Source organism: Pinus tabuliformis, chromosome 1_2, assembly GCF_031772625.1.
Source record: "Pinus tabuliformis cultivar Carrire ecotype Pingquan chromosome 1_2, CPIR1, whole genome shotgun sequence".
Classification (NCBI taxonomy): Eukaryota; Viridiplantae; Streptophyta; class Pinopsida; order Pinales; family Pinaceae; genus Pinus; species Pinus tabuliformis.
In genome coordinates, this window is record NC_142298.1 from 676,098,326 (window position 1) to 676,242,504 (window position 144,179).

At 38.5% G+C, this 144,179-nt stretch overlaps 1 pseudogene; it reads right to left on the minus strand.

Annotated features, from left to right (window-relative positions):
• Positions 1-45,586: 45,586 nt before the first annotated feature.
• LOC149207491 (uncharacterized) lies at positions 45,587-113,469 on the minus strand (annotated as a pseudogene).
• Positions 113,470-144,179: the final 30,710 nt, after the last annotated feature.

Sequence of the window (144,179 nt, forward strand, 5' to 3'; positions counted from 1 at the left end):
ACAAGTATATTATTGTGGCCATCGACTATTTTACCAAATGGGCTAAAGCCATGCCAACATTCAATAACACCATAGATATTGCAACCCTATTCTTCTTTAACCATGTTATCGATCGATTTGGGGTTCCAAAACAATTGGTCTTTGACCATGGCCAACACTTTGAAGATGAGATATGGCATGAGATATCCTCTTTGTTTGGCTTTGAACGCCAATATTCATCATCTTATTACCCCAAGGCAATGGCCAAGCTTAAGTTGTCAACAAGATCCTTAAGAGTATACCTCAGCAGATGGTGAATAAACACAAGACCAACTGGAATTTAATGCTCTTCCCTACTTTATGGGCTAATAGAACTTATGTCAAGACCACCATTGGGTTCACTCCTTTCCACTTTGTTTTTGGAGAGGAGGTGGTCTTACCAATCAAGTGTGAAACCCCCACCCTTCACCTTGCCGAAAAACTCCTGCTGGACACCCAACCTTTAGAACAATGATTTATCATGCTTGAGCACACCAGTGAATACCACCGGGTTGCATTGAAAACCATCAAAGCGACCAAAAAGCGCACCAAAGCTCAATATGATCGAAATTTCCACCCTCGTACCTTCCATGAAGGCAACCTCATTCTTGTTTAAGACCAAGCTCACAATGTCCTGGGACATGAAATTTTTGATCCATTATGGCGAGGACTTGGCTAGGACCTTACATCATTCGTAAGTGTTTGGGAAAAGGGGCATACCTTTTAGAGGCTCTAGAAGGAGAAATCCTTCCCAATACTTTCAATTCACTCTACCTCAAGAAATTATACCCATATCATTTCCCATTGAAATGTGTGTATCTCTTTCTTTCTTCTTGAATTTAGGTAGTTTTCATTCCCCACCTTCTTATACATTTTCTTCTTTCTTCTTTCAAATGGATCCATCATCCACACCTTATCTCATTTTTTCCGATGGAGTGAGTTGCTTCACTAGTAATCTAGCCTCAGCAGCTTGGGCCATTTTCACCCCCTTGCATTTGTTAGTCTACTCCAATGACATTTGAATTGGATCTACCACCAATAACCAGGCCGAATATGATGATGTGATAGGTTTGTTAGCTGATGCCCTTTATTGTTGTATCATTCACCTTCATGTTTGTATTGATTCCTTGTTACTTGTCATGCAATTGAATGATGTTTATCATGTGCATAATCGTATCCTATTTAGAAAATATCTACGAGTTAAGCTTTTGGCACGTGAATTTGAATCCATTTTATTCAATCCTATTCCTAGAGCCCAAAATCACTATGTAGATAACATTGCAAATAACATTCTATATTTGAATTTATCACATGCATATACAAGAATACATCCATAAAAAAATGGATCGGGAGAGAAGCAAGCAGGCAGTAAGAAATCAATCTCTTGGGTAGTAAGAGAGATCAATCAACAAGTAGGTGATAACTATGGGCATTATGTTCACTATGGTTGTGCCCACTGTTTCAAACCAAAATCATCACAAAAAGATGCATAATCATAAATATGTATCGTCATACAGTCTTTTGAGTCCATTACTCTAAATACATCTGAAATGATCATTCGCATATTATCATAAAATAAAAATGGGGACCCACATGTACCAATGCCTAATCAATATCACTTGGAGGCACTCGAGCCAACATATCCATCCCATCAGCCCATAGATCTCATACTACCTGACCGACTATAGCAATGCGCTGCATGATTCCTCGCCACTCTAAGGGAAGACCCATACACTCATCTGTATATCAATCTTCTAGCTCATGTCAACCATGCTATGTCAGCCCAGTAGTAACACATCCAAGATCATCCAGTAGAGCATCATTCCCTGATCTTTGTTGTGATGTGACCCCACCCTGATCTACAGCCCCAAGTACTACGGCTCATCCCGTGTATCTTGTCGGCCTCATCGATGCTATATCTACATACGAAAAATTTTAGAAATCAGTACCATATACACATATTTATTAAACTATAAATTCATCAAATATATAGAAAATTTCACTTACCATCTGGACCCCATGCTTATCCTGGGAGAAGTGGTAAGTTAGGATCCCATTGATAGTTCATGCCACTATATGGATAGTCATCTATGTACACTAGCATGTGGTCCCAATGAGAAAAAATATTAGGTTGGAACACTCTTCGGACTCCCCCTCCTCCACCTCGTCTTAGTAGATTACCCTAACGACACATCCTAGGCTCCTATGGGCCCCCATCATAGATCTATACATGAGTTGGAATAGTGGGGATCATCTAAAATAATAGTGAGAATAACACTATTCCAAACAAACTTTTATCATTGGTCCTCCATCTGCATAGTGTCAATTGTCGTTTCAACGATGAAAACATCATCTGGGTGCACCCATAGTAGGTCCCTCACAACACACTCCCCACCATCATCATCTTCCCTTCAAAGATATGGTGGAAGGCATGAATACCCAAGATCTGCAACACTTCTATGGTTGTATATCATGTCTCAAGCCTCTCTAGGTCACTGATCTGGATGGTCATGCCCTTTGCACGATTCCATGGTACATAGTGGTGATCAACAAGCTCACATATATGCCTCCCACAATCCATCACCAGATGTATCTCCCCTACCACCAAGAAGGGGGGAAATCCTGTCAAAAAATATATGTCTTGGATCATGATCTTGATCTCGTGCCCCTCTACTACAAAGGCCTCTTGATCCGGATCCCATTAAGTTACAATCCTTGAAAACAAGGGCTCACTATCCCTAATCATAGGGTTCTGTAAGAACTTAATCATGCCATATCATGCCAACAACCCTCTCACTACTTGATTCCCCTGAATCTCAGCACAAAGGGACTCCAAATCCCGTTCTTTCCATGGCACCTTCAACTATACCATACCTACAAATACCACTATGTTTTTCAGTCTAGAGTCAAAGACATGCATGTCTAGTACCTAGCTTCAGATCACCAAAGACCACCAATCCTTCCCATCCTCTCATCCCAAAATGCATATTTTTCCTTCAAAATAATGTTGGACAGACTTGTGGGCCCTGTTTGTGCATTCCATAATGTAGAACAAGCCCCCAAAAGTGTGTTGCAACCATGAGGATGAGAAAGGCCCCCCCATAGTGAACTAAAGTGCTAATCTGAAAGTCAGATCCACCAAAAAAGATGAGTAAGGTTAGGCCACCTACCTCCAACTTGCAAATCCTGATTTTGATGGTTGGTTTTTCTTCTACAATATCCATAAGATTTAGAGTCGTCTCCTCCTCTTGAAATTCTCCACAGCTCACTATGCAAATGAATTGGATTTGGGGGCAAAAATCCTTTTTCTAGAAAAAAACCCTAGTTTGTTCCTCGCCCATTGCGACCAAACCATAACTCTGTTTGACAAACTGTCAGCATCATTGGAAATCTCTCATTGAGTTCTATGATGGGTTACCCTTTGTTTTGGGTAATTTGACACTTAAATAGGAATCCATTTTTTCCATGAAGTCTCACTTTGTCGCCTATTAAAATTTAATTTCTTCATTTGAGCCACCTATGCTTTGGTACCACTTTACATTTGTATTGGTTAACTCACGTGTCATTTTTTCATGAGTAACCATCATTTAATCATGTTTTTATGGTCCCCTTTGGGCCTTCCCCCATGTAGCAGCATCGTTGAGTCACCCTTGTTTAGAGCATCCGAGATGAGTCACCCTTGTAGTTATGGAGTCTGTTCTAAGTCACCTTGACTCTAGTTACAATTTTCCATACGTCTTCGTGTCACATCCATCCCATTTTTCATATTCCCCCCCAACTCTACTGCTCCGTCTTTGTCAAGGCCCCATTCAATTCATTGACCATCCCCTCCAAAATCGAGTCAGTCGCTACTAGGTCAACCATCCTTATTATGATCTGACAAGGGAAGTCATCAGTCAACCACCCATCTTGTTTCCTTCCATCATCATCCCTAGTGTCACTCCATCAATACCTCTACTATGATTCATTGTGCCTTTGTTAAGTATTCCTTATTTCCTTAACTCTATCGGGCCCTCTTCTGTCGACCTCAACACATTTATTCTAGAAGAGTGGTCTAGAGGGCGATGAACCTTGGTTCCAACTTCCACATTTTTTTAGTACCTTCGATCAAGCAAAAGGAGTCGTCATTTTCCTTTCACTTGGTTGTTTCTTATGTGCTAAACACTAACTCCTTATCATAGATTGAGATTTGTACACTTGATGGTTCGGTGATCCAAATGATTGTCCCAGTGATTCCTGGGTGTGTTTGAGATGTTCCAGAATCATGAGGGGGTGGCCCTTCAGGTAGCCCCCCATATGCCTGAATGAAAAAAAAATTTGATTTAGCCTCATATGTAGTTCCGTAAATGTGATGGTTCAGTTTCTACCACTTGCAACACCCACAACACACATTTCTCCTTCAAATGATCCATTCAGATATTCAGATCCCATTCCTTTTCTGCAGGCATTCTTTGATTCCTTTTTAGTCTTGGCCTATGTTTTTCTAGGTGCATTATGTATATGGGATCCATTGCATTATTTTTTGGCCCATTGATGCTTATATATCATGTATCATGTACTTTGAATCTCAATCCCATAATGTTGGTCTCATCATTATTATTTTTAAGCAACTATCTTGACAGGTATGGGTATGTCTCCCCAACCTCATTTGAGATCATGTACTCCCACATAAAAGGAGATTTCTATAAGTTTAGTAGGTCTCACTCCCTCCATTTTTGCCCATCCTTGCATTGCTTCAGTTCTCTCTCTCTCTCTTTGACTCCCCCTTGGAGTCTAGTGGAAGTATAACCTACAATGTATTTCGGTCATAAGATTTTCTCCTAACACTCATACATTGGGGGGAAATCTGTTATCACCAAAAACTGATCCCCTAGCCATTTCTAACTAGGTGGATTGAAATACACCATGTAGGATTAATTTTACCATAGTAATCACTTTCACCATGAAAAATAATTTAATAAACCACTTTTATTAAATTATTTTCTGATTAAAATAAAAACACCCATGAGAATAATTAGATAAATCATTATTTATTTAATTTTCTCTAGAAATAATGATTAAATCATTGTTTAAATAATTATTCCTTGTCACATTTGACTAAATCCCACAGGAATAATTAAACAAATCATTATTCATTTATTATTCCTTATTTCCATTATTGGAATAATTGTTAAATCACTATTTAATAATTATTTCAATTTCACACCAATATTATTAATCCTTGCGAAATAATTAATAAATCATTTTATTTGTTAATTATTTATAAATAAATATATTTGACTATTTTAAATATATTTTCCCTCCCCAATAAATATAATAAAGTATTCCTAGCTGTTAGATCTTGATTTGGTCAATATTATTTTAGTATTCTCCATTTTCAAGATTAACTCAATACTTTATTATAAATAGGATGGTTTTTCATTCATTAACCATAATCATTATCATCATCACCATTATCGTCTCTTTTCTTTTGAGCTCCCATTTGAGTTCTTCACACTCTTTGGGTTTTTCACATATTGGGAGAAAAGATTGATTACTGAAGCATCAAGGAAATCAAAGGACCCGTCCCATGGATGGGGATTTGCACACCCTTTTGTAGATCTCCTTCACCAAGTGTTTTTAATGAAGAGTTTATTCAATTAAACTATTTCCATTTGGGTTATTGCATTGGATATCTTTAATGTTTCTTTCTATTCTGGATCATATATTTTTTTGTTGCAGGTTTTTCCATTTTGATTGCAGATCTGAATCGTAAGAAGACATCAAATTGTTATTAGGGTCACTTGTCACCTAGTTACTTAAGTGAAGTGTTTTTAGTACACCTTCCAAGAAATTTCACACTGACACAGAGGTCAGGTATGGATACAATAACATTTTCTGATCTGGTTACATGAGACATAATTCCCCCTACAAGCTAAGAGGAGGGGAAGATCACAACCAAAGAAGACTTGTTGAATAGGAAAGGCCTCTAAAGATCTGAATGAACTATCTAAAGGAAACATGCATGTCGTGGGCTTTGCAATCAGAAAAAATTGAGTTAATCAACTCAACAAAAAAAACATCTGATGATGGATCATAATCTACTTTAATCTACACATGTGGGGATATACCTAAAGGGGCACCCCCTCGTGAGGTCTGAAACATCTCACACACACTTGGGAAATGTTGGTACAATCTACTAGATCACTGAACCATCAAGTGCACGATTCTTGATTGTGTGAAAGTGAGTTGGAATTGGGCATGTGAAAAACTACCAAGTTAAAGAGAAATGATGATTCCCTTTTCTTGACATGAGGCACCCAACAATAATGAAGGCCGGAACTAAGGTACACTTCCCTCTAAACCACTCTCCTGGAATAAAAGTGTTGAAGTTGACAGAAGAGAACCCACCACAGTTGAGGTAGTGGTGATTCCTCAACAAAGGCACGATATAGTAATGTGGCTGATAGACTAACACCAGGTAAAATGATGGATGAATAAGATGAGTGGTCAAATTAAAACATCCCTCGTCAAAGAATAATATGCATGGTTGACCTAGCAGTGACTGAATTGATTCCAGAGGAGATGGTCAATTACTCAGAAAAAGGTTTTTTAAAGATAGACCAGTACAGCTTGAGACCAAATGTGAGTGAAATGGGACGAATGTGACACAAATATGGATGATGTACTGAAGCAAAACTCTGTGGGAATTTGAAATGATTCCATGGATGAAAGGTGCCTCATCTCTGATGAGCTGAACAAGAGTGACTCTATGATGCTGCCACATGGGGAAGGCCCAAAGGGGACCATAAAAAGCATGTGTAAATAATTCTTACTCATGATGAAACTTGACACCTAATTCAAAAAGTGCAAAAGCAAAGTGGTTCCAAAGTACATGTGATTCATATGAAGAGCTTTGAATTTTGATAGGTAGCAAAATGAGACATGATGGAAAAAATGGCTTCCCTTTGAAGTTTGAAATTACCAAAAATGAAGAGAGACCCATTATAGTTCTTGGTGAGAGATTTCCAATGGTGTGGATGGTCCATCAAATCAACCTTACAATTTTCTCGTAGTGGTTAACAAAAAAACTAGGGTTTTTATTATAAAATGGATTCTTTCCCCCAAATGCAATTCATTTGCACATTGAGATGTTGGAGAATTTGGAGAGGAGAAGGAAACCCTAAATCTTAGCGAGCTCGTAGCGTACAAACTGACCATTAGATTTTGTATCTTCAAATTTCAGATAGGTGGCCTTACTTATATGAAAATCACCTTAATACTTCTTGGAAGGATGGTTCTTGGTGAAGAATCAAGGTAAGAAAGGCATACAGGAATGAACTACTAGAAAACGTCTAGGATCGTCCTTTCCCACCAGGTGTGTTATAGGCCATTTTGTCACATTCGATCAATAGGCATCCTAATGGGATCAATCAACATCCTATTCCCTTTGGTCATCATCATTGCACAAAGCCCTAAGCATGACTCTCCCTAATCCCTGATTTTCATCCTGAAAGCACCTTGTTTCAGTCATTTTAAGGATCAACACACCCTACATAACTGAGAAACTGTGTTACAGTGCAGTCTCTCCTTCTCTTAGGGTTTTATGAAACACACCCTGCATAACTGTGGGGGTGTGTTGATTCTAGAAATTCAGGAAAAAATAAAAAATTTCCAAATCTTCCTCTTCCATAAGCTTCCAGAGGTTGTTTCAACCATTTAACTTGTATAAACCTTCGAATCCTATCTAATTCCACCTTGGAGAAATTACCATCTTATCCCTTGAGCTCATCCTCCCATCACTTTTGGATCTGAAGCCTAGATTGGTATATGGATAATAATTCATGAACTACCTCTCCTTCCTATATATTTACCTCATTCCACAAGCACCTGTTTAGGTTTTAGTGGGATTTTGGAGAGTGATTCCGCCCTTATGTTGTTGCAATGAGTGGTTATTATCTTATTCATTTAGGGTTATTGGAGGTGCATATTGTGACAAGGAAAGGTATAAAATTAGTTTTCTGAGACAGTTTGAGGACCAATGCTCCCTTTAAGCCTATTGGGGTGTGTTCACCTACATGTTTCTCCACTGTGGCCTACATTGGTCACCAATAGGTTTCTCCCCTTTGCACCTGTGTTGGTTCTAGAAATATGGGAGAATGATCAAGATTCTGGAAGCTTCCCCTTATAGGAGTTTCCATAAGTTATTTCAACTACTTACCTTAATAAAACATTCAGATCCTATCCTTCCCTACATTGGATTTTTAACCCTTTACCCTTTGATCTTATCCCTCCACCAAAGGTGGACCTCTTACCCTAGATTGGTAACTGGATAGAACTCCCAACTTACCTTACTTCTCTATATATTCCCAACCTTCTATGTGGTTAGGGGTGGGATTTTGGAGAGTGATTCTACCCTTATGCTGTTGTAGAGAGTGGTTATTATCTTATGCATTTAGGGACATTGGAGGTGTATATTGTGACAAGGAGAGGACAAGTCAACAACTTGGAGGATCTCTTTTACAAGATAAATTGCCACTTATGGTTGTAATCTCCTTCCATTTATATTAATGAAATGAATTCATTTTTTTCCTATATGTGATGATGTTATTTCATGTATTCCAATAACATGTTCATCTATTGAAAGAATTACTTAGATTATACTGCATAGATCTCATAGTTTCTTGGCTTGTGTTATTTGATTGTGCAAGTTCTAATTTTTGTATTCAGAGCTAGAATTGGAGCTTCCAAGCTAAAGAAGGAGAGAAGTGTGCAAAGGATTCCAGGGTGGCCTCACTCCGTCATATAATTTAAGAAAATCCATTATGTTCCTTGTCTCTCTATTGTTCTAGGTTAGCCACCAAACTAGGGGAGATACTTTTGTCCACAATCATAAACCGCGTATAACAAATTGGTGACTCTGTTGGGGAACAAAGTATTCCCTTGGTGATTTCCTTGTCTGTTGTGTTTTATTACCTTCTTGATAGACCTTTTTGTATCATATAACCAATATCATACATAGGAAGTGATTTCATTGATCCTTTTTTGCAATTTTTGGGCCAGAATCCTCTTTCCCAGTTCCAACGTACCCCTTTTGCCTCTGATAGAGAACTTCACCTCACCCAGGCCTCTTTTGCACCAACATTGGTCCCTATTTTTGCACAAATGTTTCCTTGATTCTTGAGCCTTTCTTTGGTCAACCTACTTCTAGCTGAACTTCCCTGAGCCTTGAGTGTCTTGTGGTCTCTCTAAAGCCTCCATTTTGTATGCATGTGTGTTTGATTGCCTTGGTAAGAATTGGTTTTTATTTTCCTTTGTTCTTATCATTAGGTTGCTTGCAAACTTGTTTAGTTTAATCATTGATCACTTGGATGAATTGTTGTTCTAGTCCTCATTTTGAAAATTGATTTTGAATCATTGATTAGACTTTTAATCTTAGTTTTCATCATTTTGAAAATTAAGTGTGGTGAAAAGAAAAATCTTGCATTTGCATCTAGGGTTTTTTGTGTGAAATTGGAATTCCCTAGTGTGAAATTGCATATTTTTGCAAAAACAATTCCCCCTCAATCACTGAGGGGGGATGAGTTGTATATGAGTGTTAATCACCTTTGAGTGACATCTCTTTTGATTTTTGGAAATTTCACCCATTGAGTCCTCTATTCATGAAATATTAGATTATGTTTGATTTCATTGGAATCCTTAGGTGTTTGTTTTGAAGAATTCTCTTGCATATATCACAGTTGCACAGTTAGAATTATCATTTTCAAAACTAGAAAGGAATTTGTACATAGACCACATTTGCATAGTTTTCAGGGGAATCATGCATAGAGTACATTGCTTGGTTTGGCATCTTTTAATCCTTTGAATTGAATTGGAATAGTGAAATTGAAAGATCTATTTGGGAAGCTCTAGTTGGTTACATATTTGATTGCACCTCTTCCCTACACTAGATAACTTTCATTGAAAATGAAAATAGTTATTTTTGTCATATTAGTTGCATCATAGGCATGTTTAGGTAACATTGAGTTTTTAGCCTTGAAATTGAAATATAATTCAAGATCAACTTTAAAATTCATCTCAATTAACCTAAGGAGCATTTGTAACATTAACGCAAACACATAGAGGTCTAGGCTAGAGACATGTTCCAACATCGTTAAACATAGGAGCTGTCGATGTTTTCTAGCGTTGCATCCAAGGGGTGAAATCCTGTTCCACGTACATAAAGTCTATAGGATTGTTCTCCACGTACCTTTGGGTATATCAGATGGCACTCCATGCATGAAAAGTATATGGGAACGCTCTCATCGAACGGTTATGCATTAGACAACACTACTATGGACTGCACATAGACATATTATTGAGTATATTTTGGGAACCCCCTATAGGTTGTTATCCATCCATAGGTAACCAAGTCGGCTACCTTGTATACTGTGATACACCAAACAAAACATTTAGGGAGATTTCCTATACGTGAGTTAAGTCCTTGGTTCTCTGAGATGTATATTTAAGTTCATGGTTGCTTGGTAAACCTTTTGCCTAGTTTACCCTCTTTGTTTTTGTTTGTGTCTTTAATTTCTAAAATAAATTAATTTACCACAGAACAACATCCTCCCCATGGAAAAAATCCTTAGTGTATCTTGGGTTAAGACTAATGGCAACAGTTTGGAGTCTGCCAATCAAGGGAACCCCTGTCACGGGAATCATGGTCCTTTTCCTTCTTTTGAAATATTGGTGCTCCTTATATGGAAACATTTCTCCTTCCTGAATTTACCATTGGTTTGCTAGTTTGGTTATTTTCGAACCATATGGCTCCGAATGTCCAAACTGATTCTAATTTCTCCTCCACCTGAACAACATCAGGCTCATGTTGATCCTAATGTTGACCCTTTTCCTTCTTAACCTATTGTTTCTTCATCCATTTATTCCTCTTCGCTCAGTGAAACTCTTGATTCTAGTAACTAGGAATCTAAGAAGAATAAGAAGAGGAGGAAGAAGAAGAAGACAAATAAGAAGGGTGGAAACCAAGAAACCATTGATACGAATGCAAATAGTATTGAAAAATCTTCCAATCAACCCCTAAAGTTAAATTCCCTTGCATGTTATTTAAGGGTGACCACCTTCTTAGAGATTGTCCTGGTATTCCCAAGGTATTAGAAGTGTGGTCCATAGGCTCACATCAGCCTTTGTTTTTAGATTCTGAAGATACTTCTGGTGACAAACCCTCAACTAGTGATAGTAAGGCCCATGGGAAAAAGGGGAAAGTCAAATTTCCCTATATTTTATTAGAAGGGAATCATCATATTCACCTTTTTCCTTATATGGATGAAGCCACAAAAGTATTGGAAACCCTTACAACTTCTCAGCCATGACTTCCAGCTGGTTACTAGAAGCTTTCTCCAAATCCTCCACTAGTTGAGGAAGTGATTGATAAAAATCTTTCTCCAGTAAATCCCACTCTCTCTAAATGTGAATCCCATGAGTCCATTTCTGACCAACCATTGGTTGAGAAAATGGTTGAGTTGATTTTGCCTTCAATTGATCATGCCTTTCTCGTAGAGATTGAACTTCATATCACTGAGGTTCTTCTCATTTATTTAGGTTCCAATGAACTGGGGGATATTTCTCCCAATCCCACGACACAGGTAGGAAATCCTCCCATTCCCATGGAAAAAGGGGGCAATCATATTGTTCCCATGACACCCCCTCCAAGTAGTATGGTCACTTCCTTTGATTGAAGTCGACTGGTCAGACAACGTCTTCCTCCTTATGTGCCCTTCTAGATCATAGTACATGCTTATAATGTGGTCATACCTGTAACACTTATAGATGAAGGTGAATCTGTTAGAATTATGTCCTCAACTACTTGGAAAGATTTAGGCTCTCCACAAATTTTACTTGTTACCCATAATCTATTGGATTTTAACAGAGGAACCAACCAACCATTAGGGATCCTTCCTAAGTTGCCTATTACTTTGGGAGGAAAAAATATTTATATCGATGTGATGGTAGTCCAAGGCCCTTTGGATTTTAATTTACTCCTTGGGCATGAATTTTTTTTTCGCATGAGCTCTTGCCTTTTCACTCTTTAGTGTGATGTGTTTCTTGCATGAAGGAAGAATCGTGACTATTGACTAGATTTCGTTTGTTGGTCCTAATTTGACTTCACATCAACCAAATTCCTTAAATGGTCCTTATATGCAACTGGTATCTCCCCCGCCATAGATTAATTACTTGGAAACCTGTTCCATGCCCACATGTAATGATGATCTAGTAGGTGATGTAGTGCATAATTTACTGGGGGCATTAGAGTATTATCTTTCCATTGGATCCCTTGATATGTATCCCTTCCAGAGCATTGTTATCCCATCTGATGAGAACCTCTTGGAAGCCATGGTCTCTTGCAATCATAATAAGGTTCCGAAGCAAAGTTCCTTTTCTTGTGTCAAGCTCCTTAAAAAATGAAACAAGGTCCTCTAAGAAAAGTTCCTTTTCTTGTGTCAAGCTCATTAAAAAATGAAACAAGGTTCTTAGAGGAGAGTTCCTTGTATTGTGTCAAGCTCCTTAAAAAATGAAACAAGGTCCTCGAAGCATAGTTCATTTTCTTATGTCAATCTCCTTAAAAAGTGAAACAAGGTCCTTGGAGCAGAGTTCCTTTTCTTGTGTCAAGCTCCTTAAAAAATGAAACAAGGTTCTTGGAGTAGAGTTCCTTTTCTTATGTCAAGCTCCTTAAAAAATGAAACAAGGTCCTTAGAGTAGAGTTCCTTTTCTTGTGTCAAACTCGTTAAAAAATGAAACAATAAATTATGAGGATAGTTCTTTTACTATATCAACCTTGTTAAAAAATGAAACAAATCCCCTTTCAATTAGAGTCTTCAATTATATCTCATAAATTCCTAGTCAAGTATTTCACTTGATCTCGTAAATGAACATTCATTCCATTGATTCGTTAGTACCCAATTGTGTACTTATGTGCATGAAATGAAGCTTGAGGGGCATGTACCTTGAATTGAGTCATTATGTTGGGGGCATGCAAACTAATCTCAAGCATATTTTTTCTATGTTTCAAGCTTGTGTAAAAATGAATCCATTTTCAAGCATAGTTTTTCCTCACGTTTCAAGCTTTTATAAAAATGAAACCAATCTTAAGCATAGTTTCCCATGTTTCGATATTGTGTAAAAATGAAACCAATTTCAAGCATAGTTTCCCATGTTTCAAGCTTGTGTAAAAAATGAAACCATTCTCATCCTATCCCTCATGATTGCCATTTTTTATTAGCCTATTTTTTCTAGATGAGCCTTGGTTTTCTCATTCCATTGTCACCATTTTCTTGCTCGATCATATGCTTTCACTTGGTTTTTACCCTTTCATGAGGAACTACTGCAATGAGTGATCTTATTCGCCAGCCTCTTGACCTTTGTGTGTTTTGAGCAATTCCATCATGAACAAAGCTAGTTGCTACCTTTTATACCACTCATTCCTCCAGGAGGAGTCCTCTTTTAGCTCTTTTCATACTCCCAGAACATGAAAATATTGTCGAGAAATTGTCTTTTTGAACTCGCAAAAATAAATCAAAAGACGTCTACTTAGTCTAAGTTTAACCCTTTTCTGGATTGAGATAGAATAGCTATGAAAAAGGAATACCTTAGTTGAACATCGCTAAGAGGTTCTCTTGGGTATTGGTTTTTACCTTTCCTTACCTAAGGGACAACCTATGAAAAGGGACATTTGGAGTTTTCTTTTTCACCTCTTTTTAAACTCTCTAAACATGAAAAAGAATTCAAGTTTTACCTTCGTTGGACTCGTTAAAACCTCAAAAAATGATGGAATTTTCAAACATGACAAGACCAAACTACTCCTTCTCTCGGTTTGTTAAATATACTCGGAGGGATTCATATGAAGGATGAACTTACAAATCAAGCATATGTTATCCTCCTCAATCTTGTTGAAAATTAAAGAGGTACTGACCAGTATGGTTGGGGAAATTAGGAAAATTGGGGATTCCATTTTTCTAGTGGTAGCGAGTCACTCTTGAATACGACACTCTTCCACTTCATCTTTGTGGCTATTGGGTTGGGTAATCTACTTTTCTTTTTGTTATCATACCATTTTCAGAGCCTCCATTTCATTTTTGGGTCAATGCTGCCAATTTCATTCAGTGTCACTGATGTGTTCAAGATAAGTAATTCAGTTGATCTCTACTACAATAATATTAAGCCTTCATTTCATGTCTGCCTTTCCTCATCCAGTTCCATGTCAACATCATTATGATCATTATGTCTCGATCATCATACTCATTTCGCGTTGTTGATGAGGGATACGTCAAGGCCCTCCTGCGATGGGTCGCTTCCTGTTGACATCATCACATCATCTAAGAAGTTGAATTAGAAACACACCTTTGGTACCTTGGTTATTTCATACATCAATGGAAAGTTTCCTCACTCTCGGTGATAGGTTTACATGAATGGCCTTTGACCAAAAGATTTTGTGTAGTGTTCGACATCAACTCATTCATTCACACCATATGGATTGTACTATAGTACCTTGAGAGCCATTAACATCACCGGTAGTTTCTCTCACGTCTGTTAACAGAATACATCATTGGTTTGTAATCAGATCATGTCTACCATGTTCGACTCCAGCGCATTGATTCACATGCTTATATTCATACATTGGTTGGTTGTGCAAATGAGATAGAAGACTCGAGATCTAGTTTCTGCCATCCAGGCCGTGGTTTCAAGATTATACAAATATCACAATGTATGATGGTTGTGATCATATAGATAGTTATCTAGTCATGGGTCCACCAGTTGTATCTTTGGACACATCTTTTGATCATTATACATGTTATGTTAGCTTATGAGATGAGTATGGGTATGCCTCCCTCAACAAAAAAATATGTCATGTCGTAAATGTATTGTAACAGATGAATCTCACTGATTGTCCTTGATCCCGACTTGTCACAAGGTAAAGCACTTCAGTCACCAGTCATCATCTCCGACTTTGCGCATTAGGGGGAATTATTTTATAGGCCATTTTGTCACATCCGATCAGAGATCCTCCTAATGGGATCAATCAACATCATATTCCCCCTTTTAACCATCTTTCACAAAGCCCCAAGCATGTTCCCTTCATCCCCCAAAATTTCATCTCTAAACTACTTCATCTGAGCTAATTTGAGGACCAACACTCCTTGTAAGCCTACTGGGGTGCGTTCACCTATAGGTTTCTCCACTGTGGCATGCATTGGTCATCAATAGGTTGCTCCACTTTGCATTGCCATTGGTTCTAGAAATCCGGGAGAATGATTAGGATTCCAGAAGCTTCCCCTTCAAGGAGTTTCTAGAAGTTGTTTCAACTACTTACCTTGGAGAAATATTCAGATCCTATCCTTCCCTACATTGGATTTTTCACCACTTATCATTTGATCCTATCTGTCCATCGAAGGTGGATCTCTTACCCTAGATTGGTAATTGGATAAGAACTCCCAACTTACCTTCTCTATATATTCCCAGCCTTCTATGTGGTTGGGGGTGTGATTTTGGAGAGTGATTCTACCCTTATGATGCTACAATGAGTGGTTATTATCTTATGAATTTAGGGTGAATGGAGGTGCATATTGTGACAAGGAAAGGATAAGTTAACAACTTGGAGGAGGTCTTCTACAAGATCAACTACCACTTATGGTTGTAATCTCCTTCCATTTATATTAATGCAAAGAATTAATTATTTTCCTATATTTGATGATGTTATTTCATATGTTTCAATACCATGTTGATCTATTGGATGAAGTACTTAGATGATACTGCATAGATTTCATAGTTTCTTGGCTTGTGTTATCTAACTGTGCAGGTTCTAATTTTGGCATTCAAAGCTAGAATTAGAGCTTCCAAGCTAAAGAAGGAGTGAAGTGTGTGAAGGATTATAGGTATGCCTCACTCTGTCATCTATTTAATTTAAGGAAAAGCATTGTGTTGCTTGTCCCTCTGTTGTTCTAGGTTAGCCACTGATCTAGGGGAGATACTTTTGCTTGCAATGGTATATCCCGTATAACATGGTGGTAAGTGTAGCATCACATAGAGTAGAATATTTGAAGATATGGTATCAAACATCTATGATATGCGATGTGTATATGGCTCACTGGAGAGGCTCGTAGGACAAAATATCCAAAGAATGAAAGGATAATTGACCATACCTAGATCGTTGAGGTCTAGGCCAAGACTGATATTGATCTAATGAGAAGGTGGACAAGGGGTCATCATGCCCCCAAACATGAGATATTTCCCCCCTAGTGTATGATGATGGAGGGGAATTATCGGGTATGGAAAGGTGGGAATGATGTCCCCATCTAGATGATCTTAAGGAGTACCATTATGTTCCAAGTGCTTGAATAAGGGATTCGAGCATTTGATCTCACTGGCACGAGATCCTCCAAAGGATGATGAGTAGATGTAGGGGCATATGTGCCCCCCCATGTTTGTATGTATGGTTGCAGCATTTTATGGACATGCCATATGTATTTATAATAATGGACTCTAAATACATATTATGGAGGTACATAATATGGCTATACATGGTGTGGTGTCATCGTCATTTGTTGTTTATGGTTTTATTCTTATGGGAAGAATGGATAGATGTAGTGAGAGAAATGAAATTATGGATTATCAATCTCATGTGGCCCTACATATATAAGTCAAATGGACTGAATGGTGTCATTATACCAAAGAGTGGCTTCAAATATAATGAACAAATTCTCTCCTAGAAGACACAATGTTTGACCAACAACAATGTCTAAGGGACTAGGTTGTTGATGTAAGATGGAGGAATGATTAAGTGGACTATCTCCAGTGAAATATGGAGTGATATGCACACTATAAGTTGTTTAGAATGGGGATGAGTAGTGGCACTAGTGTCAACACTACCAGATGTGATAAGAGGGTTGGGGATAATTTGTTCTCCTAGACTCTTGAACATGGATTCCCCCTTACCCAAACATTGTGTGGCAATGTTATGGACACAATGTGGATGTGATTCAAATTACTAGGTTTGAAGTAAGGGGTGGTTGGACCAGTCATCATATGGGAGACATGGTTCACATACGCAACATCTACTATGGTAGATTGATGAGAAGTAGATATAAAATCCACTGATGTCGAGACTGAAGTGTCTTTAGAGTATGGTTCTAAAGAAGCACATTCAAAATATCCTAAAGAGTATGAATAAATTGATCCCATGGATGATGACATGTAGAGAATGGGTGCAAAAATATCTATCATCTCGACATTAGGAGAGGGAATCATGATGGTGGGTTGACAAACCTCCTATCCTAGTGAAGCATTGGGGTGAGGTCCCATAGTTATAGGGGAAGTGGAATAACTACGTGTGACATATAACGCATGAAGCACTTGAAGTTTATCACTTAAATGTGAGTGATTACTAATTTGAAATGATTATACATTAAATATTTCATGCATATGTGATTTAATACTTCTTAAATATAAACTATGTAGAGGGTTTAAATCAAAATTTTAGCGACATGTTGTAAGTGGCAATTATACCAATAAATGATATCAATGATTTCCTTGCATGTTTCATTTGAATAATAATAATACCATTTTTTTTATATTTTTCTTATATGCTTTACTTTGTTGTTCCTTTACTTTATCTTATTTTACTGACAAACTTGAATGATTAATGATGATATTACATGATCACATTGTTAATCCTTCATACATATTATTGATTTAATATTTCTCGAATATATATTGTTTAGAAAGATTTCAGTCAACATTTTGATTTACTTTTTGCAGATTGAGATGATATAAGTGCACAATATCATATGATTTCACTACACATTACAATTGGATATATATAAGCCAACATGTTATAACTTTTCTTGTTTCTTTTATTAGTGTAAAGATTTAAATGTAGAAGTTTACCAAAATCCCTTAAGTTATAGGTAACTTACAACCCTAACAACAAAACATGGCCATGGCCATGCTTCATATCTACAACAAAATGTTAGAAAAACCCTATAGAAAAATATGACATACAAATAGAAACATATAAAAATAGAAATATAACTGCAACAACCCAATGGAGAATAAGAAATATCAATTTTATTAATCATGAATAATACACCTGGTAAGGGGTGATTACAAAATTGGGTATGTAGACCCCCTCTATGGGATGGGTCCTTCTTGACCTTGCGCTTCAATAATGTGCTTCTCTCTCTTAATTTGTGGTATGCAATGGGTAGAAAAGAAAACAAAAAGATGCTTGAATTCAAGTGGGAGTTCAAATGCTATGAGATGATAATGAGTATGATGAAAATGGTCATGGTGAAGAATGAAGAGAAAACCCTCTATTTATAATAAAATATTGGAATAGATTGAGAGTTAGAAAATAATAAAATATTATTGACTAAATCAAAATCTCACTGTTGTGATTATTTTATTATATTTTTTGAGAGGGAAAATATATTTAAAATGGTCAAATATTTTTATTTAGAAAGTGGTTGAAATAATTAGCAAATAAAAATAATGTATTAATCACTTTGTGAGAATTATGACAAATATGAATTTGAAATAATTATTAAATAATGATTTAACAACTATCTCATAAGGAAAATAGAGAATAAATGAGGAATAATAAATAAATAATGATTTATTTAATTATTCCACGACGATTAAGTAAAAATTGATAAGAAATAATCATCAAATAATGATTTAATAAGTATTTTTGGAGAATATTAAATAAATAATGATTTCTTTAATTATTCTCATGGATTTTTTAGATTTAAATGAGAAATAATTTAGGGAAAAAGGTTTTTAAATTATTTCCTACAAAGAAAGTGGGTTTTACCACGGAAAAGCTCATCCTACATGGTGTATTTCGATTGACCTAGTAACAAATGACTACACGAACATTTTTCAGTGAAAACATCTTTGTTGTTTTTATTATAACTCTAATTTATTTTCTAACGATCATGTTATATATGGAGAATTATGAATATTTTGAATTTATATTTTAGTCATTGATGATTTATTTATTAAATAAGTTTCACATATTGTAAGCCTTACCACCTATATTTTCTTAAAATATTTGTTGAGTTACGAGATGGGTATGTATTTACTCTTAATTCCATCACCTTTTTCCTCTTTTCTTATCTCTTTCATATCTTAATATGCTAACATATTGATGGATTATGATAAGAAACAAATGAACTACTCTCAGTTAAGATTTAGCCATCGTAACTAAATTTTACTCCTCTTTATGTAGAAAAATGACGAAAGGAACCATTGTTGTTCCCTAACGATGAAACAACGTAAACCAACAAAGGAAAATGGAACGCGTCGATTGCAGACAGATCAGAGGACAAATCAGGAGGATCAACGCTAAATATGAATGGTGTCAGAAGATAACATCCAGTTGCGAAGGGATCGCATTTATCTTTTACCTCTTTCTGACTATAAAAGAAAATTATTGTAGGAGGAAAGGGGATTGATCTCTGTTATTTCAAATTGTAATTTTAATTTACAGACTCATGTTATTGGAGAACACGACCGTATTGTAATGCTACTTAAGTTCAATGATTAATATATAATTGACGCTACTGTTCATTCGTATTCTCTGAAGTAGCTCAATAGTGTTCGCTGGTAGCTAAGGGCCCAGCCTTTGGTGGATTAAACTGCTTCCTTGTGTTATATATTTCTGATTCTCGCAAGTTTGATTGGTTTGATAATTTTCCCATTTTCTGTAAGTTTATATTATTCATTAGTTACCGCTTTCATGTATTGAAGTAGTGCTCGTTAAAAAATAAACGCAAGATCCGAGCAGTTTTAATGTGGTCTTCATGCTCGTTAAAAAATAAATATAAGCAGTGAGCAAATGTTTCCTCCAGTGTTTAAGCTCATTTTTAACTAAAAAATGAACCTATCCCGGTAAATAACCACCGTGAATGTAATATCATCAGCCATTAAAGCCTTGGTCGTGTTTGCACCTGCCACCTCCACTTTTTATTTGGCCGATCGTTCAAATGACAGAAACACAAATGAAATGAATAAACAAATCTTCCCCAGTGGAGTCTCCAATTTGTTGTGGGGAAAAATGCCTATGCAGGACGATCCTATCCACCTAAGGTGTGACAGTGCCTTAGCAACAAACAGATACAGCTATTCTGGTTTCTTCCTTTATGAAATGTGAAAGAGGGGAGATCGATAGACTTACCGTTGTCTTCCGTTTGTCCCTCGATCTAGATCCTCTTCTCTTTGGGTGTTCACAGCTACTTGCCTCCTCGCTTGCTCAAGAGAACAGCTACTTGATTCCCACGAGATCACAAGAGAACAGCTACCTGTGACAAGAGAACAGCTACTTGAGACAAGAGAAGAACACAACACAAAGGCAGATATTCATATTCACAAATGATTCAGGATTAGAAGTAAATCAAATATACTAATGCAATCATACAAATACACGAGTATATAGGAGAAAACCAAGATAGCTTTATTGATTGATAACAAGGTTCAGGAAGAGATACAATCCAGAGGGCTCCAATCCAGCATCTCCTTCCCAGCAGAATGGAATTCCTTCTTCAGCTCCCTTCAAAGCATTAAGCACCCAATGTTTCCAGTCTCAAACCAACAGCAATTCTTTGCAATAACAAAATTCCAACCCCTAGATCTCATGGAGGAGAGATCTATATATAGTTATTTTGGAGAGAGGATGAGTCAGCTTGAGATCTGACTAGTGTCCTCTCCCTCTCTCAGTTCTTGAGTCCACTTGGAGGTTCTTGCTTCCACTTGGAGATTTGGAACCTCTTACTCATCACCAGTCGAATTCCCTGAGGAAAGTGTCATTTTGGAAGCTTCCTGGGCATTGACACATTGAGGAATGAGCCTGCCACTTGTCCAAACTCGCTCAGTGTAGGTAGCCTTTGTTGGAGTTGACATTCAACGCAGGTAGATAGTGGAGCAGTTGACATTCAGCGCAGATGCTCAGTGGAGCAGTTGACATGACCCTGAATTGACTTGTTTTTGAGTGATTTCAGGTGGAGAACTTCTGTGAATTGCTGTGGTTGGTTTGCCTTGTTCCTCTAGGGGTAGGAACAACATGTTTAGGGACTTTGGATCCCTTAGATTATGGACATTTCATGCTTCATGCTGTAAGGCAAAAAAATGTCTATAACAAGTATTACATTTTATTTACATGTTTTACAACATTTTCATTTGATTCTATTCATGCTTATTATAGATTAAATTATTTATTTGTTAAGACAGTGAATCATATAGATTTAATCAACTATAAGAGTTTGGTTATCGCTATTCAACTCTCAGATTGACATCATTTCCATTTGAATTTCTTCGTAGGGATTGAGTATGATTTAAATTGGATTAGCTAAGAAGAGATTGGTTATTGCTACTATGCTCTCGGCTGATGCTATTGTTAATTGAATTATGTGTGTGAGATTTGATTACGATTTCAGCAGAGGATTGAGTCTTGAAGCTTAGATGTCATATTTCCTTTAATAATTGCAATTTAAGTTTTATAAATGCATTCGTTTACTCTTGTATGAAAGGTTTATACTTCATTTTAAGAAACATTACTCTTTGGATTCATAGCATGCACATATTATGTACACTCTTGGAATAAAAGGACTTGCCTGGGTGTATGATTAATGTGGGTTAATTAGGAGTTTTAAAAGACGCCTTTTATCAGCCAACATTTTGGCGCCACTGCCGGGGAGTGTGTTGCCATTTTACAAAGAGTGATGTATATCTGATAATTGTTGCTAGGAAAGAATTGGGTATTGAAAACAAAAGGTAATAACCTACATAACGAGCAAGTAAAGTGCTTGCTCCTTCACCCGCTTTTCAGTACAATTACAGAAAAGTGAAGTAGGTGTTTGATGTTTGTCTGTTGAGAGAGAATTGGGTATTAAAAATGGAAGGTAAGAACTTGTGTACAAATCAAGTAAAATGCCTGCTCCCCCGCCTGTTTTCTAGCATAATTTCTAGGAATTTAAGGTAGAAATAAACATTTGATTTTTTACATGAATGACTAAGAAGAAAAGACCAGAAATCAATACAATTCCACATCCCAAACATGAAAAATCTAAGGGACCAGTTACCCTTGGACGATCAACTTTTATCGACGACATCTTAAGAAAAGTTGAATCTTAGCCATCAATAGGTCCCCGAACCATTGCTTCTAGACAACCTACTGTCTCCCTTCCAGCCACAGGCTCACCATCTGTAGCCTACGCTGAGGTCCATAGTAAAATTGAAGGGACTGAGCAGAGTTTTCAAGATATTGAAAATTCGCAACCAGTTCCCTCACAAGAAGGGAATTCTTGCAATATCTGTGAAGGAGAAGGAGAAACAGGGGAATTTGAGGAACCAATATCCCCTGAGGTAGTAATTGAGTAGAGGATACTCAATGTCCCAGATCAAGGGAGTGCTATTAGGATCATCCCCACCTCTTCTAGACATCCTAGAGATAACTCTCTAGTTCTAGAGATCCCGAAAGGGTACTGGCATATCTTTGATCAAATGTCCAATAATCCACAAACACCCCAGACCTCTATATTATAGTATCCTAATGTTGACACAAATGTCAATGCCCCCATGAAAGCTATCCCTCTACAAAATATTCCCACCTTTGATGGACTCACTTTAGAAGATCTGGATGTGTTCCTGTCTGAATTCGATGTCCTATGTCGGGGTTATGATTACACCACCGACCCCTAGAAACTGAAGTTGTTTCCCTCCACTTTAAAGGGAGCAGCCCTGCATTGGTTTATGGGACTGGGTTGGGGCACCATAAATGATTGGGATCAAATGAAAACTGCCTTCCTTAAAAAATATCAAGATTATTGCAGATCTAGAGAATTAAAAGACGAGACATTCGAAATGGTAGCAAGGCCCAATGAAACTTTGGAAGAGTATGTGGAGCGTTTCCAATATAACCTCCAAAGGTCTCCCTACGAAAATATTCCTGATAATGTATTAAAAACCACGCTGATTAAGGGTATGAAAGACCAGTGGATAGAGACATTGAATATTATGGGTAAAGGTGATATCTATCAAGAAGAATATGATAACATTATTTATTTGTGTATCAGGTGCTCAAGGGGCAGTACAAGACTGAAACCAGCTGAACACGATATGATCACCAGGGACAACAAAATCTCTGGCAGAAGCATGACTCGTACTGAAATTGGCAACCTACTAGAAGATTTCAAAACAGATATCCTGGGAACCTGTTGTGCTGTACAACAACCCCCCATTTCTTAAATTTTTTTTACAAAAAAATTTAATTAGAAATGGGTCCCTTTTTAATAAACTTAGTAAATTAGTGATTTAATAAAATTGCTTGCCTGGAATTAATCATACCATAGACAAAAACCCTTATCAAAAGGCCCGATGCAATAGAGCTATTATCCAAAACCTTTTGATAAAATATGAGATATCCTTTTAGAAAGCCATCATAAGTAAATCTCCGATGCGATAATGTGATTAGAGATCGCATATCGCTAAGTTAAGCCACAATGCATCCTAAACGCTCTATTCTAAACCTTTGATCCGATAACATAAATGCAATCGGCAATCGCACATATTACATGACACATATCGGAAGCCCTTTTGAACTTCCCGATTGCGATATCATAAAGTAAGGCACATGTTTCAAGAACCGCCAAAATGTTTTATTGGCAGGCAGAAACCATAAAAGAAGTAATAGACAAAAAGGTAATACATCAAACAATGCGCTGATTACCCCTCTACCTTATTATATTATTTTATCGTGATCATAGCTATCAGTCTGAAACGTTAAGCTTGACCCATTGAATCTCCCAATTGCGATTCGAGATTTATCGCTAATCGCTGATCGGGAAAATCCAAAGACACGTTTGAAAGGATCATCGAGCATATGTCCGATGCGAAGGGTAATTATTACTTTTATTTACTACGATTGGCGGTTTTTATGGTCATTAATTTCACAGTTAAGGGCGAATCCTTCTTGGATTTCACCTGTGGTGATACTTAATTACATTTGGTTTATCATATGCGAATTACCTTAACTATTTTCATTCCATATTAGCTTTCAACAACAATATTTCTCTGTTACGTTTTCCATTGTCTATGCGGAACTACTCTAAACTCATGAATCCGGAAAAAATGGGAAAGAAGGTGAAGAAAACCAAGGCCCCTGTCGTAGTTAAAGAACCAGAGCTGAATAAGAAAGGATTGATATCAAATACGACTTGCCTCGGTTTAGGAAAAGCAAGCTGGGAGAGTATCTATAATTTACTAGAAGCAGAAGAGCCCGAAGAACTCGAAGAAGAAGCTGCAACAGATTCTACAAGCAAATCACAGAATACATTGAAAGAATTGGCCTGCTTATACCTACACAGAATATCAACGCATGCCAAGGTTTTTCCATATAATGACGTGGTCAAATGGATTGTTGAGAGCATTGCAACCACAGACAAGACATTCACTACAGCTGAAGGAAAATTGTTCTGGTCGTTTAGAGCAGAGGATCTTAGACAAATGTACCATTTACCCCAGCCAAAGAAGCAGTATAATAAAGCATTCTTAGAAGATTTTACCAAGGAAAACGACATTAAATCAGACCCTATCAGGCAATGGAGACATTTCCTGACCAAACAAAAGCATGAGACATCGGGTATGTACTCTGTAGATTCATTAGCCTCTCCTTATTGTTATGTTGGTGCAATGATGTGCAAACTCTTCGGAGTCCATAATTCTACTAAGTTCTCTATAGATATGGTTCCTTTAATGGAGGCTGCAATTAATGGCTATATCATGGACTGGGCAAACATTTTGTCTGATAAAATGGCCACCAAGATACTTGAATATAGAAGAAAGAGGTCTGTGACTACCCGGGTGATACCTCCCTTTTACTTCAGTGCCTATATTATGGACACCATCTATTTTAATTTTGAATACCCCATTCTCAGATGGAAATGGACTCCCCAGGATCCCAATCCCATTCACATCTATCACAAGGAGCTATGGAAAGCCCATTATAAGAACCACCTATATAGAATTTTTCATGGTTTTATTCTTCCTACACATTATGCCATGTTCAATAAGCCTGCGCCTAGGTTATCCGAGGAGGCAATGGTCGACTTAAAAATAGTTGGCAGTTGGTTTGGAGAAGAGAAATTCACCTATATAAGGCTTTTCGTCAGTCTTACTGATCCTCATGTTCTTCCTCTATACATCCCCGATAAACAATTGGCTTGGGAATTAGCATATCAGATAACAGTGGCAGAGATGTCAAAGACCCTTACGGATTCTAAGAAACACATGTGGCCTACATTTCCCATTTGGTGTGGTGCCTTTACCCTAAATGATTTTAAACATGTAGAGAAAGAGGCTGAGAAAATCAAGTTGTTAAAACTTGCAACTATTCCAAAAAGGCAGTATGACCCTAGAAAGGTTGCCTACAATGTTACCTCTCAGGCTAAAATCGCCAGATTTGATCACGAAGAGGATAGCTTTGATGACTTGTTTGCTTCAGCAGAAATATTTTCCCAGGTCAAAGAAATGGCTAAGACTAAATTGGGAACACAAGGATTAGAAAAATTCAATAGGCTCAGGGCCCAGAGATTGGAAACCCTGCCCCTAGATTTATTAAAAACGACATCTATGGTACGACCTCAAGGCTACGTTGAGGAGAAAATTACTAAGAATGCTCCCAAAATTGAAAAGGTTCCTGAGAAGAAGAAGACACCAGAATAGGAGTAGAAGAAGGTAACAGTTAGTGAACCCCTTGATACACACATTAATGTTGACCCTATGTTAATCAGGGAATGGGAACAATTTGATTCTATCATCAATAATCCAGAGAACACCCAAGGGTTCACTACACCAAAGGTGTCTACATCACAGAAATCAATAGTCAACACAATTTCGATTGTAGGAACAAGAAGCCCACCCACGCTTCATAAAGACATAGAGATCATCCTTGAAAATCCCACTGATGAGATTGTTTTGCATATAGAAGAAATACCACCACTGGATGTCTTCTACAGCCATAAGCATAGGGCTGTAGTCAAAAGACAGAGGAATAAGGGGAAAATTGATCACTCTCCTCTTTTGACTCCTCAAATGGAAATGATGAATGTGGTATGGAGGGAGGAAATAAATCTCTCCAAAGATTTAACCAAACTTTCTCAGTATGCCAGAGCATATACAGTGTCAACAATATATAAGGCTTCAGAGGTTAGTCATTTGTTGAAGGAAATAGACTAGGTGATCATTCATCTAGAGGCACAATCGGTAGAACGACAACAAAAAATAGAGCAGCTTGAACAACAGCTGGTGGAACAGAGACAACTTAATGAACAATTGAATGAGAAATTAATTAATGAAAAGTAGAGAATTGATGAACAGGCCATCCATAAGCAACAAGGGTTGTCTCAAGCATTGAGCAAACTACAACTATTGAATGAGCAGGTGAACAAATCAAAAGATGAGCAGATCGCTCAAATGAAATATCAAATAGAGCGATTCAAAGGATATCCCCAGGTAGATGAATTCAGAACTGAAGCCCTGGAGATGACCAAAGCTTTATCCCAGCAATTGGACCTTCTGTGTCATAATATATCATTGGTCATTCCTTTATGTGATATCTCATCAGCTATGATCGAAAAATTAGTGGATGCAAAGCTTGATTTAGAGAAGGCATATGAAAGATTAACTAATTTTCTATCTTGGCAAGATTCAAATGAAGGGAAAGCTGCCAATCTACCAAAGATACAAGAGTCACATAAAGAAATTCTATTTTCTGAATGGGAGACTCAGTTAATGAAAGTTGAGAGAGCTACATCCATATGCATATCAGCAACAAATAATCTAATTGAATTAATCAACAATAGTCTGTATTTATCTAATCTAATAATAGAATGCTCTCCAGGAAAACTCCCAAAGGTAACATCATTAGAACAACAATGCAAACAAGAGCTGATGTAAAGAGAAAAACTGATCGGAGGCATTCACAGCATAACATGGGAAACGTTTTGGTTTTCCTTTGTAAAACCACATAGTTAGCAAATGGCGATGAAGTGTCTCATAGATGCGATCAACCACATGATCCCTGAACTTGCCGATGCCACATTTATAGCTCAGTTACACTCTCGTATGAGTTAGCCACTAGAGGTCCAGCCAATGCTTTCCATTTGTCAACTGCGATCACAAGAAGATAAGCCGATATAGTGAATCCTTTCAACCGACTGTAGCACTACTATTTTAAGACAAATCCCATATTTTTATGTTTCTGCTTATACAAGCTCATAGCGACTTTATTTCTAAGTTTGTTATTTTTTGTAGTATTTATAGACCCTTTCATGTTTTTGGAAAGGGTCCTCAATTTTGTATTAAGACTTAAATCGAAGGTTGCACTATTGTACTTGCAATATATATTTTTATAAAAGACTAGACCAGAATTCTGAATTTTGACAAAGACGGCTTTTATGAGATATGCACTTTTGCTTCCTATGAAAGTATTTCCAAATTAGAAGGAAAAATTTGAATGTGATTCACATAGGAGGAGATCCAAATGCATACGATACTACTATCTATGTTTTTTCTTTATTTTTCTATGTGAATTGGCATTTATAAACTTTGCTATTATATATATATATGTGTGTGTGTGTGTGTGTGTGTGTGTGTGTGTGTGTGTGTCTACAACAATTCTTTAACTTGTCACTTTTGAATGTTTCTGAGTCATCTTTTAAATATATATATGTCAGTGATATATTACGATCAGTGCGATAATGTTTTAATTATTACTTTGTTTAATTAATTGAACAAAGTAATTATCATATGAATGCATATTTTTATTTATGAATAAGTCATCTTCATGTTTATTTGTCAATAGAAACAACCAAGAATCACATTGTTAGAAGAATTCCCGGGATAGATTAGTTACCATTGTATATTTTTACACTTTAGAATAAAGCACTTATCACTCCCAATATACATTACAAACCAATCACCCATCAACTCATATATCACTGGGAAACTGGTCCTATTTTATCCATTCAGAGCCACCACACCAAATGGAAAAGGAGCTGCACTAATGTCCAGACCGGGTGGTTTTCCTCGATGTTGATGCAACAATTTTAGAGGCATCAACATCTTTTGCGCTAGAAGGAGGGCATGAATTGTGAATGGCAAGAAAATCCAAATCCATAGTCCATTTTGAGAGTAAATCTCCCTCCACATCACCCCGACTTCTCCCTCACATTCTCAATCTCCAATTTCTAAGCGAGAAGTTGAGAAAACAACAACCATTGCTGAACTCCAAAAAATCTCAGATAAATCCACTCTTGAACCTCCTAAAGTTCAGTCTTTAATTCATAAACTTCAAGGATTTCAATATCACCACAGAAATCTAAGTTATCTCAAGGCAATGTGACTTCGCAATACATTGCTTCTCATCCTCTTACCAGACTACAGAGAGAAAAGATTGGTATTGAACCTACAGAATTCCCTCTGCCTAAAAGAAAAAGAGCAAGGAAGACACTTGAAGAGTCTAATAGTTAGACTCTTTCATCATCATCATCCATTTCATCTACTCCATTACAAAGTCAACCATCCACTCCTCCACTCCATATTGTTGTTCAACAGGGTACTAGAACTTCAACATTGTCTTCCCAACCACTTGTAACTTCATCTGCACTTTCCTCTATTAGTAGCTCAACAATGGCACAGAGACCATGGAACAATCCAGGTGTAGTCATAATGCCTGCACCCTTGAGTCAATTGTTGGCTCATCCTAAAAAATGGCTGCCAAATTTTAACCCAGATACAGGCATACTGGCAGAGGAACACATAAACAACTTTATGTTGTCAGTAAACTTAAATGGAGTTACTGAAGAAGATGATATTGTTAGGCTTTTCCCATATACCTTACAAGGAGCAGCTGGGTCCTGGTATTTTTCATTACCATCAGGATCCATTACTAGTTGGAACATTTTCCAAGAGCAGTTCTTGACTAAATTCGGTGATGATAGGTCTACAACGACATTAATCAACGATCTCTCAAATCTCAAAACTGAATCAAGAGAACCAGTCAAAGATTTCAACTCGCGATTTAATAAGCTCTTAAATAAGATTCCTACTGCATCTAAACCTAGTGAAGAGGTTCAAAGTGAATGGTATATATCTGCCTTACCTTCAAATATAGAAATCTTTGTTGACAGAGCTGCAAAGCCCACTTTAGCAGAGAATATGAAGGAAGCAATTGTTGTGGAAAAACGTATCATTGCCTTAGAAAAGAAAACTACCCTTGAAGAACGAAAGTCCAAAAAAGTTACTTTTAAAGATGATTCAAAGAAGAAAGTGGCTAAATATCCATATGATATGGAAGGTCTACAAAAGTTTTTAAAGACTATGTCAAATGAGATGGTAGAAATTAAAAAACAAGTAGCCGAGACCTCCACTAAGAAGCCATTTAGAAACTTCAAAAGACCTGAATCAAAACCACCTAATGCTATATCTAATGCAGAATCAGATCTAGATAATGATGAAGAGGAAGATATAATCTTATCATCAGATGAAACTAAGGAAGAAGAGGTTGTAGAATGTCATGGTATGTGGGATTTTATTTTGCCTAATTCAGATACCGAAAATGAACAGGAAGCTTTCGCAGTAAGTACTAGGAGTAAAGGAGCAGCAGAGCCTATTCAACCAACTTAAAAGAAGAAAAATATGGGTCGTACTACCAAAGATAAGGTTCCCACAAAGAAATCTACAATATTTCCTACTCAAAATCAGCCATCATCTTCCAATCCACCTTCATCATCCAAGACATTAGTAGTTGTTGACTGTATGGATTACAACATCATCGAAGACATGAAGAAGAATAGAGCAAATATCTCTATTTTTGAGCTTAGAAAGCTCAAACATCAACAAAAGTTGCTACTCAAAGAATTAAATTTAGTACTTTCTACTCCTCTTCCAAATGATGTACTATCCAAGGCAGCTAATGGAACGGGTAAGCCACCATCCAATAGAGTAGAAGCTACTGATGTTGTGTTGATCGGAGACAGATCTAATTCTCATACCCCTCCTTTTCTATTAACCTATGAAATCTACAATAGAAACTTGCATAATTGCTTGATAGATTTAGGGGCTTCATCGACTATAACGCCAGCTTCAATCTATTCAAAATTGAATATTGAACCCCAAAAATATGCAGTGCATATTGTTCAGTTGGATAGAACTAAGGTTCAAGTATTGGGAGAAATCAATTCAATTACCATTAGGTTATCAGCTGATCCAAGGGTAGTTCAGAGAATTGATATATTTATTGCTGACAATCCTAAGTTTTATGGCTTAATTCTAAGCAGGGATTGGTCTGAGAAACTCCATGGTTACATTTCTACCGATTGGTCTCATATGTGGCTTCCCTATAAAGGAAATCTAAATCAGATTAAGATCGATTGGGAGAAGCATATGACTCATACTGTAACAGAATTTGAGCAAGAAAACCAGCCCATAGCATTCAACAATAACATTCTTGGCAACTACTCATCTGAATCATTCTTTGGTAATTTTAATGCTCAATCATCACCTTTCTTAGTTAATAGTTTCACATCTCAAATAGAAATTTTTTCTCATTTAGATACATCAAGGTGTGTTAATATTGCTAAGGAAATTGTAAATAAAACTGTAGATAAGCCTGTATTTTGGTCTTTATATTTTGATAGGTCAAAACCCAATGATGGTGCAGGAGTAGGATGTATTTTAGTTAGTCTTGAGGGAGAAAAAACTATGTTATCCTGTAGACTAGAATTTGAGTGTACAAATAATACTGTTGAATATGAGGCGTTGATCCAAGGAATTTACAAAGCAATAGGCCTAAAAGTGCAATATCTTAAAGTATTTGGTGACTCTGAAATTGTTCTTAAGCAAGTAATAAATACTATACATTTCCTTTTTGGTCATCTTAAACATTATCAGTCCTTGGTTCAAGACCTTATATCTCATTTTCTAGCATTTAATATTTCTCCCATTCCTAGATCTTAGAATGCAACAGTTGATTTAATAGCCAATGTTGCTTCTAAGCTCCTCCCATCTCAGGATTACAACCCTTATAGATTTTCAGTTGAATTAATTTTTATACCATCGGTTCCAGACAATGTCACTAACTGGTGGGTATTCAATCATGACAATGAAATTTTGAATTTCTTAACTTCTGATAAATCCTATGATGACCAAATTATTGATGAGAGTGATCATGATCTTCAAATGAAGCAAAGACTTGAGGAAAATTCCATACCTAAATTAGTAGTCAAGCTTGAGGATCTATATGACATCAAGGATAGGTTTAAGCAAGTTACTAATTCAAAACTTCAAAGTTCTACTTTGAGATTCGAATTAATAAATCTTGGCACTGAGGCCAAACCAAAAAATATCAATCTGGGATTAGGACTTACTTCAGAAGAAAGACTTTCTTTTATAAGACTTTTGAATAGATATAAAAATATTTTTGCTTGGAATTATGATGACTTAAAAACATATGATACTTCTATCATACAACATACAATTCCAATGATATCTGAAGAGAAACCAATACAGCAAAAATTGAGGAAAATTCATCCAAACCTAGAAAGTCAGATTAAAGCAGAGTTAAAAAAACTCTTAAAGGCTAAGATAATTTTTCCTATTAGACATTCAAAGTGGGTTTCTAACTTAGTGCCTGTTAGGAAGAAGAATGGTGACATTAGAATTTGCATTGATTTCAGAAATCTTAATAAAGCTAGTCAAAAGGATAACTTCCCACTACCAACAATGGAGCAAACTCTTCATTCAGTAGCTAGTTTTGAATTAATGTCTTTCTTAGATGGTTTTTCTGGATATAACCAAATATTGGTGCATCCAGATGACAGACTCAAGACTACTTTCAGAACTAAGTGGGGAACATATGCCTACCAAAAAATGCCTTTCGGTTTGATTAATGCTAGGGCTACCTTCCAGAGAGCAATGGATATAGCATTCAAAGGTTTAATTAATAAGTCAGTTGTTGTCTATTTGGATGACATTACTGTCTTCTCCAAGAAAAGAGAAAATCATTTACATGATTTGAAACAAATCTTTGAACGCTGTAAAAGGTATGGGATTTCATTGAATCCCAAGAAATCATTTTTTTCTCTTGACCAAGGTAAACTCTTGGGGTTTATTGTCTCAAAATATGGTATTTATATCGATCTAGAAAGGATCAAGGAGATTTCTGATATTCCACTTCCACACAATAAAAAATCAATGCAATCATTTTTAGGTCAAATAAATTTTGTAAAAAGGTTTGTTCTAGATTTTTCACAGATTGTTTTACCATTATAGACCATGATCAAGAAAAATTCAGTGTTCAAATGGGGGCATAAAGAAAAGGAAGCTTTTGATTCAATCAAATAGGAAATCATAAATGCTCCTGCATTAAACACTCCAAATTTTTCCAATCATTTTATTTTATACACTTTGGCATCCGATACTTCCTATGCAGCTGTGTTGACACAAATCAATGATCAAAACATGGAAGCACCCATATCATTTTTTAGTTCAAATCTCCAAGGTGTTGAGCTTAATTATTCTGAAGTAGAAAAACAAGCTTTCACTATGTTCAAATCTATTAAACACTTTAGGCCTTTCCTCTTAAAAACTCATACAAAAGTAATAGTCCCATTTTCAGCAGTGAGACAATTACTAGTCCAAAGGGAGTTAGGAGAAAAGAGGGAAAACTGGGATACAACATTACAAGAATATGATTTGGACATAAGGTTAAGGTTTTTGCAGGTTGTTAGTAGGAACTTCTAACATTCAGGAACATGAAGGTTCAAATAATATTGAGGAAATCAATGAGATAAGTATCATCAACCCTGAATCTCAATATGTGGATTTGCTATTTTACTTAAAAAATGGGTACGCTCCTTCTAATCTTTCTTACAAAAATAAACGTGCTTTAATATTGAAAGCAAAACACTTCGAGATTATTAATAATGTGTTGTTTAGAAGAAATTATGATTCTGTTTTGTTAAGATGCCTTGAAAAGCCTGAAGCACAAAATGTCTTGCAGGAATTACATGATGGTCCAATAGGAGGACATTTTAGAGGTGATACAACAGCTCACAAAATTATACATGCTGGTTATTATTGGCCCACGTTGTTTAAGGATTCCCATGAATATGTAAGAAAATGCAGAATGTGTCAGACTGCCAGTGGAAGACAAAGGAAGCCAATTTTTCTCTTACAACCGGTCAACATTCAACAACCATTTGAACAATGGGGATTGGATATCATTGAAGAGATTATTCCGCATTCTTCCAAAAAACACAGATATATCCTTACAGCCATGGATTACTTTACAAAGTGGGTAGAGGCAATTCCTTTGAGGGCAGCCAATGCTGAGGAAATTATTGACTTCATAGATCAATTCATCATTACCAAGTTTGGTCTTGGGTAGCGGATGTCCCGTGTAACAGTTTTGGGACAGAAAGCCTAGAAAGTAGGATTAAATTATTGTAAAAACTCCCAAGTATGCGGAGCGCGAAATGTAAAAGGTCGAGTTAAAGGGTTGTCTACCCAAGAAATAATGTAAAATAATAGGAAGTAAGTCAGTCCGCGGACCATAGATAGGTATAAATAGAGCGCGGCTCTATGAGGGGAAAGGTAGTTCTCTTTTGAGTATGATTTTGGAATCGGAGATGTAATGGGTGATTGAGGAGAGAATTCTGAAAGCGTCTGTAAGTTCGAGTCAGGGGTTTGGGTAGAGGATAGAGGCTCTGCAGTTGTGTGCGTAGAGGCCTGGAAGAGTCCACAGCTGTGTGCGCAGACCCCTGCAGCTGAGTGCGCAGGGAAGATTTGGATGTAAGTGTGATAAGTGGAAATAAAGATAGGTTTCTTCTGAATTCTGTGTTAATTCTGAACTATCACAACTCTGTTTTGTTATGGTTAATGAAACTGTTTTGATCTATGCACGTATGCTTATTGAATACTTGTGAATCAGGTTTGATCTTAATACGCGAAGTGAATTAAAGTAATAAATGTTTGCTTAAAGACCCCAGTAAAAATAGATCTTTGTTGAAATACTTCATTCACTAGATTAGATCTGTAAATTGCACGAAGTACTCAAGATCTGTGCAAATTAAGGCACGGCGCGAAGCTGCAGAACGGAGAGCGAAGCCTCCAAACCACATCCAAACATCCCAAGGGTGCGGAAACCTGGTCCCAGCACCCTCCCTTGCTACCTCAGTTGAGATCTTAGTTCGCGCTTCATGGGATATTGCTGAAGGGGCTGGTAGCTACGGGATTTGCTTGGCTAAATAATTCTTCCGAACCTGGGTCAGGCCCATATAAGCCAACAAATGGTTCCATTGCCAGGATTGGGATCTACCTAAGGGATGTTTGGTGTGGAATGCAGAGAGAAAAATGTTGAAGGATCGAAGGGATCAGGGATGGAAATAGATCAAGGGTAATTATGGCAAGCGCGATTCAAATGTCGGTATTCAAGGGAGCAGGAGGCGAAGCCCCGGAGCAATTATGGTTTGTGCTAACATCAGTATGGAATGTGCAGCAAATTGCAGATGATAATATCAGGAAAGCTACCTTAGTCAATGCACTATAGGATCGAGCACTGACATGTTACATGAAGTATTCAAGCAGTAACCCAACGGCGGGGGTAACGAAAATCCAGACCGAATTAAAAAAGGAATTTAGTCGGCTGAAGTCAGGAAAATAGTTGGTCATAGGGTTCAAAGAGATTGTAATGATGCCGGGTGAAACTCCATGGGATTTGTATCAGAGGTTGAAAAGCACTATCCATGAGGCCAAAATGACACTAACAGATGAGTAGCACTGCGCTTAGTTTGTCGCATCATTAACGCCATATCTGAAGTCGGCTATGTTACAACAAAAGATCTCAACCCAAGCTAAAGCACTGGAGGCAGCAATGTGGCTGCACAAAACCCCGATACCAGACCCAGGGTTGGGAGTTCAGCAAATTCAAGCGCAGGTCCAAACTTTGTGCTTGGAAATGTAGAAGTTAAAACAAGAACAGACACCGCACTCAGAAGTCCAAGAGGAAGTATGGTGTGTAAGGTGTAAGAGCCAGGGACACGATAAAGATCATTATCCGTTCTCGGTGAATTTTGTGGTAACAGGGGGACCAACACCATTGAGGGCCGAGCACAACCACCTTGCTCTGGTGCACAATCTGTCAAGTGGGAGGAAATCACAACACTGATAACTATCATCTATTACCAAAATACAACTAGACCCCCCAATAGCTCTTTTGCAACTTTTGTAGATCAGTGGGCCACGAAGAAAGGGATTGTCATAGCAATCAAATGCTAATGGATCAGTAATATACCTATAGAATGCAGACGGAGGCGTGAATTTAGGATCTAGCTGCAGTGATTGCGCACGGTGGGTTCCAAGGGCGCGGTCGAGGATGGGGCAGAATCAGACCAGGAAGGGGTCATGGGCAACTAATCTGTTACAACTGTGGAGGACCAGGACACTATGCGTGAGATTGTACCAACCCAACCAGAATTTTGTGCAGTTATTGTGAGCAATTTGATCATGAGCTGCTAGAATGTCCTTCGCTGATAGCGCAGATTCAGGAAAAGAGGGCAGCGCAACCAACAACGACCCAGAATGTGCAAATGATGAGGTCCGAACCCCGCGAGGAAGATCCCAAAATCAACATGGTACGGAGAAATGGCACAAATACAGGAACGGATAAGAGGGGCTTGAGTGTGTATGATGCAAGGGTGGGTAAGGAGACATATCTGGAAGCTCGAGAGAGCTTCGAAAAAGTCTCTACTCCAGGTAGTAAGGATCAACCTGAACCGATCACGGACCCCTCAATGATAACTACCTTTTTAGAGACATGTATAAAGTTGCTTTGCGACAACAAGGCTGTTAGAGGCTTACAGGAACTAATAAATAGATACACAGGATGGAGTGAGCCTCGCATAGTTCGAAAGCTAGGAAGACATGCATCACAGACCGAGAGGAAAATGTGACTAACTCTGCAGATCGGTGATTATGAGATGGATCAGGTCATTCTGGATCTAGGCTTAGATGCTAACGTACTACCTAAACAGACTTAGGAGTGCATGGGTAAGCTTACACTACAATGGTCCCCCATCCAACTATAGATGGAAAATCAGCAAAAGGTGTTACCTATGGGAAGGCTGCAAGGAGTTATGGTAGACCTTGACGGCACAAGTACTCAGAGGGACTTTGAAGTTATTGAGCTCATGGATGAAATTGCACCCTATCCGACATTGTTAGGAATAGACTAGGATACTAACATGAATGGGGTTATTAACCTAAATAAGCGGACAATGGTTTTGAAACAAAGTCGCTCCGCGTAGTCATTTCGTTAGATCCGACTGAAGGACCACACTATTTGGAACCTGTGCGCAATGACGAAAGAAATGATGATGCAGATTGTAGCTACAGAATGACTGCACAAATGTGAGAATGGGTCAATGCCACAAAGGATAGTAGAACCCCACGAGACTATGAAGTATCCTGCACTTCTGATTCAGATGAGGAAGACGAGCAGTGGCGCACTAGGTCGAGCAGAGTAACCACACTGCATTGTAACATGATGACAAAATCTCTGTGCTACGTAAAAGCCCAGGATCGAGAATTACTGACATATGATGGGCTAAAAATGATAGATGAATTTCTGACCAAGTTTGAAATCGCAGTACCAGAGCACCAACGGTTTGATGCAATGAGGTGGGCGTTGCGTGCAACACCTGCACGATGGTGGGGAACACATGAAGGGACTTTCGAGGATTGGCGTGCCTGCAGGCGTATGATGAAGATCAGATTTGGGAAGCCAGAAGTACGCATAATAGAGAAGTACGAGGGACGTGATGACCCACACATGCACCTTACCAGATGGACCAAAGCCTACGGAGAGGAACCTTAGCCAGAATGGGTGCACTTATTCTATCACACCCTGGATGTCATTCCTAGGAACTGGTATACTGAAGCAGAGCTCCGGCATGACACAAGCGAGTGGGATATCTTGCATGAAGGGTTCTTAGCAACATTCCTCTTTGAAGATTAATGGATGGACCCTGTAGATGAAGTGCTCCAGCCGGTAAAGGCCGCCATTTTCAAGACGCTTAAGGAGAAGATGGCTTCAGCCCCTATATTGGTATTTCCGAAATGGGACGTCGAGTTTCATGTGCATGTAGACGCATCATTTATTGCATTGGGGGTGGTACTTACTCAACCAGGAGCGAAGGGATTGGACCATGTAATTGCGTTTGCAAGTCGCCGGTTGTCAAAATCTGAAAATAATTACTCCACCACTGAGTGTGAGGCATTAGCAATGGTATATGTGCTTCAAAAATTCCACCACTAGTTTCTTAGAGGCCACTTTAAGATGTATACCAATCACTCGACATTAAAATACCTAGTGAACAAGCCTGTGTTGGGGGGGCACATTTGTCGATGGTTGCTCTTATTTCAGGAATATGACTTTGAGGTCATCGTAAAGCCGGGACACCTCAACGCAGGCCCAGATCACCTATCCTGAATTGAGACCGACGAAGAGCCAACAAACCTAGAGGATGGACTCCTGGATACACAGCTATATGTGATACATGTGGTAAATGGCCATTTTTAGGATATCGTCCATTTCTTAACTACAGGAACCGGGCCACAGGGATATTCTGTTCAACAGAAGAAAGAACTAGTGATACGCGCCGCATACTTCACTATGATTGCAGGACATCTCTACAAAATGGGCAACGATGAGATATTGTGTCGGTATGTCCTGGAGTTTGAGCAAGGATAGATCCTGGCAGAAGCACATGTAGGGGTTGCTGGCGGACATTATGCAGGTCACGTCACAGCCCAAAATATTCTTCGTGTAGGATTATGGTGGCCCACTTTGCATCGTGATTCGAAAGCTCATTATCGGGCCTGTGACGCATGTCAACAGACGAGAAAACCCTCGTGGAGGGATAAAATGCCACTCTAGCCACTGATGATGCTACAACCATTCGAGAAGTGCGCAATCAACTTCGTGGGACCCATCGAACCACGATGGAAGATAGGTATGCGTTATATCATCACCGCAACCAAATATTTGACCTAATGGGTGGAGGCATAGCCGGTTAAGGACTTCACGGCTGCGACAGCTACAAAGTTTTTGTTTGAAAATGTACTCACAAGGTTTGGATGTCCCAAAATTCTCATGAGTGATTGGGGAATGCATTTCCTGAATGAAACAATTAGCACGCTCATAGAGGAATTCCATATTTATCACCAACAGAGTACGCCATAACACCTGCAAGCAAATATGACCGTGGAAGCATTTAACAAAATCTTGGAGACTGCATTGGCCAAGGTTTGTAACGTGTAGCGCAATGACTGGGACTTGCGCATCCCTGTTGTGCTATGGGCATACCGAACTACATGCAAGAAGTTGACGGGCCAGACACCATTTCGGTTAGTCTATGGCAAAGAGGTTGTTATGCCTATGGAATATATTGTGCCTAGTCTGTAGATCATGGAAATCACAGGTATGGCAGACCATGGGGCTTTGGAGGAACGGCTCACGCAGCTAGAGGAACGGTTTTTGGCTGGGTTCCATCAGCAAGTAGAAAAACAGCACGAGAAATCAAGGCATGACACATATCAAAGTGCACACATTCAAGGAGAACTGTTATACGATAGTAAATTTGAAAAATTCCTCGGCCAACTCCGAATGCATTAGTTGGGATCCTATGTGGTCAAGGAAGTTACCGATGGGGGTGCGATTCAGCTGGCTAAACTTAATGGAGACCCCTTCCTAGGCTGAGTGAATGGCAGTCGCCTGAAGCTCTACATGGGCAGGTTGGCCGCCTGACTAACCATTTGAGGAACAGTCTCACTGCTCCAACTAGTTGAAAGAGAGTGTGGGACGGTAAAGCAGTCTGGAGGAAGGCACGAGTACCAGGCTACACATCAAGCTAGATCATCGATAAGTTCGTGGTCGCGTGATCAAAAGTGCGCCACTGCGTGACTACAAAGAAAGGTGACCATTTTTGTCACTATTCACGACACGATGTCTACATTATGGCAAATGGGAGTGGGCAGTGGGAAATTAAGAATGGAAGTACAAGTCAGATATGGCACGAGCCACCACAGATTTTACATGAAGATGCTAGAACAGGTGGGAATCAGTGAATTTGAAATTCGCATGGCTTATAAATCACCGAGGGGCATCCACCGGGTGACATACACTCCTGGAAAACATATATTGGGTATCGATATGGGGTTGTTCATTCTCTCTACACAAGGAGTACGCCCGAGGGTGGTGATATGGTCGTTGAAGAAGAAGGACTCTCTAAGGAGTATGGTGTTAACAGCTACGGGCATCCCACAGATGGCAGCATCAACGGTAGGGGATGTACCAGAAAAGGGGAGACACGAAGTAGAATTGGTCTGGATGTCATTGCCTTGCCCAGGGGTTGGCCAACAAACTATAACAAAAAAGAAAAAGGATTGACAAACGGCGACGAAGGGTAGATACGCGGATAATAAGTTGGCTCTGCTATCTCTTCAAAATTAGGATCTTATGGATAGCAGTAACGTTCTTGCAAAATTGCAACATAGGCTGCAGCAGATAGTGCAAAGAGAAGATACGAAGGTCGGAAGTGACCGCGGTGGTACCAAGGGGTCCCGTATGTGGCTTCCCCACTCACGCTAAAATCCTATAAGGGCGTGTTCTGTTTTAACCGAGCAGAGTAGAATGAGCATTATCGGTTGCAGGAAGTGGGAGAAACAATGATGCTAGAGCCGAACGAAGCATTGCAGGAGACAACCAACGAGCAGTAAGATGATGAGCGTCACTCATAGGAAGGTGAACCGAAAAGTCAAGGTAGAGCATCTCGCCACACCGACGAGTGACTTAGGACGAGTCACGATGATTGTGTAGGGGGGCTGTTGGGTAGCAGAGTTCCCGCGTACGGTTTTGGGACAGAAAGCCTAGAAATTAGGATTAAATTATTGTAAAAACTCTGAAGTATGCGGAGCGCGAAATGTAAAAGATCGAGTCAAAGGGTTATCTACCCAAGAAATAATGTAAAATAATAGGAAGTAAGTCAGCCCGTGGACCATAGATAGGTATAAATAGAGCGCAGTTCTATGAGGGGAAAGGCAGTTCTCTTTTGAGTATGATTTTGGAATCGGAGATGTAATGGGTGATTGAGGAGAGCATTCTGAAAGCATCTGTAAGTCTGAGTCGAGGGTTAGGGTAGAGGATAGAGGCTCTGTAGCTGTGTGTGTAGAGGCATGGAAGAGTTCGCAGATGTTTGCGCGGACCCCTGTAGTTGAGTACGCAGGGCAGATCTGGATGTAAGGGTGATAAGTGGAAATAAATATAAGTTTATTCTGAAGTTTGTGTTAATTCTGAACTATCACAACTCTGTTCTGTTATGGTTAATGAAACTGTTTTGATCTACACACGTATGCTTATTGAATACTTGTGAATCTGGTTTAATCTTAATATGTGAACTGAATGAAAGTAATAAATGTTTGCTTAAAGACCCTAGTAAAAATAGATCTACGTTGAAATACTTCATTCACTAGATTAGATCTGTAAATTGCGCGAAGTACTCAGGATCCACTCGAATTAAGGCGCAGCGTGAAGCTGCAAAATGGAGCGTGAAGCCTGCAAACCACATCTAGACAGCCCAAGGCTGTAGAAACCTGGTTCCAGCACTCTCCCCTGCTACCTCGGGTGAGACCTCAGTTTTCATTTCACGGGCTGTTGCCGAAAGGGCCGGTAGCTGCGGGATTTTCTTGGCTAAATAATTCTTCCGAACCTGGGTCAGGCCCATATAAGCCAACATTTGGTGTACCTAATGCTCTCATTTTTTATACTGCATCTTATTTCTCTGAAATACCATACTTGAATTTGCTATTAAAAGAGGGTTTAAATTGAAATACTATGCAAACTACTACCCTTAGGGTAATGGTTTAGCAGAATCAACTAATAAAAATCTCATCAAAATCATTAAGAGAACTATTGATCAAAATCAAAAGAATTGGCACAAGTATTTAGTATTTTCATTATGGGCAGATCGCATAACGTAGAAGGCCTCAATAGGCACTTCTCCATTCAATTTAGTGTATGGAAAAGAAGTTGTCATACCAACAAACTTAGCACCCCCATCTCTAGCCTTAGTGCAGTTTATTGAAGAAAATCCCTCATCTTCTATTCAATTGAGATATAATCAAATCCTTAAATTAGAAGAAGAAAGAGAAAAGGCTAGAATTACACATGCAAAGCATAAATAGATTATTAAGTCCTCTTTCGATACAACTTCCGCAGGCCCAAAATTTTTACAGATTGGTGATCTTGTTTTGAAATGGGACAAAGCTCATGAAGATAAAGGTAAACACACTAAATTTTAGAAAATGTGGCTAGGACCATTTCAAATCATCGAGAAGATAGGCCCATCAACATTCATATTGCAAGATCTATCAGGAAAGAGAGATTCTCTTCCTGTCAATGGGCTTATCTTGAAGAAATTCTTTACTTAAGGAGGTAACCCCTTCTTATTTGTAAATATTCAATTTGCAGTCGTATTTGTGTGAATTTGCAGTTTTGTTTGTTTGCTAGAAAATAAGGTTGTAAATAGCCTTCTATTGGCCTTTACTATTTTGAAGGTTGCTTAAAGAAAATAGTGTTAATATTTACTTTTGATAAATGGAAGCCTTAAAGGAAAAGAAGGAAGTGCTAGGGAATTAGATAGAATTAAACTCTGAAAACCTCTTTTATTTTTGTAAGATCTTTTCAAACCTTGAAAATACTGTAAATCATTCCAAGTTGTTAAAGCCCGAATGAGGTTATCTATAAAAAGCAAAGGCCTATCCAAACTTAGCATCTACAACTCTTACATTGTCATCCATATTCTCTTAAGGAGTAAATCATTCACCCCATCCACAAAGATTGTGATTTTTCAGAGTGTAATTCTAAAATATGTTTGATATAAAAGATAAGAGGTCTCTTTACGAGCCTGCTTACCATGATCATAGGGAACTAATTAAACTGACATTACCAATACTACATATCAAAATAGGGTAATGGCTTATAATTATAAGACAAGGGGTCTCATCACAAGCCAACTTGTTCATTTCAATTACAACTAGTGAATGGCATTGTCAACAGCTGACCACCAAACCAAGACAATGGCTTTTTATCTTTTAAAATAAGAAATAAAGAAGATGGAAAATGAAAAAAAGAAAATATGTGGAAACATATCATTTTGGATTTACTCTTAGAAATTATACTCTGAAATGGATGGGACAATGAATGATTGAATGGTTAAAAGGTAACCCTGTCGAGACTATAAACGTTTGCTGACAGTAGATGCTCTACCTATGACAATGGAGCCATTATATAAGCTAAGTTGGAGAAATCTTCTGGTTTTATCTTTATCAACCAATCAAGGCTTAAATAAACTTAGAATGTTTTTATTTTTAAGATAGCAAAGGAATTGCAGAAACATTTTTCATTATGTTCAGAGTTATTGATTATCTAATTATTCTTAGATTTTCTCTATACTCAAAGGTTTTCAAATTAAGAAAGTTAGAATATTGCATTATAACTGTTTCTTCCAGTGAATTGCCAATTGTTGTGTTGTACAACAACCCCCCATTTCTTAAAAAAAATTTACAAAAAACTTTAATTAGAAATGGGTCCCTTTTTAATAAACTTAGTAAATTAGTGATTTAATAAAATCGCTTTCCTGGCATTAATCATATCACACATAAAAACCCTTATCAAAAGGCCCGATGCAATAGAGCTATTATCCAAAACCTTTTGATAAAATATGAAATATCCTTTTAGAAAGCCATCATAAGTAAATCTCCAATGCAATAATGTGATCAAAGATCGCATATCGCTAAGTTAAGCCACAATGCATCCTAAACACTCTTTTCTAAACCTCTGATCTAATAGTATAAACACAATCGACAATCGTGCATATTACATGACACATAGCGGAAGCCCTTTCGAACTTCTCGATTGCGATATCATAAAGTAAGAAACATGTTTCAAGAACTGCCAAAAGGTTTTATTGGCAGGCAGAAACCATAAAAGTAGTAATAGATGAAAAGGTAATAAACCAAACAATACGTTGATCACCCCTCTGCCTTATTATATTCTTTCATCGCAATCGGAGCTATCAGTTCGAACGTTAATCCTGACCCACTGAATCCCCTGATTGCAATTCACAATTTATTGTTGATCGCTGATCGGGAAAATCCAAAGACATGTTTGAAAGGATCATCAAGCATATGTCTGATGCGACAGGTAATTATTACTTTTATTTACTACGATTGGTAGTTATGATGGTCATTAATTTCACAGTTAAGGGTGAATCCTTCGTGGATTTCACTCATGGTGATACTTAATTACATTTGGTTTATCATATGTGAATTACCTTACCTATTTTCATTATGTGTTAGCTTTCAACAAAAATATTTCTCTATTACGTTTTCCATTATCTATGCAGAACTACTCTGAGCTCATGAATCCAGAAAAAATGGGAAAGGAGGTGAAGAAAGCCAAGGCCCCTGTCATAGTTAAAGAACTAGAGCAGAATAAGAAAGGATTGATATCAGATACGACTTGCCTCGATTTAGCAAAAGCAAGATGGGAGAGTATCTATAATTTACTAGAAGCAGAAGAGCCTGAAGAACTCGAAGAAGAAGCTACAACATATTCTACAAGCAAATAATAGAATACACTGAAATAATTGGCCTGCTCATACCTACACAAAATAGCAGCATGTGCCAAGGTTTTGCCATATAATGACGTGGTCAGATGGATTGTTGAGAGCATTGCAACCACAGACAGGACATTCACTACAGCCGAAGGAAAAGTGTTCGGATCATTTAGAGTAGACGATCTTAGACAAATGTACCTGTTAGCGCTCGAATTTGGCCTCAGGCTGAGGAAGGCAAAATCCAAGGCAACATCAAACCACTTAGCCTCGTAGCTAGCCCTACGAGGACAGGAGAGGGCTCTCTCCGGGTCTATCTTGGCAAAAGGTTTTCAAAGGGCTGAGATGACCAATAAAGAACACTAATTTTAGGCTAGTAAACTGATAAAAAAGGGGTTTTTAATAAAATGATGGGGTTTTTCTGGGCTGCATGGGGCAAAGAAACAGCTTGAACAGAGAAATGTAATCAAAAACACAGATTTTCCCCTGAGGCAAGGTAGGCAAGAAAGTTCAACATCAAATTAAGATTAAATGGAATGGCAATACTGCTGAGGAGCTGACAAGGGCATAGAAGATGAATCCTTGTCAAACAGAAGAAAACATTAAATATGAACAAACTTAAAGGCAGAGCATATAAATTATGAATTCTACCTTAACACTTCATTTGTTCAAATGGAAACGATCATGAAATGAAATGAACACATAACAGGCTATACATGAAACAAAGGAGGACACAAATGTTAAATATCATACCACAGGAATCTCAGAAGCCAGAGCTGTGTATTTTCATTAAAATCTCTGTCAAAACTGTACAATAGAAGCTCTCTGTTCTCCACCAGCTCTCAGAACTCTCTCCTTCCTCTCTTTTTTTTTACAAATGATTTTTTTATACATTAAATAAACTCTTCCAGGGGAAAAACAAATCGACCCCAAAAACAGGGACACTGTTTCAACTAAAGCCATGAAGATAGAAAAGAATCCTCCATCTGCTCTTAAAGATAGAAAAGCCTTCCATTATTCCAGCGTGAAGACAGAAATAGGCAATCGAACCTTTGAACGCCACTTTGCAAGTGCTCTCAAATTTCTGGAGATACGCTTTGCCACTCTACGGAAATTGCTAAAATATGGGTCAAACTGCCACATATGCTCTTTTAGATGAATCGAATGCCCACATATTGGAACGATTGCCATGTTACTGATATCTTTAATTCATCATCTTCCCTGATGCAAATATCAGTGATGTAGTTTTGGGCTCCCTTATTCTCATTATGACTGCTGCAAAACGCTTGGGATTGTACTCTGCATTTCGAGCTTGAAGAGAAATGGCTTTCAAGTCCAATTTGCAATCCAAGTTTATAGTGGACACTATATTCTGGAGGGTGGGAACGATGCCTGAAGGATGCTTCTCGAGATCCACTGGCTGACTCCCTTCCAAGACTTGTTCGGCCATGCTCTTCAATACACAATCGATATTGAATGAAACAGAAAAGCTTTTATAATGCCCTCGGAAACTGAAATCTCGATCCTTTCTTATACTAAATCCTGAGGGAATCTCTTGAATCTGATTAGCTTTTGTATTTATAGGTGGTGTTTGAATTGAGTTGATTTGATTTGTCCCAGTTTTTATAGAGCATGTGGATTGTAAATCCTCAAAAGGGCGAGGAGAGAGCTGTTGCGGCAGAGGAGTCTCGAAGAAAATATATGAGATAAAGTACAACATTATCCTTCCGCAAAGACAAAAAAGTAATGAATTATAAAAATTGCAGGCTTCCATTTGATGTCAATGACAACTATGATGAAAAGGCCTTCATCTATTCAAGAGCAGAAATGACTAAAGGGGCCTTGTCGGGAGATCTTTGTTTATAATTCTTAACTAAAGAGGTCGCTGCAAGAAAGTGTAACTCTGAGCCTTCTTTTTCATCTTTACCACGGCCCTTCGTTATTTGATTGATGGCCGCTCCACACAAGCACACACCATATAGAGCTCAAGTATTTCTTCCCCCACTCAAGTCGATAGCCACAGCATAATATATTTTTATTTTTTTTTGCCGGTTTAAAAATTTCAAGACTGCCAAGTGTATAAAGCACCTCAACATATGATAAGTGAAAGAATGGATTTGATGGTTGAGCAAGTATTAGCTCTTCAAAACAAAAAGCTGTCTGCTTACACATTTGAAGAGAAATGTATAAGTCTGCAAGTTCCCTCCATGCTCTTCCAATGGATGCTCTTCCAATAGGCCTGAGTAAACTTTGTCTGCTCGTGTCCAGGATCCTTTAGCCTCAAACCACATTCCTTCCAGCCTACCTACTCTGGTACTGTCTGGAAACTTCTTCAAAATAATTTGAATGTATTCCTTTGCAATTTCCAAATGCCCACAGTCCATAGCCGCAATGGATACTTGCTCATACAAAGTCCATACTTTATTTGCAATGGCAGTGAAAGACCTGATGCCACCGCCACCTACAGGTCCATTGGTATAAAGAGATTCAAATTCCTGTGTAAAATGAACTGCATGATCCTTCTCAGTGTAAAACTCGGAAGCAGCTACATCCATGCCAATAACAACCTTGCCAGTATAGCCTGCTTTCTCAATGGAAATCTTCAATAACTCGAGGCCTTCTTTATTCTCCTGAATATTTGGAGCAAAGCCTCCTTCGTCTCCAACATTTGTTGCATCTTGACCATACTTTTTCTTAATTACAGCCTTCAGATGGTGGTAAATGAACCCATCTGCATGGCCTCTCTAAATGAAGAAGCTCCAACGGGTAGAATCATAAACTCCTGCATTGTCAGTTTATTTCCTGCATGTGAACCTCCGTTAATGACATTAAAAGCAGGTACTGGCATCACCAAAGTTTTGTTACCAGCAATGTTTGCAATATGCTGAGAAAGAGGTATCTTCTTAACATAAGCCCTTGCTTTACAAACAGCAAGAGATACAGCTAATATAGCATTTGCTCCAAGCTTTTGTTTGCACCAGCCCCATTGATTTTGAGTTCCATCAAGCTCCTGTACCATGAAGTTATCGATTCTAGTCTGATCTACTGGATCCTTGCCAATAAGAGCTGGTCCGATAATTTTATTTACATTTTCAACCGCCTTTGAAACACCCTTTCCCATGTAGTTCTTCCCTCCACCACAAAGCTCTAGTGCTTCATGCACACCAGTGGAAGCACTACTTGGAACAACAACTCTGGAAAGATAACCATCAGAAAGATAAATATCGACCTCGACAGTGGGATTTCCACGACTGTCAAAAATTGATAATGCCTCTCTTCTCCTTGTGTTCTTGCAGAACTTGCCTCAAAGACATATTACTCACAGAGTCACCACTAACAGGCACAAAATCACCTCGGATCACATTTTGTTAATCAATAAGATGCAGGGCATTCCCAGCGCTAACACAATCATTTGATTCAACAGCTGTGACAATGAATTTTGTTTGGGATTTCCAGTGAGACCTCTCCAAATAGCTTGTAACTTGCTTTGCCTCTGATTGCTGATGATGTTTTTTTTTTTGTTTATGCTTTTGCAGAGATAGGATCTGAGGAAGCTGCTGCCTTTTGAAGAGATGGAGAATTTGATACATATTCTAAAAAAAACACATTTAATGATTTCTTCTTCAAAACAGGGTTTTGAAGAAGAATCAATCTCACATTTGACATACAAGACAGAGTCTAACAGTACCATTTACCCCAACCAGAGAAGTAGTATAATAAAGCATTCTTAGAAGCTTTTGCCAAGGAAAATGACATTGAATCAGACCCTATCAGGCAATGGAGACATTTTCCAACAAAACAAAAGCACGAGACATCGGGTATGTACTTTGTAGATTCAGTAGCCTCTCCTTATTGTTATGCTGGTGCAATGATGTGCAGACTCTTTGGAGTCCATAATTCTACTAAGTTCTCTATAGATATGGTTCCTTTAATGGAGGCTAGAATTAATGGCTATAACATGCACTGGGAAAACATTATGTCTAATAAAATGGCCACCGAGATACTTGAATATAGAAGAAAGAGGTCCGTGACTACCCGGGTGATACCTCCCTTTTACATCAGTGCCTATATTATGGACACCATTTGTTTTAGTTCTGAATACCCCATTCTTGGATGGAAATGGACTCCCCAGGATCCCAATCCCGTTCACATCTATCACAAGGAGCTATGGAAAGACCATTATAAGAACCACCTATATAGAATTTGTCATGGTTTTATTCTTCCTACACATTATGCCATGTTCAATAAGCCTGCTCCTAGGTTATCCAAGGAGGCAATGGTCGAATTAACAACAATTTGCAGTTGGTTTGGAGAAGAGAAATTCACCTATATAAGGCTTTTCGTAAGTCTTATTGATCATCATGTTCTTCCCCTGTACATCCTCAATAAACTATTGGCCTGGGAATTAGCATATCATATAACAATTGCAGGGATGTCAAAGATCCTTAGGGATTATAAGAAACACATGTGGCCTACATTTCCCCTTCGGTGTGGTGCCTTTACCCTGCATGATTTTAAACATGCAGAGAAATAGGCCGAGAAAATCAAGTTGTTAAAACTTGCAACTATTCCAAAAAGGCAGTATGACCCTAGAAAGGTTGCCTACAATGTTACCTCTCAGGGTAAAATCGCTAGATTTGATCACGATGAGGATAGCTTTGGCGACTTGTTTCCTTTAGCAGAAATATTTTCCCAAGTAAAAGAAATGGCTAAGACTAAATTGGGAACACAAGGATTAGAAAAATTCAATAGGCTCAGGGCCCAGAGATTGGAAACCCTACCCCTAGATTTATTAAAAATGACATCTATGGTATGACCTCAAGGCTACGTTGAGGAGAAAATTACTAAGAATGCTCCCGAAATTGAAAAGGTTCCTGAGAAGAAGAAGATATCAAAACAGGAGAAAAAGCAGGTAACAATTAGTGAACCCCTTGATACACACATTAATGTTGACCCTAAGTTAATCATGGAATGGGAAAAATTTGATTCTATCATCAGTAATCCAGAGAACACCCAAGGGTTCACTACACTAGAGGTGTCTACAGCACATAAATCAGTAGTCAACACAATTCTAATTGTAGAAACAAGCGGCCCACCCAAGCTTCATAAAGACATAGAGATCATCCCTGAAAATCCCACTGATGAGATTGTTTTACATATAGAAGAAATACCACCACTGGATGTCTTCTACAACCCTAAGCATAGGGTTGTAGTCAAAAGACAGAGGAAGAAGAGGAAAATTGATCACTCTCCTCTTTTGACTCCTCAGATGGAAATGATGAATGTGGTATGGAGGGAGGAAATAAATCCCTCCAAAGATTTAACCAAACTTTCTTAGTATGCTGGAGCATATACAATGACAACAATAGATAAGGCTTCAGAGGTTAGTCATTTGTTGAAGGAAAAAGACCAGGAGATCATTTAGCTAGAGGCACAATCAGTAGAATGACAACAAAAAATAGAGCAGCTTGAACAGCAGCTCGCAGAACAAAGACAACTTAATGAACAATGGAATGAGAAATTAATTAATGAAAAGAAGTGAATTGATGAACAAGCCATCCATAAGCAGTAAGAGTTGTCTCAAGCATTGAGCAAACTACAACTATTGAATGAGCACGTGAAGAAATCAAAAGAGGAGCAGATCACCCAAATGAAATATCAAATAGAATGATTCAAAGGATATCCCCAGGTAGATGAATTTAGAACTGAAGCCCTGGAGATGACCAAAGATTTATCCCGACAATTGGACCTTTTGTGTCATAATATAAAATTGGTCGTTCCTTTATGTGATATCTCAACAGCTATGATCGAAAAATCAGTGGATGCAAGGCTTGAGTTAGAGAAGGCAAATGAAAGATTAACTAATTGTCTATCTTGGCAAGATTCAAATGAAGGGAAAGTTGCGAATATGCTAAAGATACAAGAGTCACATAAAGAAATTATATTTTCCAAATGGGAGTCTCACTTAATGAAAGCTGAGAAAGCTACATCAAGATGCAGATCAACAACAAATAATCTAATTGAATTAATCAACAATAGTCTGTATTTATCTAATATAATAATAGAATGCTCTCCAGGAAAACTCTTGATCCAAGTGGATATTGGTGGCCACCTGCCAAGTCCACCTGGACCCCCACCATTCTTTCTCTCAGCATTTTCAGTTTCCTTAATTGTAGTACAACTTACTATTTTTAGCAGTTTTTCGGGTCCTGAACTTCCAGAGCCATTTTGAGGCCCTAAACGACATTTTTTGGGAAATATGGGACAACATGGGTCCTTGGACCCATGTTGCCTCCCAAAGTGGTAGTGCTCGGATAGATCTTTCTAACGAGCTATTGTATGCGTCAAACAGAGATCGTATGCCAAAGTTACGACCCCGGGAAGTTGGTGTACCAATTTACCCAAACGATGCCCACAGTTTGGCGTTTTGTCTTCTAGGGTTAGGTTTTGGAATGTTAAGGGTTTTCCATTATTTCTCAACAATAAATAGGCCTTCGAGCCTCATTGTAACACAGTTCAGAGGCATGTAGCCACCACATCTCTTCTCAGATATCAGCTACCATCGCCCTAGCTAGTTTATTTCCATTACTGTTTGTAAGCATATTTCAGTATTTTACATTAATGAAATGAAGTATTATTTCCGCTGCATATCTGTGTTTATGGTTATCTCTGTAATTTGTTGCGTTCTTGTTTATGTCTGGATCAGTGGTATCAAAGCGGTCTACTTTTTCTCTGTTTTTCTTTGCATGTCCCCAACAAGGTCGGGATATAAGGAGTTAGGGCTTGAACTGGTCGAACCTTTGCAAGACCAGCCTCGCAAATCACGACGGCCTCCCATGGCGGATGAGAAGAAAGACGAGGGGGCAGGAGATCCTATCAAAATCTTGCTCAAAGAAGCCCTCGAGTGACAACGGAACGCGATGATGGACAGCTTTGCCCAGATCCTTCAGCGGCTACCTAGAAGCGATGCATCGACTTCCAGCAGCTACTCTGGAAATGCCACACCCTTTAAGGTACAAGTTAATTTTTAAATCCCCATATTCGAGGTTCAGATAGACGCAGATGCCGTAGATAAATGGTTAAATCTACTAGAGGGTTATTTTTCTGTTCATGAATTTTCGAGTCGGGAAAAGATTGTTTTCGCTCTTCTCAAAGCAGCTCCCCACGTCAAGGACTGGTGGGAAACCTACTGCGAGTAGAAGGATGAAAGTACTGGCTCACTATTTTTAGCCGCACCCACTTGGAATTCATTCCGGGATGCCATCAAGGAGCAGTACTACCCTGTCGGAAGCTATGAGGATGAATACATAAAGTGGACCACGCTGCGACAGGGAAGGGACCAAGACGTGCCAGAGTTCACCAATCTTTTCCATACCCTTCACACAAAGTTGGGTATCAAGGATTCAGAGCAGCATTTGATACTCAAATACAGTGGCTGCCTGCACAAGTACATCCAGGAAGAAATACAATTCCTGAACATCTCCTCGCTCAGCACAGCATATCGATATGTTGTTAAGGTCGAGCAGAAGTTTAAACAAAAGAAGCGAGACTTTGGATCTGCAAATCCAAAGTAGGGGAAAGGTGCCCCTAAACCACAGACCAAAGGACAAAGCCAAGGCGGGGCAGCCCAAGACAACCCGCCGAAGCTGCAAGCAAAGGACAGCACCGCGAAGCCGAAAAAGGACATGGTAAAATGGTGTGAGTTCCATAAGAGCTCCACTCACAACACAAGTGAGTTTCGGGCCAAGCAGTCACTGGTGGCTGAGCTAAAGGTTTCATAATCAGATTCATGTTCCGACTCTGAGTCAGAACCCGACAAGGGGAATGACAAAGGAAAGCAGATCATTGATGTGAATCCCAACGCCACTGTTGCTACCGCCAAAATCCAGAAAAATGAACCCGAAGATCCAGAGGAGGAGAAGCGTCTCTTCCACTCCCAGATGTGGGTAAAGGGCTCCCCACTACAGTTCATTGTTGCTAGCGGGAGCCAAAAGAACCTCATTTCAGTAGAGGTCATGAAGTGGTTGGGCTTACTGACCACAGCACATCCACAACCGTACACCATCAGGTGGCTTCATCAAGGACGAGATCTTCGCGTGAGCCAGCAGTGTCGCCTTCCATACAACATCAAGCCCTTCACGGATGAGGTATTGTGTGACATTGCTCCCCATGAAGTTTGTGATGTATTATTAGGGCAGCCATACTTGTGGAAGCGACATGCTGTGTATGAATCAAGGCCCCGTGCTGTTATTATTACATTGGGAAATAAGTTGTACATGATACTAGAGGTAGCACCACCTACCGCCATCTCTTTGATTACTGCAAAACAATGCAGTAAGCTCATTTCCAAAACCGGGAAATTTGTTTTCTTGATGATACGCCCTCAAGGAAAGAAGAAGACGGTGGCCGCGGCCTCCAGACTGGGCCCCTCTGCACGACAACTACAGATGGACAAGGTCGTGGAGGAGTACAAGGACATCTTCACCTCCCCCGCAGGGGTTCCTCTTCACTGTCAGGTCAAGCACTCCATCAATATAACCCCAGGTGCGCCGCTACCCAATGGACCAATTTATCGGTGCTCCATTCTAGAGAACAATGAAATCAAGAGGCAGATTTAGGAGCTCCTGCGGAAAGGTCACATCCGTCCGAGTTCATCGCCTTGTGGGAGCTCGATCGTGTTGGTACAGAAGAAGGATGGGACGTGGAGACTCTGTATTGACTATCGGGCGCTGAACAAGATCACTGTCCGTAATAGGTACCCGATCCTGCGGATTGATGACCTCCTAGACCAACTAAAGGGGGCGAAATATTTCAGCAAGATCGATATGAAGTCAGGATATCACCAGGTAAATCGAACCCTCTGATGTCTGGAAGACTGCCTTCAAATCCAAGGAGGGCCTTTTCGAATGGTTGGTTATGCCTTTCGGATTGACGAATGCTCCTGCAACCTTCATGAGGCTAATGGATTATATCTTGCGGTCATTCACCAACTCATTTGTAGTAGTATATTTGGATGACATTCTGATCTTCAGCCAGAGTTGGGAAGAGCACCTCCACCACATCCGACAGGTTCTCCAAACACTGCAGCAACACAAGTTATGTGCCAATTTGGAGAAATGCACTTTTGGCATGACCTAGGTTCAATATCTGGGATACATCATTGATGAACAGGGGGTGCATGTGGATCTAGCCAAGATCCAAGTCATTCAGGATTGGCCATCTCCAACCACTCTAAAAGAGCTCCGCAGCTTTCTAGGTCTTGCCAACTTCTACTGCAGGTTCTTGTTGGGGTTTTCTCATATTACTTGGCCCTTGAGTCAAGTCACCAAGGGAGGAGCGAAAGAAAAATTATTTTGGTCTAAATCTCAACAAAAGGCATTCATAGAGTTGAAGGATCGCCTCTGCATGACACCAGTGCTCACGTTACCAGATTTATAGCAACCATTTGAGGTCGAGACAGATGCCTCTGACTATGCTATTGGGGCAGTCCTTACTCAACATGGACATCCAGTGGCATATCACAGTGAAACACTTTTAGACACAGTCTGGAAGTACCCCACTTATGATAAAGAGATGTATTCCATTGTGCAGGCCTGCCGACAATGGAAGCATTACATTTTGGGGAAGGAAACGGTCATCCACACAGACCACCGACCCCTGCAGTTCATACAAACCCAAGGGAAATTGCAGAATGATCGCCATCAGAAGTGGTCTACATACCTGCAACAGTTCCACTTGAATATCAAGTATAAGAAGGGCAGCACCAATAATGTTGCAGATTACCTCAGTCGACCACCGATCATGGCGTTAACCACTGTGCTCAACTCTTGTGGGCACGAGACTTCTGATTGGCCACTTCTCTACAAAAGCGACCCAGAATTTCGCCACACATACCAAACACTCTTGGAGGGTTGGCATGTTCCAGATTTTCACCTCCAGGATGCCCTGTTATGCCACCTAGGTCACCTTTATGTTCCTTCAAGAGAGCGTGCCAAGATGATTTGGGAAGCACACTACAGTCAGGCTGCTAGGCATTTCGGGGTCGAGAAAACAGTGGCAGTACTGCAAAATTATTTCTATTGGCCGAATCTTCGACAGGATGTTGGGAAGTACATCAGATCATGTACTACCTGTGCCATTGCCAAACTGACCATCAAGAAGCATGGCCTCTATACCCCATTGCCTACCCCTAGTTGACCCTGGGAATCCATCTCCATGGATTATATGTCAGGCCTTCCTTCCACTAAGCATGGAAATGACTGTGTTTTTTTGGTCGTCAACAGGTTCTCGAAGATGGCCATTATGGCGGCCTGCAAGAAGAATATCATAGCAGAAGCCACTGCTAAACTCTTCTTTGAACGAGTGTGGGTGCACTTTGGGATCCCACAGTCTATCATCTCAGATTGGGACAGTCGGTTCCTCAGCACATTTTGGTCTAGTCTCTGGTCAATGCTGGACACCAAACTCACAAAGTCCACAGACTTCCATCCTCAAACGGATGGCCAGACAGAGGTTGTCAATAGGATGATTGTGCACATTCTGCGCATGTATAACTCAAAGCATCCACGCACATGGGACGAGAGCCTCCCCTATGTTCAGCACAGCTACAACTGAGCTCTTCAAAGCTCCACTGGCCATAGCCCTTTTCGGGTGGGTTTGGGATTCCAGCCACTATGCCCCATTGATGTGGCCATGCCACTTGCAGCTACTCACATAAATTCAGCTCATGTCCAGTCCGAAATAGATAAGGCCACCAGCTTCATTGAGCGCATCCAATATATTCGCCAACAGGTCCATGACATTCTGGAGAAATCAAATGCCAAGTACAAGCAGCGACATGATCAACATCGGGTGCCACACAAGTTTCAGGTGGGCGACAAAGTCTGGTTGCATTTGCAAAAGGAACGCCTTACTGGAGCCTATCCGAAGCTGAGACCACTCTGATATGGTCCTTACACCATTACTAAGGCTGTGGGAGACAATGCATTTGAGCTTAGAATTCCCCCATTCCTTGGCCTGCACCCAGTGTTCAATGTGGACCGCCTTCGGCCATACTTTCCACCATTGCTAGACACATCCGACATTGCAGAACAACTCACACCCACAGAATTAAATCCAAATTGCATGGAACAAGCTGCAACTAATCGGATCATGGACACACAGATCAATAACACTCACCAACAGAATATCCAACTGTATCGAGTTGTCAAAGCGGGCCAACTCCTTCACCAGGGCAAGTGGATCACCAGGGAACAAGTTCAGCAAAAGTTTCCTCATCTCATGGAGGAACTCAACGCAATGGGGACCATTGCTTCCTAAGTGGGGAGGAATGATCTAGGTGGATATTGGTGGCCACCTGCCAAGTCCACCTAGACCCCCACCATTGTTTCCCTCAGCATTTTCAGTTTCCTTAATTGTAGTACAACTTACTATTTTTAGCAGTTTTTCGGGTCCTGAACTTCTGGAGCCATTTTGAGGCTCTAAACGATGTTTTTTGGGAAATCTGGGGCAACATGGGTCCATGGACACATGTTGCCTCTCAAAGTGGTAGTGCTCGGATAGATCTTTCGAACGAGCTATTGTATGCATCAAACGGAGATCGTATGCCAAAGTTACGACCCCGGGAAGTTGTGTACCAATTTACCCAAACGGGGCCCACAGTTTGGCGTTTCATCTTCTAGGGTTAGGTTTTGGAATGTTAAGGGTTTCCATTGTTTCTCAACAATAAATAGGCCTTTGAGCCTCATTGTAACACAATTCAGAGGCATGTAGCCACCACATCTCTTCTCGGAGATTAGCTACCATCGCCCTAGCTAGTTTATTTCCATTACTGTTTGTAAGCATATTTCAGTATTTTACATTAATGAAATGAAGTATTATTTCCGCTGCATATCTATGTTTATGGTTATCTCTGTAATTTGTTGCGTTCCTGTTTAAGTCTGGATCAACTCCCAAAGGTAAAATCATTAGAACAACAATGGAAACAAGAGCTGATGCAAAGAGAAAAACTGATCAGAGGCATTCACAGCCTAACATGGGAAATGTTTTGGTTTTTCCTTGTAAAACCACACAGTCAGCAAATGGCAATGAAGTGTCTCATAGATGCGATCAACCACATGATCCCTGAACTTGCCGATGCCACATTTACAGCTCAGTTAGACTCTCGTATGAGTCAGCCACCAAAGGTCCAGCCAATGCTTGCCATTTGTCAACTGCAATCACAAGAAGGTAAGCCGATACAGTAATCCTTTCGACCGACTGCAGCACTACTATTTTAAGATAAATCCTATATTTTTGAGTTTTTGGTTATACCAGCTCATATCGACTTTCTTTCTTAGTTTGTTATTTTTTGTAGTATTTATAGACCCTTTCATGTTTTTGGAAAGGGTCCTAAATTTTGCATTAAGACTTAAATTGGAGGTTGCACTATTGTACTTCCAATATATATTTTTATAAAAGACTAGACCAGAATTTTGACAAAGAAGGCTTTTATGTGTTGGCATTATGACACAGGTTTGGTGCTATGACATAGATGTTGTCCTTGATGGAAACTCACTCAAATGACAGATCACATTTTAGGCTCTTGAATGAAGGAAAAAGAGATATACGTAAGTTCCTCTTAACCAAGTCGAGTATACACACAGGTTCAACGATCATAAGGCGCATATACGTATGCACGCACTTTCATGCAAGGAAAAGCATGTACATGTGGGAAAACTCATTTTTTGTCCATGGTATTTAGTCCTTAGTATTTAGACCTATGGTTTTGGACCATGGTATCTCGTCTGATGTGTTGAACCCACGTATTGGGTCCATGGTATTGATTCTCTATGGTTTTGGACCATGGTTTGAGTAAGGCCTAAGACTATAAAAAGAGAAGGAGATTGTTGGAGAGGTAAATCCCCTCTACGGATAGAGGCGATCCCTACTAGCCCAGAACGGGTCTAGCAACAATCAGTCAATGCTACCATGCAAGTTCTTAATTGCAATTAAAAGGTAGGCAATGAAAACCTACTTGGATTCCAACGTTAATGTTTGATGAAGAGACGTCGCTCTCGCTCCTTCGCTTTGGCCGGTCACAATCCTCCACGATCCTTGTGAATAGACACCTGCACACACAAAGAGAAACACAAACACAAGCGTGAAATCTAATAAATGCAATTATAAATCAGTCAGAAAGGACATAACTCACATTAACCATTACAAAGACAAATGAGAGTGGAACCATAATAGTAGTCATCTATTATTAATCAATAACAGAGAGGAGTACAACCAAAGTTCTGACGTCGAATCCTTCTCAAGAGGGTCCAGCCAGTAAGTCTCTTAAGCATTCACCCTTGGAGGTAGATCTCCCAAGACAAAAACTCTCTCTCACACAAGTTTACACAAGAAAGCAACACTTCACAACCTTCCTTAAGCTCTCTAGTAATCCCACACTTGTCACACCAACTACCTATCAAATTCACACACTAGCAGCAGCACTCTAAGCACTATCAATTCCACACTGTCCAAACTAGCTGCTCATGGGAATGGTAGAGGCTTAAATAGGAGAAGGAGTCTCCATGAATGGTGGGAGGATGAGCTTATCTCCAAGGAAGGTGGCTCAAATGACGAAATAGACATGCCAGAGAAGGGAGGGCGACATTTACAAGGCCAACAACCAGGTCTGGAGTCATCTGGAAAGCCGCCTGTTAGAACAAACTCGCCCAAACAAGATTAGCGCGGGTGTATCACTGCACTGGAGTGCTGACATCGCATCTGAATAACAGGGAAGGTTATGTCAGCGCGACCCAATATGAATAGAAGATGCGCTGGTTCATGAAATTCGACCAGCGCGGGAAACACGTGTGCTTCCGCGTTGGAAGCGCATTCATTGTATTATGAGGCACCAGTCAGCGCGGTTATTTTAATAACAGTCACGATGATGGGAAAAACTTTGGCAAAGTGGGTCATTTGGCAACATTAGAGAGCATGAGCATGATTAATTTGAACTCATGACATAGTGGGGAGACTGACAGGGAGATAGTGACAAATTACTGTGTAGCAGAGATCATTTGGAAAATGTATTCACTCAAGCATTGAATATCTTATGAAGAGCAAGATCTAGAATTGGGTTATGGTGCATAGCTGGATCTGAACCAAGGAGGAACATGAGCGCAAGAAGAAGGATAAGTTCTATTTATTGGGTCAAGATATTAAGGCTTGAATAGTAGTATCTTTGTGTGATTTTGATCTGTTATATTTGGTGCATGACTTGATCTATAAATCTGATAATCTGGGTATAACTCATGTCTGAATAAGTGAAAAGGATAAGTTATCTTTTATAGATCTATACGTAGGTTCGACACAACAGAGGCACGTATACACGCTAGTTCAGTAAGTCAAAGCAGTGTATACACTGATTGATCTTAATACAAAAGCATATGTACGCAGGTTATACATATTGAAGTAGTGTACGTCTCATGAAATATGTTTTAGCTACTTCTATTTATTGTTGCAGTGTTTTGAGTTCAGGATTGGTTTCTGGTTACTGTCAATGTAGTCTGGTTACATCATTTAGAGAAGTAATTATTTGATTTAGTTTTGATTGAAGCAAAGGAGATTGGTTGATGCAGATGTATTTGATGTTTGATTATTGTCATTAATGGATCCAGTCTAAAATTTTATGAAACGTGGTCCCTGGAAGAAAAGAGAAGGTTGTAGCCTTCTATAGGTTAGCACCTATGTACTAGTACATCAGCTAGTACAAGAGCTAAGGGGGTTGTAGCTCCCTTCCAGGAGAAGCTGGAAAATGAGAGAAGGTTGTAGCCTTTTACAGGTAGAAGCCTACGTACTGGTATAAGACTGCACCAGTACAGATCTATTGTAAAAAGAAGTTTCTGATTGAAAGAAGATAGAGACGAATTGCAGCAGATGGTTTTCACCCACATTGGGTTTCCACCTTATATCTTGTGTTCTTGTGTGTGGCTTTCTGTTCTATTTTTATGTTCCTAGTTACTGGTTATATGGTTATGACACACAGATTAATGATCAACATCTGAAGAATAAATTAAAATATAAGTCTGCAAGTTATACGCAAGTTTCCTTAACTATAGTTTCGTATATACGTCATTTTCACTAATTGAAGTAGCGTATGTAAAACGGATTATGAAATTAAAAATAATTGACTTGATAATACTGATTCACCCCCCCCCCCCCCCCTCTCAGTATTATTTCTAACAATTGGTTTCAGAGCAGGTCCTTCAGAAGAAGCTTGATCGCCTGAAGGAAGATCTATCATCATGAGCAACTATGAAAAAGAGGCATCGATTAGGCCACCAATCTTTGATGGGAGCAACTTCGTCTATTGGAAGGTAAGAATCACAGGCTATATTCAATCTCTTGGTATAGAAGTTTGGGATATCGTGGAAGCAAGATACACATTTCCTTCAGCAACTCCTATAGATATGGCTGATAAGAAGTAGTATGAAACAAATGCAAAGGCTGTCAATACTCTATTAGGGAGTTTATCTCAATCAGAATTTATCTAGGTTATGCAACTCAAAACTGCAAAAGAAATATGGGACAAGATCATTCTGAGCTATGAAGGAGATGATCAAGTAAAACGTGCAAAACTACAAACTCTCAGAATTCAATATGAAAATCTCAGAATGTACAATGATGAAAGTGTGGCTAATTATTTCTTACGTATAGATGAGATTGTTAATCGTATGAAAAACTTGGGTGAAGAGATAAAAGAAGTTACTTTGGTTGAAAAGGTTCTAAGATATTTGTATTCTAAGTTTGAATCAAAAGTCTCTGCCATAGAAGAAAAATAGGATCTACAGATTATTACCATGTCACAGCTGCACTAAATCCTAATTGCTTTTGAAATGAGAAAAGGGGGACCATCAGACAAGAGAGAAGTTGCATTCAAAGCTTCAAGAAAAGGAGATTACAATGAGTCACGACATATGTCAGAAGGAGAGGAAGAATCAAACTTTTTCAAGAACCTTCAACGAGGTTCTAGAAGATTCAGAGGTAAGCTACCTTTCAAATGCTTTGCTTGTGGAAGAGTCGGTCACTATGCATCCAAGTGTCCTCATAAAGATAAGCTTGATAAAGGTAAGGAACCAATTAGATGGAACAGAAAATAGAATGTAAGTAAGAAGAGCTATTATACACATGAAGACAGTGATGGATTTTCAATTAGTGATAAATATGAACAATGTAATGATTATAGACTCTTGATGGCTTTTGAAGATGATGATTTCTTAGATGCTATAGATGAAAATGATCTCTATGAAGAAATTTCTAAACTTAAAATCTGTTTAGAAGAAAAGAGTATGATTATAGATACTCTGACATTCCAACTTGCTGAAAGGGAAAAACACAATGAAAAGTTAGAATGTGAAAGTGTGGGACTTAGAAAAGATATTGAGAAAACAAAAGCTCTTAACCTTAGATTTGCTAAAGGATCTGAAACTTTAGATGAGATTATCAAAGTGCAGCGTTCTCCACTAATCAAGATAGGTCTTGGATATATTGGAGAAGCATCTCAAGCACAGAAGCCATCCACCTCCAAAAGTTTTCTTGATGCAGCAAGGAGAAGTGAACATGTTGACAATCGACAGCAAAGGCATAAAGCAGATCACCAGGTAAATCAGGGTCAATCTACCTCAAGGATGAACATAGATCACCAATTACATCAAGGATAATCTAATTCAAGGATGAACATAAGCTAAAATCAATTGCAGGTAAATCATTCTCAATTTGCCTCAAGAATGAATGTCTATGGAAACTACAATCACCTGGACGGAAGGTTTGATAATTGCAGGAATTTCTTCAATGGCCAATGTTTCTCTTGTCATGACTTTGGACACAAAGTAGCTCAATGTGTTGCCTACAAGACCATCATGACCATAGAATCACGAAATCAAAGGAGTGTGACTGGAATCATGAAAAGAACCTACAATAACTTTTCTGCTCTTGAAAATGAAATAGAATGTTCTATTTGTAACAACTTCGGTCATGAAGATTCTGAATGCAGGAGTAGGTTCTGGCAAACAACTTAGAAGAAGCAAGCTTCATTGAGTCCCAAAACATGGAGGAAGAAAGAACCACAACCAGAAAGATGTGGTATAGCCTTATATGTGGAAGGACAGGAAAATCAGTGGTACATCGACAGTGGATGTTCAAAATATATGACAGGTGATAAAGAAAAAATTCAGTCATATAGTGCTTTAGAAAAGGAAAGGAAGGTCTCATTTGGAAATGACCCCCTTGCACTCAAAAAAGGTAAAGGTTCTGTTCTTTTGAAAGAAAAGGCCAAAGCTGGAAATGTTATGTATGTTGGTGGCTTAAAGCATAATCTATTGAGTGTCAGTCAAATGTGTGATCAAGGAAATTAGGTAATATTTCGATCAAATGGATGTATTGTTCGTGAGCTTGATAAAGGAGAAACAGTGATCAAAGGTATAAGAACTCCAAATAATTTATACATACTCAAGGGAGGACAATAGCAATGATATCTAAGCAAGAATGATGAACATTGGCTATGGCACAGAAGATTGGGGCATCTACGCTTCTCTTAGATAAGGAAAGCATGAAAATATCAGGCAGTTCGTGATCTCCCTGACATCAGAATTCCAGACAATACAATATGCAAATCATGTTAGTTTGGTAAGAAAACCAGAACTAATTTCCCTGAGAAGGAAGGATCAGCAAGTAAGCCACTTGAACTTTTCCATACAGATGTATGTGGTCCATCCAGGAAAAGGTCACCTCAAGGAGAAGAATACTTCATATTGTTCATTGACGACTTTTCTAGGATGTGTTGGATAGAACTTCTGAAGCATAAAGACGAAGCTTTCAAAAAATTCAAATCATTCAAAGCCTTGGTTGAAAACAAATCAGATTGCAAAATCAAATGCCTCAGGTCTGATCAAGGAGGGGAAATTACCTTGGATGAATTTTTCGATTTTTGTGAAGAACATGGAATAAGAAGGGAATTCTCTACTCCAAGGACTCCTCAGCAAAATGGAGTAGTATAAAGGATGAACAAAACAGTTCAACAAATGGCTCGTGCTATGCTTGATGAGTCTGGAACTCTTGCAACCTTCTGGGGTGAAGCTGCATTTGCTGCCATTACTATTCTCAACAAGACAAACATCCGGGTGAATAGCACTCAAACTCCTCATGAACTTTGGTATTGTAATACTCCTACGGTAAAATACTTCAAAATTTTTGGAAGAAAATGTTACATCAAAAGGACTGATGAAAACCTTGGCAAGTTTGAACCTAGAGTAGATGAAGGCATTCTCCTTGGGTACTCTCCCCAAAGCAAAGGATATAAGTGTTGGCATTATGAGACAAGTGTTGTCCTTGATGGAAAAATGATAGATTATAGTGCAGCAGGTCAGTAGCAAAGAATTGATGATCAGACTACAAAGAATATATACCAAGAGTATATATGCAGGTTCACTATATACCAAGTAGGGTATACACATAGGTTCACTATATACCAAGTCGCGTATACGCAGGTTCGCTATATACCAAGTAGGGTGTACACGCAGTTTCATGCACGGAAAAGCGCGTACATGTCAGAAAGCTTACTTTTGGTCCGTGGTAATTAGTCCTCGGTATTTGAACCTATGGTTTTGGACCATGGTATCTCGACAAGTGTGTTGATCCCAAGTATTGGGCTCTTGGTATTGATTTATTATGGTTTTGGACCATGGTATTAAGTAAGGCCTAAGACTATAAAAGGAGAAGAAGATCATTAGGCAAGGGCATCCAAAAAGTCTTGAATATCTGATGAAGTATGAGATCCAGTATGCAGGTTATGGGTTGATGATGCATTGCTTGATCTGAGCTAAGGAGGGATCTCACCGGTTGATGGAGAACAAGATCTAAGGAGAGATCGGGATCAAATGGTTTGAAATGAACTATCTTTATATGGATGATTATGCTTATTCTAGATCTACATACTGACGCATGTAATGTTCTATAAATGTTATAAGTATGACTGATGTCTGATACAGCTGCAAAGTTATAAGAAAATATTTTGAGATCTGTACGCGGGTTGACCTTGGAAAAAGCGCGTATGTACGCGGGTTTGATTCATCGTAGTAGCGTATACATTTTGAAGTTTGATGTTGAAGTTGCAGTTGGGTCTAATTGATTTTGCAGAGTTCTGTGTCTGCTCTGTGTTCTGGTGACTGTGTTGTTGACAGGGTTTCAGTGTTTCAGTGATTCAGAGATTGATGATGTTAGTAGTGATTGTTTTGAGCTTCAATGATAGTTATGGGTCCAGTATGAAAATTGGATGAAACGTGGTCCTTGAAAGAAAGAGAAGGTTGTAGCCTTCTGTAGGCCAGCACCTACGCACTAGTATCTTGGCTAGTGCAAAAGCTAAGGGGGTTGTAGCTCCCTTCCAGGAGAAGCTGGAAAACGAGAGAGAGTTGTAGCTCTCTGCAGGTTGCAGCCTGCGTACTGGTAAAAGGACTGCACCAATACATTTGTAAAAAGAAGTTTCTAATTAAAGAAAATATAGAGACGAATTGCAGCAGGTGGTTTTCACCCACATTGGGTTTCCACCTTATATCTTGTGTTCTTGTGTGTGATTGTCTTTCTGCTCTGCTTTACTGTTTCTGGTTACTGGTTATTTGCTTCTGAATCATAGATTAATAACTGACATCTGAAAGATAAATCAAATTATAAGTCTGCTTTGTATACGCGGGTTTCTTTATCTATAGTTGCGTATATATGCGGTTTTTATTAAGAGAAGTAGTGTATATCATCTGGAATTGAAAAGGAAATATTTGACTTGATAATACTGATTCACCCCCCCCCCCCTCTCAGTATTATTTCCAACAATAAGTGTTACAATAAAAGACTTAGAAAAATTGGTGAAAGTATTGATGTAGTGGTTAATGAAGAAGGAAACATTCCAAGGCAGGTAAAATCCGAAGATTTCGAAGATGATGAGGACTATCATTCAACATCAAATCAGACTAATGATGAAGAAGACACCTATGAGGAACTAGAAGAACGGATAAGGGTATAAGAAAAGACTCCATCCAGGTATGTCCAGAAGAATCATCCAGAAACTCAAATTTTGGGGCAGAAAGAGGTAGGTGTACAAACAAGAAGAACTATTTCTGAAGCTTCAAGCTATCTAGCATTTCTCTCCTAGACCAAATGATAAGAATGTCATAGGGACAAAATGGATATTCAAAAACAAGCTGAATGAGAATGGAGATGTTATTAGAAACAAGGCCAGACTTGTTTGCAAAGGGTATGCTCAACAAGAAGGTATGGACTTTGAAGAAACTTTTGCACCAGTTGCTAGACTTGATGCCATAAGAATGTTCCTTCCTCTTTCTAGCTTTCAGGAGTTCAAAGTATATCAAATGGATGTGAAATCTACCTTTCTAAATGGATACTTAGAAGAAGAAGTCTACATTGAGCAACCAGATGGATTCATCCTTGGGAATGATCCAAAACTTGTATGCAGACTCAAAAAGGCTCTCTATGGCCTTAAACAGGCTCCAAGTGCTTGGTATTATCATTTGGATAAGTACCTCCATCAACAAAGTTTTTCAAAAGGATCAACAGATAGCAATCTATATATAAAAATTGATAATGATAAATTGCTAATACTTGTTGTGTATGTTGATGATATCATCTTTGGTAGCAACGAAGAAGCCATGAGTCAAAACTTCACTTTGGTGATGCAAAAAGAATTTGAAATGTCCTTACCTGGTGAGCTCACATATTTTCTTGGTTTACAAGTCCAACAAAACAAAGACGGTATCTTTCTATCACAAACCAAGTACCTCAAGCAGATTTTGAAGAAATATGGGATGGAGGATTCGAAACTGATATGTACCCCTATGGTAACAGGATGTAGCCTCAGCGAAAATGATGAATCAACAGCAGTGCATCAACCAACCTATAGATCAATGATTGGAAGTCTGCTCTATCTAACAGGTACCCGACCAGACATCATGCATGCAGTTGGAATAGTCGGAAGATTTCAGGCAAATCCAAAGGAAACTCATCTTCAGGCAGTCAAAAGAATTTTCAAGTATCTTCAAGGAACTCAAAATTATGGCTTATGGTATCCTAGAGATACAGATCTCACACTTCATGCATATACAGATGCAGATTGGGCAGGAAGCGTGGATGATAGAAAAAGCACTAGTGGTGGTGCATTCTTTATGGGTTCCAGATTAGTATCTTGGTTCAACAAGAAACAAAGTTCAATTGCATTATCTACAACTAAAGTAGAATATGTGGCTATTGCATCTTACTGCACACAACTCCTTTGGATGATGCAAACATTGAAAGACATTCAAATCACTTGTACTCCACCTATCTCCATTTTTTGTGATAATACAAGTGCAATCAGTATTTCAAAGAGTCCAGTCATACATTCGAAGACCAAGCACATACCTATCAAATATAATTTTCTCCGAGAACAAGTGCTTGAACAAAAGATCAAATTGGAGTATATTCCCTCCAAGGAACAGGTTGTTGATATATTCACCAAACCACTGCCCAGGGAGACATTTGAATATCTCAAACAGAAGCTAGGAGTAGTCGATGCATCATCTTACTGTTGAAATGATCTATTTCAGAGAATAGTGGTTGTACGCAAGTTTCATGAAGTGTATCAGCGTACATATGCAGGTGTCTATGGACACAGTCGCATATATTATGGTTTGAAGAAAAATAATGGTGATAGACTCAGGATGAAAAGAGTCAGATATGGGTCTGATAGAGACCATCTAGAATAGGTTCAAGGGGAGCATATAATTCTAATAATGCATTGTTGGCATTATCTTAGAAGATCTTGGTTCAATTTCACAGTTGTTTTTGTTTCAGATGGATCAGGTGCAGAGGGAGATCATGGTTGCTGGTTTTGATGATGATTGACAGATGCTAATAATTTTAGCTGTTGATGACTATCATAGTCTTGTCTTAAATATTTACTCTCTATGTCATGTATTTCTTTTATTATCAAGGTCATGTAACGACCTATGTTTGTTTCCCTACTATGCCTGCGATGAATGATGTAATATTCTTGTTTTATCATGTGTAAACTATTGGTATATCCCCACTTGGTTGGGAGATGGATGTATGTATGATTCTTTGGTGATAGGAAGGTCATTTATGATGTATAAAGTCATGTTTCTTCTTGTAGAACATCTTCTTGTAGACCTTGCCTACAGTCAGGGGGAGCATGGACAGCACAACAGAGTAGAGATTTATGTAGTCAAGGGGAGCATAACCCTTTTCCCTTGATGACAAAGGGGGAGAATGACTTTGAGTGACTTTAGGTTGCCATCAAGTCCAAAGGGGGAGATTGTTAGCATTATGACACAGGTTTGGCGCTATGACACAGGTGTTGTCCTTGATGGAAACTCACTCAAATGACAGATCACAGTTTAGGCTCTCGGAATGAAGGAAAAAGAGATATACGGAGGTTCCTCTTAACCAAGTCACATATACACGCGGTTTCGACGATCATAAGGCACGTATACGTATGCATGCACTTTCATGCAAGGAAAAGTGCGTACATGTGGGAAAACTCATTTTTGGTCCATGGTATTTAGTCCTTGGTATTTAGACCTATGGTTTTGGACCATGGTATCTCATCTGATGTGTTGAACCTAGGTATTGGGTCCATGGTATTGATTCTCTATGGTTTTGGACCATGGTTTGAGTAAGGCATAAGACTATAAAAAGGGAAGGAGATCATTTGGCAAATGTATTCACTCAAGCATTGAATATATTATGAAGAGCAAGATCTAGAATTGGGTTATGGTGCATAGCTGGATCTAAACCAAGGAGGAACCTGAGCGTAAGAAGAAGGATAAGTTAAATTTGTTGGGTCAAGATCTTAAGGCTTGAATAGTAGTATCTTTGTGTGATTTTGATCTATTATATTTGGCACATGACTTGATCTATAAATCTGATAATATGGGTATAACTCATGTCTGAATAAGTGAAAAGGATAAATTGTCTTTTATAGATCTGTACGCAGGTTCGGCACAGCAGAGGCGTGTATACACGCTAGTTTAGTAATTCAAAGCAGCGTATACGCTGATTGGTCTTAATACAGAAGCGTATGTAAAAAGGTTATACATATTGAAGTAGCGTACGTCTCATGAAATATGTTTTAGCTACTTCTGTTTATTGCTGCAGTGTTCTGAGTTCAGGATTGTTTCTGGTTACTGTCAATGTAGTCTAGTTACAACATTCAGAGAAGTAATTGTTTGATTCAGTTTTGATTGAAGCAAAGGAGATTGGTTGATTCAGATGTATTTGATGTTTGATTATTGTCATTAATGGATCCAGTCTGAAAATTTATGAAGCGTGGTCCCTGGAAGAAAAGAGAAGGTTGTAGCCTTCTATAGGTTAGCACCTACGTACTAGTACATCAACTAGTACAAGAGCTAAGGGGGATGTAGCTCCCTCCCAGGACAAGCTGGAAAAAGAGAGAAGGTTGTAGCCTTCTGCAAGTAGAAGCCTACATACTGGTATAAGACTTCAATAGTATAGATCTATTGTAAAAAGAAGTTTCTAATTGAAAGAAGATAGAGACGAATTGCAGCAGGTGGTTTTCACCAACATTGGGTTTCCACCTTATATCTTGTGTCTTGTGTGTAATTGTATGTTCTATTTTTCTATTCCTAGTTACTGGTTATATGGTTCTGACACACAGATTAACGATCAACATCTGAAGAATAAATTAAATTATAAGTCTGCAAGTTATACACGAGTTTCCTTAACTATAGTTGCGTATATACGCCATTTTCACTAACTAAAGTAGCATATGCAAAACTGATTATGAAATGAAAAATAATTGACTTGATAATACTGATTCACCCCCCCCCCCCCCCAGTATTATTTACAACATTATGAGATATGCACTTTTGCTTCCTATGAAAGTATTTCCAAATTAGAAGGCAGAATTTGAATGTGGTTCACATCAGAGGAGTGCATATGGTACTACTATCTATGTTTTTGCTTTATTTTTCTATGTGAATTGGCATTCATCAACTTTGTTATTATTGATATATATATGTGTGTCTACAACAATTCTTTAACTTGTCACTTTTGAATGTTTCTGAGTTGTCATCCTTTAAATATATATATGTCAGTGATATATTACGATCAGTGCGATAATGTTTTAATTATTACTTTGTTCAATTAATTGAACAAAGTAATTATCATATGAATGCATATTTCTATTTATGAATAAGTCATCTTCATGTTTATTTTTCAATAGAAACAACCAAGAATTGCATTGTTAGAAGAATTCCCGGGATAGATTAGTTACCTTTGTATATTTTTTCACTTTAGAATAAAGCACTTATCACTCCCATTATACATTACAAACCAATCACCCATCAACTCATATATCACTGGGAAACTGGTCCCATTTTCTCCAGTCAGAGCCACTACACCAAATGAAAAGGAGCTGCACTAAGGTCCAGACCAGGTGGTTTTCCTCGATGTTGATGCAACAATTTTAGAGGCATCAACAGAACCATGAAAACACAATTAGACATCATGCAAGCCAACTAGAAGCAGGTTGAAGTAGAACAGAACTTGGTTATTTTTTTCCCTTGATGCAGGAAGATACATAGTCATAAAGAATGTCCACTGGATATGGTATAGACCTGCACCATATGCACTAAAGAACATGCCATAGAAAAATTTCCATCGCTCCGAGGATTAAAAGCGGTCTTTAAAGAGGCAGAGGAAGAAACAGAACCAGTCTACCTATTAAATCAGTGTCGCCAATGGCAAGCACGATAAACAGGTATTCCTACTGACCCATATTCATTCTTTTAGCCTTCACAATATAATTCTCAGCAATACATAGGAGCTACATGGCAAAACTAGCCACCTTTTCCTAATTGGTCACCACAAGAATTTTCTATTCCACCTTGGTCCAATCAAAAAAATCCAAATAATAGTTGCCCAAATTCCTCCTATTTTCCACCATTCTGGCAGAACAATCCATATCCATCTCAATGGTCCCCCTCCACTTCAAAAACCAAAACTGGAAATCAAGCTAGTAAAGACCTACATACCAGCCAGTAGGAACAATCCCCCTACCTCAACCTATGCTACCAGCACCTTATACGTTGCAGCAGAATCTTCAACCCAATCCACAGCTCCCAGCCCAGCGCAACCCAAATCCTAAGAATAGACCAGTCCAGTCGGTACAAATTATTGAAGGGCTGGATCCAAAAACTGAGTTGAGAGAGTGTAATGAACTCAAATTGAGGTCTGGACGTATAATCGAGTCAGAGGAGGATAAAATTATACAATTGGAGCAACCACTACCTATAGAAAAAACACCTCAAAGGGAGAATACAATCAAACAGAAAAGCCATGAACAAACTATTACCTCTTCTCCACCATTCCCAGAAAGATTGATTATACCTCGCCCAATCGAATATCCCGATTTCAATCTCCTAGGAGAATTAAAAAATCTTTGTGTAAAAATACCCCTCCTCCAGGCTATTTAGGACATTCCAATCTATGCAAAAACCATTAAGGAATTGTGTACCAAAAATCCTATGAGGAAAATAAAAGTAACACCAACTGTCCACGTAGTCAGAACTTTGTCTGATTTATTATTAGGTAGAGAAATACTGGTGAAATATGAGGACCCAGGAAACCCTCTAGTCATAGTACAAATAAATGGATGTTCCTTTCCCAATGTGTTAGTTGATCTAGGGGCAACCATTAATATTCTCACAACAACAACCTGTCAGAGACTTGGCATCACAGCCTTAGATCCAACAGCAACCTTGCTGGAACTTGCTAACCAATCAGTTATCAAACCGAAAGGGACATTACAGGAAGTAATGGTGTTTGTAGATTCTTGGGAATACCCAGCAGATTTCTTGATTATCAATCCTAGAATTCGGCTAGATGGACATCCTCTAATATTAAGAAGACCTTCGCTAGCGAACGCAAATGCTTATATAAGCTATCAAACAGGCAGTATGACTATAGCAAGAGGAAATAACGTGAAGAACCTAGCTTTATATCTTCCATCTCAGCCAAGCCTAACTATAATAAAAACTAGGAAGCAACCTATAACATATTTAACCGAAAATATTTGATCACCACTAACTGTAGCAAATGCTCTTTAATATAAGAATCAAACAGAAGATGACATTATTAACACTTACATTAACCACCTAGCTGTCGTATCTAATCTAAAATGTCACATGATTGAAGCAGCCCTGTATAACGAAATGGAATAAGATCCTTTAAAAGATATCAATGACCAAACAATACCAACAACAATTGTTTATAACAACAAACCTATTGAAATTGAGACAAGGAAAGTCATAAACATTAACAAAAACCTGACTGATGACCAGCAGCAGGGGCTTATCCAACTCCTTAGAAAATATAAAGGGGCTTTCTCTTGGGATTACCCAGATATGAAATGGATTGACCCCCAATTATGTATGCACCACATCTACACTAAGAAAGATGTGAGACCCATTTGACAGCCTCAACGAAGATTAAACCCTCACCTAAAGGATGTTGTTAAAGAAAAACTACAGAAACTGTTAGATGTAAATTACATCTATCCTATATCTGATAGCAAATGGGTCTCTCCATTAGTTGTGGTTCCTAAAAAGAATGGGAAGTGGCGTATATGTATTGATTACAAAGAGCTTAATAAAGCAATGCAAAAATATCATTTTTCCCTTTCATTCATCGACCAGGTTCTAGACACATTGGCAAGTAAAAATTTCTTCTCTTTCCTAGAAGGCTTTAGTGGCTACAACCAAATCCAAATTTCCCCTGAAGACCAAGATAAGACTACCTTCACCTACCCTGGGGGACGTTTGCTTACATGGTATTACCTTTTGGACTGTGCAATGCACCTGCTACATTCCAGAGAGCCATACCCAGCATTTTTGCAGACTTGATAAACGAAGAATTAGAGGTGTACATGGACAATTTTACACCCTATGGAGATGACTTCGAGCCAGCATTACAGACACTGGAGAAAGTCCTGTAAGGATGCATTGCTACTAGGCTCTGCTTAAGCCACAAGAAATGCCACATGATGATGACCGAGGGCCTGATCCTGGGTCATTACATCTCAACAACTGGAATTCAGGTAGATCCAACAAAAATTCAGGTAATCCTCTTACTACCTACCCCCTGCACTCAAACTGAGGTACATAGATTTTTGGGATTTTCTGGGTATTATTGAATATTTATAAAAAACTTCTCCCAAATTGCTGCACCATTATATGCTTTGACAAGAAATATGGATTTTATATTGTTTGACAAATGTGACATTGCCTTTGAAGAATTAAAATGGCTAGTATCAATAGCCCCAGTATTACGGGGCCCAAAAAGGGATTTACCATTCCAGATTTCATCCGATGCATCAGATATGACCATTGGAGCAGTTCTCGACCAAGAGGAAGACAAGAAACCCTATGCGATATACTACATCAATAAAAAATTAATTCCTACTGAGTTGAATTACATCATGACCGAGAAAAAGTTTCTAGCTGTAATCTATGCTATTAAAAAATTCAGACACTATATAACAGGATACCTTGTGGTTTTGTATATTGATCACTCTTCTGTCAAATATTTAGCTAATAAACCTATTATGAATGGAAGAGTAACACGATGGTTAATCCTTTTGCTGGAATTTGACATAACAATCAAGGATCGAGCAGGAAAGGAAAATCTGGTGGAAAACTTCCTCTCATGTGTGCCAAGAATAGACGACGCAGTGGCAGTAGAAGACCAGTTCCCCAATGAGCACCTATTTGTTGTGACCGTGATACACAGATTTTTCGAATTACCTAACAGTGGGAAAATTACCCAAGCACCTGACGCCTAGAGAAAGAAAATTAATACTACAACGCAACACTCGTTCTCTTGGATCAGAGGATACCTCTTTCACACAGGATCTGATATGCATATCCGCAGGTGTGTCAAGGAAGATGAAATCTACGATATCCTAAAATCCTGCCATGATGGACCTTGCGATGGACACTTTGCAGACCACAAAACTAGACATAAAGTCTTACAGATGGGCTATTATTGGCCCACCATTTTTAAGGACGCCAAGAAATTTGTCTAGGCATGTGATAGCTGCCAAAGAATGGGCCACCCTAGCCAGTCTAACGAGATGACCCTACATCCACAATTAGTCATCGAACCTTTTGAACGTTGGCCATTAGATTTCATTGGCCCAATAAACCCATCATCTAATCAAAAGACATATATACTGGTTGCAACATAATATGTGACTAAATCAGAAGCATTACCAAGGGAAACAAAGGACACAGTAATCCACTTTCTTTTCCAAATTTTCGTGCAGTATGGCTTTCCCAGAGAAATAATTACGGATGGAGGGCCATAATTTATAGGCCATAAGATTGTTTCTACACTAAAAAATAATCAAATTTTTCACAGAATAACATCTCCATACCACCTACAGGAAAACGATTAGGTAGAAAGTACCAACAAAGTAATCAAGGCCATTCTAACAAAGATAGTCACCTCGCATAGACGTGACTGGGCTACCCGATTGCTAGAAGCCCTGTGGGCATATCGCCTAACCTGGAGGAATACCACAAGATACTCCCCATATAAGCTAGTGTTTGGCAAAGAACCTATCTTCCCCATAGAATTTGAAATTCAGACATTGAGGATAGCCCAAGAAGTAGGGTTGGATTTGAATGAAGCACACGTTAACAGACTACATCAAATCAATGAATTGGATGAAATCCGGCTATCAGCTCTTCAACATACTACACTGATTCAACAACAAAGAGAAAAATGGCATGATGCCCTCATCCAGAAAAGGATATTCCATGAAGGTGACTGGGCACTTTTGTACGATTCTAGGTTCCAAGATTTCCCGGGCAAGCTCCAGACTAGATGGTTAGGTCCCTACGAGATTCAAGAGGTGCACGATAATGGAACCCTTACATTATCCACCATTAATGGGTCTGGCTACTATTTTAAAGCAAATGGACATCGAGCACGCCAATACCACAAACCGCTTACAAGGGAATCCTTTTTCCAACATATACGTGAAGATTCCATGATACAAATTCTCGTTGAAGAGGAAAACTCTTCGACAACACCTGTCAGGTGAAGAATTTATTCTTTGAAACTTGTACATAAAACTGCTTTTCTTTTTTCTTTCTACTTTGATTGGATTTTCTTAGAACAGTAGAGATGATTGTTTATTGGTTTTTTTCCTATTTTCCTTTGTTGTTCCCTATAGGGAACAGTTGTTGTTCCCTCTAGGGAACAACACTTTTCATGTGCATTTTTTTTTGTTGTTCCCTACAGGGAACAACTTGTTATCTTATTTAACAGGAGTACTGGTATATAACTTGTTGTTCTTTCGAACCAGCGTGGTCCGATCCAAGTTATCGAAATTTTCGTTACGTCGTAGAGGTCGGGTAACCAATTCGAGTACATCTCTCGCATTGGCAAATCTCCAGAACTCACCTTCACTGAGCGTAAGTTTTATTTTACCCAATTTTTATTCCCGAATACCTTACCTTTTCTTTCCCCAAAAAAGAAGAACGGAGAAATATCAAATCCTGTATTTTACATATCTATACGATCAAGTCCTTAGGTTTACAAAATAGTGTATAAAAAATTATTCCCTATAGGGAACAACACTTTTCATGTGTATTTTGCTCAGTTGTTCCCTACAGGGAACAACACTTTTCGCGTGCATTTTTCTTTGTTGTTCCCTACAGGGAACAGCTGATGTTCCCTATAGGGAACAATAATTTTTGTTTGTATTTCTTTGTTGTTCCCTAAAGGGAACAACTTCTATTCCCTATAGGGAACAAAAATTTTCGAGTGCATTTTCTTTGTTGTTCCCTACAAGGAATAGTTGTTGTTTCCTATAGGGAACATCAACTTTTGTGTGTATTTTCCTTTGCTAAAGAGAGATAGGGAACAACCCTTTTCGTGTGCATTTTTCTTTGTTGTTCCCCAGAGGGAACAACTTTTGTTCCCTATAGGGAACAACACTTTTTGCATGTATTTTTCCTTGACTATTCCCTACAGGGAAAAAGTGATATTCCCTATAAGGAACAACACTTTTTTTGCATGTTTTTCTTTGATGTTCCCTACAGGGAACAATTGTTGTTCCATATAGGGAACAACACTTTTTGTGTGGGTTTTCTTTTGCTATTCGCTTCAGGGAACAACACCTTGTGAGTATCTTTGAGAACACCCTTTATCCCCCTTGCATGATCATCCCTAGACCATCCCAGTTCACTCTTTATGATCCTCTTTATGGCATAAAAGTACAATACATATTTAAGGACAACAAGTATGGAGTCGAATCGAATAGGCAAATATCTTGAATATTATCATCTTTAACAAGATTGCTTTGTGATGATTGAAAAAGAAAGGACACAATTATCTATATCACTTCATTGTCCTCATTCCCACTATAAATCAAACTGATTGATTATCTGTACCATGTTGGTTCTCCCCTGTCCCGTATAACTCTCTCTGTTTATTATCAATAATATTATGGGTATATTTTTTCTATTGATATGTTCAAAGTTCTTCCTCCATCCCTACTCTTAAGGAGTACTGAGCCACCCTCTATATAAAAATGGGAAGTGTTAATATATCTATATATATCTATATATATATATATATATACACACACACACACACACACACACACACACACACATATATATATATATTCACTAACAATTTTATGATTTTTTTTCCACAGATGGAGGATAGGGGGTCTCATCACGATCCGACCTGACCACTTTCGCTACTTCCTAGTGAATGGAAATGTGTTCATTTGGTTACCATGCCAGCACATTGGTCTATACTATGGAAATCATAATACACTTCCCTAATTATACATAGAGGACCATGGCTCCCAAGGGTTAGAAAGAAACTCTGTCGAGGCTATGGACGCCTGCAGGCAACAGAAGCTCTGCTGATGGTATTTAAGTTTTATTTTCTACATCAATAATTATTATAATGCCCTCTTCTTATGTTTCTATCTTTTCTATGGAGAGATTATATCCCTAACTTACCTTGAACCTTTATGCATGAGTTAATCTTTTAAAATCAATCACAACAAGTTTTAAGTGGAATATCAGCGGTAAAGTATTATTTCTTGCATATGCTATCCTTTTTCTTTATCGCATCACCTCACGACATCTTATCACTTATTGATAATTCTTGTTACATGCCTTGTTTTCATTACTCCAATATCCTTTATGATTGTTTCATTAATATATGTACCTTTCCACTCTCATTACCCAATCCATCACCCCTGTACTTCACTGCCAGCATGTTATCCTCTCATTCATTCGGTCGTAGGTGACCTATCATTTTGAGAGGGGGCGAGGACCTCCAGTATACTTATGCATGCGATGTCATCTTTTCATTTGATTTTGTAGAACAATACGACATCCCATGATCATAGAGCGTGTGGCATTATAACAGACCTCGATAATGGTATTTATGTTATAAAGCATCACCTGATAGAGCCATTACAACCATTTGCTATTCCATCTCTTGACTCTATTCATTGCTATGATTTCCCCACTACAGTGATCATTTGCAGAAGTCAAGCATCATGGGAGGAAGAACAATGTGCCAAGAACCTTTAACATTGGCTGTCTCCAATGAAGCTAGGGAAATTCTATCTTGCATAGGATGGACAACATAATTTACAAGATTTCAACCCCCTAATGAGGAAATCGCCATCGAATTTTTACGACATCTATAGAATGGACAATCCTTGGTAAGAGGTAGACAAATCACTATAACAAATGTTGTGATAGCAAAAGTGTCTTGGTTGCTGGCAGAAGGACCAGTATGGGCTAGCAAGCGATTAAAGCTGCATGACGCTATGGAGGTTTTTAGGGATGAAGGACAGGAGCTAATCAAGAAGGGAAAAGGAATTCAAAAATCTTCTCTCAGAGAGCCATGGGGAGAATTGGCATGAATTGTCCAAAACTATATTACCTGCGATGGGCGTAAAGATGTGGTAAGGCCACAAAAACTCAAACTTTTAGCAGTTTTAAAACAAAAATGCTCTGTTAATTTGCCTGCATTGTTGAATTCATTACTACATGACACTGCAAAGAGGCTAAGACAATATCAACACATAGAAATAGTAGTTATCCACCAATGTCGGATCAGGTTAATAGTTAGTTACAACCTTGCCCAACAACAATCAACTTGGATGACCTAATATTGGCCCTCGAAAGAGGGGAAGACCTACGAACACCTAACACTGTCCCAAAAATAAAGAGGACTGCCCATTTCAGGAAGCATACCTCACAAATGAAAATGATCCACAAGGTTGAAGTCAAAACAGGGAGCGTTTGAAAATCCTCATGGCAGCGCTAGTCAACCCATAGAATTATCCAACCTAGTAAATGAACAAGATTTGCAACTAGAGTCAGGAAGAAAAGATAACCCTGAATAAAACCTGAGGAAGGAGCAAGGAATTCTAACGATGAATGAAGAAACGAATTGGGACCTCCCCCAACACCAAATATGAGTTCTCAAGACGATCTGTTGAACGATTTCGAGACAGGGATGGCCCAGGTCCTGGCCATGAATGTCTACATGTAGCCTGAAGGACTGCTTAATCTTAACTTAGGAGAACCCAATCTCCAGGGAATTTTGGCTATACCAGAATTTTGTCTCCCTCAAAAGATACAAGCCGCGAAGAGGAAACAGATATAGAGGCCATTCAGGAATTAGAGAACCAATCTGGTGACATGCTCCCAGTGGGAAACAACCATGAAGGTCTAGACATAGAAAACATAGGCCAAGAAGAAGAAGTAGAGACAGAGATTATTCTGAAATATGATAATCAATTTGGAGACACGGTCTTATTGGAACAAATCTAGGGTGAACAACCAGGCTCCTTAGAGATAGAATCCATTACTGAGATTATTAGAAGACTAGTTACTCCTCAGAAAAGGTATGGAGCTAGAACGAAATTGAAGAAGCTAAGAAAAGAACACTAGAAGCTTTGCAAGATGATCAAGAGGCTCTGAAGAAAAATAAAAGAAATCACAATAGGAAAGGTTCTGAACAATACCCCTGAGGTAGTAAATGTGGTCGTGCAAACAGAATTATATGAAGATAGGGCTACAGGAACTCAAACTGAACCCATACCTACTCAAACAGCCATCACTCAAGCGGAACAACATGAAGATTTAGTAGATGTAGATACTCAGACGAAGATTTGGACCTCCCACAATAAAGAAATATAGACAGAAGATATCCCTTCTCATAGCATAAGCGCTCAAATGGGCATACAAGCCAAAAGCATCATGACACACCATGACCCTATTATACTGAATCTTCAGGAAGAATTGGCACAAGCTTGGCTTGTGTTGGAAATACTTGAACAAGAAACTGTTTCTTGGAAGAAATATCAAGAGCTACAGAAAAATCTTCGGGAAATGAATACAACAGAGAGCGAGACTTTCGATAGATGCAGAAAGGTGGAAGAAAAAATAGATAAGATCAAGCTCAAACTAGATAGAGTCATAAGTCAGACAAACATCATCTGCTCACTGTATACGGATGTCCTATCATGCAGGTCTCCCACCACAATTATGCCTTATTTTTGTTAGAACGATACCTGTTGTTGAAAATTAAAGTTGTGAGAGTTGGTAAACAAATTGAATTAAGAACAATTGAAGATTTTATAAATTGCTGCAAGCAACATGGTGTAAAGGCCCAAAGGCTTCTTTGTGAGATTTACCTGCACAAGTTTATATTAGAGAACGAGGTGGAAAAGAAACCTAAACCTTTTGTAGGAGATGTTCAATTCCAGGCCTTTATTTCATTTGAAGTTAACCAACTCAAATGGTTTAAAGCTTATAATGCATTTCAAAGATAGGAACATGGATTGGATCGTTGGGTAAGAAGTGAACCTAAGAACCCCTTACAAATGTTTGCCAACCATAAGAGTCTGATGACACGAGAAGGGGTGATTAAAATTCTAGGGCCCATTCATAAGGAGATTGTATAGAAAGGAGTACCATATTTCCTCTCCATTCAAGAAAGATATCTGGCTGCATCTAAGCTCAGGTGGACGATCTCCACTAGTAGTGTGCAAGATAGGGAACCATTTAATTATAGAGCTTTTAAAGCATTTTCGGCCCATTTTGTCACCTATAGTAATCTTATTTTGAGAGAAGGACATTATTGGTTAGGATGTCAATTTCGGAGCCCCATTATTTGGTATCCCCCTGAAGGTTATGGAGCTATCTACGAATTTCCTAAAGGAAAGGATGGGCCCACCTTTGCACTCCTAGCTCAACATCATGGTTTTAGACCAATTTTTGACACTCCCTCTCCAGCCTACTCTTTAGCTACACTGCATAAGAACTACTTACTTTTCATGAGGACATGAAACAAGGTAAGCAGGGGAGTATGTTGAGTTACGAAATGGGTATGTATTTACTCTTAATTCCATCACCTTTTTCCTCTTTTCTTATCTCTTTCATATCTTAATACACTAACATATTGATGGATTATGATAAGAAATGGATGAACTACTCTCAGTTAAGATTTAGCCATCGTAAATAACTTTTACTCCTCTTTGTGCAGAAAAATGATGAAAGGAATAGTTGTTGTTCCCTAACGACGAAACAACATAAACCAACAAAGGAAAAATGGAACGCATCAGTTGCGAACAGGTCGGAGGATGAATTAGGAGGATCAACGCTAAATATGAAGGGTGTCAAAAGATAGCATCCAGTTGCGAATCCCTCAGGATCGATAGATCTTGAGGGATCACATTTATCTTTTACCTCTTTCTGACTATAAAAGCAAAAGATTGTAGGAGGAAAGGGGATCGATCTCTGTTATTTCAAATTGTAATTTTAATTTACAGACTCGTGCTATTGGAGAACATGACTGTATTGTAATGCTACTTAAGTTCAATGATTAATATATAATTTACGTTGTTGTTCATTCATATTCTCTGAAGTAGCTCAGCAGTGTTCACTAGTGGCTAAGGGCCCGACCTCTGGTGGATTAAACTACTTCCTTGTGTTATATATTTCTGATTCTCACAAGTTTGATTGGTTTGATAATTTTCCCATTTTCCGTGATTTTGTCTTATTCGTTAGTTACAGCTTTCCTGTATTTAAGTAGTACATTTTCTTTACATGTTTTACAGCACTGTCATTTGATTCTATTCACGCTTATTGTAGATTAAATTATTTAGCTGTTAAGACAGTGAATCATATAGATTTAATCAGCTGTAAGAGTTTGGTTATCACTATTGAACTCTCAGATTGACATCATTTCCATTTGGATTGCTTCGTAGAGATTGAGTATGATTTAGATTGAATCAGATAAGAAGAGATTGGTTATTGCTACTATGCTCTCGACTGATGCTATTGTTAATTGAATTGCTTGTGTGATATTTGATTACGATTTCAGTAGAGGATTGAGTCTTGAAGCTTAGATGTCATATTTTATTTAATAATTGCAATTTGATTTTTATAAATGCATCTGTTTATTCTTGTATCAAAGGTTTATACTTCATTTTAAGAAACATTACTCTTTGGATTCATAGCATGCACATATTGTGTACACTCTTGGAATAAAAGTACTTGCCCAGGTTGATGATTAATGTGGGGTAATTAGGAGTTTTAAAAGACACCTTTTATCAGCCAACAATATTATCTTATTTATAATTTTTTCCAACATTAATTAAAGGATAATATTACAATATTTTTATTCCTTCGTAGACAACATTAAATATAGGGAATAGCCCCTGTGGTTGTGTTGACGGTGTTGGACCCGCCAACATGTCAAGGGGATCTCCCTGGCAAGAAGTCCCAATTAGACCTCAAACCATTTGGTGTAGGATTCCCAGCAGTGGGTCATAAGGTAATTCCTTGACCACGATGTCACACAGAGGCAAGTAAGATAACTCTGTTAGTAGCAAGGGTGTGACCATTGCATTGATTCAAGGAAGGTGAATGAGAGGTTATAACACATGGGGGTGAGATGAGTGTGACCCTTGGAAACCTGTAACAGTACTCAGTTGAGAAGGGAACACACGAGCAAAGATGCATCACAAGCTGGAAAACATATTAGTCGTCAATCCAAACTGATGGTTAAACCAATAGCACACCTGCAAAAATATTCACATAATCGCATACGAATCAATTCATACAAAAATACGCAAGTTAAACAACATATATTGCTAAGCAACTAGAGTAGTCCAACTACAATAACAACATATGCATGAAAATGTGCTAGCTCTTATTATATAAATAAGTGTAAGTCCCAATCATACAATACATCCATGTAAACCTACTAGCCCCAACAGTGGAACGTTACAACCACATCCGCCTACTCCTCCAAAGAGATGAATTAGCTACGTGCAGTGGAGAAGCCAAGGCACATTACAATATTGTCCAATATTTCTCCAAGATAGTCTTATCAGAAGCTTGGATGAACAAAATCCCTTACAATGAGTTATGAGGGACTATTTATAGCAAAGGGTGGGATGACGCTTGACATTCCCACTTGTGATAGTTCAAATACCCTCATGAATCTTCACCTTCTCTATTACTGTTACATCCAACTATTGACACTTGACTTACACTTGACATGACTCAACATTACAATGCACATGTACTAATGTGATACAACATGGCTTAAGAAAGCCATGCAAGACATCACTGACACTAGGTCCACTATGATGAGACCAACTCTTTGGCATGCTTGTGATGGTGAAGGTGGTGAGCTGATGTGAAGCTTGGTCATCCATAATGGTGTGCATGCACCTCATGGTGACATCTTGCTGAAGCGAACTCTTACCTATGTTGCAACCGATGCATTGGTTTGGCTCCATCATCCAACTCGTCTACTAACATGCACATGGTCTTCTTAGGTGCAGCTGAACCGACAACACACTGATGCATAGTGTCTATGTTGATCTTCAAGTGTGTGCTGGTGGTCATGTACATCAACTTGCCAAAGTACATGTTCAGCTCTAGTTGGACTTGCTTCTTGTCTTTGCGTTGGTTGGTGTGTTGAAAGCACTGGATTGCATGCATGTGCACAACTACATGCATGCTGTTGAATATCTTGCATGCGATCAACAACATTGCTCACCATCTCTACTTTGTGTCAGCTGTTGGGATGGATCTTTAACTTGTATGGGTGCAGTTTCATCCGTGAATGCATGTTGTGCCCACTTTTGTTCCTATTCCTACTGCAACTCATTCGTTTGTCTGTGTAGCTTCATGTTCTTTCTGAGTTGTTGCTTCAGCACATGCAACTCCTTCTTTGTTCCATTCTCAATCTTCGCGTGATCTTCATGTCGCGTCGTCACCTCATAGCCTGAGTTTCCAAAGTTTCTTTCATTATCAATGGATTTGCTTGATCTTACAACTTTTTTCCACCTATGTGTTCAACAACCTTCCTATTGCATTAATTTCATTCACTGCATTCATTGTGTTCATTGCATTTGCTACGTTCGTTGCGTTTGTTGTATTCGCTGCATTCACTGTGCTTAGTATGCTGCCTTCAGCTGTTATTCATGATGTTTCTTGCTGTGATATCTTGATGTTCTTGTCTACTAACAACTTGATATCTTCGTGAGTAGGCAAGCTCATAGACATTTGACCGACTGCATCTCTAGGCGTGCTCTGAACAGTGCCTTCAACTCTGCCCTCTTGGAAACCATTTTACCTGCACTACTGAGAGGAAGATGAACACCTGCAATACCTGGAGACATTGCAACACTCATGGAAAGCAATCTGTCAGTCGAAAACCAAACTGAACTTGAGAACTAACTTGCAACATACCTGTGTGACGGATCATGAAGGTTGTGCAATTTCGGTTGGGAGGTCGGGAGACTGCCTGCCAATACTACATGAGGCATATCCTAGGATGCTGGGAGTCTAAATGAGTGTTGGAACTATGTAATGCACAGTCCAGTCTGGTTGTTGACTCCTAGAATTGTGCAATGTGAAATCTCAGCTGGAAATGGTTGCAGGCTCAGTGACTGCATTGCGCAATTTTCTGGGCCAGCAGTCACTGCCCCTCAGAAATGCACAAAATAGTCCTAGAGGATAGTTCCTAGGTAGAAATATGCATTTCCTAAGAGGAAGACAGAGCCTTCCCTCTCAAGATTGCACAATTTTGTCTTGGCCAAGCTCTTGGTGAGGTAGATTTTGGGCCAAGGCTACCCAGACTCATTGACGGGCAATTGAAAGTGAATGTGAGTGTGAATACATGGTGATACTAAGTGTAAGCATAAGTGAACAATCATGCATGCAAACAGAGAATGACAGATTCAGTAAAAATGGAATAGCATGCATGTTGGTGAGGCGAGTCACCGAATCAATGACCATTCATGAAAAGCAACTTCATGCGTGTGACAATAGTGAGATAGCAATGAAAACTAAAACAGTGCTAGGAAAATATAGTATACATGTAAATGACAACAAGTGTTCAAAGAAATCAAGAAAACAATACTCAAATGAGCGAAAACACAAAAAGCAATAGAAATGGAACACAGGTCATGGAAAGCAGGCTTACCCCAAAACACCTGAGTTGAATGTGCTGACTGCTCCTAGATGTGATGTGGAATGTTAGAGCTACAAGGTTGATGTGAGGAATGAGCTCTGTAGTGTCCGGTTGATGAGTTTTGATAACATTGAGGTTGTGACATGCATGCCACAAATCTAGGGAAAGAGACACTTGGTGGGAGGTTTCTGAAATGATCCTTTCATGTGACCTCCAACTACTAAACATAGATCCTTGAAAAAAGGGATTCGTTTGCATGCTGCCTTGGGAGAAGAATCCCATGCATGCATGTCTGTTTTGCTCAGTCCCAGAGGGAACCGATCAACTCAACTACACATGCAAGAGGTTGTTCGACTGCTTGAATGAAATGCACATTTCTGGCTGGGAGCTGGGCTGACTGCCCAAGATATTTGCGCAATTTCTGGGCAGAGCAGCTAACTACTACCCAAATTTACGCAAATTTTGGGCTCAGCAGCCCTCCTGGGGAAAATTGTGCAATTCCTGATGGGAGGGAGCCCAGCAGGCTGTCAAACAGGATTGCATAATTTCTGGAGGGAAGGCTGGTTTCCCTCCAGAAATGCGCAATTTTCTTGGGGAAGTTGCTCAACTTGTAGCTGGACCAAGTCCGGGTGAACAACATATGAGGGGAATGCATTAAGCTGTGATTGACAGGCTGCGTTTGTGCAAGAATAACACGGTAGCTTATGAACTTGAAGAATCAAGCCAAGACACTGTGAAAGATTGGTAGGGAGGCTCCAAAATGGGCTAAGTAAAAATTTGGAGGGTGGTTGTAGCCATTACAACACTTGGTGACACACTGGTAGAACTCTAGTTCTCTGAATGGACCTTGTTCGTGAAAATCAAGTCTAACAACTCCAGAAGTATTGTTCAGTTCTCAGCTCATCTTGGTTTCACACTAGCTTGATTGTAAGATGTAGCATCTGCCAAGCTCTTGGTCGATTGACACACATTCCAAGTCAAGGCAACACATTTGTTTCGATTGGGTTTGAGAGGTATATAGATGCACAAGAAGAATAGTCGTCAGAGTCTTAGTTTCATCACTGGTGCTTCTCCACTGCCAGTAGGCCTTGACAATACCCCGGTGGAGTCACATAGGAACATAAGCATGGATCTGCTGCCAGCGAACCTGGTCAATACCTTAATGAAGTTACTTGCATCGCCTTCCTGCACAGGAAGCCATTCTCTTCTTTCACCTTATTCATTTTTCATTTTTAATTTTTTGACTTTTTTTTTTTGCATTTTTCAACTTTCTCAATTGTGTATAGAACTTATTCATTATAGAGGTGGAATAGGGATCCTGATTTATTGAGAGCAGAAGAGGTTGTTCTAGCAGAGAAGTAGTTTATTATATCTCTGACGTGCCTATTAAGGTTTCCCCCCTCACCTTACTCTACTTAACTAAGCTGATAGGGGTTATCCCAAAAACAACCGACTAGATAAGGTGATACTAATTAGCACACAAGCGTTGTGTTTTCACCAAGGTTCACTTTGAATAGTACATATTTTCCTTCGATGTGTCATGGACTAAAAGTAACAATCTCTTCATACAGAGGCAAGATTAAAGATAACAAAGTAGCGATAGTTGTACAAGCCCTCTTGTACTTCACTCATCTCGTTCCAAGAGTCATACATGCTTTCATGCAATACTAACCTACGAACTAAACAAGAGAACTATATGAAAGAAGTGAACTAACAAAAAAAAAAGAAAAGCAAGAGCAGAAGCAAAATTGAAAGCAAAGAAAGTAAGAAAACAAGAAAGCATACAAACAAACAAACAAAGCGAATAAGAAAATAAGCATGCAAGAAAACTGACTGAAAGCAAACACTACTTCACTTCTACACTAACGGTGCATGGGGTTGATCACGTGAAGTGATATTTCCAATGCAGCCACTAGTGCATTGGTAGACCCATGTTGGTGAAGACTTGGTCCGTGAGCAACCCAGTTGTATGAACCAGCAAGCAATGAAGACAACCACACTTCATGTCTGACAATGCCCACAGGACATAAGTGAGTGCAAGTGCATGATGAGTAGTTCGTGGAATTATCATGGTGTTGTGTCACACTGCTTGCAACTTTGAAGCATAGGCACACTCTTGACTGAGATATTCAAGCAAACGAAAGAAAAAAATATAACTTGTGTCGTACACGTGTGCTTGCAATGTAAGATTCCTCCAATGCATGAGTGATGGGATCGTGCAGTTTGAGTGGAGGAGATGTGATCTGTGTGTGAGATGGATCTTCGATGTATACAGATGATTGATGGGGAGCCTTGGGTGATTGAACAATTTCATGATCAGAAGTGAGACTAACTCCAAGAGAGCGAAGACCTGACATAACCATGAGCTTGGGCTGAAGTGCCTCGATAGTCTTAGGTGTTTCAACTTCATCATCAGGTAGATCATCATAAACTGATGGCTTCGAAAGATCAACTGTGATAGAGTCATGATCGTGATCAAATATGAAAACAAATGGATCATGACCAGCACGATTAGAAAAATCAATGATTTCATCAGCATCCTCATGATCAGATGAATCAAACAGAGGTGTAGATGAAAATCGAACAAACTCATCCTCTGTGTTTCTAGAAAAGATAGATGAAAGATCAAGTGGATTTTCAATGAATAGCTTATCCTCTCTGTTGTCTAATGATGGACAAACATTCGGTGAGTCCTGTGAGTGATCAACAATGGGTGCATTCGTGGATGAAGGCACACATGCAAAATCATGGATGGAAGGTTCACCAAATATGTTAGGAAAGAACGGAGTGGGCTCAGATGGAAGGGAGTCATCCTTCACTGAGTTTTAATGCTCAAGCTCCCACTCATACTCTTCATGAATGACAATGCATGTTGGTTTTGCAACACCAACTCCGTCAATGGTTTGTTCCTCGTTCACAACAAGTGAAGAGTTCGAAATGGAAAAAAACACCACAACATCATCTAGAGGAACACCGGAGTGTGAAGACAGAGGTCATAGAACATAATGCAGATGTGAACTCAAAGGACTCACAACCAAATTTTCTAGAAAATTGAGTGAAGTGATGTTCGGAGAATGTGAAATATGAACAAGTGTGTGACCATGATCTTCAACATCACTAGGAAGTGGTGGAGCTGTTGAATGAGAGGAAGGCAAACAGTCAGTTGATACAGTGACCACATCCACATGAGATTGCATAGCTACATCAATGAAGAATGTTGAGCGAGGCTTGATCTCAAACTTCTTATTGGGATGGGAATATTTCTTAAGGCAATACTCAAACCGTCCCAAAGATAAGAAAATTTCAGCTGGCTCCTCGAAGCTTGAAACTGCAAGTCACAGAAGTGTTACCAAATATCAATAACCAATTCATGTGGAGTCTTCCATTGCTGTAACAGTTTTTGATCAAGATTGTCTAGATCAAAATGATAGAAAGTGTCTTCAATAAGATCATAGAAGTGCTCAAGTGAGTGCATGTTTTCAGTCGATAGGCTAAGAATCCATCTACATGGAGACTCGTGAAGTGTGTGTGCAAGAAACAAGATGGCCTATTCATCAGAACACCCATCTTCCTCATGAAGCATGGAAAGAAAGGCATGTAAGTACTCAGGCCAAGCCACTTCGCCTTCACCATCATATGTGAAAGTGGAAAAGAGATCGAAAAACTCCCTCGTGATGGAGACATCTTCACGATTCAAAAAACGTCGCGGGGGGAGAAGAGTGCAAGAATCCATGAAAGGTATGCAAAGGTTCAAAACTGGATGAGAGAACACAACTTGTCATCTAGCCCTCCTTCTAGCGCTAGAAATTTTGATGGTGCTGGACCCACCAACATGTCAAGAGGATCACCCCAGTAAGAAGTCCCCATTAGACCTTAGACTGTTTGGTGTAGGAGTCCTAGCAGTGGGTCATAAGGTAATGCCTTGACCGCGATGTTTCACAAAGGAAAGTAAGATAACTCTGTCAGTAGCAAGGGTTTGACCGCTGCAGTGGGTCAAGGAAGGTGAATGAGAGGTTCTAACACATGGGAGGTGAGATGAGTGCACCCCTTGGCAACCTGTAGCAGTACTCAGCTGAGAAGAGAACACACGAGTGAAGATGTATCACAAGCTAGAAAACAGATCAGTCAGAAATCCAAAGTGATGGTTAAAATAGCAGCACATCTGCAACAAGATTCATATAATTGCATACGAAGCAGTTCATACAAAACCACGTAAATTAAACAACATATATTGCTAAGAAACTGGAGCAGTCAAACTACAATAACACCATATGCATGAAAATTTGTTGGCCATTATTATATAAAGAAGTGTAAGTCCCAATGATACAATACATCCATGTAAACCTGCTAGCACCAACAGTGGAATGTTATAGCCATATCTACCTACTCCTCTAAAGAGATGAAATAGCTCCATGTAGTGGAGAAGCCAAGGCACATTACAATACTATACAAGCTTTCTCCAAGATAGTCTTATCAAAAGCTTGGCTGACCAAAAGCCCTTACAATGAGTTATGAGGGACTATTTATAGCAAAGGGTGGGGTGACCCTTCGCATTCCCCTTTGTGACAGTTCAACAACCCTCATGACTCTTCACCTACTCTATTACTATTACATCCAACTATTAAAACTTGACTTACACTTGACAAGACTCAACATTACAATGCACACGTACTCATGTGAGACAACATGGACTGACACTCGGTACATTGTGATGAGACCAACTCTTTGACATGCTTGTGATGGTGAAGGTGGTGATCTGATGCCAAGCTTGGTCATCCATGATGGTGTGCATGCACCTAATGGTGACATCTTGCTGAAGCAAACTCTTGCCTCCATTGCAACCGGTGCATTGGTTCGACTCCTTCATCCAACTCATCTATTAACATGTGCATGGTCTTCTTGGGTGCAGCTGAACTGGTAACACACTGATGCATAGTGTCCGTGCTAATCTTCAAGTGTATGCTGGTGGTCATGCACATCAACTTTCCGAGGTACATGTTCAGCTCCAGTTGGACTTTCTTCTTGTCTTCGCGTTGGTGAGTGTGTTGAAATAGTTAGATTGCATGCATGCCCAAAACGACATGGGCATTGATGAATCTATTACATGCAATCAACAACACTACTCACCATGTCTACTCTATGTTAGCTGCTGGGATGGATCTTTAACTTGTATATGCACAATTTTATCTATGAGTGCATGTTGCGCCCACGGTTGTTCCTGTTCCTGCTACAACTCATTCATCTGTCTATGCAGCTTCATGTTCTTCCTGAGTTGCTACTTCAGCACATGCAGCTCCTTCTTTGTTCCATTCTCTGTCTTCACGCAATCTTCATGTTGCGCCATCACCTCATAGGTAAGTCTCCAAAGTTTCTTTCATTATCAGTGGATTTTCTTGATCTTGCATCTTTGTTTCGCCTCTGTGTTGTCAAAAACCTTCTTCTTGCATTCATTTCATTCGCTACATTTGTTGTGTTCGCTGCATTCATTATATTAGTTTCATTCACTTTATTCACTATGTTTGGTATGTTTCCTTGAGTTGTCATTCATGATGCTAATTTATGTGATATCTTGATATTCTTGTCTACGAACAACTTGATATGTTCGTGAGTAGGCAAGCTCATAGACATTTGATCGACTATATCTCCAGGCATGCTCTGAACGGTGTCTTCGACTTTGCCCTTTTGGAAACCATTGTGCCTGCATTGTTGAGAGGCATATGAACACCTGCAATACCTAGAGACATGGAAACACTCATGGCAAGAAATCTGTCAGTCGAAAACCAAACTGAACTTGAGAACTGACTTGCAACATACCTGTGTGACTAATCATGAAGGTTGCACAATTTCGGCTGGGAGGTCGGGAGACTGACTGCCAAGACTACACAAGGCATAACTTGGGCTACTCAGAGATTGACTGACTACTAGAGTTGTGCAATGCACAGTCTAGTCTAGCTACTGAATACTGGAATTGCGCAATGTGCAATCTCAGCTGGCAATGGCTGCAAGCTCAATGATTGCATTACGCAATTTTCTGGGCCAGCAGTCACTGTCCCTCAGAAATGCACAAAACAGTCCTGGAGGACACTCCTTGGGTAGAAATGCGCATTTTCTAAGAGGAAGATAGAGCCTTCCCTCTCAAGATTGTGCAATGTTGTCTTGGTGAATCTCTTGGTGAGGCAGACTCCGGGCCAAGGTTGCCCAGACTCGCCGACGGGCAACTAAATGTGAATGTGAGTGAGAATGCATGGTGATACTGAGTGTAAGCATAAGTGAATGATCATGCATGCAAAAAATGAATGAAAGATTCAGAAAACAGAACAACATGCATGTGGATGAGGCGAGTCGCCAAATCGATGACCGTTCGTGAAAAACAATTTCATGCATGTGATAGCAACGAAAAATGAAACAGTGCTAGAACAACCTAGTATACATGTAAATGATAACAAGGGTTCAAATAAATCAAGCAAATAGTAATCACACAAGAGAAAACACAAAAAAAGACATAAATGAAACATAAATCATGGAAAGTGGGCTTACCCCAAAACAACTGAGTTGAATGTGCCGACTGCTCCTAGATGTGATGTGGGATGTCAAAGCTACAAGGTTGATGTGAGGAATGAGCTCTGGAGCATCTCGTTGATGAGTTTTTGTTTCGGGTGAAAGCACCCTAGGGCTTTGGGTTAGAACCCCAATAGAGTAGAAGAAAACTACAACAAGAAATACTCAAACAACTCAGGAAAGATGCTTATATTATCAAACTATGTAAGAGTGACCATACCCAGATTTCCTTTGTTTGAGTAGGTCTCGCAGGGTTCAGACCCTCTATAACTCCCGATGTTCTTCAAACCTGAAAATCATTCAATTTGAACATACATAGCAGTATAGAAGTAAACCATATTCACGAAATTGACTTTATATCATATAAACAAATGATTTATCATACATCAAAATGACATTCATATATGAATTAAAACATAATTTGATGCATAGACATAGTTAATTTCGGAAACAAAACAACATTTCTTTTATTGCACTAAGCTATAAATAAAATGGAGAGAATTCACCTGAGTATTTCTCTGACTCAAAGTGGAACCATCCTCTGGATTCATCCTATCATAGCCTTCAACAATCTTCTTCCATCACCAACACCATGATATCTCAAGCAAAAGGAAGGATATCTATAATCAAGGAAACAAAGGTTTACTGAAGCTTGGGGAAGTGCATGAGGCACAGGGATTCATCAGACTCAGTTAGAGATAATCTCAGTATAATAGCTCTATCTCTTCTCTCCCTCCTTAAGGCCTTCCCATAGAGGTCTATTTATACCTCTCCCAATTATTTTATTAGTTGGGAAACAGTTGGGCCACGGGCAATAGGAGGTAATCAACAGGGAAAACCTGTGAACTCTGGACAAAATTAAGGAAATTTAATTTTTTAAGTGTTTTAATACATATACGCAGGTTGGGTATTGACTGGCCCACATGTACACACTTTTAGCTTAGGGAAAAGTAGCATACAGGGAATAAAACACTATTTTTTATATATTTGGACCAAGTCTGGAAGGAGGGGTTGCCCTAGGCCATAAACAAAGCATCATATATACCAAGAGTGGTAAATGGTGCTATAACAGATGCCCCCTAATATATGAGGTCAGAAGGGGTACATGATGGCCGAAATGTATAAATATATGGAAAGAATCATGCCGAGACTGAGAAGGACTTCACCAGAATTCAGCCTGCGAAGCCATCAAAAGAGATCAGAAAGACACTGTTGTCTAAGTCGGGCATACCCATGCTCAGAGAAAGTAAAGCATGTCCACATATCAAGTACAAGTGGATCCAATATGTATACTAGTAAGGAACTAAAAGTACATACTGGATCATCTGATTGTGATCAAAAATGTACATGTCTAAATATCACATATAAGAAGATGATCAATGATGTTGAAGGATGACGCTGATCACTGATGTCAAAAATTGATCCCAATAGTACCAAATGAACATGATGGAATAAAATGACACTATATCGCAACTCAGATGCCAACATATAAAATTTTGCTGTGAAGAACTGCAACATATAAGGTGGATGGTGTCAAATAGCAGCAATAGGAGCAGCTGACAAGTGAACCAAAACATGTTGATGCAACCCGAGGTCTTCATCGACCACCGCAGTACATTTCTACACAATGGGAATGAATGATCTAAGGTCGACCACGTGATAAATCATTTGATTACTGGTCATTGATGTATACCATTAACAAATGCGAGACTACTCACCGATAATGATAATGAGAGTCAAGGTACCCAGTACAATCTAACAAGTGCGAATGAATGAGCTAAAGTCAAACACTTGTAAGAATCTATCAATCAGGAGACAATGATGGTTTCCCATTGTCGATAGCGAAGGAATATGCCACTGATGACTGCAAACCCCAAGGTAGTGCCAAATGGACTCTAGATCTTTTTCTCAGAGAAAATGAGATGTAGTCGATATGAAAAGATCTACTAGAAGGAAGGCATTAAGGCATCCTTCATCAATCTAGTGCGAGTGTAACCTGTAGGCTAATAATGTGAAAGGAATCAGACGAAAAAGATGTAGTAACCCAACCGAAGCATGTTTCCAGTGTACATAAGATGTATCTAGCACATGATTAAAACCCTCTGAACCAACCAATAATGAAAGCTGACACAGAGGCGAGGAATCCACCAATAGGGTCAAATAGAAACCAAGGCACTCCATGAATCCCAATGTGTGATAATGAAAGCTGATGTCGAACACAAGGGAAACCACTCAGTCAAAGACCTATGATACTGATCACTATTGAGCACAAGGTGACCTATCAATAATGCAAATAGGGCTAGGGTGCAGCTCTAGATCTGCCCTCAGAGCAATTTGTTGTAGTCGATAAGGACAAGACCTGCTAGCAAGAAGTCAATGGAGAAATTCTCAAACCGGCACGAGAAAAGGACCAATATAACTGATGTGATGAAAAACATGACACTAACAACCAAGGATGGCCAAATGAAAAATAGTTCAAGAGACACCGCAGAGAGGCTGACTCAGGTTCACTTCCCTTGAACAAAATCACGACTCAATGATGACTATATGGTAGCATATGATAACTCTGTATAAGTTTTTCATGCAAGAGGCATAAGCAAACTCTCCATATGATTGGAAGAGGTAACTAATCGGAGGAGTACTGACTCAATAACAAGGTTAAGGCGCTCCTAAGTCAAACTAAATCCCACTCCAATGGAGGAAAGACTTTCTTTGAGTTCTTTGTTCAAGGGCAACACGACTGACTCTAGCTGCCAACAAAATATGGAAATGTCATTCCGTTCCCACTCTTTTTGGAATATATAATTTTTTTTGACTTTTTATTTAAGTTGGAAAAAGAATAAAAGAATGCTATAGTACAGTGGAAAGAAAGAGTGTCAGAGAAAAAGATGATCTAGTTCTTGGGAGGGGAACATTCCTATGCTCAATGCAAGGAGGCGAAACTAGTCAAGCACACTCAAAGGGATGCTCTTTCCATGTGTAAAAGGACGCATCAAGTTGCAAAAGCTAAGTGATTGCATCGTTGACTTTCCAGAAGACATTGTCAAATAAGTGGCTTAAACACGAGTCCAAGTGAAGCCGGCTCAAGGGAAAAAGGTGAAAATAGTCAAAATGCAATGCAACAATACAACTCAACACAAAGGAGCCTCTAGGGTACAAGGCCAGAAATTAGCGTGGAAGAAAGGAGAATGTGTCTTCAACGCATCAGTCATGGAGGGACTAAAGAAGACTCCCAAGCCTACTCAGTATAACAGCATGGACAACCAATGTCAACGAGGATCTAACTAAGATGCCCCTATAAAGGATGGCTCTACCATAACATCATGATTTAAAAAGATTGGGAAGTGAAAATGGTTTGCTGACCAAGATACATGGGGTCGACCCTACAAGTAATGTATCGCTGAGTGGAGGCTAGTATGCAAGATGCAGTAGAAAATGGTTTTCCCTAACCTAAATTCCAGCAATAGAATGATACTTGCCATGACGGGTCAGTGGTCATGGGATCGAAATAACATCTCGAAGAAGTCTCCAAAATTTCCTGTAAAAAAAACCCACTCTCGACAATCCAAGCCCACAGGTCAAAAAATCCCTGAGACAAAAATCAATTTTTGAAAAAATATTTTGTAATTTGAAAGTTACATAATGGCTTTTGGACTCACAATTTTTTCATCTTTGTTTGGAGCAAAGAGCTATGGAGCAAAACTAAGCAAGCTTTCCTCTGAAGAATTGGACCGTTCGAATCACCCCAAAGTCTCCAGGTAATCCTCAAATCCTACTTGTAATGCTTTATGATAGTTTTTAAAAGTTTTTTCAAAGTTTTGACCGTGGGAAACTATGCCCAAAAATTCAACTCTACATACACTCGGGTTGGTTATGAGTAACCCGCATATATGATGGCCCTACATGTGACTGTGTGTAAAGGGAACCCACGTGTACGCAAGATAAAGTTTTAACATATAAATTAACGATTGAAACTTCAATTTTTTGCAGGATGACTATCACTTGGAGGGAAAGAGAGCATACCACCATAGATAATGAGATAATGAATGATCAAAATGCATTGGATTCTCTAAGAGGTTGTGGCTTACTCAAATTCTTCAAAATGAAAAATATGAAAGCCAATACGCGCTTGCTAAAACTTTTGATCCACTACTAGAGCGCAAAGGATGATGTTTTCATGATCGACCATATGCCTCTATGGATTTAGGTCAAAGATATCTATTTCATTACCGGTCTCCCCTGAAGAGGGGAGGTTGAATACTCGACAGGCAGGACGAGAGGTAGTCTTTTGGTGGAAGACTATGTCGATATATATTTTCCTGGACATTTAGAGAAGATTGGGAGTCAAATTCCAATAAAAAATGTGGAAAGTGTATCCTTGAGGATTTTGCTATTTACCATTGCATGAGTAAATGGGTCAGCTTCCCTGCTTCAGGCGTCACGAGTATCTATGAGCTTGGAAGTGGAATGTCTTACCATAGTATTTGACTAGTGCACGCCTCTTCTAGCTAACATGAAAAGTCAATTGACCTCTATACAAAAGGTTCTAACGAAGAATTTTGGATATGGAACCATCTTGTGTTCATTCTTCTTCGAGAAGGTACCTGGGTGACGTCCCAAGGTATCAGTGTCCATCAGCAGCCCTAGAGATCCATGAATGGGTATATGGGTGGACCCGATGAAGCACCTTGGGAGCGGTGACATGCCCAGATCGACCTTTTATGATGATTTTTTCACCTGGTGGGATCAACAGATCATCGCGGTTGATGACTACCCATATGCCGACATGGGTTTTTGAGGAGATTCAGAATTAGTGTTACCACCAAATGTGGCATGGGGAGACATAGGTAACAATTTTTAAGTTTTTGTGAGTTTTTTTAAAAAAATGGATTTTTTAATATGAAATGAACTTAAAAAATATATATTTTTGATGAGATAAAATACTGACAAAATATAATGACCATGTTCCAGATGTGGGTCTAGTGAGACCTGATGGATTTTCGAGGCACAGGTGTCGTGGAAGAGGGTTCGAAGAGACGGCAGCTGAGACAGAGAGAGTCCTTTATGCTATTCTGGGCTCTGCCAGCTTGTTCCCTTGAAAGTCAATTAATTCATAAGCCCCTTTTTTCAAAACATGCTTGACTATAAAGGCACCATACCACATAGATTTGAACTTGCCTGCCCCCAGGGCGTCTTTGTCTTGGTCATAGACTAAGATAAGGTCGCCTTCAGAAAATACCCGAGGACGAACAACTTTATCATATTGAGTTTTAATCCTCTTCTTATGGGCTTCATTTATTATGGCTACATCTCGACGCTGCTCGTCAAGATGTTCCAAATGAACGAGGTGTTCTTTGAGACTAGATGTCCCCGAAAGAAGTTCTACAGCTAGCTTAAGGGATGGAATTTCACATTCGATAGGGAAGATAGATTCCAACCCGTAAACTAGTTAAAAAGGAGTAAAACTAGTGGCAGTCTTAACTGAGGTTCGGTATGCCAAAAGTGTCGGATACAATGTGATTTGCCAATTGGATCGAGTTTTATCAATTGTCCTTTGCAGGATGGTCTTAAGGGAATTATTCACGACTTCAACCTTCCCATTGGCCTGAGGATAATATGGAGATGAATGCTCCTACCGTAAGCCCAACTTGAGAGCCAATTTGGTCATCAGTTGATTTTGGAAGTGACTGCCATGGTCAGTGACAATCTCCCTTGGAATACCAAATCGTGAAATAACCTGGTTGAAGAGAAACAAGGTTGTTGTCTCACTATCATTTTTTAAAGTAGGCATGGCCTTAGCCCACTTCGTAAAGTAGTCTACGGCCACAATGATGTACTTGTGATTCCCTGTCGAAGGTAGATTACAAGTAGTAAAATCAATGCCCCACTTCGTAAATGGACCAACAGTGATAAGAGGGAAAAGTGGAGATGGATGCACACGCATTTTCCGAGTATAAACTTGACAAGGATAGCAACATTTGACCGCTTCAATACAGTGTTTTAAAATTGAAGGCCAAAAGTAGTGTTCTCACAAAAAAATTTAGGTTGTTGCAAGACCTAATAGATGACCACCACAAGCTCCACTGTGGCAATCATTAATTACTGACTTGGTTTCTTCCAAAGTTAAGAAATACCTAAGGATTGAGTCAACCCCTATGTGATATAATGTATCACCAATAATAACATAGTTTTTGGCAAGGTGACGTAACTTTCGATGCTCATCTTTGGAGAAAGCAGGTGGAAACTTCGAAGATATATAATGATATCTCTGTACCAGGGATCCTATGAAGAAATGAGGAATAAATGTTTGTCGGGGAAATTTTCCTCATAAACAATAGCTTCCTCACAAGGCAACTCCAAAATCAATTCTGTAAAAACTAATGACTTCTTAGATTTAGCTGACAACAATTCGAGATTGAACCCTTGCAGAATAACAATCCATTTATTATACTTGCCCCCAATCACTTGCCTACTGAGGACAAACTGAAAAGGATTGATAGCCGCTAAGACGAATGTTTTTCGAAGCAGAATGTAATGAAGAAGCTGCTTAACAACATGGACAGCTGCCAAGGCCAATTTCTCAATGGGAGAATAGCGTAGCTCTGGTCCTACTAAGCCTCGACTCAAGTACTAGATTACATGCTCACTGAGAGCATCATCCTCCTGAACCAAAACCATACCGATGGTTGATTTTTCCGCAATGAGATACAAAAGGAAATCTCTGCCATAATCTGGTGGACTCAATAATGGAGTAGAGGTTAATTTTTTTTTCAAAGCATCAAAATATCGTTGCGCGAAATCGTCCCATAAAAATGGAACTCCTTTATTAAGCAAACACATAAATCATTTGGTAATCATGGCGTAATTTGCTATAAATATCCTCAAGAAATTTACCTTTCCATGGAGACTTTGAAGTTGACATATGGAAGATGGGGGAGTCAACTAAATTATTGCCTCAACCTTGAAAGGATCAACTCAAATCCCTTCAGTCGATACAATGAATCCTAACAGCAAACTGGATGTGACCGCAAAATCACACTTATTCGAATTCAACTGGATTTTATAAAAATGACATCTCTCAAAGACTAATTGAAGGTGCCTGGGATGATCAATTCTCTTGCAAGAATGAGAAGCTAAGCCATCCAAGTATGCTTCGATAACATGTTTTATGTCGTGGAAAGCATAAGACATGGCCCGCTAAAAAGTAGCTACAACATTTTTAAGGCCAAAAGGCATCTTCTTGTATGAAAACATGCCCCAAGGAAAAATAAAGGTTGTCTTGTGTTGATCCTTTGGACGGATAGTAATTTGATTGTAACCAAAGAATCCGTCCATGAACGGAAAAATTTCATTACCTGCACATTCATCAACAATTTGATCAATAAAATGCGTGGGGTAATTGTCTTTTGGACAAGATTTATTTAAATCCCTCAAGTCGATACATACTCGGATCGTTCCTTGCTTGTTATCTACCGAGACTAGGTTGGAAACCCACTCAGTTAGAGGAACGGGGTATATGAAACCCACCTTAAGCAGCTTTTCAAATTTAGCTTTAATAGCTGCCGCTTTTCGAGGATTGACCGATCGAAGTTTTTGATGAATAGGTTTGGCGTTTTCGTATGTCTTGATCTCATGCTGGACTATAGATGGATCAATTCCAGGGATTTCCTCATAAGACCAAGTGAACACATCTCGAAATTATTTGAAGATATTAGTGTAGATTTGAATTTCTTCAGCGGAATAGTCAGCTCCGATGAAGAAATTTTCGATTGTGTTAGGATTCCTAGAGATGTTCACAAGTACAGTTTGTGAGATAACCGACATGTTACCTTTAGCAGAAAAATGTGCTGGAGCCAAAGGGTTTGAAACTATATAAACATCACTAGTAGACAGATTGGACAAACTAGGTTCAACTTCATATAATGGAGGGAGAGAATATGAACGATGATGTAAATCATCCCATTGGTCGATCCACACCCATCATTGCTTCCAAAATTTCTTCTTCAGATGGTCAGACTGTATCCAAGCAATCCAGAACTGAAGTAGAATCGAGGGTCCAAGCTAGAGCCACATCACCATCTAACTCCTCTAGTGAAGAAGGAGTGGGATGGTTGTCTATAGAGTTAACTATAGATTGATAAGCGAGTTCTGCTGCAGACATGGGAAATGCCATTCCACCTACCTGCCCTCCATCTAATGTGGTGGTAGATGAAGGTAAGGGCCAAGTGTCCGAAAAATAACGAGTTCGAAAGAACTCTTTCCGAGAAGGTCCCCTAGAGGATGAAATCGCATTAATTCTAGCTGTAGGAGCATGGAGTTCAAATATACCCATTAAGGGAGAGTACATCCCAACTCCTAAATTCTCAATAGGTTGATGGGGATTGTCCACCAATGGAATGGTAGAATCTGAAGTTGCATGAGAGTCACCTAGAGAATAATCTAACTGATCAACTCTAAAAATCCTCCCCTCATGAGGAAAACAGAGGATGCGGAATAATAATGAAACTATGGCATCCATCTCATAAATCCAATTCCTGCCTAAGAGGAGGTTATAATCCATGTTCACATTGATGATTTCTACCTCAATATTCACTACCATTCCCCCAACACAGATAGGAAATGTTGGGATAATCTTGTGTGGCCTATGAGAATGTCCATCAAATGTCGTCAAAAGAGTCGGCGAAGGAACAACTGAAGGTGATCCAATGGCCTTCCAACATGACATAGACATCACACATGTGGAAGCTCCCTCATCTATAACAGTCCGAAAAATATTGGTCTTTCAATATGTGGACTTTATCTAGAAAGCCATATGGTGAGGAAGTCTCTTTTTGACATTCAACATATAAAAAGTGACCACTAAAGAATTCTTTGGGTCTACTGTGCTAATTGCCCAAAGAAAAGCACTTCTCTGAGCAGGGAATGACTAGAGTACCTCCAATGCTGACATAGTACAAGGAATTTGAGCCAGATCTTCTACAATCGAGTAGTACTGGTCTGCCCTATCATTAGGGTTAATAGTTGAGCGCTTTGCAGAGCCTTTCGGTATCCCAGGTATAGACTCAATAGAGGGTCGCTCAATATGAAGTGGTTTTGTGTCTTTGGGAACATATTTAGCCTTAGATGTTTCTGATTCACAATAATCCTGTGCTTGCATAGTGATGTCTATATGAGAGCTCATCATATAAACATTTGACGAATTTTCCCCTTCCTGGTTGTCCCCGACAGAGGTACCAATATTAGAATTTGCACCAACAAGTAATTGTTGCCCTTGGGGAAAATGGTTAGTTAGAATAGCTTAGGATCTAGAGGACCCTTATTGTACTAATAAGCATTGAGCGTCTTGCATCTTAGGGTAGAGATGAGTCAAATGATCTCCATTGCATAACCTGCATGGAAATTTTACATTTTTCTTGGACTCTTTCCTACCCTCTCCGACATCATTGCTAGGTTTGTTTGCATTTCCTTTTCCTTCCTGGTTATTCTTCTTAATTCCTATCAAATTGTTGATTTCCTTTGGGGTTAGTGGTCTGGACGATGTTTATAGAGGTAGGTTGGGAAGGTGTAGGTACAGACAGTGTTGCCTGGGTAGAAGAAGCAGTTTGTAGAGACAACTGTTGTAATTGATTCAATAGGTTCACCACGTTAACATCAATCGATCTGACTATACCATCAGCATGGGGACCTGGTTTCGGTTTGGCTAAATCAACCTTAGATCTAGGAGCATCAGGTAGAATTTTCTGAAGAACCCTAGACTGAGAATATATCAGTTCCAATTGTTGGGCTCTGAAAATGGCCTGCTCTTCCATATAAACACCGGAGAGAGACACATCCTTTGAGATCTTAGGTTGTAATGATTTGAGAAACCATTTGAGAAGGAACTCTGGCAGGATTTCAGCTTTGATAAGCCTTTTCCTCCTCCTCCATTCCTGGATGTGATCTGAAATGTGAGTTGCAGTGTCTTGTTGAAAGTTAGCCAGAAGTTCAGTTCCAGCTTCATATCGGACAGGCAATTGAAAATGGTTCAAAAAGACATTAGCCAAATTTAAAAAAGAAGTATAGGTGCCCCCCGACAACTCTATATATAATTTGGCCCCATTTCCTGTTAGGGTGCACTGAAATAACCTCAACCTAATCGAATCATCTATCAAGGATTTGGATGAGCACCATAAGTGAAATGTGGTTACGTGGTCTCTCGGATATTCAGCACTCTTCCCTTCGAATTTTGGGATATCTAAGGGAATTTTAGTTGGGACTAGAGGCCAAGCCAGATTGTACCAAATCAAATCATTTGTCACTTTAGTTAATTCTAGCAAGTTCAGCGTGGCCAAAAAAGGGAGTCGTGGCGGACCTTGGGAATTCCATCCAATGCGGGCGGGGTTTCCAAAGGTCTGAAAAGAATGACTTGGATTTTGAAAAACACCAATTTACCTAAAGTAACTTGTAGAGCCTACCGAGCCAAAAGGTGCTTCTTGTGGTCCAGTAAAATTTGGAATTTGACCAAATCCTACTGAAAATCCTATGTAACTAGTGAAGTTACCCCCTAACGAAGTGTTAAAAGGAGCTGATAGCCCCTAATAAGGATTCCATGTATTAGTAAAGGGTGGAAAATTTGAAAACGAATTAACTGAAGAATACGGCACATTCCCTTGTTGGGCGGAATAAAATTAATTCCCAGCTCCTATCCCACTAACTGCAGGGTTTTTCCAACTCTGGAATGGGTTATTACCTTGACTTGTAAAGGAAAAAGGCATGACCCTACTATTGGATTGGAGTGTGGTATATGACCACTTCAAAATGGGAAACCCTAAAAAGAAGTCGATCCGCTTATCATGGATGTGGAGGCAGTTGATGGTATGTTCAAAGGAACTGAAGGAATCCCGTGAGACGGCATTCCATAAGGGATAAATCCAAAACTAGATACAGTAGCCTGAGAACTTCCACTCATTGACGGAATGGAAGTAGACCCAAATATACCCGTGCTGGAAGTAATAGAAGGGATGGAAATAGTTCCTCCTCCTTGTACAGATATGGGAGTCTACACACTCTCAACACTCGTCATAGATGCCATGCATCCAGCAGTGGTCATCAAAGGAATAAATGGGTGTAAACCTGGGTTCGAACGCCTATGAGTCAGGGTTTTGACGTACAATATAATGTCTAGATTATTAGGAGGAAGAGGAGAAATTAGAACTGCAACCGACTCTGAAAGCTCTTCAACTTCGATATTATCTTCCCACTGAAAAAGGACTCGAGAAAGAACTGGTGTGTTCCTCTCTAACTATCTACTGGTGCCAACTCTATCTTGTGAATTAATGACCCCAAGCGGAGGATCAACCTTCGATGCGCCAGCTGCCACTGGTTGAAAACCACTGGCAGAATTTCTCCTATGCCTTCTAGGAGAAGGCTCCAGACTCGTAGGTGATAGCCCACAAAGTCTCCTAGACCGTCGATATGGTCGATCGGCCACTTTGAATAATTTAAAAGATCTACTTAAAGACTCAAAAAATTATAAAGCTAGGATGACTATGAGCAAATAACACTCACTAAAAAGTCCCTAAAGATATCAGCAATCAAACAATTCTCGAGTATTTCTACTCTGGGTGATTAGGACTAGACATCAAAATACAAGAAAGTTAATAACAAGGGCCTGTCAAAAATAGATTGGGGTAATTACGCCCCAGGCCTACTAGCAAAGGTATCAGAGGCAGTTACGCTAACCTCCAGACAATAGCCTTTGCCAGTGCAAGCACCCAAGCTTCGCAAGGGTACCCTCCAAAAGTACTATTGAACGTGATACAATGTCAGCCTTAGGTGCCATGGGATTCCCCTTCGCAGCCACATGTGTGATCCCTAGGATAGGAAACTATGGTCACCAACTCGTATTAGAAGCCGGGCGGAATAGTCATGAGGCAGGATCCAACAAGTAAGAGAGGGGGTACCTCTCATCCTTATCTTCACTCTCCCTCATGCTTTACTCCTAGTTACGGAACTTTCCCAGTCTCGCTGACGCTATTGGATTTCGCTCATTAATCAAACTTCTATTTTTTGTAATTTTGAGCGGCCTTGGAGAGTTAACTCTCCTCTCGCCTAATCCAAGGCCCTAATAAACCTAAACTTGTTGGTGTATTCTGATGACAACATAAAAGTTCTATTTTATTTTAATTAATAGCTTGATTTTAATGGTTGTTATTTAAGTCAAGGGTAAAGATGGGAGTGAAACCAACGATGTTTGTATGACGCTATAGAAATAAATGAAAAACTAACTACATGAATGCAATCATTTTTCTTCGATGAAAAAGAGATCTCTATACGAGTTCTACGAAACTTCTACAAAGAAATGTAATTTTTCTCTTCTTTTCTTGAAACGCACTTCACACACCCAAAAACTAAAAGACTAGGAATTCTTTAACAATGCAAACTACCCTAATGCAAGATATCATGGAGATGCAAGATCCTAAATAACACTTAAAAAGCAAAAGAAATTGTTTATAACTAACAATGAGCCAACTTAAGTACTGAAGAGGATACAAATATTGAACACAAAATTTTCTCCAAACAAGAAGTGCAAATTGTAAAAGATCGCAATTCACTTTCAACAACAAAAAGAAACCATAAACCAAACTTGGCAAAAGAAAAACAAAAACAAAGTTTTTTGAGATCTTTTCTTTTTTAAAGAAGCAACCAAAACAACTTTTTGAAATCACCAAAATGCTACGAAAACTCAAAAGATCGAAAAAAAAGCACAAGGAGTCTTTGCAAGTTACAAACTCAAAAATGAATGAAAACTTGAGCAAAAAGACTTCAACTTGTACAAAACGACGCAAATAGCAGCAAAGAGTTTGACAAATTGACCAAGAAGCCGAGAAAGAAATACTTCCAAATTCGTCAAAAAGACTTTCAAAAAGCACGAAAAGCTATGAAGCCACAAAACAAAGGAGAGCAAAGAAAGTAGATTTGAAATCCAAGCTTGACACTAAAACTGAAAATAATCGCGTGTTCTAGAGGACTAGAACAAGCAAGAACTTCATGATGAAGTCTTGTGTGCCAAAACACAAATTACAAACTTGCTAAAGAAGCAAACCTAAGCCAAATATTTTCAATGAAGAAGACACTTCAAAACAATAAGCTTGTAGAATAATTAAATTCTTCAGACATCAATTGACCACACAGAGACTGAAAAGACCAGGTAAGAAATCTATCTAGGCTGAAAGATTTAAAAAAACAATGCAAAAATTTGTATACGCGACTGTGTGCAAACATAGGGGTGTGCACATGCGCTCCTGACACAGGAAAATCACATATACGTGAATTCACTTTACAAAAACAAGCATTTATACATGACTGTAAACAAAGTAAAGAGTGTATACAAAGCTTTGCAAGAAAAAATAAAAAACAAAGTCTAATCCAAAAGATCAAACTTGAGGCTTGGGACTCTAGTAGACCAAATAAGAATGTAACCAAAAGCAAACAAAAGACTGAGCCCTGATTGAGAATGAAGAACCCAAACCAGGAATAACGATATTGTTATCCCCAGTGGAGTCGCCAATTCTGTTTCAAGTGAAAGCACCCTAGGGCTTTGGGTTAGAACCCCAACAAAGCAGAATCAAACTACAATAAGAAATACTCAAATAACTTAGGCAAGATGCTTATATTATCAAACTATGTAAGAGTGACCGTACCCAGATTTCCTTCGTTCTAGTAGGTCCCATAGTGTTCAAACCCTCTGCAACTCTCGATGTTCTTCAAACCTGAAAATCATTCAATTCGAACATACATAAGAGTATAGAAGTAAAGCATATTCATGAAATTGACTTTATAACATGTAAATAAATGATTGATTATACATCAAAACGACATTCATATATGAATTAAAACAAAATTTGATGCATATACATAGTTAATTTTGAAAATAAGACAACATTTCTTTTATTTTAGTATGCTATAAATAACATGGAGAGAATTCACCTGAGTCTTTCTTTGGCTCCAAGTGGAACCATTCTCCATATTCGTCCTATCCCAGCCTTCAACAATCTTCTTCCATCACCAACACCATGATATCTCAAGCAAAAGAAAGGATATCTATAATCAAGGAAACAAGGGTTTCCTGAAGCTTGGGTAAGTGCATGAGGCATAGGGATTCATCAGACTCGGTCAAGGATAATCTCAGTATAGTAACTCTATCTCTTCTCTCCCTCCTTAAGGCCTTCCCATAGAGGTCTATTTATACCTCTCGCAATTATTTTTTTAGTTGGGGAAATAGTTGGGCCATGGGCAATAGGAGGTAACCAATAGGTAAAACCCGTGAACTCCACCCAAAATTAAGGAAATTTAATTTTTTAAGTGTTTTAATACATATACGCGGGTTGGGTATTGACTGACCCACGTGTACACGCTTTTATCTCAGGACAAAGTAGCATACAGGGAATAAAACACTGTTTTTATATATTTGGACCAAGTCTGGAAGGAGGGGTTGCCCTAGGCCATAAACAAAGCATCATATATACCAAGAGTGGTAAATGGTGCTATAAAAGTTTTGAGAACATTGAGGTTGTGACGTGCATGCCACAAATCTAGGGAAAGCGACACTTGGTGGGAGGTTTCTGAAATGATTCTTGCATGTGACCTCCAACTACTAAACGTAGATCCCTGAAACAAGGGATGCCTTTGCATGATGCCTTGGGAGAAGTAGCCCATGCATGCAGTCTTTTTTGCTCAGTCTTGGAGGGAACCGATCAACTTAGCTGAACATGCAAGAGGTTGTTCGACTACTTGAAGGAAATGCGCATTTCTGGCTAGGAGATGGGCTGACTGCCCAGGAGATTTGCGCAATTTCTGGGAAGAGCATCTGACTGCATCCCAGATTTACGCAAATTTTGGCCTGAGCAACCCTGCTAGGGAAAATTGCACAATTCCTGCTGTGAGGGTTAACTGGCAGAATTGTGTAATATGGGAGCCTAGCAGGCTGCCAGTTAGGATTGCGTAATTTCTGGAGGGAAGTTTGGTTGCCCTCTAGAAATGCCCAATTTTCTTGGGGAAGATGCTCAACCTGTAGCTAGACCAAGTCTGGGTGAACAACCAGTGAGGGGAATGCATCAAACTATGATCGACAAGCTGCCTTTGTGCAAGAAAAACACTGAAGCTTGTGAACTTGATGAAGCAAGGCAAACTGATGTGCAAGGTTGGTAGGGGGGCTCCAAAACGGGCTAAGGCAAAATTTTGGAGGGTGTTTGTAGCCGCTACAATAGGTTGGAGAGGTCTCATATCCATTCTAAAGTGGGAAGATCATTGGATCCTCACTAGATTCCTTTAGTGTTTCTTCTTGTTTCCAAGGAAAATCTGAGAGTCAACATCCTTTTTGGAGCCATTATTCGAAAGTGAAGTTTGAAAATTTCATTTCCCTGGTAAATGACAAATGATTAAGTATGTGACTTGGTGGTGAATAGGAACACACCAATTTTTTTTTTTGGAAGTTCCAAGAAAATATTTCTTTGTTTAAATTGTCACTTTGTGACTCCTATTTTACTTATGTTCTTTCCATGGCTTTTTCATTTGCATATTTAGTATCTTCATGATTCAATATTCTTAATTTTTCTAATATACCTAGTTTTCGTAATGATATGCCTGAGACAAATGTATGGGAAAACTATCTCCCTTAGTTTCAAGAAGATGATGATGATGATGTCCCTGGTCAACATTTGAATGATTGTCATGACTATATATAGGGTATTGAAGTTTATGAATAATACATTCAAATGAAGTTGTTCATGTTCTCGCCAGAAGGTGACACACGAAAATGGTACAAGGAAATTTCTCCTGGGAGCATCTCTTATTTGAAGGATTTTCATGTAATATTTCATGAACATTATATATTTATGTAACCCTCTAAATCACTTAGTGAATATTATTTTGATTTGAATGAACATGTTGATAAATCTAATTTAGCATTTCAAGAAAGAAAACATTATATCAGTCATGAAGAATACGAAGTTGTAAGTTGGTAGGATGAATCAAATGATTCTAAAGAGACATTTTTATTCTCTCTTGCTTTACAAATTGAATGTATCACTGAATAGGACATGATAATAACATTTTTTTAGTTACAAGGAAAATCCTTCTATTATAAATTAAGGAATACATTTATGTGTTAAAGAATGTCAGAATTTAATGACCAATATTGAATTTGGTTTATCCCTATTTGACTTCCCTGATCATAGTAATAATGAAGTTTGTGAAGAATTTTTTTTTAATAAGACAAATATAAGACACCTAATTAGAAGTAATCCACATTATATAAACTTCAACAATTAATTGATCATAATGATTTCCAATCATATGATTTGGTCTCTTGGTCATCTCCTACAAATGAAAAGGCATGTGATGATGTTTTCAATAATTTTGATTTTGTTTTATTTGATGTTCATGTCGATTATTATAAATAACCAATATATGATGAATATGATCATGAAAAATTAATCTCCTATTGTAATCTTGAAATAGGTGATGATTCATATACAAGTTCCAATTTACAATCATTGTGTAATTATGATACTTTTGATACTAATAAGCATAATCAACATGGGCATGTAATTAACATAACAATTTTTAATTTTCCTAATAATGAACCTGTCTATGATAGTTATGTAAAGGATAATGAATTTGACAGTCTTGATTTCCCCTTTTCTTATAACAATCATAATGTGCAATAATTCCACAAATATATGAATTTTCATGGGACTAAACTTCTTACAATTTTAGAAAGCAATGAAAAGGGATTTTATGAAAAGTATTCCTATGTAGGAAATTTTATGCTTGAAAGGTTTTATCAATTGAACATTCACACAAAGTACTAATTACTTTGTGGAAGACTGGATGGATGGGTTTTTCAAAGAACATTAATATATTATTACCTATACATCTACATATTCTTGGGATTTAGATTAGGTGAAATAACTTCTTTTTGAATTCACTTACAATACTATTATTTTGGATAGGCATGGAGCCCATAACTAGGGGGTTTTGAATTAGTAAGTTTTTAACCTAGTTGCATTGGATTTTTTATTTCTTTGATTAGTTTTGATATTGAAAAACACAAATGTATATAAATTTTGTACAAAAAAAACCTTTTATTATTTTGATTACATATACTTTATGGATGTAAAACTAAAAATGAATAAATATGAAATCCTTGCACATTAAAAAACCTTAAGTGATCTGAAAAATAATGAGTTATGGATTGAAGTTCCTTCCTAGTATATATCATATTAATGAGTTTTGCAAATAGCACTATTTATTTTGTTCATACTAGAAGGTTTAAGGGTAATTAGTTTTGCTAAAAAGGCTTAGACACCATCCCTCTACTAGTTTCAAAGTTAATCTTGAGTATTTCTTGACCAAATCTTTGTTTTATTCACTCAAGTCTTACACATGAATATCATGAGAGGTTATATTACCTTATGAATAATAACCTCATAAACACAAAATTTTATATTTTTAAAATCTAATTATACTAAGACTATTTGTTGTACTAGTTATATATACTTATACTCCATGCATGTGACCTTCCTTGATCACAAGTACTATTTTTTATTAATAGAAACTAATCCTTTTTCAAAATAGGGAAAGCATATAAATCTATTGTGGCTATGGAATCTTGCTAGTATTGGAGAAATATCAGTGATACTAGGCTATCCTAGTGTATAATCATCCCATAATTAAGTAAGTTGCTTCAAAATGGTGAATGCTGATATCTTCACCAGGGCTACGAATGCTCGTTGGCAGCAGAGCAAGGTCAATGGTATTGGGTTATCCTAGTGCATAATCATCCCATAATTATTTAGGTTACTCCAAAATGGGGAATTTTGATATCTCCACCAAGACTATGAACGCTTGTTAGCAACAGAGCAGGGTCAGTGGTATTGGGTCGAATCCAAGTGCATTATCAACCCAAATTTTTTACAATGAAAGAAAATCAAATCTTTTGCAACATATGGTTATATGTGAATGAAAATGTGGTGGAATTTCTTTAGTTAGGATAGTGGATGACTCCACTGAGGCTATGAATGCTTGCTAGTAGTATTGTAACATTCGATATTGGAAAATCATCTCGAAAAAACAAAAGGGGAAACAAATATCCCGAATAACTAGTCTCAACATTGTTAGTTCAAATTTACTCTGAGATGAATGTCATACTTGTGTTTTTAAAAATGGTACAATATCTTAATAAATAACTGTAAGAATATAATAATTTATATATGGTTTTGAACTACCCAAATAAAGGACGAGACACATATCAAGCTATGATCAATGTAATGTAATTCATTACCATATGGATTGAGCATACTAAAGGGTAGAAAAGAATGTCTTATATTTTAATAATGACTTGATTCATCAACCTTTATACGAGGATCTTATATGATTAATCAAAATGTCATTCTTATTGTCAGTCGGATGGGGCATTAAAATGCGAAGAGTTTTCAATCTGTTTCTAGGATAGATGAGGGTTTATATTTTTCTGCATTAGAAGTTTGCGTCTTTTCTCTTCGATAAAAAAATAAATAGTTTTGAAACGTAAGAACATTTTATTTATTTTATAACAACCAAAATAATGTAATATTCCTACAAAAATAGAAGATAGATGATGTTAACACCATTTTTTGGCATCGTTGTTGGTGATTAAACCCTGGTCACCCTTGTGATAAGACGTTGACTCTTAGATTATTTATAGTGACAAGAAATAAACTTAAAGGAATCCAATGAGGATCTAATTATCCTCTTTCTTTGAGATAGATCCTCTTCAACCACAAGGGGTATTCCATGTATTTGATGCTATCTATATAGGAATGCAAATATTACAATAAAAATATCCTTTAATTAATGATAGACTAGATTATAAATAAAATATTTTTTAAGAAAATATAGGTGTTAAGGCTTAGAATATGTGAAACTTATTTAATAGATAAATAAATAATGACTAAAATATAAATTCCAAATATGCATCACGATCCTAATATAACATGATGGTTAGAAATAAAATTAGATTTAAAATAAAAACAACAGACAAATAAGAAAATTTAGAATATGTTGATGTATATATCCAATTGAAATGTGCAGTAAAAGATATGATATCATGTACATATATCATTTCAATATGCGACAAATAAATCAAAATTTTGACTTAAATTTTTCTAAATAATTTATATTTGATAAATATTAAATCAATAATATGTATGAAGGACTAATAATGTGATCATGTCATATCATCATTGATTGTTCATGTATGCCAGTAAAACAAGATAAAATGAAAGAACAACAGTGTAAAATAAATAAGAAAAATAGAATAGAATTGGTATCATTATTATTCAAATGAACCATGGAAGGAAAACATAAATAGTGTGTATAGGTATAATTCCCACCTGCGTCATATCACTCAAATTCTACTTTAAACCCTCTAAATAGTATATATTAAGAAGTATTAAATCAAATATGTATGAAATATTTACTATATGATCATGTCAAATCAATAATCATTCACGTTTACTAGTAAATACAAATATAAAATAAAAAATAACACATGAAAGAAAACAAAATGAATAATAATAAAATATATTAAAATCCCACTTTCATAATGAAGAAGACCAACACAATATGTATGTTATTCCTTCAAAACAATAAGGTTTCACATCCAAAGCCAACTATCTCATGATTTAATTATTTTTATAACCTTTATATCTTTATGAGAGTTGGTTACTATTCTATTTCGTAACCTCCCATAGAAACCCTATGATAATAATTAATTACATTAATTTATTTCTCCTTAAATCCATATAGTGTATCAAAATACATTATCCATTTGTTGAACTACCTATGTTCAAATATTTAATCTCTTTTGAATTTATTTTCCTACATCATAAAAGAAAAAATAGAATTAGTTTTTTACATGGTGCTTTAAATAAATTAATAAATTCATTTTTATTGCCTCGTCAATATCTCCTTAGAATATAACCATTTATGTACCTGATAACTTATATACAATAATTTAATTATTATTTGATTTTATCTCCACGTCACATTAGTAAAAAAATTCAAAGTATAACACAACCCTAAAATATGAAATGCATTTCACGTGAAATGTATTTCAAAAAAATTAATGTTTTTCAATAAACTTATGCAAAAAAAAAAAATTACAATAAAAAAAATTCAACACATGAAATTTATTCACATAGATTTAATAAAGAAGAAAATCAACTCATTAATCAAGATGCTAGAATTAGTCAAGGTTTTATTATGAATCATTTAAACAATGGTATTAAGGTGGAGTAGCTCATATCCATATTTACAAAGTCGAAATTATTGTTCAAATCTTTAAATTTTCCATCTTCTAAATAAATATGTAAATTGTTTGGGCCTTTATTAGAAATAATCATTTTTTTGTAAGTTGAAATTATATTCATCTGGCAAAAGAGATATACATCCGGAGTAACAAAAAACTGGTGGTATCACCCTGACTAGGTGTGTTGACCATTGTTTCCATCATGTGACAAAAATACAAAAAGGATACTAAGGAAATCATCCTTAAACACCAAAAGACAAACAACACATAGAAAACACATGAGGGCATGCTTGTCATCCGACGTGATGGACGCTAGGTTATCTGGTGTTGTTCCTGGAGGAGGTGGAGGGCGGAAGTTGCACTAGAAATGCCCTTTGAAGTGCACCATCAATATCTCTAACTTTTCCACTTTTTCTGAAAGATGGTTTTGGCCATGCCAGACCACCACCACGTGCTCTCTAACCTGGCACTGAAAGTAGTACATCCTATCTAAGGTGGCAACCAGCTCAACATGATCCTCCCTTTGGATTGTTTCATCCAACTCCACTCAATCTAGCAAAGTTTGAATTAGCTCATGACAATTATCTAGACAACAATGTTGAATTACCCGCAGGCTGGGAGTTGAACATCTCCCATACCCCAAGCTGACTTTACCATGATGTCACACACTACCACATCACTAGGGTTACTAAGACCACCCTCCATGAAGGGTCACCTACTCGCTACCACCACAAACACCACACACTCTAACACCCATCTTTTGAGAGCAACCGAGAGTCTTGCCACACTAGTGTGTCCCAGCTTCCACCATTCCTAGCTCCACAGATTGAATTGGCATGTCCTGGTCCCTGTGCCCCTTTGAGCCTAGCTTGGAAGGGAGGGAGGAATGCCCACACCGAGGGCAAGGCCATATTTTGAATAGACCAGCAACAACACTACATGTACCCATATCAAGAGTGTCAGAGCCACTGACAACCTTCAAGGCCTTACCCACTACAAATCGGTAAGACCACCTCACTAACAACCTAGACCTCCCATTACCCAAACTACTCCATAGACAATGACATGTTGCAACATGACTATTGCCACTCCACCAATAGTGCACTCCAATTTTCCAGCCCTTCATACACCAGATCTTGAGAAAATAAAGATAAAATGGATAGGTTGATCTCACCCATGGCTGAAGATCCCCAAGTGACCTCTCTCAAACAACACCAACATACTTCCATAGGAACTGTTAGCGCTTGAAATTTCACCTCAGGCTGAGAAAGGTAAACCTCAAGGCAACATCAAACCACTTAGCCTCGTAGCTAGCCCTACGGGGCTGGAGAGGGCTCTCTCCGGTCTATCTCGGTGAAATCTTCAATGGATGAGATGACCAATAGGGTAACACTGATTTTAGGCTAGTAAACTGATCAAAAAGGTTGATTTGGAGTTTTTAGGGTTTTTGGTGGCAAATTGAGGGGATGGCAATTTTAGGTGCGGGGATTGGACACAGTTTCTGCAGGGGGTTCTTTGGGGCGAGGTAGGAGACAATATTGATGCCTTTGATTGAGGTGGATGGTCAGGAATGACAGGTGAGGAGCTACGGAGAGCAAAAAATAACTTTGAATTCTCCTTAAATAGTAGAAAACATTGAAATTAAACAAACTTAAAAGTAGAGCATGACAGTCATGAATTCTACTTTAACACTTCATTTGTTTAATGTGCAGAAGGAAAATTAAGGAAATGATTCACATAACACACTTACAAGTACATAGAGAAACACACCATCAATACATGTAACCACAAGAATCTTAAAAAAGACTGCAAAACCCTGGTCTTCCTTAGCCAAAAATTGCAGAGATACAGTGAATAATACAATGATAGCTTTTCCCTCAAGAGTCCAACCATGAAAATGAGCAAGAAAGTACATAATATAGATCATCTAACCTCTTTCCCTGCCTCCATAGGTCTAGCTCACTATCCTAGGAGCTGTTTCAACCACTTCTAAACTAAGCACTACAAACTAGGCAGTCAAAACAACTTGCCTCTATAAGCTAGGAAACCAATTCATTCCTTTAATTTTCACCTTTTTCATGAATGAATCTTCTAGAAGAGGTACATAAGAGTAAAAGTGTCATAAAAGTACATTAATTACATCAAAGAGGATAATAATCCACCCCAAAAAGTCAAACAGGGTCAAACTGCGTTTTTCTGAGCTGTACACTAAAATTTGGAGAAGTTTGCCTGACGGGTCGCGCGCCTCTGCCTGACGGGTCACGCGCCTTTGGGACCACATTTGGGGCACTTCTAGGTGGAAATATTGAGCAAGAGTAGGCTTGTTGGAAAGGCATGTGAGTCTACTTTCCAACCCAACTAGAATTTTTAAATTTGGTGGTCATTTGCTCCTCCAAAATTGCAATCTCCCAAGACTGCTTTTTGTGTCTCAAAAATGTGGCAGAAAGTCATTTTTTGCTTGTTTTTTGACTTCCCGGAGGCCCAAAACTTCATAAAACCTCAAATCCATTGATGAGAATATGTAAATTCTCATGAAAAATCTGGAAATGCTGAGTTTTTGCAAAATGGAGTTGCCAGGATGAAGGGTCGCGCGGGGGGTGAGACCCGTTAATGGAGAAAACCTGTAAATTGCCTGAAAAAACCAAAATTTACCCAAAATACTCAAAATTTCTTGGGATTTGTGTTTTGGCTAGGCTATTTAGTTCCTTGGTCCTTCAGTGAAGCCTCGGCCAAGATATGGAGTGGATCGGGCCTCTTTCTTCGTTTTTGTGCTTTGGCCAACCGCCTTGGATCTAGCGATTGCAATTTTGACATTTATGCAAAACCATAACACCTGTGCAAAAAGTGAAGGAGGTTTTTCGTCTTTGGCATGTTATGGACAAAAAACTCTCTCAGTTTTCCAAAATTTATCTTTTATTGCTCTAGAACATCATTTGAGTGCGACTTGTCTGGATGTGTGAAACAAGGAATTTTGTCGAAATGGAGCGAAATGAAGGGGATAGGGGGCTTCTAAATTCTTGGGGAAATTTTTGGGAGTGTGGAGGGATGTTAGGAAGTAGGGGAAAGTGGAATCTCAGAGATTGAGCGAGGGGAAGGGGTCCAAAAGGGCAAAACACAGGCCAAACCTAGAAGATTGCCAGTTTGTAGCTAGAAACTAGGGTTTGTGCGAAAATGAGGAATTTGGCGGATCTAAGGGATGGGAAGCATTTAATAAGGTACTTTAAGGATAGGGGAAGGTGTATGAACATCTGGATACAAGTTTTGCCGATGATTTGACCATCCAAGAGAAATTCGCTTCAAAACCCTAGGAGAGGAAAATGGCCTTACCTAGGCACAACTGAAGCATGGACAAGGTGTAAAATGACTCATTAGACACTGAGATGATAATAAAAACCCTATGAATGATGATAGACTCAGCTGAATAGTGACATAGATTGGCATTTGGACAACTTTGAAAATAGTGAGAGCAAACCCTAGACCTAATGCCTAGTGACCAAATTTTGCTTGAAAACTCTTTGAAATGACAAAATTTGACTTGGAAACTCTGAGACCACTTTGTAAGAGCATATTTGATCACTGGAGGAAGGCTGGAAAGACTGACACTAACAGGAACCTTCACGGAGGCAATTCCACTATCTTCACAACACATAAGAAAGCACCCATTGAGATGCAAGGAACACTAATTCTCAGTCCAAATGCCTCAGAAAGAGTATCCCACACATAACCACCACCATCCCCAACAACACCAGCAACTATACCACCACCAGCAGCCTCCAACAGACCAGAAAAATTACACCTTCTAAATTCCAACGTAGCTAGAAATACCAAATTACCCTAACCACCTTAAACTGCACTGTGTATGTGCAGAAAATCACGGGTTCTGCCTTTGGAGAAGAACAATCATAAATTTACACTACCAATATTCAGAGAGGAAGCTCGATAGCCGCCACCCTTCTCTGAAATCCATTGTCGTTGCTTCTGTTTTCCCACAAAATACCAACTAGGAGCAAAACAATGAATTGAAACACCAACACAAAATCCATAGAAATGATCCATCCCGCTCCTTAGTTCTATGTTGTCCACACTCACCGATACATTAAGATGTTTCACACGAGCGCATTGACAACCCCCAGTACGCCAGTTCAGACGAGAGGATAGGGAGGCCAGTCCTCCACCAGCACGCCAATTATTTGCAGCCATGGGACTCAGTTTGCCACGTGCTCTGAGATTCTCACCCCCATTAGGGATTTACTAGAAATAATATTAATATGGATTTAATAATATGTTTTTTGAGTTTTAAAAAATACCCTTTATTATAAAAAAATTATGCCCATCAGATGGTGAGGATAGACAAAAAAATGTTCAGGGGTTGGGATCTAATGGGATCCAAATGATGAAATTTTATTTAATAAACAACTCTCAATTATATTAAATTTCAAACTGCACGTGAGTTATCCCTATTTTCTAGTTTGAGGGGTTTCACATTTGTGAAGTGAACCCTCATATGAATATAATACTTTATGATGTTTGGTTTTGTGTATATTTATTACATAGTAGCTTTTTTAATGTTTTAATAAAACAATTTTTAACATTAGCTTTCATTTTAATCTAATATCATTCATGTACCTGTAAAGTGGGGTTTTTAAATGCTTTTACTTTTAATTCTTCTTTATTCCTAACTACATAGGTGTAAATAATTTACACTATCCATTTGAATTTAGCCTTGGGTGAATGAATCAGAGAGATGGAGGTTATGTGGGAATTTAGGTTTTTTTCTTCCTACAAACCTTCGCCATGTGTTGCCTCTAGATGATATTACAGTTTTCAGTGAAGGAAGGAAATAGATATAGGATTTAAAGCTCGAAAATATCCATGGTAGTGGTTAATTAATGATTAGGGTTTTGTACTCTAATAAATGGTGTTCCTATGGTGGCAGATTGTCACCAAATTTCGAGGGAGAGTGAGGGCACAATTTTGAAATGATATCATGATTGTTCTCTCTACTCGACTAATGAAAAGGTTCACTTTTTAAAAATGAGCCTCATATTTTGTAATAGTGATAGCGGCCAGGTAGGCCAAATATGTTTTCATTGTGCATGCGCACCAGTGCCAAGTTTCATTTTCCCATTTCTATCAGCCCCTTGTCTCTCTTGCTAACACATGCATGGTGGAAATCTTGTATGCAAATAAGTCATAGTTTGTGCATAGAAGAGATATTATATGACAAGGTTTCCCCCCTCTCTATCTTAGTCTACGAATGGTCGATAGGTTGGAAGAGTTGGATTACGAAATATTTTAGATATTCATTAAAAATTTAAATGGGATGTCCTCTTTATTATGGATCGTGGTTTCAATATTGGTGGAATGCCTAAACAAAATTATTGAAATTATTTTTTGCATCCCTACCCAGTTCCCAAAGCCTACTCTTTGAAAGGAAAATACTACAAGATTCTTTCCAGTTGAAGGACTATCGAATCTCACAGAACTCCACCATAACTTTGAACTTAAGGCAGTGAGGAGATGCATTGGGAATCAAATATGCTGGGGGATCTTTGTCTTACAAATATTGGCCCAAGGAAAGGCTCCAAATCTAGAAAAACAACCTCAATTCATCAGAGAGACCTACAATGCAGAAAAAGTTGAACAAATGCAAACCATGGAGGTTAATCTTCCAAAGGTAAACTACCTTTTCTATGCACTCCAATCCAAAGTTGTGATTTGTCTATTCAATGTTTTCTAGCCTAAATTAATGCTTTATATTAGTTGGAATTTTCTTCCTAGACTTCTAATTGTGATATCTATTTATGCTCCAAAAGGTTTTTTATTATACAATTTGAAATGAGAAAGCTCTAAATGAGGGACCCTAGCTTTGGGGAAGAGTTGGAATCTTCATCACCCCTTGTTTTCTATATTTTGATGTGAAAAAATTAGTGGTTTCAACAATGCTATTTTGGGTGAGGTTAATAAACACCCCCATCCCTTTCTGGCATCACAAGGTTCTAGAAGAGATCAAAAACACCTTAGGAAAATTCAAAAAGATGGACCTTGAAACAATAGAGAAGGGTCTATTTAAGTTTTCCAAAATACGCATAGAAATAGACCTCAAAAAAGGTCTACCTAGTCACATTCATTTGAAACACAAAAATTTTCAATGGACCCAAGTATTAGCATATGAGAAAAACTGAAGAATACATGTCCTTAGGGAAAAAAGTTTCCAAAAAATAAAAAGGGGCATACCCAAAAATCAAAGGGATGGAAGCCTTCCAAACTATACATTTTAGAAGAAGAAGAAGAAGAAACAATGGAGTATCTTCCCAAGGTAGCAGAAGTAGAAAAGAAATTCCAAAATGGTTCCATATCCAAAACACAGAATGAAATTGAATCATGAGAGTTTCAGGCATCAACACAACAGGAAAACGAGGCATATGTAGAACATGGGTCGGGGGGCACAAAGAGAGATCATGCTTCTAAGTGTTTGGACTTGGAAAAAGAACCCTTGCAAAAGACAACTGGATGTGAGCTAGATATGGTGGTTGTTCTAAACATAGGGGATGGAAGAAAGTGCAGAAGAAGAAAGACAAGAAGTTAAGTGGTTATCATCACACTAAACTTCCAAGTCCCATACGTATTTTTTTTTATAGTTTTTTCTTTCTATTTAGCCTATAAGGTGAGAGGCTTATCTTTTGGAATTATTTCAACATATGCATAATGTAATTTTGTTTTTCTTGTTTCAGGATGAATAAAATTATGGGTCTTTTCCCTTTTGAAACTTCTTCATTAGTTTTGTGTCACTCACTAATCTCCTCTCTGTTATGATCATCCATTATTTACTTTCATAACTTAATCCATCTCCAATTATTCCCCTTGGATCATATATAAGAAACACATATTAGTTTCATAAAAAAAATTCAAAATGATTTCAACATAAAACAAATTTATTTCCTTACCTCATCTCGTTTTCTTACGTGGATATATCACCATTTTCTTGAAATAGCTTTGGAAGAAAAATTTACAGGAAAATATTACACTGTACATACTTCTCTTTATGATAATTAGGTTATTCTCTATTTGAGAGTATAAACTTATTTTAACACAAGAAAAATTATATTGAATTCATGCTTATGTTAAATTTGTATTCTAAATTAATTCATATATGTTAAAGTCTTGGAAGAGTGGAGAAACCTAAATAAAAAGGAATAGGTTTCATGTTTGACTTTGAATATAAGTTATTTTCCAATTTTACCAATCCAATTCAAAAGAGAGATAAAAGTTAGGAGGATTAAGATGGAGGATTAAATTTATTATTAGGTGGAGAGCCATGAGGGAGTGGAAATGTGATTCTAGAGTTTGATATATACAACAGTTGAAAATTAATGAATTAACAACAATAAAACACATTGGATAAAATGATGTATGTGTATTAATTATTGCTTCAAATCACGATAGTATTTCACACATGTGAATGTATTAAAATAAAGAAATAGCCTTATCCGTACATGATTGATTATTATCGTTATATAAAAGGAATTATGTTTCTAAAATAAAATTCACTTTTAGGTAATATTTAAGAGTTTATCCTCATGTATTTACTTTTTATCCCTATTTTATAGGCTTATATATGGTGTATGATAAGTTAAAGGTAGATGATAATATGACTAAGCAAACTTTGTTTGGGGAGAAAGATTTTGATTAAACTTCACAATACTGATGCAGGATTTAAATGTAAGGGGTAGTTTAGGATAGTGAAAAAGAGTTTTGAGAGATATAACGAACCTAGCAGTAATGATACAAAGGTTCATGCGAGATAGAATTTATAGAGTGTTGTAGCAGCTAAAACCACCCTCCAAAAGTTTGCCTATGCTTCTTTTGGAGCCTTCCTTCTAAACCACAACAAATCATCTTGCACTAATCCAGGTATCCATGCTTTTAATGACACTTATAATTTTAATCTTGGCTTGTGTATTCTCACTTAGTTTATTTTCTACCCCTCAAGTTGATCTTATAACCTAGTCCCACAATAGTTCTGGGCTTGCCTCAGAAAACTGCGCAATTCTTGAGGGAAACTAGCCTTTCTGTTGGGAATTACGTAGTCCTACTTTCCAGTGAGACTTGAGATTTGGAAATGTGCATTCATGGAGAGGTAGCCAAACACTGAGCCCAAAAACAACACATACCTTACTATGCTCAGAAACTTCACAATGCATGAGCCGAAGAATTGTTCAGTCCTTCCCAGAACTGCACAATATTTTGAGGCAATGCATGACAGTTTTCCCTGAAAAAGAAAAAAGAAAAACGCATCCCTAAAAATAGGGATCTATTTTTAGCAACCCAAAGGAGGTACTTGAGCTATTTTTATAAACTTCAGCCAAGTGTTACTTTTTCCTTGATTTTAGGAATGCATGTCACAAACACTAACTTGGGAAAATATATTTAATCGACACTGCTAGAACTCATTTTCACACTCGATATTCAAGCTCTAGCATTCCTGATGAGATCAAGGAGGCTTCAGTGCAATTGTCGTTTCTTTTTCGGGTGAGTTTTTATTTTCTCGTTTTTTTCCACTTTTTCTGTCACTTTTTGTTGTTTAGCTTGTGTGTGTGTTGTTTCACTTGTTTCTTTGAACATGTTATGCTCCTATACCAATAAGTCTCATATATCATGATTGATTTGATGAGCTATGTAATATGTTCATACCTTTACTTGTTGCAAAGGTTTTCCATATTATCAAAAAATTAAAAAAATGTAAAGAGGGTATACCCTAAAAGAAAAATCAAAGGGTGAAAAGAATAAAAAAGATGGTCAAAAAAATGAAAGAAAATGAACCCCATCAAAAGAAAGACCAAGGAAAGTGTGCATGTCTAAATGCCACTACTTTTTACTCTTGTGTAATAAACAATTGTGTGCAGCTTATTAACTTATGCCACAATTGATGAACAATCAAACAGCTTAAACTTGGCTAGTTCATATTTGAATTTCATGTTTTAGAGATAGAGAATAAAATCTGACCAAACTATTTAATCTTGGCAGATAAGTAGATAGGTAGAGTGAATAAAAGGAGCTCAACAATTTAATCTGAGCCCTTGGGTGTAATAAGGTTAGATTTAGATAGATTTCTCCATGTAAAAGAAAAGAAAAGTTTGATAAGGGTTTGCCAATCTAAGTGCACCCAAATAAAGAAGAAAAAATGTTAGGTTAAAGTAGGTAGGGTAGGTAGATGATGTTGCAGAATTACATGTGATGGATAATGACTCTAAAATGTGTTAATCTTTACTTTCATCACAAGTACAAGGAAGATATTACACTGAAAGAATTTCAAGTAAGGGAAGGTCAAATACTTAACTTCCCCCTTCATCTTTCCTTAAATTCTCACTAATTTCCCCTAAGTACTAAGGCATTATAAAACTAGAGGGGCTCAAAGCATTTCTATGACTTCTGGAGGGACCGGACCCTCGGCCCAATAATTTAAAAGCCTAAGTACTTAAAACCATCCATAAGTCATTCATTTACTTTCATAAGTCTTTTCCTAAGTAAAATCCTATTTTACTTAGGAAAATTACACAATACCCCATAAAAACCCTTTTTTCATTCAAGCCTAAGTTAAATACACAATTCTAATGTTTTTTACTTGGCGCTTTTTCATTACATTACCATATTAACTATTAACTTATATTATATAACTCCCGCACAAAAATTCACCTTGTCCCGTATTATTTAAACTATTAAAAATCCCAAATTTCTATATATCCCGCCCCTTTGGTTAAGTTATAACCATAAATACATTTTAACTGGGATTAACTAGTTAACCCGTAACTAGTTAACAGCCCTAATCCCCCGCTGCATTAATAAGGGATTAATTAACCCTCACGGTTAATTAAGAACCTCCCCGACCTATCATACCACCCCCAATATAATTAATTAAACCTTAATTGTGTTGGGCCCGCCATTGTTATATCCCATCGCATCGCGCCTCTCGTCAGCTGTCTGATCACATCTTACACATCCAACGACTATCATCGATATCGTGCACCCCTTTGTGACCACGCGTTAGCACGTGATCAAAAAGTGGTTTTCACACAGAACCTCCGCCATGCGTCACAAAATCTATGGAATCACTGGCTCCCGGCTCATTATCGCCCATCCCCAAAAGCAGTGCGATATGAAACCGCTTACTGCTTTCCCACATACGACAAAAATGTCACTTCACTCCCTGTTGATGTCATCCGCCCGAAAACCAAAAGACCCCGCCAACCCTTGACTTTGTAAATAAAACAAACAAATGTTTTTTTCATTGTTTTATACCGTAAACATGTGCTCCCATGCAAAGAACATCGAGATCAACTGCCTGAGGTTTTCAACCGCCAACTTGCTCAAAAAACTTGCATCCTATGAATGAGGAAAGGAATAAGAAAAGAGACAGGGAAGTAGCTACCCCTGCAAGTGGACCCTCAGAGCAGCCTGGTGCAAAAAGGAAAAGGTTAAATCCTCTTTTAGAGGAGGAATTTTTTGAAGAGACTACTGATAGTCAAAGGAAAGAAGGAAAAGATAGTCATCAAACATTCCTAGTAGGTGGAACATCTACTAGCTCATAGAGACAGGAGCTAGAGAGACAACAAAGTGCAGAGGTATCATCTTTCAGACCACCAGGAAAGGACACTTCAGATATCAAGAAGACATTTATAGAAATAAAAGCCAAAAATGATCCATTGAGGATTCAGGTTTACAATCAATATTTGAAAATGGCTCCCACTAATCAAAACAGATTGATGTCAGCCTATGACATCAAGGAAGGTAAGATGATAATGAGTTATTTCAAACCTAAAGTGCAACAGCCTCAATCAGCAGCAAACTATCTCAGAACCAATTTTGAGGTTATGGCAAAGGATATTCATCCTTTGGATCAAATTGAATTGCACAAACAAACTGGAGAGATGATTTATTCTACCTTGACTGGTAAGGCTATGATGGCTCAAAGGCTGGAAAATTCTTTGAATAACACAATTGTCCAACTACAGCTGGAGAAAGCCTCTTCACAGGCTAAAGACAACAGGATCAAAACATTAGAAGAATTGATCATTGGGTTGGGTCATGATCCCAAAGATGTGAAGGTTGCAGAAGCCTTAATTAAAAAGAAGGATGAAGACATTGCCGCTTTGAGAAAGCAACTGCAATTGCCACCTTCAAGGCACACACAAAAAGCTGAAGTTATACAACAAAGAACTAAAGAAGAGCGGATGGACTTAGTTCTAAAACTTAATGAGCAGTTAAAGGAAACTAAACAAGAGTTGGAGAAATCATTAAAGGACAAGCAGGGAGAGTCGACCTCTCAGCCTCCCAATGTGATTCCAGTAGTTTCTACTACAGTCCCTTCCACCCTTGGAACAGCTCTAGCACCTAATGTTCCAGCAGTCACAGCAGAGGCAATAACAGCAACAACAATAGCAGGTACAACACAAGCAGGAATTACAGGTCTTAGCCCAGATGAATTAGTAAAATCAATGGAGGAATTGAAGCTCCAAGTTACAGAGTTGCAAAAGGTAAAAGAAAAATATGCTACCTTGGAGAAAAGGTATGATCTCTCAAAGATAAATGTTGCAGAAAGGACAAGGGAAATTAAAGGATTAGAACAGACAGTGAAATCATTAGAAAAGGATCTCACATTTGATAAACCTTTGACAGAAATTATGAAAATTCTTTGGGCCAACATCACTCAGTCAATAAATGATGTTTGGCCATTAATCCAAATAATTTTTGAGCAAATTGATTTAGTAAAGGCAGCTCGAGGAGAGGTTCAAAAGAAAAGAGAAGAGTTAGGAAATATGCCTGAGGAAGCCACCAGGCTCATACAGTTTTTGAATACCAAGAATAAGTAAGAGCTTGAAGAACTGGGCATTCAAGACAGAAGAGGGACAATTCTAGAAGTCAAAAGGGTTTTGACTAAAAGGACTCTGATGCAAAATTTAGAAAGAATATGCCACGACATGCCAGAAGAAATTAATGCTTTTATGAAGAAATTTGATTTTTTTTCAGAGTAAAGGGTTGCCTAGTCCTTTAGTGATTAATGACAAATTAATGAGGCATATAGACTATGTGGAGAAATTGAATCAATATGCAGGCAACCAGGCAAGTTCATCAACAAGTGCATCAACATCAAAAGCATTGCCTATAGGTAGAGTTCTCTATGACAGTCTAGAGAACTTATTCTATGTCGAGCATGAAATAAAGCACTTGTTTCCAATTCAGCCTACCTTTTTCAGGTACACCAAAACTGATGAGACCCTAAGGAAACTTCAAAAAACCAGAATACCACCACCAAATTGGTGGGAAGAAATGTTAGAGATTTTGTAAATTATCCTTGGTAAAAGGTAAATTTTGGTTATTTACTACAGTCAATAATGGTAAAAAGGATAAACAAAGATCAAACAGGTCAAACAGAGTATCAGAGCAGGTAAAGAGTATCAGTGAAAATAGGGCAGCCAGCACAGAATTACAAAGAGGACAACAGCATGCCAAATCATAGGGCTTGCCTCCAGCACATTCATAAGAATAGGAACAACACAACATCAGTTTGCCTTTTCTTCTATCTACGAGACCATCTGTCTCTATTTTTCTTGTAACTTATTGATAGTCATCCTAGAATATATCTCACTTTGTTATGAGATATTTTTTGTAAAGTTTTTGTATAAATACTCCCTAAATTGGAGCATTGAGGGTGGATTCTTAGACATTTTTGTAATACTGATTACTTTGGAATAAATTGTTGTTGGACAAATTTTGTATGGCTAGCTGGATGAAGAATTAATGCAAAGGATTTTTCACAGGATTCATGTGTCAAACACCGGATCAATAAGTATTCTATACCTCATGTTTTAAATTTTTCCTTTTTATTATATCAACTATGTTTCATATCTGAATGATAAACGAAAAAGAATAATTCAGAAAGTGCTTGAGTGCAATCTGTTTTCAATCATTGTTATTCTCAATATTTTCCTCTAAACTAGCATAAGCAGTGAATTCTTAATTGCTCTTGTTTCCTAGTTTAATCATCTTTGATTATTTAATAAAGAATTCTTAATTGCTCTTTATTGGTAATCATTCAAGTTCCCCCTTTCGAAATATGCTGAAGGATTCTTAATTTCCCTTCATCCCTTTTGAGTCTATTCCATCTTTTTTAAAGTCTCTATTTGTTCCCTGTTTAGCTACCTTGCCCTATGAAACCATCCCTTGTTGAGAAACCAAATCCAGTTAAGCCATCTTCTTTGACTCCATTAGCCCAATGGCCTAAACTATTTAGTCCTACCCCTCTGATAAAGAATTTCGCCACAAAACACAATCAAAACCCCTAAACTTTCATAACTAGCCTAATATCTTTCAAAACAAAGCTAAAACTTAAAGAGAGAGCCCTATCTAGATACAGATTGGGTAGATTCTATATCTAAAAGTTGGTTTGTGGTTACCTCGAACCCCTTTCCTCTTCCCAACAACTTCAAGGAAAATTTGAGTGATAACATAGTGGCGACTCCGCTGGGGGACAAATAGTTTGTTTGTTACTATTGTTTACTTATAAACTATAGACAGAGCATAAAGTTATCGAGGTATCCTTTGAACTTCTCTTGCTTTGCAATTGCACATTAGATGAATGTTGCTTCAATCTATCTCTAGTCTAGTTTATGGACTGAACATTTGGTTTCTAAACACTCGACCAGTTCCTCTTGTCAAATAAGTCTTTAAGAAAGTTTAAATCACATATCTAAAACCTCTTAAAGGAACTATTGAAGTTGTGTTGTTAATCCCATTTAAAGAAAAACCAAAAATACCCCTAGAAATCTGGCTTCAAAAAGGACTAGTTACACTAGGTCAAATACTGATCTAAGTCCACCACCTGTGTTTGAGAATCCCAATCTAATTCCCAGGATTCTTAGAAGGCAGGAAAACCAAGAAAGTACTGCTAGTTCTCGGCCCATCTATAGATCAAGATCATGCCCTGTAAGGTGGATTTACCTTGAGGATGAACCCTTTGATCAGCAATTTGAGACCTCTTTGTTTGTAACATTTTCTGACTCTGAGTTGGTCTGCTTGGTTCAAGACCCAGTATTTATTGAGGATTTACAAATTGAAGTTGTTACTTCACATCTTGATAGACATTTGTAGAACTCCATACAATCTGATCTTACCTCTGAAGGAACACCTAATCTTTCTGTGATTACTACTGCTTCTCTGAGTTCATCACCATTTCCTCAGACATCTCAACCTCAAACCACCCCTTCTACCCCTCCATCTACCACTCCAACACCTGTTGTTATCCCAACTCCAGCTATTGTTTCATCACTACCTGCTGCAATGGCAAATAGATATACTCCCTTGGTATTGCCAGCCAATCTAGGGGCTATGCCTGAAGACTACCAAGTAAAATCACTCCATTTGATGGTTCTGGTACTTACACTGCACAACAACATACCAAAAAAATGACTGATTACTTTGAAATATACGAAATAGATGCTGATGATGTAAGAATGAGAATATTTTTTCAAAGTCTTACTGGAGAAGTTAAAACTTGGTTTAGAGCCCTACCTACAAACAATATAAATGACCTAGAATCTCTTTATAGACAATTCTTAAATAGATGGGAAAAGAAGAAAGATCCTATCCAAATATTATCAGAATATGAAAACCTGAAGAGAGGAACACAAGGTACTGTGCAAGATTACTGCACTAGGTTTAATAATGTTTACAGTGCTATCCCTCAAAACCTCAGACCTCCTCCTGATTTAACATTAATCAAATTCCCTGATGGATTTGATTCTGACATGGCCTACCAGCTTAGGGAAAGAGCTCCTCGAACTTTAGAAGATATGCAAAGTATAGTTGTCAGTGTTGAAGCCAACCTGATATCTAAACGAGCCAAGGCCAGAAGTGAAAGGAGAATACCATTGCAAGAAGAACCCTCAGCCTTTGAATGGAAACTGGATGCTATTATTAAAGGGATGGATATGCTAGGAGATAGAGTAGAAAAAATTGAAAGGAAAGCCCCTTGGGATGGTCAGCCAACCAATACTAGAAGAAATCCAAATTTCAGGAAAAATCAAAACCAGAACACTGGAAAGTCTGGTCTTGACCAAAACATTAGGCCCCCATTCCAGGAAAATTATGCTGAAGCTTCAACTTCTGATGAACCAATATAAGATACTCAAATAAACTTGATGGGACTCAATAATGAACAACACGTTTTCTTGACCCAAGAGGATAAAGAAGCTCATATTCTCAAACAATTCCAAACTCAATCACGTGAATCATTTGACTTTAGGGAGGGATATGATATAGCCATTTATGAAGTCCACAAGCAATATAATCTGAGGAGCAGAAGAATCGATGTCCCCGAAACCAACAAATAAAAAGCTACCAAACAGCCCGTCAAAGGTAAGACCAATACTACACCTGTACATATTCTTTCTAGATCAGATCCTAATCCTACTAATCCAATAATTGAAGATGTATCCGATAATCAACCTAATAATAGACAACTCTCCACTTCTCTTCCTCCCAAAGGAAATGTGGAAGAACCTCCAGAAGTTGATTTGGAAACAACTTCAGCTTATAACCCCACTCCTGAGAAGGAGAAAAACACAGAAAATATAGAAGATAGAGAGAATCCAACTGTCCGAAATACAAGAGCTCAGACTGAAAAACATTTTAATTTGGAGACTAAAGTAGGAAAACTAAAAATAGTTGTTCCATTGTCTGAGTTAGCTAAACATGATGTCTACCGAAGCCAAATCAATAGATCACTCAAAATCACTGGAAATGAAGATTCAGTAAATGTTTTTGATGACCAACCTGAATTGATCTTTGGTCCTGAAGTAAATGGAAAACCCTTGGATGAGGAATTCCTCCTTTCTATGTAAGTTTAAACATACATGACAAAATACTTCATAATGCCATGTTTGATTCTGGGGCATCTCACAACCTAATGCCCAAGTCTGTAATGGAAAAATTAGACCTATATATCACCAGGCCATACAAGGACCTCTTTTCTTTCGATTCAAGTCAGGTGAGATGTTTAGGATTAATAAAAGACTTATGTGTTTCACTGGTTCAATAACCTGCAAAGACAATCTTAATGGACATAGTAGTAGTAGATATTCCACCAAAGTATGGCATGTTATTGTCCAAATCTTGGGGTGCAAAGCTTCAGGGATCTCTTCAATTGAACATGTCATATGCTACTATTTCAGTTTTCGGCCAACCTAAGAAACTATACAGAGAAACCTTATTGAAATATGTAGTAAGTAGTTAGGAGAAACCTCAAAATTTCCCCATCTACTCAGTACACTCTGATATGGATTCATTCATTCTTTACAATGCTGAAATTGATCCCTCCAATGAATTAGATGTTTTAGTAGTAGAACCAAAAGAAATTATAAAGGAAAAATCTAGTGTTCAAATCCAGGAAATCTCTAAGAACAATGAAACATCAGATACCCAAGAGAATCCAGAAGAAAGTAAAAAACCAGATCTCACTGTTAAACAAATTCCTGATACCAATTACGAACATGAAATTCTTTGGCACTTAGAATTTGATGGTTCTGTCAACAAATTAGGAGCAGGAGCAGGAGTTTGGGTGTACAATCTTGAAAATGACCATGCTGAAGGCCATGCCTATAGATTAAACTTTAAGTGTACCAATAATATGGCAGAGTATGAAGCTCTATTGCTAGGTCTTAAACTTGTCAAAAGATTAGGCACAATTAGAGTATCTGTCATAGGATATTCTGATTTAATCATTCAACAGATCAAGGGGAAGTATCTAACAAATGATCCCAGATTGATATACTACAGAGGAACGGTTATAGATATTCTCAATATTTTTCTGGAAATTCAGCTTGCTAAAATCCCAAGAAAACACAACTTGCAAGCCCACAGTCTGGCAATGTTTGCCAGCACCTACAAATTACCATTCAAACCTAATCATCAGTTTACAACTGAGATTAGACATAGACCAACTATACCTGACAATTTAAAGAATTGGCAAGTGTTTGATAGTGACGAGCAGATTAATAATTTCTTGACTTTAGATGAAGAATTTTCTAACAGTCACATAGATGTAGATACAGTTATTGAATTTGATCAAACATATGAGATAGAAGCAAACATTTCAGAAGAAAGTACAATTCAAATGCTTCATCCCACAAATTTCACTAACAAATAAATGCAGGACCTTAAACAAATGGACATTGATGAGATTATCGAAGGAGAATCAAAAGTCATTGATTTAAAAGATAATCATTTGGCTAAAGGACTAACTCCTCTAGAAGATCTTTTCGATTCTAATAACATTCCAAAGAAACCTAATATGGAACCACTAAAATTAGATATTGAAGAATATAACTTGGGGACTGAAGAAAATCTGAAAATGATAAAGTTATTCGAATCTTTGCCCCCTGACCAAAAACTAAAATATGTTGAACAAATGAGAGAATTCCAGGATGTCTTTGCCTGGAGCTATGAAGACTTGAAATCAAATGACACCGCTATAATTCAGTATGCAATACCTTTGAAAGAAAATCAGAAACCATTCAAACAAAAACTCAAAAGAATTAACCCTGTACTGCTACCATTGATTGAGAAAGAAATCTAAACGTATGTATGAAGCAAGGATAATTGCCCCTATTAAGTTTTAAGAGTGGGTGTCTAATCTAGTACCTACTAGGAAGAAAACTAGGGAAATCAGATTATGTGTTGATTTAAGAAATGTGAATAAGGTTTCTCTGAAGGACAATTACCCTTTACCTAAGATGGATCATATTTTACAAAAGGTAGTAGGTGCTTCCAGGATTTTACTTTTAGATGGATTTTCAGGGTTTAACCAGATTCTGGTTCATCCTAATGACCAAGAAAAAACTGCTTTTACAACACCATGGGGAACATTCATGTGCATCAAAATGCCATTTGGACTTAAAAATGCAGGAGAAACCTTCCAAAGAGCAATGGACATAGCATTTGCAAAAGAAATTCATGATTTTCTTGTTATATATCTGGATGACTTAACACTGTTTTTTCTAAATCAAATCAGCAACATTTGGACCATCTCAAACAAGTATTCTTAAAATGCAGAAAATATGGTATCTCTTTAAATCCAAACAAGTCCTTTTTTGGTCTAGAGGAAGGTAAACCCTTGGGCCATATCATTTCCAAAGATGGCATTCGAATTGATCCTACTAGAATAGAAGTTATTATGTAGATACCTCATCCAAGAAATATCAAAGAACTTCAAGCTTTCTAAGGAAAGATAATTTTTTTGAGAAGATCCATATCTAATTTAGCTGAACTAATTAGATTACTTAATGATATGTTAAAAAAGGATTCAAATATTAAATGGATAGTAGAAGCCAAACAAGCATTTGAAGAAATTAAAATGGCTTTAACTAGAACACTAGTCCTTACCAGTCCAAAATTTGATAGATACTTTGTAATATTTTCATTCACATCAGAACACACTATAGCAGTTGTTTTATTACAAAAGGATGATCAATGATGTGAGAAACCCATAGCATTTTTTAGTAAAGCACTCAAGGATGCATCATTAAAATACAAAATCATGGAGAAACAAGCTTTTGCACTTGTAAAAGCCATTAAAACTTTAGAGCCTATATATTATACCCTCATGTGATAGCCTACGTACCAAATGTTGTTGTCAAAGACATCTTAACTCAGGATGGAATTGAGGGCAAAAGAGGTAAATGGATTGCTACCATATTAGAATACGATATTGAAATAAAACCTACAAAGCTAATAAAAGGACAGGGATTGGCCAAGCTCATGACAGAAACAAATTGTCAAGCGTTGGACATCAATGAACTGGATAACGAACAAGAGATGGAAAACTCCACAAATCAGCCAGGCCTTCTTAGATTCACCTTGGTATGCTGATGTAATTTATGTATTACTAAACCTGCAGGCTCCTCCAGGGTTATCCAGAAAAAAGAAAAGGTTTTTAAAGATGAAAGCTTCAAAGTTTTTTATCTTAGATAATGCTCTTTTTTGGAAAAATCATGAAGGAATTTTATTGAATTGTTTATTAAAAGAGGAAGTTGACAAGGCTCTCCAAGAATTTCATGCAGGAGACTGTGGTGGGCACCTTTACTGGAAATCAACTGCATAAAAGATCCTAAGGGCTGGATTCTATTGGCTAACCTTGTTTGATGATGTAAATAAATTTGTTACTACTTGCCATAAATGTCAAATTTTTGAAGGCAAGAGAAAATTGTTACCCTTACACCTTAAACCAATTTCCACTGAAAAACCCTTCCAACAATGGGGCCTTGACTTCATTGGAGAAATTCATCCTCCTCTTCTGGCCAACACAAATGGATTCGCACTGCCACAGACTATTCAAATGGATAGAAGCCATTCCTTCTAGACAAGCCAATGACACAGTGATCATAGGATTCTTAGAAACCACTATATTGTCTAGATTTCAATGTCCTGATAAAATCATAACTAACAATATTGTTGCCTTCAAATCCAAAAAGATGATAGGTTTCTGTAACAAGTACCACATCACCTTAGGCCATTCCACAACCTATTACCCTCAAGGGAATGGACTGGCTGAATCTTCCAACAAGAGCCTCATTAATATTATTAAAAAATTATTGGAGGAGAATAAGAAAAATTGGCACAAGAAACTGACAAATGCACTATGCGCAGACAGACTCACCACCAAAAAATCCATTGGTACTAGTCCTTATGAATTAGTTTATGGCATGGATACTATATTCCCTTCATCATTAGGAGTTCCTGTAATGAAATTACTTCAATAAGCTCAGGTGGAACCTAATGATATTCAAAGGAGGATAAACCAGACCATCAATCTACAACAGATCAGAGAGGAAGTGTATCAAAGATCCCAGGTGTTGCAGAAGAAGCTCAAAAAGATATTTGATAAAAGAACCAAGGCAGATGACTTCTACCTTGGAGACAAAGTGCTAAGATGGGATTCCAGGAGAGAGGATAAGGGGAAACATGGGAAGTTTGACTTCCTATGGAAAGGACCTTATATTGTATATGCCTTACAAGGAAACAATACATATTATTTGAAAAACTTGGATGGCACAGAAACAGAAGAAGGGCCAGTTAATGGTCGAATGTTGAAACATTACTTTGATCCTACTTATTAATGTATCCTGATTGTTAACATGTGCATACTATATCCTTTGTATTGTTACAGTTTTGATTGGATGGTAACTTGTTGGAGTTGAAGCCCGAAGAGAAGGCCCTAAGATTTAGAAGTGGCATTGTCATACATACAATAAAGCAACGAGCAAAAGAAGATTCCATAGTTTAGTCAAAGTCATTCGGAGGCCATTTGACTTTCCACTAGGAAAAGCCATCCCCAAGTGGAGCCAGTGTTATGCTCCTATACCAATAGGTGTCATATATCATGATTGACTTGATGAGCTATGTAATATGTTCATACCTTTACATGTTGCAAAGGTTTTCCATATTATCAAAAAATAAAAAAATTTAAAAATGTAAAGAGGGTATACCCTAAAAGAAAAATCAAAGGGTGAAAAGAATAAAAAAGATGGTCAAAAAATGAAAGAAAATTAACCCCATCAAAAGAAAGACCAAGGAAAGTGTGCAAGTCTAAAAGCCACTACTTTTTAATCTTGTGTAGTAAACAATTGTGTGCAGCTTATTAACTTATGCCACAATTGATGAACAATCAAACAACTTAAACTTGGCTAGTTCATATTTGAATTTCATGTTTTAGAGATAGAGAATAAAATCTGACCAAACTGTTTAATCTTGGCAGATAAGTAGATAGGTAGAGCGAATAAAAGGAGCTCAACAGTTTAATCTGAGCCCTTGGGTGTAATAAGGCTAGATTTAGATAGATTTCTCCATGTAAAAGAAAAGAAAAGTTTGATAAGGGTTTTCCAGTCTAAGTGCACCCAAATAAAGAAGAAAAAAAGTTAGGTTAAAGTAGGTAGGGTAGGTAGATGATGTTGCATAATTACATGTGATGGATAATGACTCTAAAATGTGTTAATCTTTACTTTCATCACAAGTACAAGGCAGATATTACACTGAAAGCATTTCAAGCAAGGCAAGGTCAAATACTTAACTTCCCCCTTCATTTTTCCTTAAATTCTCACTAATTTCCCCTAAGTACTAAGGCATTCTAAAATTAGAGGGGCTCAGAGCATTTCTCTGACTTCTGGAGGGACCAGACCCTCGGCCCAATAATTTAAAAGCCTAAGTACTTAAAACCATCCATAAGTCATTCATTTATTTTCATAAGTCTTTTCCTAAGTAAAATCATATTTTACTTAGGAAAATTACACAATACCCCATTAAAACCCTTTTCTCATTCAAGCCTAAGTTAAATACACAATTCTAATGCTTTTTACTTGGTGATTTTTCATTACATTACCATATTAACTATTAACTTTTATTATATAACCCCCGCACAAAAATTCGCCCTATACCGTATTATTTAAACTATTAAAAATCCCAAATTTCTATATATCCCGACCCTTTGGTTAAGTTGTAACCATAAATACATTTTAACCGGGATTAACTAGTTAACACGTAACTAGTTAACAACCCTAATCCCACGCTGCATTAATAAGGGATTAATTAACCCTCACGGTGAATTAAGAACCTCCCCGACCTATCATACCACCCCCGATATAATTAATTAAACCTTAATTGTGTTGGGCCCGCCATTGTTATATCCCATCGCATCGTGCCTCCCGTCAGCCGTCCGATCACATCTCCCACATCCAACACCTATCATCGATATCGCGCACCCCTTTGTTACCACGCATTAGCGCGCGATCACAAAGTGGTTTTCACACAGTGTCTCTGCCACATGTTGCAAAATCTATGGAATCGCTAGCTCCCGACTTATTACCGCCCATCCCCAAAAGCGGTATGATATGAAACCGCTTACCACTTTCCCACATACGACAAAAACATCACTTCACTCCCTGTTGATGACATCTGCCCGAAAACCAAAAACCCCCGCTAACCCTTGACTTTGTAAATAAAACAAACAAATGTCATTTTCATTTTTTTATAACGTAAACATGTGCTCCCATGCAAAGAACATCAAGATCGACTGCCCGAGGTTTTCAACCGCCAACATTCTCAAAAAACTTGCATCCTCTGAATGAGGAAAGGAATAAGAAAAGAGACAGGGAAGTAGCTACCCCTACCAGCGGACCCTCAGAGCAGCCTAGTGAAAAAAGGCAAAGGTTAAATCCTCTTTTAACGGAGGAATTCTTTGAAGAGACTACTGATAGTCAAAGGAAGGAAGGAAAAGATAGCCATCAAACATTCCCAGTAGGTGGAACATCTACTAGCTCACAGAGATAGGAGCTAGAGAGACAACAAAGTGCAGAGGTATCATCTTTCAGACCACCAGGAAAGGACACTTCAGATATCAAGAAGACATTTATAGAAATAAAAGCCAGAAATGATCCATTGAGGATTCAGGTTTACAATCAATATTTGAAAATGGCTCCCACTAATCAAAACAGATTGATGTCAGCCTATGACATCAAGGAAGGTAAGATGATAATGATTTATTTCAAACCTAAAGTGCAATAGCCTCAATCAGCAACAGACTATCTCAGAACCAATTTTGAGGTTATGGCAAAGGATATTCATCCTTTGGATCAAATTGAATTGCACAAACAAACTGGAGAGATGATTTATTCTACCTTGACTGGTAAGGCTATGATGGCCCAAAGGCTGGAAAATTCTTTGAATAACACAATTGTCCAACTATAGCTGGAGAAAGCCTCTTCACACGCTAAAGACAACAGGATCAAAACATTAGAAGAATTGATCATTTGGTTGGGTCATGATCCAAAAGATGTGAAGGCTGTAGAAACCTTAATTAAAAAGAAGGATGAAGACATTGTTGCTTTGAGAAAGCAACTGAAATTTCCACCTTCAAGGCACCCACAAACAACTGAAGTTATACAATAAAGAACTGAAGAAGAGCTGATGGACTTAGATCTGAAACTTAATGAGCAGCTAAAGGAAACTGAACAAGAGTTGGAGAAATCATTAAAGGACAAGCAGGGAGAGTCGACCTCTCAGCCTCCCAATGTGATTCCATTATTTTCTACTGCAGTCCCTTACACCCTTGGAACAGCTCTAGCACCTAATGTTCCAGCAGTCATAGCAGAGGCAATAACAGCAACAACAACAGCAGGTACAACACAAGCAGGAATTATAAGTCGTAGCCCAGATGAATTAGTAAAATCAATGGAGGAATTGAAGCCCCAAGTTACAGAGCTGTAAAAGGTAAAAGAACAATATGCTACCTTGGAGCAAAGGTATGATCTCTCAAAGATAAATGTTGCAGAAAGGACAAGGTAAATTAAAGGATTAGAACAGAGAGTAAAATCATTAGAAAAGGATCTCACATTTGATAAACCTTTGACAAAAAATAGGAAAATTCTTTGGGCCAACATCACTCAGTCAATAAATGATGTTTGGCCATCAATCCAAATAATTTTTGAGCAAATTGATTTAGTAAAGGCAGCTCGAGGAGAGGTTCAAAAGACAAGAGCAGAGTTAGGAAATATGCTCGAGGAAGCCACCAGGCTCATACAGTTTTTGAATACCAAGAATAAGTACCAGCTTGAAGAACTGGGCATTCAAGACAGAACAGGGATAATTCTAGAAGTCAAAAGGGTTTTGACTAAAAGGACTTTGATGCAAAGTTTAGAAAGAAGATGCCACGACATGCAGGAAGAAATTAATGCTTTTATGAAGAAATTTGATATTTTGCAGAGTAAAGGGTTTCCTAGTCCTTTAGTGATTAATGACAAATTAATGAGGCATATAGACTATGTGGAGAAATTGAATCAATATGCAGGCAACCAAGCAAGTTCATTAACAAGTGCATCAACATCAAAAGCATTGCCTACAGGTAGAGTTCTCTATGATAGTCTAGAGAACTTATTCTATGTCGAGCATGAAATAAAGCACTTGTTTCCAATTCAGCCTACCTTTTTCAGGTACACCGAAACTAATGAGACCCTAAGGAAACTTCAAAAAACTAGAATACCACCACCAAATTGGCGGGAAGAAATGTTAGATATTTTGTAAATTATCTTTGGTAAAAGGTAAATTTTGGTTATTTACTACAGTCAATAATGGTAAAAAAGATAAACAGAGATCAAGCAGGTCAAACAGAGTATTAGAGAAGGTAAAGAGTAGCAGTGAAAACAGGGCAGCCAACATAGAATTACAAAGAGGACAGCAGTATGCCAAATCATAGGGCCTCCCTCCAGCACATTCATAAGAATAGGAACAACACAACATCAGTTTGCCTTTTCTTCTATCTATGAGACCATCTGTCTTTATTTTTCTTGTAACTTATTGATAGTCATCCTAGAATATATCTCACTTTGTTATGAGATATTTTTTGTAAAGTTTTTGTATAAATACTCCCTCAATGGGAGTATTGAGGGTGGATTCTGAGAAATTTCTATAATACTGATTACTTTGGAATAAAGTGTTGTTGAACAAATTTTGTATGGCTAGCTGGATGAAGAATTAATGCAAATGACTTTTCACAGGATGCATGTGTCAAATAGCAGATCAATAAGTAGTCTATACCTCATGTTTTAAAGTTTTCTTGTTTATTATATCAACTATGTTTCATATCTGATGATAAACGAAAAAGAATAATTTAGAAAGTGCTTGAGTGCAATATATTTTCAATCGTTGTTATTCTCAATGTTTTCCTCTAAACTAGCATATGCAGTGAATTCTTAATTGCTCATGTTTCCTAGTTTAATCATCTTTGATTATTTAATAAAGAATTCTTAATTGCTCTTTATTGGTAATCATTCAAGTTCCCCATTTTGAAATATGTTGAAGGATTCTTAATTGCCCTTCATCCCTTTTGAGTCCATTCCATCTTTTTTAAAGTCTCTATTTGTTCCATGTTTAGCTACCTTGCCCTGTGAAACCATCCCTTGTTGAGAAACCAAATCTTGTTAAGCCATCTTCTTTGACTCCATTAGCCCAATGGCCTAAACTATTCAGTCCTACCCCTCTGCTATTGAATTTCACCACAAAACACAATCAAAACCCCTGAACTTTCATAACTAGCCTAATATCTTTCAAAACAAAGCTAAAACATTAAAGAGAGAGCCTTCTTTGGATATAGATTGGCTAGATTCTGTATCTAAAAGTTGGTTTGTGGTTACCTCAGACCCCTTTCCTCTTCCCAACAACTTCAAGGAAAATATGAGTGATAACAGAACAAATGCTACCATATTAACTTGTTTTACATTGTGGAAGTGTTGTTTCAAGTTATATATTTCATTTCTCAAGTGTCCCATGAGTTTTCACCAACAATCGTTGTTGCGGAGACTCTCTTCACATGCTTCATTTTCCTTTAGTTTAAACAATTCTTGCACTTGTTTCACGTGCATGCATCGAAACTTAGTTAGATTTGCACTCAACATCACACCATCTTTTAGATATGCTTGTTTCCCACTCTCACCTTGGGCAAATCTAGGTCCCTTTGTTCGGATCTCACTGTGCACAGCTAGATCTGCGCAATCTGGAGACTCAAGCCTTTATCTTGGCTTCTGGAATTATGCAGAGCCTAGCCTGGGATGGATCCAACTAAGCATTGTGCAGTCCCAGGAGCCAGTCTCCTAGCTTGGCCACTGAGACTGCGCATTACCCAGGCCTTGGCCTAGAATGAACTATGCATTGTGTAGTTCCAGTCATCAAGCTCCACACTGACTGTTGAGATTTCACAATGCGTAGTTCCCATAGTGAGTCAATCACCTCTATCATTCAAAACTATGCCATCCTTCCCATCATGAGCCTAACTTGCTACCTGATCTTGTCTTGAATATGTTTTTCTTTCTAGCTGACATTTTCTTGCCATGAGTTTCCTCTCAGTCCCACAGGTACAATAGTTGTTGAGAATCTTGCTAATAGTTACATTGAACATGGCATCCAAGAGAGCTGCATCAAAGGAAGCCACCGATAGTAATATTGGAGAAGCAATTGAGTAGATATCAGTTGATCTACCATTATATGTAGATAATAAATTGTTCATTGAGAAGGGAATAAAATTAACATGGTAGCATATCAAAGACCCTCTTGAAGGGGACTTCAAGGCAGACTTGGAAGACCAACAAGTTTATCTTAGCATCTAGTGGTCAGGATTATACAAGGTTGCATGCAGGTACCCTGCCTTCCCATGTGTGGACATCATTTTCTAGATTGTCTAACATACATATGAACAAACCATGACAATGAGTAGTGCTAGTGGGAGAGAGATTGCCACATTCAGGGTAGAGAACTTTCAGCAGATGTATCACTTGCCCGAGCTGGTGAAGTGCATGGAATCACTCTTTTATGCCACCTATATCTATGTGAAGATGAAAGACATTGTCAAGCACTAAGTGAAAGAGCCATCAAATTTTAGATAGAAACCCACCCATGTTTACAAGATGAAGTCCCTCAGGAGGGCTTACCAGTTCTTGATCATATTTTCTTGCCGAATATTTGGTCAAGAGAACATAGAAATCTTTCCTAAAGGGTGGGTGGTCTTACTTGATCAATTAGTGAATGATGAGAGGCCATTCGACTGGTCAGATCTATTGGCTCATATGTTGAAGTCCCATGTGGCTAAGGCTCATAATATTCCCAATAATGAGAAAAAAAGGTTTTACATGTTTGCATATTTACTAGATGTAATATGTGCCCAACAACATTTCCTAGCATGAGCTAGACATGGACACCACAAGAGACTATCATCAAAATCTATCGCAAGTTTCTTTTTTACTGCAGCTATCAAGGAGTGATGGCAAGGCTAACTAAATATTTTATCATCCCATTATACAAGCTTATCTTAGAACAGGATCCACCTTGCATGTCCCACAAAGAAAAGGAGGTGATAGTAAACATTGCAGATTGGTATGCCTCACCAGGTGGCACCTTCATCAGAGTGTTTGGTAGAAAGAAACCTCTGCATGTTTTACCAAGGTATGCCACTGAAAAACTAATCATACAAGAAGTCTCATACCAGCTCGCTACATGTTTGTCAGTAGGACTACATAGGAAGAAGAAAGCGCCATGGCCCACTCTTCCTTTGCAGTTGGGTTATATGATATTAAGAGATTGAAAGATGAAGATGCTGAGGCTAAATACATAGTTAAGTTTGAGTTTGACTGATCCGTATTTAAACAGTAATGCAATAAAATACAGAGATAACCATAAAGACAGATATGCAGTGGAAATAATACCTCAATTCATTACTATAAAATACTGAAATATGCTTACAAACAGAAATGGAAAATAAACCAGCTAGGGCGATGGTAGCTTATCTCTGAGAAGAGATGTGGTAGCTACATGCCTCTGAACTGTCTTACAATGAGGCTCAGAGGCCTATTTATTGTTGAGAAACAATGGAAAACCCTTCACATTCCAAAACCTAACCCTAGAAGATGAAACGCCAAATTGTGGGCCCCGTTTTTGGGTAAGTTGGTACATCAACTTCCCGGGGTCGCGAATTGGTCGTACTATCTCCGTTTGACGTGCATGATAGCCCGTTGGAAAGATCTCTCTGAGGACTACGACGGAAAAGATGATTTTTATTAGAAAAATTGTTGGCGGTAGATTTCCCAAAAAACGTCGTTTAGGGCCTCAAAACGGCTCCAGAAGTTTAGGACCCGAAAAACTGCTAAAAATAGTAAACTGTGCTATAATTAAAGAAACTGAAAAAAACTGTAAGAAGCACTAGAGGGGATCCAAGTGGAATTAGCGGGTGGCCACTAATATCCACCTGGATCATTCCTCCCCCCTTAGGAAGCAATGGTCCCCATTGTGTTGAGTTCCTCCATGAGATGAGGGAACTTCTGCTGCACTTGGTCCCTGGTGAGCCACTTGCCCTGGTGAAGGAGTTGTCCTGCTTTGACAACTCGATACAGTTGGATATTCTCCTGGCGAGTGTGCCTGATCTGTGTGTCCATGATTCGATCAGTTGCAACTTGTTCCATGCAAGCTGGATTTAACTCTGTGGGTGTGAGTTGTTCTGCAATGTCAGACGTGTCTAGTAATGGTGGAAAGTATGGCCGAAGGCGGTCGACATTGAACACCGGGCGTAGGCCAAGGAATGGGGGAGTGCTGAGCTCAAATGCATTATCTCCCATAGCCTTGGTAATGGTGTAAGGGCCATATCGGAGTGGTCTGAGTTTCCGATAGGCTCCGGTAAGGCGTTCCTTTTTCAAATGCAACCAGACTTTGTTGCCCACTTGAAACTTGTGTGGCACCCGATGTTGATCATGTCGCTGCTTGTACTTGGCATTTGATTTGTCCAGAATGTCATGGACCTATTGGCGAATATGTTGGATGTGCTCGATGAAGCTGTTTGCCTTATCTGTTTCGGACTGGACATGAGCAGAATCTGCTTGAGTAGCTGCAAATGGCATGGCCACATCGATGGGACATAGTGGTTGGAATCCCAATCCCACCTGGAAAGGGCTGTGGCTAGTTGAGCTGTGGAGAGCCCGTTTGTAGTTGTGTTGAACATAGGGGAGGCTCTCGTCCCATGTGTGTGGATTCTTTGAGTTGTACATGCGCAGAATGTGTACGATCATCATGTTGATGACCTCAGTCTGGCCATCAGTTTGAGGATGGAAAGTTGTGGACTTAGTGAGTTTGGTGTCCACCATCGACTAGAGGCTAGACCAAAATGTACTGAGGAACCTGTTGTCCCGATCTAAAATGATAGACTGTGGGATCCAAAAGTGTACCCATACTCATTCAAAGAAGAGTTTAGCAGTGGCTTCTGTTGTGATATTCTTCTTGCAGGCCGCCATAATGGCCATCTTCGAGAACCTGTCGACGACCACAAAAACATAGTCATTTCCATGCCTAGTGGAAGGGAGGTCTGACATGTAATCCATGGAGATGGATTCCCAAGTTCGACTATGGGTAGGCAGCGGGTATAGAGGCCTTGCTTCTTGATGGTCGGTTTGGCAATGGCACAAGCAGTGCATGATCTGATGTACTTCCCGACATCTTGTCGAAGATTCGGCCAATAGAAATATTTTTGCAGTACTGCCACGGTTTTTTCGACCCAAAATGCCCAACGGCCCGACTGTAGTGTGCTTCCCAGATCATCTTGGCACGCTCGCTTGAAGGAACACAAAGGTGACCCAGGTGGCATAACAGGTTGTCCTAGAGGTGAAAATCTGGAACATGCTGCCCCTCCAAGAGTGTCTGGTATGTGTGGCCGAATTCCGGGTCGCTTTTGTAGAGCAGTGGCCAATCAGAAGTCTCGTGCCCATAAGAGTTGAGCACGGTGGTTAACGCCATGATCAGTGGTTGACTGAGGCAATCTGCAACATTATTGGTGTTGCCCTTCTTATACTTGATATTCAAATGGAACTGTTGCAGGTATGTGGACCACTTCTTATGGCGATCATTCTGCAATTTCCCTTGGGTCTGTATGAACTGCAGGGGTCGATGGTCCGTGTGGATGACCATTTCCTTCCCCAAACTGAAATTCTTCTATTGTCGGCAGGCCTGCACAATGGAATACATCTTTTTGTGGAGGTAAATCCTCTCTACGGATAGAGACGATCCCTACTAGCCCATACCGGGTCTAGCAACAATCACACAATGCTATCACGCAAGTTCCTAATTGCAAATACAAAGTGGATGGTGAGAACCTACTTGGATTCCAATGCTAGTGTTCGTCGAAGAGATGTCGCCTTCGTTCCTTTGCCTCGGCCGATCACGATCCGCACGATCTCCGTGATAGGATACCTGCACACGCAAAGAACAACACGAAAATAAGCGTAAAATCTAGTAGATGCAATTATATATCAGTCAGAAAAGATATAACTCAACATCAGACATGAGATAATGAGAGTGGAACCATAATGATAGTCATCTATTATTAATAAATAACAAAGAAGAATACAACCATTGTTCTGACGTCAAATCCTCCTTTGGCTGGGTGATCATCTACACAAGTCTTGCAAAGCTTGTTGGGATGGGAAACAAGCCTCTCTCCCTTTGGGTGACAAGAATCTCCTTACTTAGATTTGGCCTTATGGGTGCAAAGAAGGCTCTTGCAGCTTCAAACTCTTAAACTCCTGGAACTATTGTAATTCTAACTAGCTTGCTCAAGACATAGAGGCAAGCTTTTATAGATAGAGAGGGAAAGAGATAGGATCAACCACATTATTCATGGGATTGGCTTTATCACTTGGAAACTTCCATGAAAGGTGGCAAACCACTTTCCCTTCTATAGAGATTCGAAGCCAAACCATCCTAGCTCAACATAGATTCAGTTGGTGAATGGGTTGTAGAGAACCTTCGGGAGTTTGTTGGTTGAAAACTTTACTCAATTCGGTTGGCACGAATGCGACTCTGGGACAGAGCGCCAATGGCACGCCCTTTTAAGAGGATTTCCCTCATTGGTGTGGGCAGTGAACTATGGACCCACGCTAATGCAAAAAGAGTTGTTTTCATGGGTATTTTGCAGGAGATGTCTTCAGGGCATATGAAGCTCATACTTAGAGGAATATGATGCAAGTGGTTTCAGGTCATGTCACTTCTCACAAGTCCCGGAATGAGTCCTCCAGTGTGCGGGTGAGGGGTAACAGGGACGGTGACAAACGGTGACAAATTGCTGTGTAACAGATGCCCCCTAAAGCATGAGGCCCGAGAGAGAGAGGGGTGAAATGCTTTACAAGAACATGTGTGACTGAAAACACGGCCGCCGGAGAACCTGCGTAAGGAAGTACAACTGATATCTCAAGTACATGATATATGTGTGGTATGGGCGCAGCCATCCGTAACAAAGTACATAATAATCTAGATCCAAGGTATGGACGCAGCCATCCGGAGAGGATCAATAAATAGACTCAGGCATGGTCGCAGCCATCTAGTAAATGAGTCATGTAATCACAATAATCCACAAATCGCAGCCTGGATCTCAATAGACAAAATCCAGGGTCTTGCGCTCCGTCTCAACTCGTACAGAGTACAAGTTCAAGCATGCGAATGTATGAGTTGAATTCGAACATGCATGAACATCATCTGATTACCAGTCAATAATGAAAATTGTTAACAGACGCGAGAGGTACCATCAATAATGACAATGTCTCCTTACTTAGATTTGGCCTTATGGGTGCAAAGAAGGCTCTTGCAGCTTCAAACTCTCAAACTCCAGGAACTATTGTAATTCTAACTAGCTTTCTCAAGACATAGAGGCAAGCTTTTATAGATAGAGAGGGAAAGAGATAGGATCAACCACATTATTCATGGGATTAGCTTTATCACTTGGAAACTTCCATGAAAGGTGGCAAACCACTTTCCCTTCTATGGAGATTCGAAGCCAAACCATCCTAGCTCAACATAGATTCAGTTGGTGAATGGGTTGAAGAGAACCTTCAGGAGTTTGGTCGTTGAAAACTTTACTCAATTCGGTTGGCGCGAGTGCGACTCTGGGACAGAGCGCCAATGGCGCGCCCTTTATAGAGTATTTCCCTCATTGGCGTGGGCAGTGAACTGTGAACCCGCGCTAATGTAAAAAGAGTTGTTTTCATGAGGATTTTGTAGGAAATGTCTTCAGGGCAAATGAAGCTCATACTAAGAGGAATATGATGCAAGTGGTTTTAAGTCATGTCACTTCTCACAGGTCCCGGAATGAGTCCTCTAATGTACGGGTGAGGGGTAACAGGGACGGTGACAAATTGTTGTCTAACAGATGCCCCCTAAAGCATGAGGCCCGAGAGAGAGAGGGGTGAAATGCTTTACAAGAACATGCGTGACTGAAAACACGGCCACCGGAGAACCTGCGTAAAGAAGTACAAATGATATCTCAAGTACATGATATATGTGTGGCATGGGCGCAGCCATCCGTAACAGAGTACATAATAATCTAGATCCAAGGTATGGATGCAGCCATCCGGAGAGGATCAATAAATAGACTCAGGCATGGTCGCAGCCATCCAGTAAATGAGTCATGTAATCATAATAATCCACAAATCGCAACCTGGATCCAAATAGACAAAATCCAGGGTCTTGCGCTCCATCTCGACCCGAACAAAGTACAAGTTCAAACATGCGAATACATGAGTTGAAGTCGAACATGTATGAACATCGTCTGATTAGCAGTCAATGATGAAAATTGTTAACAGACGCGAGAGGTACCACCAATAATGACAATGGTCCTCAAGGTACTATAGGTACAATCTACGGCGTGTGAATGAATGAGCTGGCGTCGAACACCCGTAGAATCATTCGATCGGAGGCCAATGATGAAAACCTCTCGTCGAACACGAAGAACCTGCCATTGAGGCATGCAGGCTCCAAGGCACCAAAGGGAGTCTCTAGACCAGCTTCCTGGATAATGAGCTGGAGTCGACAGGAAGTGACCTTGATCAAAGGTGGGCCATAAGGTTTCCCACATCATTGACATGAGACAGAGGAAAGATGTTGTGGTGATTCAGAATTATGTGAGGCATCAGAGGGAGGTTGTATTTTAGCAGAGGTCAACTTCTCTTGAACATATCGGCGGCACGACAGCGGACTTGGCAGTATTTGACATCAAATGAGCAGAGGTCATGGTGACAAGGCAATGAGCAGATGAGAGGTCAAATAGGATAACCCAAACCCACGGAGGCTATTGTGAAACAAGATGAGATGTCCCCACCCAGACACGAATGCAGACCAGTGGCATGTTCAAGGGCGACATACTGCTGACACGACGATGATTATGAATCCATTTTCCCCACCATTTCTGGCGAGTACCCCAGTTATTTTTAACAAGCTTGATGGGGATAGCATATGCTTGTAAGCGTCATTACGACGGAATTCGATGTCATTGAGTTTTAACGAGCCTGACAAAGGAGAAACTCGGTGCCTTTTCCTATTTAGAGAGTCTGAAAAGACAGCAGAAAAGCAAACTCTAGGGGGGTCCTTTTTCGTAAAGTTATTCTCTCGAGCCCGAAAAAGTATAAAACAATGCTCGAAAGAACCACCCGATCATTACGATCGAGGAGTAATTTTCATGAGTAGTGATATCGATCTGAAAAAGTAAAAAAGTAATCAACATCACGTCGTTTTGTAACCATTAACGAACTGAAAACGACAAGGGTCCGACAATCTTTTCGTTTTTTATACGGTCGGAAAAGGGTTTAAAGACGACCGCCTCTTCTTTACTTTTAACGAGTTAAGAGGGATAACTCAGCAATCTTTTCAGTTTTAGCGAGTCAGAAAAGAGCTGAAAGATGACTCCATAGTGACTTTTTCGTGTATTTACCGAGTCCGAAAAGTATAAAATACAACTCGTTTCACCATCGAAGTTGCAAAAAAGGACCTGCCATAGCACCAATAGCAAGCGTAAAATCCATTTTCGACCAAAAATATATTAAAATATTCAAAAAAGAACTCTTTAACCCTAATTACAAGTCAAAAAGTCTATAAATGTGGTGAAAATGTAAAAACAAAATTACTTTTACCTTTTTACCTTGTGCATAGTGGCAGTGGTCCATTTGGAGTGCAAACTTCGAGTAGCGATTACCACCGATCCGGGCAACCATTTGAGATTCTGCCAGTTCCAGGTAAGAGGCACTCTCTTAAGCTTCATTTTCATTCCTGTTTTTATGCATTTTGTTCCTGATTCGAGCCTCCACAAGGGGGATTTCAAAATTTAGGGTTGTGCCCCATTGGCGCGGGTATTCGGCACGGGTCCGCGCCAATGGGGTGATTTACCCAAAGGTGCCGCGCCATTGCGCGACCTAGGTTTTCACTTAAATTTTCCCATCAATTTTGAAATTTGTCCGGTGTATATGCTTACCATGGTTTCATTAATGATTTATTCATCCTTGTGAGTGCAGGAAACATGCAAAAATGCCGGTGGAATGGAAATAACGAGAGCACGATGTCATAGATGCCTTAGCCATCGCAGATGAGGGATGTATGAATGCGCTGAGAGACTGTGGTCTCAAGAAATTCTTTCTCACCTCCTACCTGCGAGCTCAACCAGAGCTATTACAGTTCATAGTGGATGCTTGGGATGTCGATGACCAAGTATTTCGACTACGAGATCAGACCTTAGAGCTGGATGTATCTGATGTGTATTTCATTACTGGGTTGTCACGGAGAGGGTCAATCCCCATTCTGACCGGAAGCAGGCCTTCCGCAGAGAAAATAGTTGAAGTAAAGGCTCGTGTGTGCCTAGAGGCACAATTTGGGAAGAACAGTGCCAAGGTGGATATCGCCACCATCCATGATTTGGTTCTTAAGGTGATACTGTTCACCATCACACGTGCAGCTGGGGTACAGGCGCCCCATGAGGCCATCAAGAACCATCTGTTACTGGCAACAGAATGTCTTAGCCCCAACATTTTTTACTGGGCTACAGCAGTGACTACAAATATCAAGAGGCAGCTTACAAAGTGTAAGCGCGGGGAGGGGTGAAACAGTTCGGATATGGTTCGATTGTGGTATCATTCTTCCTGGAACGATTACCTTTATTCCAGTACTAGGGAGCTGTGGTAGCGGACCCATTACCATGAGAGCCTAGGATGGCTCGTTGGGCAGCATTGATGCCTAGAGGAGGAGGGGGCCAGCATATGTCTTCGCGGCCCGAGTTCTTCATATGGCTTCGCCGCCAGTTGATCGTGGTAGAGGATTGGCCATACGCGGGAACCAACTTCATGGGGGACCCAGACCTCCCATTGCCAGAGGGGGAGGAATGGGAAGAGGAGCTAGGTATGATCTTCTTTTTTTGGTGTTTTATGTATTTCCATTTTTTTTGTCAATACATGCATGTTCTGATGACAATTATATGTATATGCAGATGTGGGCCCAGAGTGTCCAGCCGGTTTTTCTCCTAT